Here is a 136,430-nt window from a genome sequence, read left to right as displayed (position 1 = left end):
GAATGCAAGGTGGGGAGGGGGTTGTACTGCCCAAGGCATAGCGTTACTAAAGAACATCAAAATCAGCGTGAGAATCAACCTCAAAACGGCCTGGGAGGATTCCTCTGTCACTGCGGAGATCAGGGGATGCCTGTTTAGAGAACACTTCACTCCAAGTCACACACATTCCATCTTTGGAAATGTATCTCCATTGACAATAGGTTGAAATGCTGGAAGTTCCAACTTAATTGATGCTTGGGAGTCCCTTTGCCATGGAGACTGCAATGGTTAAATGCAAGGGCTCCCAATCAGAGTGCTTGGGCCATGATCAATTGCTGTTGAGCCTGGAGTGTATTATTGTCATGTGTACCAGGTACAGTGAAAAGCTTTGTTTACGTGCTGTCCAGACAAATCACACCATACGCGAGTAAACAAGTCCATCAGGTAGTGCAAATAGGAAAATACCAGAGTGCAGAATATTGCGTAACAGAGTTATAATGTAACAGTTACAGAGTAAGTGCAGATTTAAAAAAAGTGCATTTGAGGTAGGTTGGGAGATCAGGACTATACTCTTAGTTTATAAGAAGACTGCTCAGTAGTCAGATAACAGAGGGGAAGAAGCTGTTCCTGAATCTGGTGGTATTCAAGCTTTGCATCTTCTGCCTGACAGGAGAAGGGACAAGAGGGAATGACTGGGGTCAAAATGCTGCTTGATTATGTTCAAAAATCACAAGTGCTGGAGTAACTCAGCGGATCAGGCAGCATCTGTGGAAGACACAGATAGGTGAAGTATCGGGTCGGGACCTTTCTACAGATTGGTTGTGTTGGTTCCTTTCCCGAGGAAGTGTAGATGGAATCGATGGAGGGGTGGCTGGTTTGTGTGATGGACTAGGCTACAGCCACAACTCTTTGCAAGGTCCAAGGACTGCAGTGAGGTAGGTGGTCAGTTCGGGGTTAACTCATGGGAGGACCGTTCAGTAGTTTGATAATGATGGGGAAGAAGTGTTTGGGCAGGGCCAGCCCTTAGATACCGAAGACAGGAAGGAATCAAGGTGCCAATTCCAGCTTCCCTCAGGTAAATGCACAGAGTCTCTTACCCAGAGTAGGGGAATCGAGAACCAGAGGACATATGTATAAGGTGATTTAATGGGAACCTGAGGGGCAACATTTTTACACAAAGGGTTGTGGGTGTATGGAACAAGCTGCCAGAAGAAGTAGTCGAGGCAGGTACTATCACAACGTTTAAGAAACATTTAGACAGGTACATGGATGGATAGATTTGAGGGATATGGGCCAAATGCAGGCAGGTGGGACTAGTGTAGATACGACATGTTGATTGGTGTGGACAAGTTAGGCTGAAGGACCTGTTTCCACGCTGTATGACTCTATGGGTACCCCGAGACACTACACAAGAGTTTGATCCATTGCCAGAGAAGCTCAGATGTAGTGAGGCTGATTGTAAATCAACACTCTACTTTATTTTCTACTCATTCTGTAATATGAAGTAGCAGTTTAAAGGTTGCATTGATTTTCTTAATAGTTTCCAGAGCAAAGCAAATTACAAAGCACTGTCCTTATTAACTGGCCAAATAACTAATGAGATTGAGACATACAACACAGAAACAGCCCCTTCAGCCCAACTTGTCCATGCTGGAACAAGGTGCCCAATCTATGCTCGTCCCAATTCCCTGCATTTGGCCCACAACCGTCTGAACCTTTCCTATCATGTAACATGATTTAGAGTCATATAGTTGTGGAAAGATTATGGGAGATGGCAGGAGAATGGGATTGTGAGGGAAAGATTGAATGATAGAGTAGACGATGAGCCAAATGTCCTAATTCTGCTCCTATGACTTATGAATTTACGAAGGTAGGGTTGGGTGGAGATTCAGGGCTTCTTTGCGATGCCTGAGTTAATCTTCTGCTAAAACCTTCCTTATGATTTTTTGTTTGTTTTTGGCAAGTGTTTAGGAAGCTTTCAACTCTTCGTGAGTCTTCATCAATAGAATGTTTGCAAGTGTGTGCTTAATTTTTATTGAGTGCCTATTAATAGCGTCGTCTTTGACGGAGGTTGGCTGACTATTCATAACTTCAAACTGGGGGAAGCAATCATCGCATCTGATGTTAAATACACTCCTCCTGTTCCCCATCGTAACCTGACCTTTTACAGAAGAAAATGTCACCCATCCTTTTTATCCAAAGATGATGCCTGCCCCGTCGAGCTACTCCAGCATTTTGCGTCTATTTTTTGGTGCTGACCCGTGACAAGTCACAGGGAGGGTCCTGTCGCAAAGGCTCCAGCACTTTGTGTCTTTTTTTTTGGTAAACGCAATCCTTCCTTCCCTTATCAGCTCCTACAACCAAGGAATAGTAAGGGTAGAACGTCTGCTGTGAATGGCAGGACATCAAAAAGTACTGCAGAACAGAAGGAGACACATGGAACTGCAGATGCTGGAATCTTGAGCAGAACTCACAAAGTACTGGAGTAACCCAGCGGGTTAGGCAGCGTCTGTGGAGGGAATGGACAGGCGATGTTTTGGGTCGGGACATTTCTTCGGATCAACAAAAGAGTGTCCTTGATGTATTTGACTATATATCCCTGAAGATGGCAGCACTAGCTAGTCATATGGTGTCCAAAGTAGACCAAGGTCTTCAATTGGTGGGATTGAAACCAGATGAGCAGGGAGGTCATGCTACAGGTTAAGAATTGGTCAGGCCATGCAGCGGCATGGAGCGGCGGTGAAGGACATTGACAACATCGCCAAGCCAGGCCGCGACCCCTGCAACCCCAGCCCAGTGCCGTCGCCATCGGGCCTTTATGTCCAAAGTTAAGACTTTGGTTTAAGAGCATAGAAACTTGAAGTATACACTTGACGGCAGAAACGTGGCGAATGTTTGTGTGCTCAGTGTAACCTATTATCCTTACACTGCAATCGGACTTGGGTAAGATTGTGCTCATGTAATCAAGAGATGCCCATTGCCAGTCCAATCCCTCCACAGATGCTGCCTGACTCACTGAATTCCCCCAGCACTGACTTTGTGCTTTGTATAGAAAGCGTGGGATGGCATTAGACAGAGCGCAGACAAAAAAATCACAGTGTGAAAGAGGAGGTGACTGTGCGTCAGATAATATTTATCCATCTTATATCAGATCTCCATCTCACGCGCTCTCATTTCATATGGGGCTGCATCTGATAGTTTGTGACATCAGGCACGGCGGAGTCGGATAAGCAGTCCTCTCCTCCTGCCCCTCCCTGTTCATTGGGCTTTTCATCGGGAGGAAGCTTCACTGACAAGGAGAGTGCTGGATGATCCGTTGTAGTGTGCAGTGTGGTAACACCTTCCATGTGCTCACACTAACAGGCCATCAGAGGTGAAAGCGGTGTCTGTGCATGCGCGTGCAACTGCAGAGGGGGGGCTCACTCACAAGTTCTGGCCCATAGATCATAAAACATAGATCACAGAACATAGAACATTGAGCCTATAACATAGAACCTAGATCATGGAACATAGATCATAGAAGATGGAACATGGAACATGGAATAGATCATAGAACCTAGAATAATCTCTAGAACAAATAATCTCCGCCTGCACATGATCCATCTCCCTCCATCCCCGGCACTTACACTGTATAAAAGCCTCTTAAATGTCACTATCCTACCTGCCTCCACCGCCACCCCTCAGTACACCTCTTCTGGCCTGGAGAATAATACAGGGGTCCTGGGCACGACTTTATGTCAGAGATGGTGCCTGGGTTTCGGTGAGGGGGGGGAGGGGGGAGGGGGGGGAGGGGAGGGGGGGGGGGGTTATTGGCTCAAGTGGACCCAGCCATGACTTGCTAAACAATGGCATGTGAAAAACATGCCGCACAGGCAGGGTGTCAGCTACATGCAGCCAGTGTCAGGGTCATTACTGGGACACGGTCTGTGACTGACCAGAGTCCCAGTCTGTGGACAGCTCACACATTTAACTTAATCTTTCTAGCAACCCAGGTCAACCTCACAAGCTGCCAAGGGGAAGCTCGTACATAGTCTCCCTCTCCCTCCCCCCCACACGCGCAGAGAACACGCCGAAGGCAAAGAGAAAGAAAAGAGCACACGAGAAATAGCGAGCATGAAGGAAAAACAGACAAGAAACACACCCTCTCCTCTCCTCTCCCCTCCCCCTCCCCACCCCCTCTCCCTCCCCCTCCACCCTCCCCCTCCCCCTCCCCCTCCCCCTCTCCCTTTCAACCTTCCCCATGTGAATGGGTAGCTAACAATAACAAAAGCTTTACACTGTACCTCGGTACACGTGACAATACTAAATTAAATGAAACTAAACTAAACTAAATGATTTAATGATTCAATGATACTTTATTGTCACTTGTACAGAGGTCCAGTGAAATGCTTTGTTTTGCATACAACCCGGTAAAAACATACGGCACATCTCACCCAGGCAGTACACATTTCGGCACCAACAAAGTTACAAAAGTTCATCGAACTGAACAAAACTCATTTAAACTAAACTAATAGCACTGGCCATCGAGCCCTCGCAACATCCTTGACTGTAATAAACTTAAACCTGAAGCTAAACCGTGTCCCCAGCGATTCCACCTTGCAGCTTACACTGCCCACCTTGCCCCTTTAAACCACAAGGAAAACAACTCCAGGTTTAGCCGTGGACCTTGTACCAACTGCAAATTAAAATAAAAGGGAACTTGAATGCTGTACTCCTAGTCGTCACTTGGAAACACTATTGAGTTACAGCACAACAGTCGGGTTATTTTGAGCAACAATAACAGCTGCCTTCGCCCACACTGCCCCTCCACAAGGCCTCAGCTCTCTCCTCTCGTTATCCACATAGCTGCTTGGACAGTGTACGGGAGGAACCCTTCACACGCCATCGTCCTGACCCGCTATAAACCTGTCAGAAACCTCTTCAGTCCCTTCGAGCTACACCCCCAGGCTTGCACTTTCTCCCAAGGTCACTCATAGAACCTTATCTTTGTCCTCTACTCTCACTTTCCCCAGGCAGGCATTATCTGGAACCTCAGACATCTGAAGATGTCCTTGACATCAATCTGGGTCATTGACAGCATTGGCATTTCTGGAGGAGCCCGAGGGAAAGAGGCTTCAAGGCAGGAATCCTCCCAGCAGAGAAGACATTTGGTCTTGAAGAAGGAGATAAGAATTGGCCTGAAAATCTCCACTCCAACATTACCTTTCAGCCAAGACCATAGTGAAATAAATTACAGAGATGTGGACGCAGGATGCAGCCCAGACCATCACGCAAACCAACCTCCCTTCCACTGACTCCATCTACACTTCACGCTGCCTCGGCAAGGCCACCAGCATAATCAAGGACCAGTCTCACCCCGGGCACTCCCTCTTCTCCCCTCAGCGCACACCCCCAGATTCAGGAACAGTTTCACAGGAGTATCTGACGTTAGTTTGTCCATGTCCAACGCGCCGGCACAGAATAGTATTGTGGTTCCAGAACCAAACACATTGGTGTGTAGGGAATATTCACAGAGTGCTGGAGGAACTCAGCCGGTCAGGCAGGATCTGGGGAGGAAATGGGCAAACGATGTTTCGGGTCAGGACCCTTCTTCAAACTGACCCTAGCGCATCTGGTAGAGCTGATGCCTCCTGGTGTGATCCTGACCTCTGTCGCTATGTGTGTGTGGAGTTTGCACGCTCTCTGTGTGACCGCGTGGGTTTCCCCCTGCATCCCAAACAGGTGTGGGTTTGTAGGTTAATTGGAGTCTATAAATTGCTCCGAGTGTGTAGGGAGTGGAGGGGAAGTGGGATAACACTCAACTTGTGTGAACGGATGATCAATGGTCAGCGTGGACTTAGTGGGCCAAAGGTCATCTTTCCACCATGTATCCCTAAACCAAACTAGAGCTTTTAGTTGGAGTAAAATGGAGAAAGGGTCTCGACCCGATACCCATGTTCTCCAGAGATGCTGCCTGACCTGCTGAGTTACTGCAGAGCTTTGAGCTGTTTTTCTGGTGTAAGGTGAGACAGTAAAGATCTAAAGGAAATTTGAGGGACAATTTCTTCATGGGATGTCCATGGATTGAGCTGCAAGAAGAACCTGTAGACGGGTTCATTGGCAATGTTTAAAAGACAATTGGACAGTACATAGAGAAGAAACGTTTAGAGGAATATGGGCCAAACACAGGCAAATGGGACTGGTGCTGTTATAAGCCTGTTCGGCATGGATGGGTTGCAACGAAGGGCCTGTGTCTCTACTGTGTGACTCAATGACTCTGTGATCATTGCAGTCAGAAAATCTAAGTGCAGGCATCAAACCCGATCCCCACTAGGTTTCAATAGTACACCACACAAGAATCTTCCACATGGAAGTAATTCACCTTAAAAAATAAATCTAAAACCACTTCAGCTCTCAGCAGGGATTGTCCTTCTGGTAATATTGACTGTTTGTGCTGAGTTCAGGGACCTTAAATTAATGAAAGCACTCAAAAGTTTCAAGAGCTTGCGTTCAGCTCCCTCAGTCCCACAAATCACAAGACTTGGTGCATTATTAATAGTTCAATTATTGTCACTTTATTGTCACTTGTACCAAGGTACAGTGTAATTTATTTTTGTATTCAAATCTCAGATACATCTTAGATAAGCATCTCAGATACAATACAAGTGTATAGCAGTAATACACTTAGACAGTATACAGAGTCGCCAGGTTTTGGCGCCATTTTCAAGTCCTAGTTGTTGTAATTGCAGGGTTCATATCCTGCTCACGAAGGCCCATTGTCATGGCAACGTTGCAGGTCGGCCTGGCCAAACCTGGCCGTTGGTTCCCCCGCCGCTGCTCCACCACTGTAGGCCGCGTCCGGTCCACGTGCTCGTTCTCTTGGAGCGGCGCCCAATCCAGCCGAGCCCCAGGTTGGTGCAGGGCCTCCAGCAGCCCACCCCACCGTCGGGGCACTGCAATCAAAGCCTTGCATTGAAGCACCGCGTTCTCCTGAGAGCAAGACCCATTGTCAGCTGCCCATCCAAAGATCCTTGAGTTAATTAGAACATGGCCTGCTTATTCAATGCCAAGTGGCCCTAGGCCAGGACTCCGACACTGACAGACTGCAACTGCCCTGGTCAAGCAGAGCAGGAATTACAACTCACATGCATAACACAGATAAACACCTCGAGAGCTTTGGCAACGCAAATATAGCATCAAATTGAATAAAGGGCAGCACAATGACCCAGCGCTAGAGTTGCTGCCTCACAGCGTCGGGTTTGATCCTCATCTCGGAAACTGTCTCTATGGAGTTTGCACGTTCTCCCTGTGACCTGGGTTTTCTCCGGGTTTTCTACCGGAAACGTCACCCATTCCTTCTCTCCAGAGATGCTACATGTCCCGCTGAGTTACTCCAACATTTTGTGTCTACTATTTAAACCAGCATCTGCTGTTCTTTTCTACAGGTTTGTAGGTTAATTGGCTTCTGTAAATTGTCCCCAGTGTGTAAGACAGAACTAGTGTGCAGTGGTTGGCACGGACTTGATGGGCAGAACGACCTGTTCCCATGCTGTATCTCTAAATTAAGCTAAATTAAGGAGAAGTTAGGATGGGTACCAAGTACGAGGATTAAGGATTACAGAGTGACCAAGAGAGAAGGAAGCAGTGATAGGAAAGAACTGCTGATGCTGGTCTATACTAAAGATAGACACAAAGTGCTGGGGTAACTCAGCAGGTCAGGCAGCATCACTGGAGAAAAAAGATAGGTGATGTTTTGGGTCGAGACCCTTTTTCAGACGGAAGAAGGGACCGAAAACCCCCTGAAGAATGGTCTTGACCCGAATGTCACCCATCCGTATTCTCCAGAGCTGCTGCCTGACCCACTGAGATACTCTGGCACTTTGTGTGTATGTAGGGAAGGGAGTAGTGTTTAGTTTAGTTTAGATATGCAGCATGGAAACAGGCCTTTTGGTCCACCGGGTCAACACCAATCCTCGATCACCCGTTCACACGAGTGCTATGTAATCCCACTTTCTCATTTGAAGGTACAAACTCCATGCAGACAGCATCTGATTGAACCCAGATCTCTGATGCTGTGAGGCCAGCTGTGCCACTGTGCTGCCCTATTCTGTATAAAGTCGCTGAAACTTTCCACAAAACATGATTGCAACCCAGAAAGTAGTTCATCAAATGACACTCTTCTGAACAATCATATGTTCTGGGGATGAGTCTTTGACCTGAAACTCTAACTCTGTTTCTCTCTCCACAGATGCTGCCTGACCCCGTGAGTGTTTCCAGCGTTTTCTGTTTTCATTGAAGATTTCCGGCATCTGCAGAAGTTTCATTTTTCACTGGCTGCTGCTACATGTTCGAACCTAAAGATATTTCTCCTGAATTCACCACCTTTACCTTCTGTTCCCATCCAACCACCAATACCAGATAACGGAAGAGTTGAAATTGAACCAGTAGACCCAAGGAACTGCAGATGATGGTTTGCTAAAAAAAAAACACAAAGTGCTGGAATAATTCAGCGGGTCAGGCAGCATCACTGGAGAACATGGATAGGTGACGTTTCGGGTTAGGACCCAATCAATCTAAAGACAAGTTGTGATCTGAAACATCACCTATCTATGTTCTCCAGAGATGCTGCCTGACCCGCACTTGTTACTCCAGCACTTTGGGTTCTTGTAACGAGCCTCAGTTTAGATTTATATGTGCCCTGAAAATGCCACAATTCATTAGCTTCCAGGGCGAGAAGTCTTTGATGATGTTGGCTGCTTTACCGAGGCAGTGTGAAATGTCGCTGGAGTCAAAGGCTGCGGAGTCTGGTCAGTAAATCTTCACCATGCTGTTTATGTGAATATCTCTTGGCAAACTATGTGCGTGACCGTCCCTTTACAACTCTGCTGTTGCTGATAATGGAAAGTTGCAAGTTTCTAAATCAGTCTCTTGCTTTTTCTGCGTGCTGCTGTAGTGTATATTCTTGCCTGCTACCTAGGATCAAGAGAAGCCATTAAGATCCTCAAGGGTATTCCACTACTCAGAAATTGTGTTCTCTGAAACTCCATTGATCCATCTTAGTTGCTTTATATACAAGAAAATGAAAAAATTACTGTGTGTCATTTGGCCCTCAAGTCTATCCCAGCATTCAATTTGATCATGGCTGATCTGCCTCAGATCTTTCAGCGTCCCTTGGCTTTCAATTCCCTGATTCCCTGAAAAATGCATCTACCTCCTCTTTAAATAATAGAATATGGAACAGTAAAGGACAAGAACAGGCCCTTCAGCCCACTGAGTCTGAAGAAGGGTCTCAACCCGAAACGTCACCTATTTCTCCAGAGATGCTATCTGACCCGCTGAGTTACTCCAGATTTTTGTGTCTATCTTCGGTTTAAAACAGCATCTGCATTTCCTTCCTACACACTATTTGTCTAATTGTCATACGTACTGAAATCAGAACAATTAATTTTTTATTTGCAGCAGCACATAAGCAAAAACATCTAATGTAAAACAATTAAATCAATTTAAATCCCAAACTTTAGAGCAAAAAAGCCCAAATCCCAAAGACAGTTCATTGATCAGTTTGCATTTGTACTGTTCTAGAGTCTGATGGTTGTTGGTGAGAAGCTGACCTTGAACCTGGTGGTCACAGTTTCCCGATGGCAGAAGTGAAATGAGAGCATGGCCAGGGTGGTGCGGGTCCTTGATGATGCTGGCTGCCTTCTTGAGGCAGTGCCTCCGATAGATCCCTTTAATGTTGGGGAGGTCAGTGTGTGTGATGGACCGGGCAGTGTCCACCATTTTTGTAATCTCTGTCGTTTCTGGGTGTTTGAGTTGCCGAACAGGCCATGATGCAACAATACTCCCCACAGTACACCTAGAAACATTCAGGAGAGTATTTCTATCTTCAGCACTGTCCCTCATGATCACATTCACCTCAGTCATTTTCCTCACTTCCCCACCCCTGCCCTGCTGTAGTTTGGAGACATCTGTACCACAATCTCTCCCTAATTTGTCACATTCTACAAATTCTGCCCATTCACCTCGCTCCTCATTCACGATCTATTTTCAGCAGACATTAAACTAAAGAGATGTTTCAGATTCCTCGGTTTAATCTCTCGCTGAAGGGATGTACTGCAGGCTGCATGGGTATGAAAAAACTCCAATTAACAAAGGTTCCTGACTCCTTCTGTGCTTCCAGCTATGAACCATGTCACATTACCTCATGTGCAGAGCGGGTGAATAGGAAGGCAACCGATTGCAGAGCCTTGCTGCAAGGAGGTTGTAGTCTGAAAGAGTCATAGAGCACGGAAACAGGCCCGGCAATGATGACAAAGATGCCCCCTCTACACTGGTCCCACCTGCCAGCATTTGGCCCATTTCCCTCTAAACCTTTCCATTCAAATACCTGTCCAAATGTCTTTTAAATGTAGTTATTATCCCTGCCTCAACTCCCTCCTCTGACAGCTTGTTCCATGTTTACACCACCCACTGTGTGAAAAAGCTGCTCTATTAGATCTTTCCCCTCTAACTTTAAACCTTAAACCCAAGTCTTTTTTTTTAGAGCTATGACATGGAAACTGGCCCTTCGGCCCACCGAGTCCATGCCGACCATCGATCACCCGTTCACACTAGTTCCATCTTATCCCACTTTCTCATCCACTCCCTGCACACTAGGGTCAATTTACACAGGGCCAATTAACCTACAAACCCGCTGAGTTACTCCAACGCTTTCTGTCCTTTTATTAACGACAGTCCCTTCTTCAAAAGTGACTTCAAGAGGTTTTTGCACTTCTTTGTTCCAGCTACAAATAGGAGCTTATTCTGGAGGTGGAGACTTTCTTTCTCAGAGCCAGCGTCACCCAGTAACTAAGCATTGAGCAGCATCTATGAAAATCTATATATAGAGGAGTTTGTGAAAGAGTGTGTGCCTGTGTATTTATATACGTGGAACTCTCCTGTTAAGGGAATAACTGATAACTGAAGAGCAATTCTGTTCAGCCACAAGATATTTGAAGAACTGAAGCACGTTTTGTTCCCTGGGTCCACTTCAAATTATCTCCTGGTTTGGCAATACAAATCAGCGAAAGGTCATTTATGCTAACTATCCCGTTCCGTTACTTAATCAGATGCAAATTGGTCAGATATTGATTCCAGCCAAATTTCGGAACAACTGTGCAGAAAATGACTAATGAGAGGAAGATTCAGATTCAGATTCAGATTCAGATTCAACTTTAATTGTCATTGTCCGTGTACAGTACAGAGACAACGAAATGCATTTAGCATCTCCCTGGAAGAGCGACATAGCATATGATTTGAATAAATATTTACATTAGCATATATACAGACATAGTGTTTTTCCTGTGGGAGGAGTGTCCGGGGGGGGGGGGGGGGGGGGGGGGGGGGGGGCGATTGGCAGTCACCGAGGTACGTTGTTGAGTAGAGTGACAGCCGCCGGGAAGAAGCTGTTCCTGGACCTGCTGGTCCGGCAACGGAGAGACCTGTAGCGCCTCCTGGATGGTAAGAGGGTAAACAGTCCATGGTTGGGGTGAGAGCAGACCTTGGCGATGCTGAGCGTCCTCCGCAGACAACGCTTGCTTTGGACAGACTCAATGGAGGGGAGCGAGGAACCGGTGATGCGTTGGGCAATTTTCACCACCCTCTGCAATGCCTTCCGGTCGGAGACAGAGCAGTTGCCATACCATACTGTGATACAGTTGGTAAGGATGCTCTCGATGGTGCAGCGGTAGAAGTTCACCAGGATCTGAGGAGACAGATGGACCTTCTTCAGTCTCCTCAGGAAGAAGAGACACTGGTGAGCCTTCTTGATCAGAGTTGAGGTATTGTGGATCCAAGAGAGGTTATCGGAGATGTTAACACCCAGGAACCTGAAGCTAGAAACACGTTCCACCTCCGTCCCGTTAATGGGGGTGGGGGTATGCGTGCTGCCCCTGGACTTCCTGAAGTCTACAATGAGCTCCTTGGTCTTCTTGGAGTTAAGGGCCAGGTTGTTGTCAGCGCACCATGCTGCTAAGTGCTGGACCTCCTCCCTGTAGGCCGACTCATCGTTGTTGCTGATGAGGCCAATCACCGTTGTATCATCTGCATACTTGATGATGGTGTTAGTACCATGTACAGGTGTGCAGCCATAGGTGAAGAGGGAATAGAGGAGGGGGCTCAGCACACAGCCCTGTGGAACGCTGGTGTTCAGGGTGAGGGTTGAAGAGGTGTGCTTGTCTAGCCTAACAGACTGTGGTCTGTTGGTTAGAAAGTCCAGTATCCAGTTGCAGAGGGAGGGATCGATGCCCAGGTTACCGAGTTTGGTGATCAGTTTAGATGGTATAATGGTGTTGAAAGTGATAAGAAGGAACTGCAGAAGCTGGCTTGTACCAAAGATGGACATAAAGTGCTGGATTAACTCAGCGGGTCAGGCAGCATCTGTGGAGGCAATGAATGGGCAACGTTTTTCAGATTGGGACCCGTCTTCAGACTGAAAGGGGGTGGGGAGAACTGGAGGTGAGAAAAGACCGGGACAAATCAGGACTGGCAACAAATCACCTCAGGCAGGGAGGTTCCCTGATTTTCCAATTGTTTGCTGGGGCGGGTGTGATCTCAAGAGGGATATATAGTTGTGAACTGTGGAACTGGTTAAAAGGCTATGGAGGAGGATGGGGGGAGGGAGTGGAGGGAAGTGTTTCTAGAATTCTTTAAAATTAAACAATTCAGCAAGCTATCCAAGCGGAATATGTGGTGCCGTTCTTTCAGTTTGTGTGTGGCCTCACTCTGGCAGTGGAGGAGGCCCAGTACAGAACGGTCAGTGTGGGAATGGGAAGGGGTTGGACTGGTTGGCAAACAAGAGATCCCTGACATTTCACGCTCGTGGGAATCAGACGCTTGCTGCATCATTGGTGTGGTGGCCAAGGTGTGATGCATTCCTGAATCGACGAGTCAATCCCTACTGAGATTGTTCTGCAACAATGAATTGTCTTTCGATTGGGTCCAATTTTGGCACAACAAGTGGATGAGAAAGTTGCATAACATAGAACAAGTGTGAACGGGTGATCGATGATCCGCATGGACTCGTGGGCCGAAGGGCCTGTTTCCATTGCTGTATCTCTGAACTCTAAACATTTCCTCCAGTCCTGCTCACATTTTGACCTGTTGCTCCAAAACCATTTCCAGTCCCCCTCCCCCTCCTCATTGTTCCCCACTCCAAGCCCCTGTTTATAGGGATATGGACCAAACACAGGCAAGCGGGACATGTAGATGGGGCATCTTGGTCGGCATGGACAAGTTGGGCTGTAGAGTCTGTTTCCATGCTATATGACTCTATGACTCCATCTGAAGGTGAGGTTGGCTTTGTTGGGAGTTATGCTTTCAATGATGACTATCACTACTAGGCATCACACAAATACAATGAAACCTGTAATTACCAATGATCAAACATACACAATAACAACTATTATTGGTAATACCACATAAAGTCACATTTACTCGCATTCACCAGGGGGCTGGGATTGAGGGGCTGGTTGAAGTGTTTTAAACACTGGGGTTATTTTCTCTCATTCATCTTTCTATTTACCTCACCTCGCTATTGACACAGTGATATCAACACTGTGGACAAAAGCAAGTCCGTGACTGCTGTGAATGTGCAGAATTAGTTTTGGTTCAGGTTAATTATTGTCACATGTGCTGAGGGACAGGAAAACGCTTTGTTTTGCGTGCTATCTAATCAAATCAAATAATACTATACATAAATACAATCAAGTCAAACTCAAGTACAATAGGTGGAGCAAAGGGGAAGATTCAGAGTGCAGTATATAGTTCTCAGCATTGTAAAGTAAACCAGATCGGGAGACTACAATGCAATATCAAGGACCTGCACCAACCTGGCCACACTTTCATTTCACTCCTGCCATCGGAAAGAAGGTATATCACTATCATCATGGTTGAAAACATCAATGGGCACGGTGTCTTACAATGCTATGTACGACAGTGATCGCAACTTCCACTGAAGTGTGGATGGCCGTTGGCTCTCCAGGAGCTCATCCGCCCTTTGACAGGTCTTGTTTTTGGTCCTGCTGGGGGTCCACTGCCCCCTCCTCACCTGGCAAACCAGGTGGTGGAGACGGTTTAGTCACCGACTATCCCACCATGGAGCAGGTAGCGCGGGATTACATGGTATCCGTGGCGAATATAGCACATAATGCTCCGTCATTTTTGCCACCTCCCACGGGATCCCACCGCTAGCCACATCTTCCCATCCCCACCCCTTTCTGCTTTCCACAGAGACTGTTCCCTCTGCAACTCTCTGGTCAACTCATCCCTTGCCACCCAAACCACCCCCTCCCCAGGTACTTTCCCCTGCAACCGCGGGAGATGCAACACGTGACCCTATACATCCCCCCTCGACTCCGTCCAAGGACCCCAACAGTCTTTTCAGGTGAGGCAGATGTTCACTTGCACTTCCTCCAACCTCAATTACTGTATCCGCTGTTCCAGGTGTGGACTCCTGTATATCGGCGAGACCAAGCGCAGGATCGGCGATCGTTTCGCTGAACACCCCCGCTCCGTCCGCCTAAATCTACCAGATCACCCGGTTGCTAAACACTTTAACTTCCCCCTCCCATACCCACACTGAGCTTTTTGTCCTGGACTTCCTCTATTGTCAGAGTGAGACCCAGCGCAAATTGGAAGAACAGCACCTTATATTTTGCTTGGGCAGCTTACATCCCAGCAGTATGAACATTGACTTCTCTAACTTCAAGTAACCCTAGCTCTCCCTTTCTCTCCATCCCCTCCCCCTTCCCAGTTCTCTGACCAGTCTTACAGTCTCTGACTACATTTTATCTCTGTTTGCCATGTTATTACATTCTCCTAACTAGCAATGATCTATTCTACATATTCCTTGATCTCCATTCCCTCTGTCTTGTTTTCACACCTTTCACTTCTTTATCTATACATGTCCTTATCTATGTACCTTCCACTCCCCCGACATCAGTCTGAAGAAGGGTCTCGACCTGAAATGTCACCCATTCCTTTCCTCCAGAGTTGCTGCCTGTCCCGCTGAGTTACTCCAGCATTTTGTGTCTATCATTGATTTAAACCAGCATCTGCAGTTCCTTCGTACAAATAGCCTGGGTTGCACTGGAAACTTTGGGTGCTGTTTTGTTTTTGCACTATATTGGCTTTTTAATTTTTTGGACTTTTTAAAAATTAGTTTATTATATTATCAATTGCGTACTGTGTTTACAAACTTGTTGTGTTGCCGCAAGTAAGAATGTCATTGTTCTGTTTCTGTATATACGACAATAAAACGCTCCTTTGCTCCATAGATCCTTCACTCCATAAATGCTGCCTCACCTGCTGAGTTTCTCCAGCATTTTTGTCTACAATAAAACACTTGCCTCTTGACTTTCCTTTCTATCAGTTGGAAATATGCAATGTGCCAGGCAACATCCGTGAAAGGTGAAACAGAGTCATTTTGCCTATTCTGGTGAAATGTTTTCTTTACTTTTCCCTCCATCAATGCTGCCTGACAGCATGGAAATAGGCCCTTCGGCCCACCGAGTCTATGCCAACCATTGATCACCTGATCACACTAGTTTTATGTTATCCTACTTTCTCACCCTCCCTCTGCATTAGGGACAATTTACAGAAGCCAAATAACCTACTACCCCGCTCGTCTGGAATGTGAGATGAAAGCGGAGCACCTGGAGAAAACCCACACAGTCACAGAGAGAACATGCAAACTCCACAAACAGTCAGCACGTGAAGTCAGAATATTACCCGGGTCTCTGGTGTTGTGAGACAGCGGTTCTACCCACTGCACCACTGTGCCGACTTTAAATTGTGGATCAGCACCTTTTATACCGCAATAAAGGCACCGTGCTGCTGGATAGTACTGTGGTAACGCCTCCATCAGTGTCCCCGCTGAGAGTACATTGATGGGACAGTTTGCTGAACTGCATCCTACCTGTGTAAAACACACATCAGTCACCCTTCACATCGCCAGGTAGCTGAGGATGTTGTTCTGGTTTAAGTTTATGTTCATTATTGTCATGTGTATCGAGGTACTGTGAAATGCTTTGTTTTGCATCCTATCCTTCCAGATCAGATAACAGAACATGGAACCATATGGCCCTTTGGCCCACAATGTCTGTGTCGAACACAATGGCAAGACCATCACTTATCTGCCTGCACATAACCCATACAATACAATACAATACAATACAATTCAATTTATTGTCATTTGGACCCCTTGAGGTCCAAACGAAATGTCGTTTCTGCAGCCATACATTACAAACAAATAGACCCAAGACACAACATAATTTACATAAACATCCATCACATTGCTGTGATGGAAGGCCAAAAAAACTTATCTCTCCACTGCACTCTCCCCCCCGATGTCAGAGTCAAAGTCAAAGCCCCCGGCGGGCGATGGCGAATTGTCCCGCGGGCATTAAAGCCACGCGGGGTGATGCAAGGTCGCACACCGGGTCTTGGTGTTAGAGCCCCCGGCGGGCGCTCGTAGTCCCGCAGCCATTCCCAGCCGCGCGGGGCGGTGATGTAAAGCCCCGCTCCAGGAGCTCTTCAACCCCGCAACTCGGGCGGGAGAAGTCGCCGTTGCGGAAGCCCCGAAAAGCGGTCTCCCCCCAGGGACCCGCGGGCTCCCGGTGTCGTCGTCCGCCAAACCCGCAGTTGCAGCCACCGAATCTCCGGGGGTCCATATCCCTCCATTCCCTGCATATAACCATGTGCCGATCCAAAAGTGAATGAATGATACTTTATTGTGACATGTGACAAGTCACAGTGAGATTCTTTGTTTTGCATTCCCAAGGTATGCAAAGAGTCGCCACATATAGGGTGCCAACAAAGTTACAAGGCAGACAAAAATGCTGGAGAAACTCAGCGGGTGAGGCAGCATCTATGGAGCCAAGGAAATAGGCAACGTTTCGGGTCGAGACCCTTCTTCAGACTGATGTGGGGGTGGGGGGGGGGAGGGGCGGGAAGAAGAAAGGAAGAGGCGGAGACAGTGGGCTGTGGGAGAGCTGGGAAGTTGGAGGGGAAAGAGGGAGAAAGCAGGGACTACCTGAAATTGGATGTCAATGTTCATACAGGGGTGTAAACAAAGTTACAAAGTATTCCATTTGAACACAAAGTCACAACATTACTAATGTATCTGCTGCCACCACCACCCCTGGCAGCACTTATCACCATCTGTGTAAATAACTTGTCCCATTTATCTTCTTTTATAATACTCAACCTGACACGTAACCTGTTCCATTTTTCCAGAGATACTGCCTGACCCGCTGAGTTACTCCCAACATTTAGTGTCTGTCTTCCATTTAAAAACCAGCATCTCTACACATGAATACAATCAAGATAGAGCAAAGAGGAAGATACAGAATGCAGAATATTGTTCTCAGCATTGTAGCGCATCAAGTAACTCCTGCATTCCCTCCTCTCCCCTCTTTCCCTTCTCCCCACTCTAGTCGTCCGACCAGTTCCACTGTTCGCATCCTCTTATCCTTGTTATCACACCTTCCCCAGCCAACAATGGGCCATTGTGGGCTTCACCCTTTCTGAGGTCACCTGTTGCCGGCTCTGATTTGCTCTGGCCTTTCCTCGCAGCCTGTTTATTACCCCCCCCCCCACCCCCCTCCCCCTCACCTCCTTCTCCCACCTCTGCTTTCTGCCTCAAGAAGGGTTCCGACCCAAAATGTCACCTATTCTTTATCTCCAGAGATTCTTTATCTCTTTATCCCCCACTGAGTTACTATTTTGCGTCTATCTATTGTAGCACATCAAGTCCAATGTCCGCCATCGGGGTAGAGGTGAATTGGACAGTACCCCAGCTTATGGAAGGGCTGTTCAGAAGCCTGATAACAGAGGGGAAGAAGCTGCAATTGCACTGTGACAGTTTGGGTGGAAGTGAAGCTATTTAAATCCAAAAACAGCAGAGAATGTTGTTAGATTTGAAGGTCGCAGGCTGAGTGTGAAAATCACACAACAGCAAACAGATTGCTTGAGGAACATGAAATTCAAGCGGGCACCTCGGACAAGAACCCTGTTTACAGCAGTCGTGCACTGGAGGTCCAAATTAAAGGCAGCCTCTAAATGAAATAGGGTGAGAGGGCATAGATTATTTTGTATCACGTGTAATTCAATCTTCCTTTTGATGTCACAGATGTTGTCCTTGACGTTATATTCTCAGCATCATGCTGGTAATGGAGACAACAATGTTCTTTTTAGAAATTTGCTCTTGAGATATGTTTATTTCCGTCTACATTGTCCTTGAGAAACAAGTGCTCAATTGCCTTCTTTAGCCATCGCTGTGCAACAACGGACCTGACTCAAACCAACTATAAACTTCTGCGGACTGTCTTCAGTTGCACTAAGGACCATGGACTTTTGTATTGTGTTAATAATGTTATAGTAATAATATTAACATTGATTTTTTTTGTTGATTATATATTGTCTGTTTGCACTAGTATGTTAATATTAACTTATCAAACTTTTGTTTATTATATTATCTGTTCAAATAATGTTAATAATATTTTTAATAATATTAAATGAGATTTTGTTATATATGATGTTTCCACAATAATATAATAATAATAATGTTTTCAATTGTTTGTTTCTTATATATTATCTGTATGTATTGTGTTTACAGGCCTCTTATGCTGATGGAACAGACCCTTCGACCCACCCTGTCCACACCAACTATTGACCACCTGCTGACACTAGTTCTATGTTATCCCACTTTCTCATGCGCTCCCTACACGCTAGGGGGCAATTTACAGAGAGCCCATTAACCTACAAACTCGCACATCTTTGGGATGTGGGAGGAAACCAGAGCAACTGGAGGAAACCCATGCAGTCACAGAGAGAGCGTGCAAACTCCACACGGAGAGCAGCCAAGATCAGGATCGAACACGGGGGGTCTCTGGCGCTGTGAGGTGGCGGATCTACCAGCTGCGCCACTGTGCCCCGAATAAACATTCTTCATTCTCGATATTTGAAAGATCACCAACATAAAGCACTAACCCTGTCTCCATCTCCACGACTGTACTCCAAATGTTATACAGCACCAGACCCCGTCCCCACCAGTAATGTACCCCAGTATTATAAAGGGACAGACCCATCCTCTCCAGTACTGTACCCCAGTATTATAAAGGGACAGACCCATCCTCTCCAGTACTGCACCCAAGTATTATAGAGCAACAGAACCCGTCCCCACCAGTACTGTACCCCAGTATTATAAAGGGACAGACCCGTCCCCTCCAGTACTACACCCTGGTGTTATACAGCAACAGACCCATCCCCACCTGTACTGTATCCCAATGGTATATAGTGACAGCCTCCATGGAAGGAAGCAAAGGGTGATAGTCGAAGGTTGCTTCTCAGACTGGAGGCCTGTGACTCGTGGTGTGCCTCAGCCTCAGGGTTCGGTGCTGAGCCCGTTACTGTCTGTCATCTACATCAATGATTTGGATGAGAACATACAGGACAAGATTAGCATGTTTGCTGATGATGCAAAAGTGCAGATAGTGAAGATGGTTGTGAACGTTTGCAGCAGGATCTGGATCGATTGGCCAGGTGGGCTGAGGAATGGTATTTAATACATGGGTATGATGGAATTTAATACAGAGAAGTGTGAGGTGTTGCATTTTGGGATGTCTATCAAGGGCAGGGCATACACAGTGAATGGTGGGCCTCTGGGGAGTGCAGTAGAGCAGAGGGATCTAGGAGTGCAGGTTCATGGTTCCTTGAAGGTCGAGTCGCAGGTAGATAAAGTGGTCAGAAAAGCTTTTGGCACATCGGCCTTCATCAGTCAGAGTATAGAAGTTGGGAGGTCTTGTTGCAGTTGTAAAAGATGTTGGTGTGACCGCATTTAGGATAATGTGTTCAGTTCTGGGCACCATGTTATAGGAAAGATATTGTCAAGCTTGAAAGGATTCAGAGAAGATTTACGAGGATGTTGCCAGGACTAGAGGGTGTGATCTATAGGGAGAGATTGAGTAGGCCTGGTCTCTATCACTTGGAGCGCAGGAGGATGAGGGGTGATCTTATAGCGTACAAAATTATGAGAGGAATAGATCAGGGAGGATGCACAGAGTCTCTTGCCCAGAGTAGGGGAATCTAGGACCAGAGGACATAGGTTCAAGGTGAAGGGGAAAAGATTTAATAGGCATCTGAGGGGTAACTTTTTCACACAAAGGGTGGTGGGTGTATGGAACAAGCTGCCAGAGGAGGTAGTTGAGGCTGGGACTATCCCAACGTTTAAGAAACAGTTAGACAGGTACATGGATAGGACAGGTTTGGAGGGATATGGACCAAGCGCAGGCAAGTGGGACTAGTGTAGCTGGGACATGTTGGCCGGTGTGAGCAAGATAGGCCGAAGGGCCTGTTTCCACACTATATCACTCTATGACCTATCCCCACCAGTACTGTACCCCACCCAGTGTTATACAACGACAGACCCGTCCCCACCAGTACTGTCCCCAGTGTTAGATGTAAAAAGGGAGCAAATAAATTAGAAAGAAAACACTTAAAAATAACTTGATTCTCTCTCTCTTCCTGCACTGACCAAATCTTTGACCTGAAACTAAACATCGCTCTCTACAGATGCTGCCCGACCTGCTGAGTGTTTCTGTTGGTATTGCAGATTTTCAGCACCTGCAGTTTATTTTATTTGAACAATTCCTGTTCTCTGGGTGGCCACATGAATCATTAATGACAAGAATCAGATGCAAGTCAAAACCCAGGGACATCAAATATTAAACGTGCCTGCCCTGTGTGCGGGGATGGGTTGGGACTCCGGGTGGATGCTTGTACAGGGATGCAGGGGCGAGGATTTCATTTATTTTTAATAAAGAATATGCATTTTAAAGGTGAGGGGGAATGTGCAGCTGTTGAAAATCTGTCTCCACTCATTCTTCCACCCCCCTACCCTGGGATTGGGGATTAACTGTGATCCAGGAAGCTTCCACTAGTGGAGAGGGAAGAGAGGTTTGGTTGGTGGTGTTGCCTGGTCTCCGCGCTCCACAACCCACAGCTCCAACCCGTAGACTGGCCAGAGAGAGGGGGCAGCAAGACAGAGAGCTCTCTGCTTGCGGGCTTGCAGTGGCTGGGGAGCGGGGCGTGTGTCGGAGCCGACCCCACTCACCCCTGCGACTGCGGTGGAGAGTGCTGGGACTCAGTGGAATTGGCTGCGTTGTTCCTTCCGCCTACAACCAGTCTCTCTCTCTCTCTCCCTCTCTCTCTTTCTTATTCTCTCTCTCTCTCTTTCTCTCTCTCCCCCTCTCTCTTACCTCCTCTCCCTAGCCCTCTCCCTCTCCCTGACGTTTTTTAACTCCTGAATTTTTCTTGCCTCTCTGGTGAGTAGTTTTTTTTAACTGTCTCTCGACGTTTTGATTTTTAAAGCAGGGGAAATACCCAGCTTTTGATTTTTTTTTAATTGCATTGAATATATATTTAGATAGGGGGGTAGATGAACAGGCTGTGTGTAAAAGGGGAGTTCTTGTATTGCACTAGAACCTGGTGTGAATCTTTGTGTGTGTGAGAGACAGGAATAGGATCAACGAATCTGGACTATTAATGTTACATTTATAAATGAAGTATATTCTTGCACACATTCATGGCTGCACACACACAGACTGGCGTCAAGATTTTTATGCATCTTTAATCAATTTTGCTTTTTTTTTCTCTCTCTCTTTTTAGAACATATATGTTAAATCAGCACTAGTTGTTTGCTGTTAAATCAGCACAGCATTTTAATCAGGGATTCCGTTCCCCCCCTACTCCCCCCACTAGCTTTCCCCTCTAACATAACCCATCACTGAAGCAATTGTTTGAATGTCTTTTTAACCAAATGTAATTTTATTGTTTCGAATCTTGTACATTTTTTCCTTGCCTTTCTGGAAGAAAGTTTGTCAGTTTCTCCCGGTTAATCGCGTTTTGGTGACCGATTTCTCTCTCTCTCTCTCTCTCTGTTTTTCGATGGTGGGGGTATTATCTCCCTAAGATAGATGATGTGTGAGAGATGGCTTTTATTAACATAGCCCAGTTTGCGATTAGGTATCGGTAGGTTTTGCAAATAAATACAAATCTTATCAAAACCAACTCCTCACTGGTACTTAGTAAACAATTGTATATAAATAAATTAAAACGGGCTTGAGTGTTTATAGAGTTATGCAGCACTGAAACAGGCCCTTCGGCACAACTTGCCCATACCGACCAACATGTCCCATCTACACTAGTCCCGCCTGCGTTTGGCCCATATCCCTCTAAACCAGTCCTATCCATGTGCCTTCCATGGATAGGTACACCCTATCCATGTACCTGTCTAAATGCTTCTTAAACGTTGTGATAGTACCAGCCTCAACTACCTCCTCCGACAGCGCGTTCCATACACCCATCACCCTTTGTGTTTAAAAAAAGGCTACCTCTTGGGTTTCTATTAAATCATTCCTCCCTCGCCTTAAACCTCTATCCTCTGGTTCTCGATTCCCTGACTCTGGGCAAGTGACTGTGCATTTACCTTGAGAGGTCAGGTAAAAGTATAGACAGGCGTTGGAGACATAACCAGCAATGTGAAATTGTTGTATTCAATTCGACTTCAATGCAAACAACTTTAGAATGAGTCTGAAGAAGGGATCCAACCTGTAAGGTCACCGTCCATGTTCTCCAGCGATGCCGTCTGACCCACTGAGTTACTCCAGCACTTTGTGTTCTTTTGTGTATTAACCAGCATCTGCAGTTCCTGGTTTCTAAGCATTAAAATATCATACTTTCAACTTACTCCTAAGAATTTTATGGTGATTATTTTAATTATCTTGAGATTTTTAAATGTTGAAGGAACTTTTTAACGATTTCTGCCCGTGTGCAAGAATTTTTTTTTTTTTTAAATAATTGTTGCTGTACATGGTGTATCAAAGTATGGTGCAGGTAGTTTAGGGGTGACCCGGTGGCACAGCGGGTAGAGCTGCTACTTTATAGCGCAAAGACCCGGGTTCGATCCTGACTACAGGTGCTGTTTGTACAATCTCCCTGTGACCTCGTGGGTTTTCTGGTTTCCTTCCACACTCCAAAGACGTCTGTTTTTTTAGGTTAATTGGCTTTGGTAAAAATTGTCCCTAATGTGTAGGGGGCGATCGCTACTCGGTGGGCTGAAGGGCCTGTTTCCACGCTGTATCTCAAGGCACCAATATGGCAAGGGATGTCAGAGTAAGTCACATAGAAATACGAGGAACAGCACCTCATATTTCGCTTGAGCAGCTTACAACCCAGTGGTATGAGTATTGATTTCTCTTGCTTCCCCTCCCTCCCCCTAGTCAACGTGCTGAGTTTCTCTGTTTGTATCATTCAATATCATCTTCCCCACCACCAACAATGGACCATTGTGGGCTCCACCTATCCTTGATCACCGTTGCTTTTTACAGGCCTTTCATTCATTTGGTCTGTGTACCTTCTATATCTCTTGTTTCCCTCTCCCCTGACTCTCAGTCTGAAGAAGGGTCTCGACCCTAAACGTCACCTGTTCTGTCTCTCCAGAGTTGCTGCCTGACCCGCTGAATTACTCCAGCATATTGTGTCTATCAAGTGATATTCTTCTGTCTTTTGGGGACTTTGGGATTGGCAGCGAGGAGGAGGATGTATTCCAGTAAAATCACCTCTTAACACAACAGCCACTCTGCCCCAACCCTGGGTATATTGTATATCCTCCCCCATCTCTGGTCTCAGTCTCAATCTCCCACACAATGACTGTATGAGCATCAGGCCTGGTTACCGTGGCTGTTGCTATGGGTTAGCCTGCCGGTTTGATGTTGCCATGGGTAACAGCATTTAGTTATCCATTCACACAGCGCGGCACTCCCATCGTGCGGCACGCTGACTAATGTGATTGAACGTAGCACTAGAACAGTACAGCACAGGAACGGGCCCTTCGGCCCACAATGTTCATGCTGAACATGATGCCCAGACCATCTCCCATCTGCCTGAACGTGATCCATATCCCTCCATTCCCCGCACTTCCATGCAGCTATCTAAATGCCTCTTGAATGTCACTATCGTATCTGCCTCCACCACCACCCTGGCAGCACATTCCAACACTGTGTGTGTGTGTGTGTGTGTGTGTGTGTGTGTGTGTGTGTGTGTGTGTGTGTGTGTAAAAAACCCCAACTTGCTCCGCACTTCTCCTTTTAACTTTGCGCCTCTCTCCTTAAAGTCATGCCCTCTAGTATTTGATTTTTCCAACCTAGGAAAATGTTCTGAATGTCTACTCCATCTATGCCTCGTGTAACTTTATGTACTTCTATCAGATCTTCCACAACTTCTGCCGTTCCTGAGAAAACAATCCAAGTCTGTCCAACTCTTCTGCTCTCCCCTCTCTATAAGCCCCACTTTTTTCCAAATAACGTATCTTTACACTCTCTCTGTTCCACTTTACACATGTGAGGGTGTGCCTGTACTTTGTGTAGTGCTTAGTACAGTACAGCTCAGGAACAGGCCCTTTGGCCCACTTTGCTTATGCTGAACATGATGGCAAGGTAAATTAACCTTCGCTGCCTTAACCTGATCCATATCCTCCCATTCCTTTTGTATCTTTGTACCTATTTAAACACTAATATCTGCCTCCGCCACCAGCCTTGGCAGCGTGTCCCAGGCTCCCACTACTCTGTGTAAATGAAAAACAACTTGCTGCACGCATCTCCATTAAACTTTGCCCCTCCAACCTTAAAGCTCTGCCCTCTAGTCATAGTCATCGAGTCATACAGGGCGGAAACAGGCCCTTTGGCCCAACTTGCCCACACCAACGAACATGCCACAATTACACTAGTCCCACCCGCCTGCATTTGGCCCATACCCCTCTAAACCTGTCCTTTCCCTGTACCTGTCTAAATGTTTCTTAAACATTGTGATAGTACCTGCCTTCCATAAACCTACCACCCTATGTGTGAAAACATTAACCCTTAAGTTCCTATTAAATCTTTCCCCCCCTCACATTAATCTTTGACATTTCCACCCTGGTTGATAAAGATTCTGACTGTCCACCCTATTTATGCTTTTCATAATTTTATATACTTCTATAAGTCTCCTCTCAGCTTCCAGCATTCCAGAGAAAACAGTCCAAGTATGTCCAATCCCTCCTTGCAGCTAATACCCCCCCTAATCTGGGCAACATTCTAGTAATCCACGTCTGCACCATTTACAAAGCCTCCTCGTCCTTACTGTAATGGGGCAACCAGAACTGCATGCAATACTACAAATTGTGTATTTTGTGTGTGTCTGTTCCTCAGTGAAAAGATTCTTCACCTTGCATGTAGGCCCCCATCGCTCTGTGGATCTCTACTCTGGAAATGATTAATTGAATGAAAGGTACAGCATGGGAACAGGTCCTTCGGCCCACCGAATCCACGCTGACCATCGATCACCTGTTTACACTAGTTCTATGTTATCCCACTTTCTCCTCCACTCCCCCTAAAACACTAGGGGCAATTTACAGAGGCCAATTAACCTACAAACGTGCATGTCTTTGAGATGTGGGAGGAAACTGGAGTACCTGGAGAAAACCCACACGGTCACAGGGAGAACACACAAATTCAGCAAAATTCAGCAAAAACAGCACCCGAGGTCAGGATCAAAGCCAGGTGTCTGTGGTTGTGAGGCCCTGGCTCCACCAACTGTGCTATTGTGCCGCCCTTCTTCCGTCTGCTATTACTTTGGGTTTGACTTTGGACCACAAAGGCACAGAGTCTTTTGCTAAACGCACAGTCTTTTGCCCAGAGTAGGGGAATGGAGAACCAGAGGGAACAGGTTTATGGTGAGGGAGGAAAGATTTAATGGGAACCCAAGGGGTAACTTTTGTACACAAAGGGTGGTGGGTGTATGGAATGAGCTGCTGGAGGAGGTAGTTGAGGCAAGTACTATCGCAACGTTTATGAAACATTTGGACAGGTACATGACAGGACAAGTGTAGAGGGATATGGGTCAAACACAGGCATGTGGGCAGGTGTAGATGAGGCAGGTGTAGATAAGTCTGAAGAAGGGTTTCGGCCCGAAACTTTGCCTATTTCCTTCGCTCCATAGATGCTGCTGCTCCCGCTGAGTTTCTCCAGCATTTTTGTGTACTGTAGATGAGGCATGTTTGGTCGGTGTGGGCAAGTTGGGCCGAAGGGCCTTGAAGCTTGAAAGTGAGAGAGGTTCTCCCTGGTCAGTGGGTCTGACAGGCTGGATAACTGGCAACTGCACTGCACACACATTGCCAAAATAATGCCAACGATTTAACAATTGCTTCTCCCCATTGAATATTTGTCTGTTCTGGATTCAGCTCTTGATGAGATGTGGGTTTATCAGCTGTGTTGGAAGGAATTCCTGGAAGGTCTCCAGTATTTTTTTTAGTTGATAAACTGGTAGACTTTAGAGATACAGCATGGAAACAGGCCCTTCAGCCCACCGAGTCCACACCGACCAGCAATCATCCCGTACGCTAACACTATCTTACACACCTAGGGACAATTTTACCAAAGCCAATTAACCTGCAAACCTGCACGTCTTTGGAGCGTGGGAGGAAACCGGAGCACCCGGAGAAAGTTCATGCGGCCACATCGAGAATTTACAAACTCCGTACAGACAGCACCCGTAGTCAGGATTGGACCTGGGTCTCTGGCGCTGTAAGGCAGCAACTCTACCACTCCTTTCTGCCGGTAGATAGCAAGGAAATGAGGGGAAAAAACAGCCACGCAATCTTCTTTAGCACCTCAGTAAATTTTCCGTGGCTTTTTCACAGCGGGATCTGGGAGGCTCCTGGTAGAACTTAAGGGTGAATCGTGGATCTTGTTTCCACATCGGGAACTCAGCGGATCAGGCAGCGTCTCTGGAGAACAGCATTAGGCGATGCTTCGGATCAGGACCTTACTTCAGGCTACCTGTCTGAAGAAGAGTCCCGACCAGACACGCCACCTATCCCTGTTCTCCAGAGTTGCTGCCTGACCCGCAGAGTTACTCCAGCACTTTGTGTCTTTTCATCTATTAAACCTGTATCTGTAGTTCCTTGTATCTCACTGTCTTTGTGTTTAGGTTTATTATTGTCATATTGTACAGTGAAAAGTTTGTTTAGCATGCTATGCAATCCAATCAGATAGTACTAGGCATGCCAAACTCAAGTGCTGTAACTAGAGTGAAGGGGACAGTATGTGAATGCAGAACAAGACTAAAGGGATTGACCACCACAAACTTGTATGGGTTTAAAGGAAGATTGCAGATGGAAGGCAGCTGGGGAACCTGAACTTGGAGAAACTACAGAGAGATTTGCAGGCAGCCATTTGGCCCATCGTATCTGGCCCTAGCCCAGCTCCCAGTCGATTTGTGTTGTAGATTACACCTCGTGTACATCCACGTTCTCTCTTTCTGTTCTAGACCACCACCAGTCGCTGAGGGAAATTATTTATGCCATCTTTAATCGCCTGAGAGTTTGGCAAAGCCAATTCAGGCAGGAGTTGGCCTGGCATTGGTGGGTCTTCAAGCATGGCTGATCCATCTTTCCCTCTCAACCCCATTCTCCTGCCTTTTCCCCATAAAACATGACGCCAATACTAATTGAGAATTGGTCAGTCTCCGAATAGGATAGGTTTGTAGTGGTATGGGCCAAACCCGGTCAGGTGGGACGGGTGTAGATGGGGCATCATGGTTGGCATGGACAAGCTGGGCCGAAGGGCCTGTTTCTGTGCTGTATATGACAACATTTCCAGCCGTCTTCACTTATAACCCTGGTTCCTGAAGGAATGGATTAGCATTCTATTATGTTGTGCGATGCAGGGATTGGTGGCATGGTCACCATTCCATGTCCGTCCCCAATCGCTCCTCACTCAAGGAGTTGCCTTGGCCAAGAGGAGAATCAAGAGTCAGCCACATTGCCAATGTTTCCACCGACAGAGGATTAGTGAGGCAGATGGGCTTCCTCTACAATCTAATCGTTCACAGTCACCATTCCCTTTTAAATCTAGAGCTCTGATAACTCTCCATCTGGTATGGTGGTGGATTTGAACCCAGACCTGTGACTGCTGTTTCAATAACTTTGTCTTTTGCACAATTGGTCAGGAACAGTGGATAATAGGTGTTTTAACTTGAGCAACTCAGCAGGTCAGGCAGCATCTGTGGAGGGAATGGACAGGCGGCGTTTCAGGACGGGTCCCTTCTTCAGACTGATTGTAGTCGGGGAGAGAAACGGTATAGATGCTGGAATCTTCTGTACCTCACAAAGTGTTGCAAAACAAAGAGAAGTACAGAAAAAGAAATAAAGTGCTGGAGTAACTCAGCAGGTCAAGCAGCATCTCTGCAGAGCATTGGTAGGTGACGTTTTGATTAAGGACCCTTCTTCAGACAGATTCTGGTTGGGGGGGAGGATGCTGGAAGAGGTGTGGGCGGGTGTATTGGTGAGTGATAGGTGGATACAGGTGAGGGGGGGGTGGGGGAGGTGTTTGATTGGCAGATGATTGGACAAAGGCCAGAGATGGAAAAACAAAAAATGTGCGGGATGGAGATAAGGGTAGAAGAGGAGCAAATAGTGAAGCCAGAGGAAGGAATATATAGGGGAGGGGGAAGGTGGACAAATGGATGTGCATCCACGTGGAAGACAGGGCAGGGGGAGAGAGGTAGGGGAGAAGGGGGAGTTTAAAAAAAAAAATTCAAATCGGCAACTAACTGGATGGGAGTGTTTGGAGTATTGGCAGTTTCCCTAGATCTTTCCCCATTTACCTCATTCTTTCCTATCTCCCTCCGACCCCCGACCCCCCCTCCCCTTTTCCCCTTCCACCTGCTATTCCTCCCTCTGGCATTACATTTCACTCCTCTTCTCTTATCTCAGAGTCAGTGGCGGACTGGGTCTAAAAATATTGGTTGCCAGGAGACAAAGGGGGCCCACTTCATCAGGGGCCCACTTCACTTCATCAGGGGCCCACTTCACTTCATCAGGGGCCCACTTCACTTCATCAGGGGCCCACTTGTCATCGGGCAAGCTGACACCCTGGCCAGTCCGCCACTGCTCAGAGTCATACACCACGGAAACAGGCCCTTCGGTCAACATGTCCATGCTGTCCAAAGTGACCCACTTAAGCAAAGCTATCCTATCCATGCACCTGTCCAAATGACTTAAATGTTGTGATAGTACTTGCCTCAACTACCTCCTGCGACAGCTCATTCCCTATAACTACCACCAAATGAGTAAAATTTAAAAAATGTCCCTCGAGTTCTTGATTCCCCTACTCTGGGTAGAGCACTCTTCTTCTGATGCCCTTTTCTCTCTCATTTCCCCTGTAACCCTTGTCACTTACTCCACTCATCTGCCAATCACCTCCCAGCCTGTGTCCACCTATCACTTGCCCCAACCTCTCTCTCCCAGCTATCTGTTCCCCAGAGTCTAAAAAATGGTTCCGATCTGAGACGTTCAAAGGTTTCTTTATGATCACGTGTACCAGGGTACAGTGAATATTTTTTTTTGCATGCAGCTCAACAAGACTATGACCATACATGATACACCCCCCAGTTAGTACATAATCTACAGAATAGCCCACTGAGTCTAGATGCAAGAGGCACCAGTTTGGCAGCATTTTACATCCCAGCTGCAGCTGGCCACTAAGTCGTCTGTCCATTCCCTCCACAGATGCAGCCTGACCCGCTGAGTTCCTCCAGCACTTTGTGTTTTCCTCAAGATTTCAGCACCTACAGTTCCTTGAGCCTGAGTATAGACACAAGATGCTGGAGTAACTCAGCGGGTCCGGCGGCATCTCTGGAGAAAAGGAATATGTGATATTTCGGGTCGAGACCCTTCATCAGACTGAAAGATAGAGAAGACCCGATACATCACGTTCCTTCTCTCCAGAGATGCTGCCTGACCCGCTGAGTTACTCCAGCACTTTGTGCCTATCTCCTCTATAAACCAGCATCTGCAGTTCCTTCCTACACATTTTGTCAGTTCCTTGAGCCTGCGTGGATTTCAAGTGTTGAGGGGGAGATTTCACAAATCCTTGTCTCTTGATGCGATGACTGTAAATGTAAACTTGTCCTCTGAATTTATAACACCTCACCAGTTGATTTCTGAGGAAATGCATAAAGTGTGCCTGTAAAATGCTGCTGGCGAGATTAGTGTTGCAGCCTCATGTCAGGTGCATGGCATGCTTGATCAGCTCGCAATAACAACGGCGTACATTATTCATCCCTCACTCCCAACTCTCTCCTGTTTACTTGAGGAAGCAGGACTGAGGGCTGGGACAAGCCCCAATAACTGATCCATACTTTAGTTTAGAGATACAGCATGGAAACTGGCCCTTCGGCCCACTGAGTCTGCAGCGACCAACGATCACCTCGCACTATCGCTAGCACTATCCCATACACAATGGACAATTTATAATCTTTACCGAAGCCAATTAACCTACAGACCTGTACATCTTTGGAGTGTGGGAGGAAACCGAAGCACCTGGAGCAAAGCCATGCGGTCATGGGGAGAATGTACAAACTCCGTACAGGCAGCACCCATATTAAGGATTGAACTCAGGTCGCTGGCATTGTAAGGCAGCAACTCTACCGCTGCGCCACTGTGCTGCAGCCAGAGAGAGGTGCAGGGAGTGGAATGGGCAGCACAGTGGCGCTGCAGCGAAGCTGAGTCATAAATAAGTACAAGAGAAGAGTGCAACAATCTCCGGGTTGCCAACCAGTTCAACCCCCTTTCACGTTTCCACACGGACCTTTCTGTCCTGGGCCGCCTCCATTACCAGAGTGAGGGCACATGCACATTGGAGGAACAGAACCTCATATTTTGCTTGGATAGCTTTCAACCCAGTGGTATGAACATTGAATTCTCTAATTTTAAGTAACTTCATCTGACACTCCCCTCCGCACTCCTTCCTTGCCACCCTCCTTCACCCAGTTCAGCAGTTCTCCACATTGTTTCTCTTGAGATCACACCTTCCCTGGCCAACAATGGACCTACCAAGCCAAGCACCGCTCTGACTGAGGTCATCTGTGGCCGACCCAGATTGGTCCTGGTCTTTTCACCCCCCCCCCCCCCCCCCCCCCACCTCCCGACTTTCAGCCTGAAGAAGAGTTCTGACCCAAAACGTCACCCATCCTTTTTCTCCCCAGAGGTGTCTGACCCACTGAGTTACTCCAGCACTTTGTGTCTATCAGTATAATGTAGGAATAGTAGGGAATCAAGCACCAGAGGACATCGGTTTAAGGTGAGACTGGAAAGATTTAATAGGAATCTGAATTTTTCACAGAGAGGGTTGTGGGTGTATGGAATGAGCTGCCATAGGAGATAGTTGAGGCAGGTTCTATAACAACATTTAAAAACATTTGGACAGGTACATGGATAGGAACAATTTAGAGGGATATGGGCCGAACATGGGCAGGCAGGACTAGCTTAGATGGGACATCTTGGTTAGCACGGACGAGTTGGGCCGAAGGACTTGTTTCCATGCTATATGGACAGAGCAGAGAACTGGTAAATATGAATGCTTTAGGTGCTAATGCTTTGTGAAAGTTTTGTGAAGTGGTCAAATTTATCGTCATTTGCACAAGTGCGGTGAGGTACAGGTACAATGAACATCTTGCTTGCAGCAGCATCACAGACACAGCATAGTTTATTGTCACGTGTACGTAGGTACAATGAAAACCTTTTTGTTGTGTGCTATCCAGTTTAGTGCAAGATAAAGTCCGATTAAAGATAGTATGAGGGTCTCCAATGAGGTAGATGGGAGCTCAGGACCGCACTCTGGTTGTTGATGGGATGGTTCATTTGTCTGATAACAGCTGGGAGGAAACTATCCCTGAATCTGGAGGTGTGTGTTTTCACACTTCTGTACCTTTTGCCTAATGGGAGAGGGAATGACCACAGTGCGACTGGTCCTCGATTATGCTGGTGGCCTTGCCGTGGCAGCATGAAGTGTAGATGGAGACAATGAAAGGGAGGATGGATTGTGTGATGTGCTGGGTTGCATCCACAGCTCTCTGCAATTTCTTGCGATCTTGGATGGAGCTGTTCCCAACCCATGCTGTGATGGATCCTGATAAAATGCTTTCTAGGGCGCATCTGTAGACGTTGGTGCGGACTTGCTGAACTTCCTAATCCTTCCAAGGAAGACGCAGACAATAGTTAACGATTTATCACTGATATCCACCCCAGTGCAGGGTCTACAGCACAAGGGAAGATCGCTGTGGAATGATGCAGGCCGATTGTAATTCCAGGCAAGGCAATAGGAAGTTTCAGGTGTAAATTGGAATATTCCTGGCATTGGAGATCGGGGCCAGCTCACAAACCCGATCCCACAGCTGCAAGGAACAGCAGAAGAAGCAGCGTGGCCGGAAACAAGAACAAGAGTTCACTAAACATGACATCAATCATCTCCTTAAGTACTAATTAACCTAGACTCATCATTTGTCGTGGTCACTTAACTGCCATTGGCAATCGGTAACCTTTCAAGAAACACTGCAGCTGTCTAAAACCAAGGTCAGGCCGCATTTGCAGTAATGCATGCAATTCCAGTCGCCCCTTCACAGAGGATGTGGAGGCTTTGGAGAGGATGCAGAGGAGGTTTACCAGAATGATGGCTGGATTAGAGAGTTAGCTACCAGGAGAGGTTGGACAAACTTGGATCGTTTTCTCTGGAATGCCAGAGGCTGAGGGGAGACCTGACAGAAGTATATAAAATTATGAGAGGCTTAGAGAGGGGAGTGCAAAAGAGGTTTATCAGGATATACAGCACAAGAGACTACAGTTGCTGGAATCATGAGCACATTATTTTACTGTCAGGATTAGATGTCTGGATTAGAGGGCATTAGCTATAAAGACAGCTTTGGTTTGCATTCCCTGCATTGTCAGAGATTGAGGGGAGACCTGATAGTAATACAGAGAGGGTACACAAAATTGCTGGGGAAACTCAGCGGGTGCAGCAGCATCTATGGAGCGAAGGAAATAGGCGACGTTTCGGGCCGAAACCCTTCTTCAGACTTGTAATACAGAGATATTCTTGTAATTTGTAGGCATAGATAGGGTATGCAGTCAGACTGTCATAGATAGGGTATGCAGTCAGTCAGTCAGATACTGCATGGAAACATGCCCTTCGGCCCATCGAGTCCACGTCCGACCAACGATCACCCGTTCACACTAGTCCTATGTTATCCCACTTTCTCATTCACTTCCTAAACCAGGAAAGGTTGTCCTGGGTGGCATGTCTTGTCCTGGGTGGCAGTCATGGTTCCATTATGTGCAGGTGACATTACCATTGAGTAAGTCGAGGTGATACAGACCGATTTAGACTTTCTCCGGCACCAAAAATAATCTAAATTTGACCTTAGTTTGGACTCACTGAAGCTTAAAGATATCCTTGTAACTGTAGGACATTGTGGGGTTGTGTGAGCAGTGTTATTTAATTTGTTTAAGAAAGAACTGCAGATGCTGGAAAATCGAAGGTACACAAAAATGCTGGAGAAACTCAGCGGGTGCAGCAGCATCTATGGAGCGAAGGAGATAGGCAACGTTTCGGCCCGAAACGTTACCTATCTCCTTCGCTCCATAGATGCTGCTGCACCCGCTGAGTTTCTCCAGCATTGTTGAGTACCTGTTATTTAATTTGTGTTTCTCTGCTGCTGGTAGTGGGAATAACAGCTACAGGGGCCCATTTCTAAAGCTATAGGAATCAAAAGCAGTTGCATAATTTGGTAACAAATCTCCTCACATGGAGCACCAAGCACAGTACTGATTACACGAACCACAAGGAAACTGGCCCTTCACCCCATCAAGTCCACACCGACTATCAGGAGCCCATGAACACTAATATAACACCAATCCCATTCTATGTTACCCGCTTTACCTGAAAGTGGTGACACAAGTAGATGGTAGAGTGGTCAATAAGGCGTTTGGTAGAATCTGAGGCAGGGTTACTCCAGCACTTTGTGTCTGTCTTAGGCATATGGTATGCTTGCCTTCATTCATTGGGGCATTGAGTATAAGAGTCAGGAAGTCATGATGCAACTCTATAAGACTTTGGTCGGGCCGCATCTGGAGTATTGCGTGCGGTTCTGCTCGCCCCTTTACACAAATGATGTGGAGGCTTTGGAGAGGGTGCAGAGTTATCAATATGATGACTGGATTAGAGGATATTAGCTACAGTGAGATGTTGTACAGACTTGGTTTGTTTTCTCTGGAATGCCAGAGGTTCACAGGAGACATAGTAAAATAATGAGAGGCATAGATAGGGTAGACAGTCAGAACCTTTTCCACAGGGTGGAAATATCATAGCTTTAAAGTGAGAGAGGAAACATTTAAAGGATATATGCAGAGCAAGCGTTTGTGCACAGAGGGCAGTGGGGGGTTGGAATGAGCTGCCAGGGATGGTGGTGGCGGCAGGTACAATAGTGGTGTTTGAGATGCATTTAGATAGACACATGGATATGCAGGGGATGGAGGGATTTGGATCATGTGCAGGCAGAGGAGATTAGTTTATTACTTGGCATCATGTTCGACACGGGCTTTGTGGGCCGAAGGGCCTGTTTCTGCGCTGTACTGTTCTATGTTCTGTGTATTTGAAGGAAAAGCTGGTCAGGGGACCAACACTGGTCGTGAATGTGTTAAATTGCCAGGATGAAACCTGCCTGCCTTCTCTCCTGGGTAAGCGATTAACCAGTGACCTAATTGAGTTGCTTAAGATGATTAACATAGCTTGATACAGTAGATGGAGAGGAATGAGATCTGCTGGTGGGGGAGCACAGAACGAGGGCATGGACTATCATAGTGTCATCAGCAAAGAATGGAAAGAGCCGCCCTCCCCCCAGAGGCCCCTCACCCCCCAAAATAATCTGGTGCCGGGCGAAATAACATTCAAACATTGAAATTGCTGTTTAATAGTGACACAGCACAGAAACAGGCCCTTCAGCCCAACTCATCCATGCAGACCAGGATGCCCATTTAAGCTAGTCCCACCTGCCCATGTTTGGCCCATATCCTTCCAAACCTTTCCTATCCATGTCCCTGTCCAATCGATGTAGGCTCTGTTTTGTTTTGTACCTTCCCATACCTCTAGTTTCACCCTCCCTGAGTCTGGTGAAGGATCTCAACCCGAAATGTCACCGGAGCTGCTGCCCGACCCAATGAGTTACACCAGCATTTTGTATCTATCTACAGTTCCTTCCCAGCTGTTGTCTGTCAGGCAACTGAACCGTCTTCTCATCAGGCAGAGTGCTCTCCTAACCTCCCATCTAACCTCATTGGAGACCTTCGGCCTATCTGTAATCGGACTTTACAGGAGCGCTCTCGAGTTGTTGATAGGATGGTTCGGTTGCCTGATAACAGTTGGGAACAAACTGTCCCTGAATCTGGAGAAATGCCCGTGAATCTGTGGAATAATTCTGTGTTCAGTCACTTCCTGAATTTTGCCCCACCCTGAGGTCAGTTGCTAGGTAACCGAGCCATTGATAAAATGAATGGATACTAAAAAATGGAAGCAAAGAACATTGAAAATCTTCCTTCAATCAGAGTGATTTTGAATGGAATGCCGTTTAATACAGCTTAATTGGATTTGTAATTAAGATTTCATCCTTAATCACTAAATTGTAAATTATGTGGTTTGTACAAAGAGTGGGAGTGTGTTCCTAATGAGACGCTCTGTAATCAAATTGCTGGATCGAGTTGGCTTCCCATGGATCGAGAGACGGCGGCTCCTGCTTAACTCAGCATTCATTCTATCTGTGATCTATTGCTGCCATTAAGTTCTAAATTAACACATGGTTAAAGGCTTCACTATTAGTCCGAAAAAAGAAGGCTCCAATTTAATTTATTATCGACCATAGACATTGTAAAATAGCTGCAGCAATCCAGGACTTGGTTACTCTGTCTGTCTATCATTGTCTCCATCTCTTTCTCTCTCACTCTCACTTTCTGTCTGTCTGTATGTCTCTCTCTCTGTCTGAGAGGGACACACTGATCTGTTCTGTATTCATGCCTTCTATATTCTGTTGTGCTGAAGACAATTTCATTGTCCTATCTGGGACACATGACAATAAACTCTCTTGAATCTTGAATCTTGACTCTCTCTCTCTGTCTCTTCCTGTCTTTATCTCTTTCTCTGTCTCTGTATCTGTCTCTCTGTCTCTCTTTGGCCCTCTCTCTGTCTCTCTGTATCTCACTGTCTGCTTCTGTCTCTATTTGCTTCTGTCTCTGTCTCTGTCTCTGTCTCTGCCTCTGCCTCTGTCTCGCCTCTTTCTCTGTCTCTGTCTCCATCCCCTCGTCTCCCGTCTCTCTGTCTGTCTCTCCCGATCTCTGCATTGAGCTTCAGTGTTGCTCCAATGATCAGTGCATGTGGCAGTGTGCCGGGATGGTTTACAGGTTACAGCGCGTGCCTGAGTTTTACCTGACCGTGAACCTCTGCTTTCTTTGCCCGTGTAACAGCCGTGATTTCATGTCAGTGTAAACTCTTTGTATCTATTCCGATAATATTGCATACGTTATGTATTTATATTGATTGATTGAAAGATATAGCATAGAAACCGAAGACTGACACAAACAGCTGGAGTAAGTCAGCGTGTCAGGCAGCATCTCTGGGGAGAAGGAATAGGTGATGTTTCAGGTCAAGACCCTTCTTCAGACAATATTTCAAGTGCAGCCTCACCGACTCATGTACAACTGTAACATAATGTCCTAATGTCTCCACTCAATGCTCTGACTAATGAAGGCCAGTGTTTCAAACACATTCTTCACAACCTGTGTCACTTGGACAGAGTTTGAATAGGAAGGCATTGGGACAGGTACATGGATAGAAAAGGTTTAGAGAGATATGGGCCAAACACAGGCTGGTGGGACTAGCATACATGGGGCATCTTGGTTGGGCTGAAGGGCCTGTTTCTGTGTTATATTACTCTTTGTAGGGTTCAGATGCCTAAATGAGACTAGGCCAATATGGACAAGGTGTGCTGGAGGGCCTGTTTCTGTGATGTATAGCTCTATAACTTTAAAGCATTAATTGCCACTGCAAGGAGGATAGTTACGAGTAGGTCATGCTCAGCTAACTTGGCAGATGCATCAATAAGATTTAGTAGATGCCATCTACATAGATTCTCAGGTGATGTTTTATAAAGCCCCAGAAGAAATCTATGAGTTAGTGGCAAAGTGCATGGATGTTAGTTCAAATGGAGTAGGAAGAGAAAGATAGAAAATGAAATGCATCTTATAGGGGGGATTGAATAGAGGGGTACAAATAATGAGGGGTATAGATAAGGTGAATACACAGAATCTTTTACCCAGCGTAATGGAATCAAGAACCAATGGACATAGGTTTAAGGTGAGAGAGGAAAGATTTAACAGGAACCCGAGGTGCAATTCTTTCATACAAAGGGTGGTGGGCATACGGAAGAAGCTACCAGAGGAGGTAGTTGAGGCAGATACCATAACAGCATTTAAAAGACACTTGGATGGGTACATGGATAGGAAGGGTTTGGAGGGATATGGCAGGTGGGAAGTGTACATGGAGCATCTTGGTCGGCATGGACGAGTTTTGCCAAAGGGCCTGTTTCCAGAATGTATGACTGTCTCACACTAGGGGGAAATTTACAAAGGGTCAATTAACCTACAAACCTGCACGCCTTTGGGATGTGGGAGGAAACCAGAGCACCAGGAGGAAACCCACACCCACATGGTCACAGGGAGAATGTGTGAACTATGCACAGACAGCACTCAAAGTCAGGATTGAACCTGGGTCTCTGGCGCTGTAAGGCAACAGGTCTAACCACTGCACAGCCCTTTTTTAAGACAGATCTTAAACATCCTGCCCAATTTGTAAAGGTGTGAACCAATGAGTAATGCTGGAACAATTCTGGGTCTCATGTTATCCCGGCAGACATGGTTGACCCATACACCATGTGTGGTCAGTCATTTAGTTTAGTTTAGAGATAGAGCACGGAAACATCGGCTCACCGAGTCTATGCTGCCCAACGATCACCCCATACACTCGTGCCATCCTACATACTGAGGACAATTTACAACTTTACCGAAGCCAATTAACCAACAAACCTGCACGTCTTTGGAGTGTGGGAGGAAACTGGAGAAAACCCACGCTGTCACAGGGAGAAGGTACAGACTCCATACAGACAGCAGCCGTAGTCAGAGTTGAAGCGGGTCTCTGGTGCTGTGAGGCAGCAGATCTACTGTTGTGCCGTTTTGGTTGTGTGCCATTTTATGTGTACACCCACATATTGTTCGATAAAATATCTGTTTTAAAGAGTGATCTCTGCAGGATTTTGTTTTCCTGAGTTTAATTGACCCCTTCAATGGATGATTTGTCTGCAGTGGTGATTTGTAAATAACCTCTCTTATCTTGTGGGTGGGGTCAAGGAAAATGCATTCACGTCGCGGCCCTGTTTCCACCAGTCTGTCCACCACCAAAGCTCAAGGCGACATTGTATGCAGCTGCCGAGACTTGTGTTCAGCTCTGGCTGAACAATTTCGAATCTTGTAATGTGGACTCAACAAGAAGATCTCGTGGGTTGAAGCTGTCTGTTTGAGCTAACATTCTGACTCAACCATAAATGCTCCCATTAGTCAACATCATTTGTTGTCAGGGTTTGGCGAGCTGTGGCTTCTACATTTTTCGACAATGCTTTTGCTTGTTTGACTCTGAAGATCTGTGAAACCAAGTCCTCATTAAATGGTGGGATCAAGGCGCAGTGAAATAGCGCAGGGCTGTTTTATGTTGTTTCTTGTCTCCGGCGGTGCAGCGGTAGAGTTGCTGCCTCACAGCGCCAGAAACCCGGGTTTGATCCTGACTGCGGGTGCTGCCTGTACGGAGTTTTTATGCTCCCCCTGTGACTGTGTGGGTTTTCTCCGGGTGTTCCAGTTTCCTCCCACAATCCAAAGATGTACATTTGTAGGCTAATCGGCTTTTGTATAATTGTAATTAGCCCAAGGATAGGATAGTGTCTGTTAGGGCCTGTTTCCACATTGTATCTCTAAAGTCTCCATGGCCTCCATCTCCAGCCCTAATCCTACAACTCCATCCTCATCTTCCTGCCTCCCCTTGTGACAAGTCACAAGTTACAGGAGTGGAATTAGGCCATTCGGCCCATCGAATCCACTCCGCCATTTCAATCATGGCTGATATCTGCCCCCTAATCCCCTTTTCCTGCCTTCGCACCATAACCTGTGACACCCGTTCTTATCAAGAATTTGTCTATCTCAAAATATCCTTCAAAATATTCACTGACAGCCTCCACAGCCCTCTGTGGCAATGTTCCACAGATTAACTACCCTCTGACTAATCCTACTCCTCTCAACCCCCCTCATCCGACCGCATTGACTTCACACCAACATCTCTATTTCCTCAGGAGCTTGAGCTCTGCCCAAGACCGCAAGAAATGACAGAGTTGTAGATGTAGCCCAGCCCCATCACACAGGCCAGGCTCCCTGCCCACCGTCGACCCTGTCTACACTTCACGCTGCCTCGGTAAAGCAGCCGACAAAAATCAAAGACTTGTCCCACCCTGGTCATTCCTCCTTCTCCCCACTTCCATTGGGCAGAAGATACAGAAGCTTGAAAGCGCGCATCACCGGACTCAGGAACAACTTCTCCCCTCTATTATCAAGCTTCTGAATGGTCCTTCCATAACTGTTCGATTCACCTCTACCCCATTGTGGACATTGGGCTTTTTCATCCTTTAAAGGGGCGACCAGAACTGTGTGCAATAGTTCAGTTTATTTGAGAGATACAGCTTGTAAACAGGCCGACTGGCCAAGCAAGTCTTCGCCGACCAGCAATCACCTGAACGATAGCACTATCCGAGACACTACGGACAATTTGCAGAAGCCAATTAACCCTCAAACTTGCACGTCTTTGGAATGTGGAAGGAAACTGGAGCACCCGGAGAAAACCCACGCAGTCTCAGAGAGAAGGTACAACTGTGTATAGACAGCACCCGTGGTCAGGATTGAACCCAGGTTTGTGGCGCTGTAAGGCAGCAACTCCTCCACTGTGCGACTGTGCTGCCAAATGTGACCTGACGGAAGTCCTAGAATGCTGCATCATGACTTGAATCCAGGTTTGTCCAACATGTCCTTGTAGCTGATGCCCCCTAATGCAGGCTGAAGTATCCCAAGCACACCAGGGGTGTCCCCACTCCCTCACACGGACCGTGGAATAAAGGTAAAGTCTCTGAGTCCTCTCTCTGCCCCTGACACAAACAATGGGACAGTCACAGCCCACAGATGTAGGGCTGGAGCAGTAGATAGTAAATCACTGATAGCCTGGGAACGCTGGATAACAAGCATGCCAGGATCAAAGCTGATTCCGTTTGGAAGGTGAAGCATTTTAATTTGGCTTTATGCTGAGAAAAGGCATTGCAATGCGTGGTGATGCTTTGGGAAACGTATTAAGTTCTCTTCAGAAGATAAAACAGCACAGCACTGGAAAAGGCCCTTCAGCCCACAATGTCCGTGCTGAACTTAACGCCAAGTTAAACTGGAAAGGTACTGTTAAGGGACTGCAGATGTTGGCTTACCAAAAAAGGACACACAGTCCTGGAGGAACTCAGCGAGCCAGGCAGCATCTATGGAGAACATGGATACGTGATAATGAGTGATGTTTCAGGTTGCGATCCTTCTTCAAACTGATTCACAATGTGCGCTTCTTCTATCCTTATCTCACACGTTTATTTTTTCATGTCTGGCCTTTGTCCAGCCATCTGCCAATCACCCACCCCCGCACCCCCCCCCCCCTCCTCATCTGTATCCTATCATTCGCCAGGCTTTGTCCCGCCCCCCACCCCCACCCCCCCCCCCCCCCCCGCCACATTCAAAGTGAAGAAGGGTCGCGACCCAAAACATCACCTATCCATGTTCTCCAGAGATGTTTCTTGGCCCGCTGAGTTACTCCAGCACTGTCTTTTTTATTGCCAAGTTAAACTGATCTCCTCGGCTGCCAGTGATCCATATCACCATGGTGTGGTAAAGAATGGGTCAGGATTCTCCATGGTTAGTCACGGGGCTGGATGGTGTCTGGATATCCGTCCGTGAGGCAGCAAAGAGTTGAAAGTAGAGAACTCACTGAGTCCCATGTACCCAGCAAGATGGTCACAAACTCCATTGACCAATGTCCTCATCAGGTCTTGCCAAGCCATGGTGGACAACCAGGAGAGTTCAGAAGGAGCGGCACAGTGGCCGACCGGTAAAGTTACTGTAGATCTGGGATCCATCCTGACTACAGGTGCTGGCTCTACGAACTTTGTATGTTCTCCCCCGTGACCACGTGGGTTTTCTCCGGGTGCTCCAGTTTCCTCCCATACTCCAAAGACGTGTAGGTTTGTAGGTTAATTGGCTTCTGGAAATTGTCCCTAGTGTGTAGGGTAATGTTAGTGTAGGTTGAGTTTGGTCGGCACAGACTTGGTGGGCCGAAGGGCCTGTTTCCATGCTGTATCGCTAAAGTCTAAAGGCAGGCACTTCCACCTTCCAGCGATACAAGTGATAAAGAAGGCACAGTGTGCTTGCCATCATCAGTCGGGCATTGAGTATAAGAGTCAGGAAGTCATGATGCATCTTTATAAGACTTTGGTTAGGCTGCATTTGGAGCATTTTGTGCAGTTCTGGTCGCCCCATTACAGAAAGGATGTGGAGGCTTTGGAGAGGAGATTTACCATAATTCTGCCTGGATTGGAGAGGAAAGGTGGGACAAACCTGGATTGCTTTCCCTGAAATGTCTCTGAGATCTGGTAGAAATATATAAAATTATGAGAGACAGAGACAGAGACAGACAGCCAGAACCGTTTTCCCACAGTTGAAATGTCAAAGATTAGAGGGCATATGTTTAAGGTGAGAGGGAGAACATTTAAAGCAGATGTGTGGGGCAAGTTTTTTTTTAACACATGTTCTGAGTGGAGTCTGAGAATTTCCAGTGTTTTCTGTTTTTGCCTCAGATTTCCAGCATCTAAAATCAACTTTAGTTTAGTTGATTAACTAAATCAATTAATGCATGGAAACAGGCCCTTTGGCCCACCGAGTCCACGCTGACCAGCGATCCCACACACTAGTTCTATCCTGCACACTAGAGATAATTTTCAGAAGCCAATTAGCCTACAAACAAGTACTTCTTTGGAGTATGGGAGGAAACTGGAGCACTCGGAGAAAGCATTCGCAGTCACAGGGAGAACGTACAAACTCCATACAGACAGCACCCGTAGTTAGGATCAAATCTGGGTCCCTGGCGCTGTGAGGCAGCAACCTCTACCGCTGCCCTACTGTGCCGCCCTAGCCAGATCATCTCAAATAGTCTTTCAGACCCGTCAAGCCTGCTCTAACCACCCTCAAAGAATCTGACCTCACAAGCAGTCTGTGGAGTTTGCACATTCTCCCTGTAACCACGTGGGTTTTCTCCGGGTGCTCCGGTTTCCTCCCACATTTCAAAGATGTGCGGGTTTGTAGGTTAATTGCAGGGCTGCCAACATTGGGTGAGAGTTGGGAGTGAGAAATTGCGAGAGACCAAGCCCGAGGGAGCGTAGCGACCGGGGGTGGGAGGAGGGGTTCCCCCTCCCATTGGTACGGAACATTCGCATTTTTCAGCTTGAAATTGTGCAATATGGTGCTTACTGTAGCGAGTCTTTTAACTTACACTTGAATGCAATATATATGCTTTAAATTGGATTGGAGCGTTTTTGAAAGGGGGGAGACTGTGCGATCACTGATCACTGGCCTTGGGGGTACCCGATGAGGTAGTGGAGCAACTGAGTGGGGAGAGGGTGTGGAAGAAGGGTGTGTCCCCCCCCCCCCCCCCTCCCAGAGTAGGAACTTTTTGAAATTTGATGTATTAAAATCATGTTTTAGTGCACTGTAGAAGTATGATTTTAATGTTTTTTGTATGAAGTATTTTTAAGAGATAACTTTTTAAGGGATAACTTTATCCACACAAAGGCTGATGGGTGTATGGGACAAGCTGCCAGAGGAGGTAGTTGAGGCAGGGACCATCCCAACATTTAAGACAAAGTTACATTGATAAATGGATAGGACAGGTTTGGAGGTATGGACCAAAAGCAGGTAGCGTAGCTGGGACATGTTGACGTGACATGGGACGTGTGGGCAAGTTGCACCGAAGGGCCTGTTTTCACACTGTATCACTCTATGACTACATTATGCCTCCACCATGCATGAATGCTTCAAAATCAAGTGATCGAGTTTTATTGCCATATACTCAAGCATAGAAACATAGAAAATAGGTGCAGGAATAGGCCATCGGCCCTTCGAGCCAGCACTGCCATTCAATATGATCATAGCTATTCATCTAAAATCAGTACCTCTTTCCTGTTTTTCCCTTGATGTCGTTAGCCCCAAGAACTAAATGTAAGTCTCTCTTGAAAACATCCAGTGAATTGGCCTGCACTGCCTTCTATGGCAGAGAATTCCACAGATTCACAACTCTCTGCGTGAAGAAAATTTGTTCTCATTTCAGTCCTAACTGGCCCCCGTTTATTCTTAAACTGTGACCCATGGTTCTGAACGCCCCCAACATCGGGAACATTTTTCTTGCAGTTACAGTAAGTGAAAATCTAGCAGGCAAGCAGGATGCTTTCACCAACCACCCCCATTTGAAGTCCACTAACTTCCACCGCTTCTACCCAGTGCTTGGTACTTACTTCCAGCAGCCACTGGTTGTCCTCCAGGATGCACCGAGCCGCAGCCTGATCCATGCCGGTCACCTGGGCGAATTTGGCACAGAGACTCTCACGGCAGCGGCACAACGCTTCAACGCCTCAGACGGCCTGGGACTCTTGCACTGAGGCTGCTCCATGGCCGGAGCTGCAGTGAGCGACTCGCCAGCCCAGCAAACACTGGCCAACCCCGCTCCCCGTCCGCATCTGTCCCCGCCGCTGCTTCTGCCTCCAACACCCACGGCCCATGCAGTTGATATGAGTTTTGAAATTTTCGTTGATCACAGAATATCTCACAACAGAGCGAGAGAAATTTGTGATCAGCGTGAGAATTTGGTGAAATGCGTGATTCTCATGCTCAATGCATGGGAGTTGGCAGCCCTGCCTCTCTATCCCCCTCTACCCAACTCTTTCTCCCCCTCTCTCCCCCTCTCTCTCCCCTCTCTCTCCCCCTCTCTCTGTCCCCCTCTCTCTTTCCTCTCTCTCTCCCACCCCTCTCTCTCCACCACTCTTTGTCTCCCCTCTCTCTCCCCCTCCCACCTCACCCTCATCCCTCTCTCTCTCCCCCCTCTCTTCCACTCTCTCTCCTCTCAACCCCCCCTCCCCCTCTCTTTCCCCTCTCTCCTCTCTCCCTCTCGGTCTCTCCTCTCACCCCCTCTCTCCCCTTCTCCCCCTCTCACTCTCTCCCCTTCCCTCTCTCATCTCTCCCTCCTCCTCTCTCTCCCTCTCTCTCCCCATTTCTCCCTCCCACCTCACTCTCCCCCTTGCTCTCTCTCCCCTCTCTCTTTCTCCTCTGTCTCTATCTCCTCTTTCTCTTTGCCCCTATCTCTCTCTCTTTCCCCCGTTTCTCTCTTTCCCCCTCTCGCTTTTACCACCCCTCTCTCTCTAACCCCCCTCCCTCTGTCTCTCCCCTCTCTCTCCTCTCACCCCCCTCTCTCTCCCCCCTGTCTCCCTGTCTCCTTCCCCGCTCTCTCTCTCCACCTCCCTTTGAGAGTCTGTCCCTTCAGCACAGAGACTCTCGCGGCACCCGCGCTACGCTTCCGACGCCTCCGACGGCCCGGGACACTCGCACTGAAGCTGCTCGATGGCCGGAGCTGTTGCGGGCGACTTGCCAGCCCCGCAAACACTCGACTGCCCGGCAAACGCTCGCCAGTCCCGGCTCCCCGCATCTGTTTCTGCCGCTGGTTCTGCTCCCATCCCTCCCTCAGCCCCTGCTCTCCAACACCCGCGGACCATGCAGTTTATCCGAGTTTTGACATTTTCGTTGATCACAGAATTTCTCACCACAGAGCGTGAGAAATTTCTGACCAGCGTGAGAGTTTGCTTGAGGGCGTGATTCTCACGCTCAAAGCGTGAGAGTTGGCAGCCCTGTTAATTGGCTTCTGTAAATTGTGTAGGTGAGTGTTAGAATCTGTGAGTTGATGGGAATGTGTGGAAAATAAGATAAATGGGTTTAATGTAGGATTTGGGTAAATGGATTAGCCTGGACTTGGTGGGCCGAAGCATTTCCTGCAGCATTTCACAGGCACAACGAGAACTTAATGATGACAGAGAGACACAAGGAACTGCAGATGCTGGTTGACAAATAAAGACAGAAAGTTCTGGAGTAACTCAGCATATCTGTCAGCATCTCTGGAGGACATGAATAAGTGACATTTCAGGTCAGGATCCTTCTTCAGGACCTAATGATAGTACTGGATCATCCAGTCAAATAAAATGTCTGTCTACTTTGGAAGGTAGAATGGTACAGCACAAGAACAGGCCCTTCAGCCCACGATGTCAGTGCCATTGTGTCAACAATGATGCTGAACAAGACTAACATATCTGCCTGCACGTGATGCATGTCCTTCCATTCCCTACATATCCATGAGCCTATCCAAAAGTCTCTTAAACGCCACTATCGTATCTGCCCTAACAGCGCGTTCTAGGCACCTGCCATCCTCTGTGCAATAAAGAGAAAACATGCCCCATCATCTCCTTTAAACTTTGCCCCTCTCACCTTAAAGTTACGCCCTCTAGTATTCCAGTCTATTTCCTGACTGGCTAAATTGGACCTTGAGATGATAAACATCATCCAGTCAATGACAGGAGGTTTGGGGCGGGCAACAGTGACACAGCAGTAGAGTTGCTGCCTCACAACGCCAGAGTCCCGGGTTCGATCCTGGCCTCAGGTGTTGTCTGTATGGAGTTTGTATGTTCTCCTTGTGACTGGGTGGGTTTTCTCCAGGTGCTCCGGTTTCCTCCCACACGCCAAAGACTTGCAGATTTGAAGGTTAATTGGCTTCAGTAAAGATTGTAAATTGTCCCCAGTGTGTAGGATAGTGCTAGTGTACGCGGTGATCGTTGGTCGGCGCGGACTCGGTGGGCCGAAGGGCCTGTTTCCGTGCTGTATCTTTTAAATAAGATGTCAGGTGGTCACATCATGTAGGGTCCATGTGGAGATTGCTGATCCCTTGGGCAGTGCCCCCGCTTGTGATGGACATCAGTGTAGTCTCGGTGACCACCCAGTGCTGGGAAACATAGTCATACAGCATGGAAACAGGCCCTTCGGCCCAACTAGCCCATGCCGACCAAAATGCCCCAACTAAGCTAGCCCTGTTTGCCGGCATTCGGTCTATTTCTCTCTAATCCTTTCCTATTCATGTACCTGTCCAAGTGTCTTTTCAATGCAGTTATTGTACCTGCCTCAACTAACTCTTCTGACTGTGTGTGAATCAATGCTGAATCAGTATTGGAACCAAACGATACAAAACAAAATTCATACTGGGTCATTTTGGGGGCAAGAGCCCAGCAGGCACGTTCTGAGCCGAGACACTCTGCTTGGGAGTGATGGGCCTTGGGTTGACACCACCATCTGCTGGTGCTATCCAGTACTGCAACTGGCTGATTAATTGCATTCCCTGTATAAAGCAGCTGAAGATAGACACAAAATGCTGGAGTAACTCAGCGGGTCAGGCAGCATCTCTGGAGAAAAAGGAAAAGGTGATGTTTTGGATCAGAAATCTTCTTTAGACAGAGTCAGGGGGGAGGGAAACTATAGGTAGGCAAATGTTCAGAACAAATCAGAGCCGGCACCGATGACCAAGGAAAAGTGGAGCCCACAATGATCCATTGTTGGCTGTGGAAGAAGTGATAATGAAGGGATAGATGGATGCGAGCAGTGGAATTGGCAGGACGTCTGGGTGGAGAGAGAAGGAATGCAGGGGTTGAAATTAGAGCAATTACAAAAAGTAGTTGCCTCAGTACTAAAATATCATGAGTGGCATTGGCCTTGGATAGACTCGGCTTGTACTCCCTAGAATTTAGAAGATTGAGGGGGGATCTTATAGAAATTTACAAAATTCTTAAGGGGTTGGACAGGCTAGATGCAGGAAGATTATTCCCGATGTTGGGGAAGTCCAGAACAAGGGGACACAGTTTAAGGATAAGAGGGAAGTTTTTTAGGACCGAGATGAGAAAATCATTTGTTACACAGAGAGTGATGAATCTGTGGAATTCTCTGCCACAGAAGGTAGTTGAGGCCAGTTCATTGGCTATATTTAAGAGGGAGTTAGATGTGGCCCTTGTGGCTAAAGGGATCAGGGGGTATGGAGAGAAGGCAGGGATGGGATACTGAGTTGGATGATCAGCCATGATCATATAGAATGGCGGTGCAGGCTTGAAGGGCCGAATGGCCTACTCCTGCACCTATTTTCTATGTTTCTATGGCCTTAGAATCACTCACTGTACAGGGGTGAGGGAGAGGGTGCCTCTTCAGAAAGAATTAGAGTGGCAGCTGAGAACTTCACGCACTGATGGATATTATTCTCTGCGATTCCAGGCGTCAGCCATGTCGCTGAAAGTACAGACCAGCAACATCACCAACAAGAACGACCCACGCTCCATCAACTCCCGCGTCTTCATCGGGAACCTCAATACGGCGGTAGTGAAGAAATCTGACGTGGAGACCATCTTCGGGCAGTTCGGCAAGGTGGTGGGCTGTTCGGTACACAAGGGCTACGCCTTCGTGCAGTACACAAACGAGAGGACGGCTCGTGTCGCTGTGGCCGCAGAGAACCGGCGGGTCCTGGCCGGACAGACCCTCGGTGAGTCCGACCACTGGCCCGGCGAGCACCACCACCACCCGATGGTCAAGAGGAGAAGCTTTTAATGTTCCAGAAAATATATACATAAACCGTGCACAAACTCTTCATACACCCCCATTGCCAGAGGAGGTAGTTGAGTCGGGTGGTGCAGCGGTAAGAGTTGCTGCCTCCCAGCTCCAGAGGGCCGGGTTTGATTCTGATCACGGGTGCTGTCTATACTGAGTTTGTACGTTATCCCCGTGACCGCGTGGGTTTCTCGCGGGTGCTCCCGTTCCCTCTCACATTCCAAAGACATGCGAGTTTGTAGATTAATTGGCTTCTGTAAATTGCCCTCTGGTGTGTAGGGAGTGGTCAAGAAAGTGGTATAACATAGAACTAGTAAATAGGGGGAGTTGGTGTCAGCGCCAAACTTGGTGGACCGAAGGGCCTGTTTCAACGCTGTATTTGCTAAACTAAACTAAACTATAAACTAATCATCAACGACATGTGGACAGGTACATGGATAGGAAAGGTTTAGAGGAATATGGGCAAAATGGGCAGGTGGGGCTGGCATAGATAATCTTTGTCGGCATGAACATTTTGTGCCAAAGGGCCTGTTTCCGTACTGCATGATCTATGACTGTGTTTTAGTTTAGAGATACAGCAAGGCAACAGGCCCTTCGGCCAAGCAAGTCCATGCCGCCCATTGATCACCCGTTCAGGAACAAGGAGCGAAGAGTCCGGCGGGGAATTAGATGGTTTATACTTTTCTTCACCTGGTTTGGTTTGTCTCTTGCAGATATTAACATGGCCGGGGAGCCCAGGCCCAACAGACCCAAGGGACTGAAGCGACCCAGTTCCACTTTGTACAGGTACCGTCCTCACCATGTCTGGTAGCTCGGTCAGGCAGAACACCGGGGCTATGATGTAGGAGACAGAGTTTACGGCCATTCGGCCCAACTTGTCTTTACTGGGGGTTCCAGAAAACCAGATCTCCCCGCGCACTCTTCAGTCGCTGGTCCCTTGTGTGTTGATCCAGCTTCTCCCTAAGTTCCATCACTCCGACACTCTGAGCCATGGGCATTGAATGTTGCTCGTTGGGTGTTGGACATTGGGCATTGTGTGCTGGGTGTTGGACATTGGGTGTTGGGTATTTGGTGTTGAATGTTGGGCATTGGAAGTGGGGCATTGGCCGTTGGACCATGGATATTGGACACTGACGTTAAACGTTAACACTGGACATGAAACAGTATAGCACAGGAACAGGCGCAATGCCCGTGCTTAATTTCACCAAGTTAAACTAACCTCCACTGCTTGCACGTGATCCATATCCCTCCAGTCCCTGCATATCCATGTGCCAATCTAAACACCTCTTAAAACAGAGATGGTTGAATCAGATACAGTCCCCGCGTTTAAGAAATATTTAAATAGTCAAGGCATCTAATGAGGGCAGATGCGATCAGTGTGAAGGAGCAAAAGAGTCAGCATGGACAATGTGGGCCGAAGGGCCTGTTTCTGCGCTGGAACACTCTAGTAAGTACTTTATTCACAGTTTTACCTCCAGTGATTATTTTTTCCTCTCTCCTTAAAGCCCCAGCTTCGACTTTGCTTACGATTACTTCAGGGATGATTTCTACGAAAGGTAACGTCCGTGATTTGTATCGATTCCGCCGCTATTTGGGTCAGTGATTAGATCGTAAGATATGTCCAATGCACCAATTGCAAGCTGTACGGTCAGCTGTGGCTCAGGGGCTGGGTCCCAAACTTCCCCCCCCCCCCCCCCCATGATGGTGCAGACTTGATGGGCCAAATGGCCTAATTCTGCTCCCGTGACTTATGGTATCATGTTATTCCTGGTAGAAACGCTGATAGTATACATTGCTGCATATTTGTTGGCTGCAATGTGCTTTGGAGTGTCTGACCTCCAAACCTCCAAGCACAAGCCTTCCATGGCTTCTGAAACATCTGTTGATCAATTAGCACAATAGGAAGCCATGGACAAGGTGGGCCGAAGGGCCTGTTGCCAAGCTGGATGACTCCAGAAGCCAATCAGCTCTTCAGATTGTTCTGCCATACAGATTGTAGATGATCCGTATCTTAACTTTGTCAACCGGATTTCCTTCAGTTAGCCTTTTATCTCTCTCTCTCTCTCTCACACACACACTTCCTCTCTCCACCGCAGGATGCAAGAATATTCGAGTCGACCCTCGCTGGTCCCCAGGGCCGTCCCGGTGAAGCGGCCTCGTGTGATTGTCCCCGTGCTCCGTCGAGGGAAGTCCAACCTCCCGCTGAAGCTGATGACCCGTTCCAGCACAATGGCAAAGAACGCTAACAAGTTAAAACGTGAGTCGTGTCTGACTTCAGCACGGAATAAAAGCAGTTAGCCTAACTGCTGGGCCAGAAATATATGTCTACATGTGTTTATATGTAGACACAGGGAACAGCAGATGCTGGGATCTTGTGCAGGACACAAGTGCTGCAGGAATTCGGGACACAAGGAACTGGTTTGCAAAAAAGGACACAAAGTGCTGGAGTAACTCAGCCGGTCAGGCAGCATCTCTGGAGAACATGGAAGGTTTCGGGTCAGGACCCTTCTTCAGACTGATTATGGTGGTGGGGGGAGAAAGCTGTAAGAGAGGACAAAGCCTGGCCAATGATACAGGTGGGTGGGGGCCGACAGTTAGACAAAGGCCAGGGGTGAAAAGACAGAAGGTGTGAAGTAAGGATGAGAATTGTGAATCATTCTGAAGAAGGGTCCCGACCTATCCACGCCCTCCAGAGATGCTGCCTGACCCGCTGAGTTACCCCAGCACTTTGTTTCCATGCCATACAACCACCTCCCCAATCATAGAATCTTCTGCTTTAAGTGCTTGGCTTGAGTATATGTTGTTGCTTGCGAACATTGAACAGTACAGCACAGGAACAGGCCCTTCGGCCCACAATGTCCGTGCCAAACATGGTGCCAAGTTAAACTAATCTCCTCTGCCTGAACCTGATCCATATTCCTCCATTCCCAGCATATCCATGTGCCTATCCAAAAGCCGCTTAAATGCCACTATCGTATCTGCCTCCACCACCGCCCCTGACAGCACCACTCCAGACACCCACCACAGTTGTTCCGCACATCCCCTTTAATCTCAGGATAACCAGAGTAGTGCAAAACCGAAGTCCGTAGTCATCCAAAGACACAGTCCACTGAAGATTCTAGTTACTGAGGTTAGTGTTATGCAGTGTTCAAGAGCCTGATGGTTGTTGGGAAGAAGCTGTTCTTGAACATGGTGGTCATGGTTTTCAGGCTCCTGGATCTTCTTCCTGATGGGAGACATCACCTCCTGTAGATCCCTTCGATGGTGAGGAGATCCGCACCCGTGATGGACCGGGCAGTGTTTACCACTCTCTGTAGCTTCCATGGTTCCTGGGCGTTCGAGTTGTTGAACTAGGCCATGATGCACCTGATTGATATGGTGTGTGCATGTGTGTGTGTGTGTGTGTGTGTGTGTGTGTGCGGTGTGTGCATGTGTGTGTGTGCGGTGTGTGTGTGCGAGTTCACCACCAGGTCCCGGGTCAGTTATCAACATCACTGCAAGATTCAGGCCCCTGCGTGAGATCTAAAACATCAAAGTTTTAAAAACCGTTTGGGAAAATAGAGTTTTGGCAGAAGCGCGAGCTGTCTGTCCGTTAATGCCTCTTCATGCGATGTTAAACGTCTTCTTCTGTCCCTCTCCCTCTCTGTCTCCTTCTCTCTCTCTACCCCCACCATCTCTGTCCCTCTCCCTCCCTCCCTCTCCCCCCTCCCTCCCTCTCCCCCCCTCTCTCTCTGTCCTCCCTTTCTCCCCTTCCCTCTCTCCCCACGGCCCCCTCTCTCTCCCCCCTCCCTCTCTCTGCCCTTCCCAGTGAAATCCAATGAGCTACAGCGGATTAAAGTCGAGCTGACACAGATCAAGTCCAACATTGACTCGTTACTGGTGAGACTGGAGGAGATCGCGAAGGAGAAAGTCAGTCACACAGGTCGGTGTGTGAGTCCCTCTGTCGCTGCTGCCCCCTCCCCTCTGACCCCATCTCCAGACCTGACTCCGCTCTGAATTTGGATCTTTCTCCAGAGTCGAGGATGAAGGCAGATGAAGGACAGACTGAGGCGTCTCACGGAGATTCTACTTCAGAAACTGCAGAGACGGTCACGGAGGAGGCATTTGAGGTGGAGGAGGTGGACACTGTCGATCTGGAGCAGGACGAGGCAGCGGAAGAGGATGATTGCGAGGAGGAGATGGTTAGTGTGGCTCTGCAGCAGTGATCGTGGCACCCTCAACCTCAACCCTCAATAGTTGACTTAAAGAGTTTAGATTAGTTTAGTTTAGTTTAGTTTAATTTAGTTATGGTTTAGTTTTAGTTTTTAATTTTAATTTAGTTTTGTATTAGTTTTTAAATTACATTATTCGATTGGTTTAGATTAGATTGGTTCAGTTAGTTTAATTTGGATTAGTTTCGTTGGTCACGTGTACTGAGGTATTGAAAAGCTTTTATTTGCCTGCTATCTAGTCAAAGAACAGACTAAATATGATTACAATCGAGCCATCCACTGTGTGCAGGTAAAGGATGAAGTGTACAACTTCAGGGCAAATATATAACATTGAAATCCAATAAAGTCTATCAGTGTGGCAATTACTCTTTGCATGTTTCCTTAAGACATGTTCCAGTTGTACAAGACGTTGGTGAGGTCACACTTGGAGTATTGTGTTCAGTTATGGTCACCCTGCTATAGGAGGGATGGCATTAAACTGGAAAGAGTGCAGAGAAGATTTACGAGGATGTTGCCAGGAGTCGAGGGCTTGAGCATGGGGCATCTTGGTCGGCATGGTGCCTGTTTCTGTGCTGCATGATTTAAAGATTCTATACCTCGATTGACATTTAACTCTTCCCTTTAATATCGCAATAACCAACCAGTGCAGTGGAACCATTGCCCAGGGATGGACCAAGTTTGACCCTGCATTGCGTCCCCACATAAATCTTCAATGAAACACCCTTCGTAGCAAACTGTCATCACTATTTACACTTTAGACACTTTGTGAAATAAATTGGGGTTTTATTTAAATTAAAAACTAATAATTAAGATTATGCAACCCATGACTCCTTATTGAGGTCACATTTTAAAAACTCGCTTTTAAAACCTAGCAGATTTGTTAGTTCATGATCCAATTTGAAAAGTAGAAAGGGGGCTGGTTCAATATACTTTACTGGCACGGAATGCAGCCCAGTGGGCTTTAGAGAACAGAATCCACTGTCAGGGTTATCTGAGGAGCTGGCTGCAAGTCTGACTTGCACCAGAACTCTCTTGGCAGTGTAGGGTCGTGCTGCAGCTTGGATGATTTAACCCGTGCAATCTGCCCTGTAACACCTTGCTCTCCGTTGTAAAGAGAAATGCAAGGACTTGTTCTTCTGCAACACCTCTCTTTGGTCAGCAGGGGGCACGGCACTGACCCAGCGATCAGCAACTCTGGTAAAGCTGCTGCCTCACGTCGCCAGAGACACAGGTTCAAATCTGACCTCGAGTTTAGTTTAGTTTATTCTCACATGTACTGAGGTACAGTGAAAAGCTTTTGTTTCGAGCTAACCAGTCAGTGGAAAGACTATACATGATTACAATTGAGCCAACTAAACTATGTAGAAGACAATTGGACAGCTTCAGGGATAGGAAAGGTTCAGATCAATGCTTCTTAAACTATTTCAGTGTCATTCATCCTTGAGTCTTTATCACAACATTTTATTCACCCGCGACTAAAATTTCTTCTTTTTTTTTGTAATTTTCGTCTTATTCTCCCGTGTATAATTTTATATATAATTAATTTTGTCACATGAGCAAAAAACAAAAATTAACTCACTTCTTAAGTGTTTATTGCATTCAATTTTTTGAACGTCCTAAAAATATGTAAAGAAAACTAGGAGTGAAAAAGAAAAAAAAGTTTAATTACCACTGGAGTTGGAAAATCATTTTATTAAAATGATAAAAAAAAACATTCCAACGTCTAAACTCTGGGCTTCAGCCCCAGACTCTTTCGGACTTTGATTACTGCAGGTTTTTTTCTTGGAAAACGAGCTAAAAAAACCATGGAGTATGCGATTTAATATATTAGTATCCAACTAATATAACTTTCTATAACTCTCCCTCACAATAACAGCTATAACAGCTCACAATACCACCAAATATCAACTTTGGTTGCTAAATTGCTACACAAAGTTAAGTTACAGTTCAACAGTTGCCCGTGGCGATCCTCCAGTGTTGTCATTTATAAAGTTATGATCCCACTAGCTCGTCTGGTCTTCCCGAAAAGGTCATATTACAGTAAATTTGGGAAATATCCTGCTACTTTGAAATTAATAAACCATAGGTAGAGAGAAAAAAACATATCAAATTTCCAGCTCCATTGCCATTAAAACCAATAAGAGCTCACTAACCACTTTAATGGCAATGCCTTTTTTAAGTATAGAAAATGATATATAAATATCTGAATAAATTAAGTCATTCACCCCTCTAGTTTCATTCACCCCAAAATAATTTAATTCGCTCTTGGGTGAACCATTCACCAATTTAAGAAGCACTGGTTTAGAGGGATATGGGCCAAATTCATAGTGGGACTAGTATAGATGGAGCATATTGGTCGGCATGGATGAGTTGAGCTGAAGGGCCTGTTTCCATGCTGTATGTCTCTATGACTCTACACACTGCCATCGTCACAAAGCCAATGAGAGCTAAGTTTGAAATATTATGAAAGTTAATAAACAGAGGATTAACATGGAAGGTAGACAAAAAAGCTGGAGAAACTCAGAGGGAGTTTCCTTTTCTCCAGAGATGCTGCCTGACCCACCGAGTTACTCCAGCTTTTTGTGTCCTCCTAACTCTTGTGTCCTCCTAACTCTTGTGGCCTCTTAACTCTGGGTTAAAAACAATGTGTTTATTAAGTTCAGCCCAAAAAGTACATAGATTCTCGCTATAGGTCCACTTTGGACTGCCCTCAAAGACGAAGCAAGCTTGGAAATGTTGCCCAAAGGCGTAGACAGGCAAAATAAGTTTTGCCTGTCCACGTGAGAGGGACGTGGTGTACAAGGAAGGTGATGAGCTGGAGGCCTGCAGCAGCCTAGGGCTCGCCTGGATCGGGCACCGATCATAAGAACTAGGGCCGACTGGACTTCGAACATGGTGCCAAAACCTGCCGCCTCTTGTATATGTGGATGCTGAGGCTGAAGGGCCTGTTACCATGCTGAATCTCTAAATTAACCTAAAGAGCTGATCTCTATCAGACGGCGACATTACAGACATGACTCGGTTTGCAGTGTAAAGTTCCATTGTTCTAAACTCTCGTTGCTTCACCTTTTCTGGGATTGTGTTCTGGTTTGATCACCTGTACCCTTGTCCTCACTGACTGTCCCGAAAGAAACATTGATTTATCTCCATTCTCTCTCCCTGCAGGAGGCTCGTCACAGAGCAATGGCAGAGGCAACGTTAGAATAGAAGGTTTGTGCTTTTATCATCCAATTTGCTTCTTGTATCATGAGAGGAATAGATCGGGTGGATGCACAGAGTCTCTTGCCCAGAGTGGGTGAATTAAGGACCAGAGGACATAGGTTCAAGATGAAGGGGGAAAGATTTAATAGAAATCCGAGAGGTAACCTTTTCACACAAAGGGTGGTGGGTGTATGGAACAAGCTGCCAGAGCAAGTAGTTGAGCTGGGACTATCCCAATGTTTAAGAAGCAGTTAGACATGGATAGGACAAGTTTGGAGGGATATGGACCAAACGCAGGCAGGTGGGACTAGTGTAGCTGGGACATGTTGGCCTGTGAGGGTAAGTTGGGCCGAAGGATTTTGGTTCGGACATATTTGGAGTATTGCGTACAATTCTAGTAGAGTAAGCTCATTGGACGAGGAATTCTGGGAGAGTGTGTTCATTGGGCAAGGAACTTGGTGGAGTAGGCTCATTGGACGAAGAACTCAAAGAGTGTGTTCACTGGCGCAAAGCTCTGGGACAGGAAGCTCATTGGACGAGGAATCAGAGCAGTGGGCCATTATTAATGTTGATGGTTCTCTAGTTAATGAAGTGAAGCCTTCCCATTGAGTCCACCTGTCACACTGTGTTGGGTGAATGTTTGACAGTTTAGACAGATTGCTTCCTGCATAAATTGGCTTTTTTATTTTTACAGACTGAAAGCCAGTGGTTCCCAGCAGGCAACAAGTAACGGGGGGAGCGATCGAAACGGACTGAGCCTCGTGTCGCTTAATTAACCAAGAAGCCACCAAAGGACATCAGTGTTTCACCTCAGCTAGACCAGGAGGATGGGGACATCTGAAAACATTTGGGCATTCCCACATCACTGGGCAGATGATTAAAGCAAAACCTGTTTGTGCCTCAGGATTGGCTGCAAGAAATACCGTGCACAAAGATCAAACTGATGGCCAATCAATCGCCTGTAATGCTCTGGGATAATCAGTAGATGTCAGATTACTCATTCATAAGTTGTATTCTCTTGGCATGTACAGTACTGTTGTCAATCTGCATCATTCTCGAGAATATTACCAATCTGGATTACTTTTTCGATGAGGGAGAATAAACCACCTCTTTCAAATTTTTAGACTTGAGGAACTGCAGATGCTGGTTTACAAAAAAAATACAATGTGTTGGATTAACCCAGCAGGTTAGGCAGTATCCCTGGAGAACATGGACAGGTGACCTTTCAGTTCAGGACCTTTTGTGTCTTTTCAGCACTTTGTGTCCTTTCAAATAATTATTTATTTCATCATAGTCCTCTTGGCGTAACAGTGCCAGCCCTTGCCTGTGGGTTCCCAATGGCATGTTATGGAAGAGTGCTGCCCACACTAGTTCCATGTTGTCCCAGTTTCTCATCCACTCCCTGAACACTAAGGTCAATTTACAGAGGGCAACTAACCTACAAACCCACACGTCTTTGGGATGTGGGATGAAACACCCGGAGGAAACCTACACGGTCGTAGGGAAGAACGTGCAAACTCCACACAGACAGCGCCCGAGGTCAGAATCGAATCCTGGGCCTCTGGCACTGTGAGGTAGCGTCTCTACCCGCTGCACTACTGTGTTCTTACTGACCTGTCACTTTAGCCATTTACCAACACAGAACTAGTGTGAATGGGTGATCGATGGTCGGCATGGGATCGACGGGTGAAAGGCCTGTTTCCATGCTGTATCTCCATAAACGCTCTCCTGTAATGTTATCATCTCCTCCAGTTGGACATTTGTTGAACATAGAACCTCCCACCTCCTTCCCTCAATGGCAAATCTGATTGGCTGATTCTCAGTCAAATAATTTTGCATATTTATTTGAAATTGTTTAATACTTGATAAACAGAATTGTGCAAATAAATGGTTAGCTGCAGGTTATGAGCCAGGCCCAACTACAGCTTGCTGGGACTAAACAGACAGCAGAGTTGGGGCCAGTTGAGCAAGTCCTCTCTTTCTGTAATCTTGCAGTGGAGAGGCTGAGGGAATAGTCACAGATTACACTGACCAGGGCAAAAAAACAGCAGATTCAATTCTCCGCCCCTTGTCTGCTTGTTTAGGTGAATTACTTTCCCATTCTCTGCCGATGATCCTAATGAGTCTATTGTCAATCTGAGTGATTTGTGTAGGAGGGAGCTGCAGATGCTGGTTTACACCGAAGATAAATACAAAGTGCTGGAGTAGCTCAGTGGGTCAAGTAGCATTCCTGGAGAAAAAGAGCAGGTGGCGTTTTGGTTCTGACCCGATATGCTGTCTGACTTGCTGAGTTACTCCAGCATTTTGTGTCTTTTTAAATGATTTGTGAATTGTATCATACCCCATTTTTTTCTAATGCTAATAATATTTCCTTTCAATTCGAAGTTTTCTTCAGTGTCTAAAAAAGACCTACTGAAGAATTAACTTGTGATTGCAAAATGAGAGCTTGCTTTGATTGATAGGTTAGGACAAGCTTCAGAGAATGCCAACTAAACACAGAGTGCTGGAGGAACTCAGCGGGTCAGGCAGCACCTGTGCAGGGAATGGATAGGTGACGTTTTGGGGGGGGGGGGGGGTCTCCTGTGCTGGATATGCACTGGCCTTAAACGGGATCTGGAAATGGAGGGCATGCACTGTCAATCTTCAAACCCTCATGGGGTCTGAGTCAGTATTTTGTTGCCTATTTCTCGTGAAGTGTTAGTTCACCGTCTTGTTGAACATAGTACAGCACAAGAACAGGCCCTTCGGCCCACAATGCCTATGCCGAACATGATGTCAAGACCCACTCTTATCTGCCTGCACATGATCCATATCCCTCCATTCTCTGCATATCCATGTGCCTATCCCAAAGCATTTTAAACACCACTACCGTATCTGTCTCCACCATCACCCCCTGCTGTGCATTCCAGGCACTATCACCCTCTGTGCAAAAAAACGTTTGCCCCGACACATCTCCTTTAAACTTTGCCCCTCTCATCTTAAAGCTACAATTTGTTTACACGGGTGGTGTGGGCCTGGAATGTGCTGCCGGGGGGTGGGTGGTGGTGGCAGGCACAATAGTGGCATTTAAGACGCTTTTAGATTGGCAGAAGGGGAAAAAACAGTTCTTTGTTCTATAGAAAAGAACAAGGCACTTTGGAGAAGATGTCGGGATAATATATGTTTATATATTCTCAGTAAAACATAAATTGCTGAGGAAGTCAGCGGGTCAGGCAGCATCTGTTGAGGGAATGGGCAGATGACGTTTTGGGTCGGAGTCCCTTCAGACTGATTGTAGTGCGTAGGGAGAAAGCTGGAAGAGAGGTGGGGGTGGGATTTCTCTCAGCGTGACCTGGTGCCTGCAGGGTGCCAAAAGTTATTTGTGGTTCACTACTTTAAAAAATAGTTTATTTATTCATGATCTACAAAGTATTCATGAGCAACATATCATTATGAGTTGTACAGTACTCCAATAAAACAAATTGCTATTAAGAGTGATTACAATTAGTTTTTATTTCCATCTACCTAACCTTTCGTAAGCCCAAGGAAAGAATTACATTTCGATAATGCTTTCAGACTTTGTAAAGCACGCCACACTGAATGGTAGAAAGATTTGATTTTAGTTTAAAGACACAACATGGAAACAGGCCACCAACTCCATGCCGACCATTGATAACCAGTTCACACTAGTTCTATGTTATCAAATGTTCTCATCAACTCGCTACACACTAAGGACAATTTACAGAGGACCAATTAACCTACAAATCTGTACGTCTTCCACACAGACAGCACGCGAGGTCAGGAACACACCCGGGTCTCTGACTCTGTGAGGCAACGTCTCTATCAGTTGTGCCACCGTGCAAACGAGAAATTAAAATGCTGGAGGAACTCTGGGTCAGACAGCATCTGTAGAGGGAAGGATGGTTCAGGACCCTGCCTCAGACTGATACACTAAATGGAAGTAGTTTTGAGTCTCTGCAGTAACATAAAGTCTGTTGGTTTTTACTCTGGGCAGTGCACACTTTCCAAAGCATCAATGATGTTTGTCATTCAGACCCTTTCAGAAGTAGGGTCTTGACTCAAAAGGTCATGTATTGATGTTCTACAGAGATGCTGCCTGGCCTGTTGAATTACTCCAAATAATCCACTATAATTGGCGGAGGGGAGGAAGGAAGTCAGATGGTTTGCAGATATACACCAAGGTCTTCTTCAAATCAGTCTAAGTTGGCAAGACATCACCCCTTAACATTTACATAGGACTTCATGTATGAAGCAATGAATGGTGCTAGGAACTTTAGCAGATGTGAAACTAAAGAAATCTTTTCATGGTCAGGGTTAATAATAGTCAACAAGTGTAGAATGGTGTAATTTACAAACCACAGTATTCTGGTTGTGGGTTAAGGGACTGTCCCACTTACGTGTCCTTGGCACGCAAATTATGCGACCTCGTGGTCGCGTTGAGGCACGTGGGCATTGTATGGCCGCGCGGGGCCGGTCCCACTTAGAAACGCGGAGAGGTATGTAGTTGTGTGCAACATAACGCGGGGCTCTGAAATATTTGTAGTGAACTAAATCTGCGCGCCAACGGCCTATCGCGGAACTGACGGCCAAAGTGGGACAGGCCCAAGACCCTGGCACGACGCAACGTCTCACCTTCAACAGCAGCAGAAGCAGGCAAACGATCGCCGAGCTCGGCCTGGGGCTCATGGCCGTTGTGGTCCGGATCCGCCCCCACTTCTACTCCCAGAACGGGGCCATGAAAATTGAAGATAGACACAAAATGCAGGAGTAAATCAGCGGGACCGGCAACATCTCTGGAGAGAAGCAATGTGTGACGTTTCGGGTCAAGACCCTTCTTTTCAGACTATAGAAGAGTCTCGACCTGAAACATCACCCATTGCTTCTCTCCAGAGATGCTGCCGGTCCCGCTGAGTTACTCCATCTTCAAATGACGTCACGCGCTCCAGACGGCTGTGCGTACGCATGTAATCGCGCGCGACCTTCGCCAGACCGTTGCGGTTCAACGCGACCACGAGGTCGCGTAATTTGCGTGCCAAGGACACGTAAGTGGGACAGGCCCTATAGCTTTATTCCACATTAATGTAATTAAACTTCCTCACAGCCGGCAGTGGGGAGATGGAATGAGCTGACAGTGGAACTAGACACAAAGTACTGGGAGAACTCAGCGGGTCAGGCAGCATCTCTGGAGAAAATACATTTAGGTGATGTTTCGGACTCCTGCAGAAAGGTTCCGACCCGAAACGTCACCTATTCCTTTTCTCCAGAAAAGCTGCCTGACCTGCTGACTTCCAGCATCTTCAGTGTATACCAGAATCTGCTGTTCCATCCTACACATTTTGCCAGTACAAGAATTAAGGAGGGACATTAATATTTAAATGACATTTGAACAGGTACGTGGCTGGGAATTGTTTTGAGGGAATTGTGGACAAATGGGGCTCGATTAGATAGGGCATGTGGACAGGTTGGGCCGAACGACCTGTTTCCACACCATATGACTATGATCTTATAATATTTTGCCAGGTGTAGTAGACTGCACACTCTTCACATTTCCCACTACGGATCATATTTTAAGACCCAGTACATGAAGTGTTTGTTACCTTTTATAATACATTGGATCACTTGAAACACCATTCACTGAGGAGCACACAGGAGGCAGAGAGGGTGAGAGGCAGGAGTTTCAGGGAGTGTTCACAACAAAGCTTAAATGGGGCATCTTGATCGCCATGGAAGAGTTGGGCTGAATGGCCTGTTTCTATACTGTATGAGTTTGTCTCTACAAAGGGATCTTGGGGTGCAAGTTCAAAGCTCCCTCAAAGTTGCAACACAAGTGAATGGGATGGTAAAGAACGTGTACGGCTTTCTTCCCTTCATCAGCGTTGAGTGTAAAAATTAGGAAATCAAATGGCAGTTGTACAAAACTTTGGTTTGGCAGCATTTGGAGCATTGTACAGTTCTGGTCACTAAAGGAAGGAGGTGGAGGCTGGGGTGGAGATGGTGCAAAAGGGTTTCACCAGGGTATTAACATTAAGAGGTTGGACAAACTTGGTTTGTTTTCTTTGGAGCTTCAGAGGCTGAGGGACGATCTGGCAAGTATATAAAAATATGAGAGGGATACATATCTAGGGTGGAAGTGTCAAATACTAGAGTATAGCTTTAAGGTAAGAGGGAGATGGTTTAAAGGAGATTTTGGCAACGTGGTAGATGCCTGGAACACACTTCTGGGGGAAATTGTGGAAGCAAATGCAATAGCAACATTTTAAAGGCATTTAAACCATCCCACAAACAGGGTGGGAATGGAGAGTTTTGTCATTTGCAGAAAGATGTGTAGATTAAATTGACATTATGGTGAACACAGACATTGTGGTCTGAAGGGATATCAGAACGAGTACAGATTCCAGGCAGAACTAATGCCTGCCATGATGATGGCACATATTGCCTTTGCAATAGCCAATGCCTTGGGGAGGAATTTGAAACTGCATTGGGTCAGGGAGAAGTGAATGGAAAATAGAAAGTGTTGGACACCCTCAGTAGGTCGGGCAGCATCTGTGGAAAGAATTAACCTTTCAAGTCAAATATCTCTGGGCTTTATCCAGGGATGATGTAGAAATATACCCAAGGTAGAATCCAGCAATTAGCTGTTTCTCTTACCATTTCTCCTGCCCGTACTATGCCTACTATCTAGTCAAAGAACAGACTAAATATGATTACAATCGAGCCATCCACTGTGTGCAGGTAAAGGATGAAGTGTACAACTTCAGGGCAAATATATAACATTGAAATCCAATAAAGTCTATCAGTGTGGCAATTACTCTTTGCATGTTTCCTTAAGACATGTTCCAGTTGTACAAGACGTTGGTGAGGTCACACTTGGAGTATTGTGTTCAGTTATGGTCACCCTGCTATAGGAGGGATGGCATTAAACTGGAAGGAGTGCAGAGAAGATTTACAAGGATGTTGCCAGGAGTCGAGGGCTTGAGCATGGGGCATCTTGGTCGGCATGGTGCCTGTTTCTGTGCTGCATGATTTAAAGATTCTATACCTCGATTAACATTTAACTCTTCCCTTTAATATCGCAATAACCAACCAGTGCAGTGGAACCATTGCCCAGGGATGGACCAAGTTTGACCCTGCATTGCGTCCCCACATAAATCTTCAATGAAACACCCTTCGTAGCAAACTGTCATCACTATTTACACTTTAGACACTTTGTGAAATAAATTGGGGTTTTATTTAAATTAAAAACTAATAATTAAGATTATGCAACCCATGACTCCTTATTGAGGTCACATTTTAAAAACTCGCTTTTAAAACCTAGCAGATTTGTTAGTTCATGATCCAATTTGAAAAGTAGAAAGGGGGCTGGTTCAATATACTTTACTGGCACGGAATGCAGCCCAGTGGGCTTTAGAGAACAGAATCCACTGTCAGGGTTATCTGAGGAGCTGGCTGCAAGTCTGACTTGCACCAGAACTCTCTTGGCAGTGTAGGGTCGTGCTGCAGCTTGGATGATTTAACCCGTGCAATCTGCCCTGTAACACCTTGCTCTCCGTTGTAAAGAGAAATGCAAGGACTTGTTCTTCTGCAACACCTCTCTTTGGTCAGCAGGGGGCACGGCACTGACCCAGCGATCAGCAACTCTGGTAAAGCTGCTGCCTCACGTCGCCAGAGACACAGGTTCAAATCTGACCTCGAGTTTAGTTTAGTTTATTCTCACATGTACTGAGGTACAGTGAAAAGCTTTTGTTTCGAGCTAACCAGTCAGTGGAAAGACTATACATGATTACAATTGAGCCAACTAAACTATGTAGAAGACAATTGGACAGCTTCAGGGATAGGAAAGGTTCAGATCAATGCTTCTTAAACTATTTCAGTGTCATTCATCCTTGAGTCTTTATCACAAAATTTTATTCACCCTCGACTAAAATGTCTTCTTTTTTTTTGTAATTTTCGTCTTATTCTCCCGTGTATAATTTTATATATAATTAATTTTGTCACATGAGCAAAAAACAAAAATTAACTCACTTCTTAAGTGTTTATTGCATTCCATTTTTTGAACGTCCTAAAAATATGTAAAGAAAACTAGGAAAAAGAAAAAAAAGTTTAATTACCACTGGAGTTGGAAAATCATTTTATTAAAATGATAAAAAAAAACATTCCAACGTCTAAACTCTGGGCTTCAGCCCCAGACTCTTTCGGACTTTGATTACTGCAGTTTTTTTTCTTGGAAAACGAGCTAAAAAAACCATGGAGTATGCGATTTAATATATTAGTATCCAACTAATATAACTTTCTATAACTCTCCCTCACAATAACAGCTATAACAGCTCACAATACCACCAAATATCAACTTTGGTTGCTAAATTGCTACACAAAGTTAAGTTACAGTTCAACAGTTGCCCGCGGCGATCCTCCAGTGTTGTCATTTATAAAGTTATGATCCCACTAGCTCGTCTGGTCTTCCCAAAAAGGTCATATTACAGTAAATTTGGGAAATATCCTGCTACTTTGAAATTAATAAACCATAGGTAGAGAGAAAAAAACATATCAAATTTCCAGCTCCATTGCCATTAAAACCAATAAGAGCTCACTAACCACTTTAATGGCAATGCCTTTTTTAAGTATAGAAAATGATATATAAATATCTGAATAAATTAAGTCATTCACCCTTCATTCACCCCTCTAGTTTCATTCACCCCAAAATAATTTAATTCGCCCTTGGGTGAACCATTCACCAATTTAAGAAGCACTGGTTTAGAGGGATATGGGCCAAATTCACAGTGGGACTAGTATAGATGGAGCATATTGGTTGGCATGGATGAGTTGAGCTGAAGGGCCTGTTTCCATGCTGTATGTCTCTATGACTCTACACACTGCCATCGTCACAAAGCCAATGAGAGCTAGGTTTGAAATATTATGAAAGTTAATAAACAGAGGACTAACATGGAAGGTAGACAAAAAAGCTGGAGAAACTCAGAGGGAGTTTCCTTTTCTCCAGAGATGCTGCCTGACCCGCCGAGTTACTCCAGCTTTTTGTGTCCTCCTAACTCTTGTGTCCTCCTAACTCTTGTGGCCTCTTAACTCTGGGTTAAAAACAATGTGTTTATTAAGTTCAGCCCAAAAAGTACATAGATTCTCGCTATAGGTCCACTCTGGACTGCCCTCAAAGACGAAGCAAGCTTGGAAATGTTGCCCAAAGGCGTAGACAGGCAAAATAAGTTTTGCCTGTCCACGCGAGAGGGACGTGGTGTACAAGGAAGGTGATGAGCTGGAGGCCTGCAGCAGCCTAGGGCTCGCCTGGATCGGGCACCGATCATAAGAACTAGGGCCGACTGGACTTCGAACATGGTGCCAAAACCTGCCGCCTCTTGTATATGTGGATGCTGAGGCTGAAGGGCCTGTTACCATGCTGAATCTCTAAATTAACCTAAAGAGCTGATCTCTATCAGACGGCGACATTACAGCCACGACTCGGTTTGTAGTGTAAAGTTCCATTGTTCTAAACTCTCGTTGCTTCACCTTTTCTGGGATTGTGTTCTGGTTTGATCACCTGTACCCTTGTCCTCACTGACTGTCCCGAAAGAAACATTGATTTATCTCCATTTTCTCTCCCTGCAGGAGGCTCGTCACAGAGCAATGGCAGAGGCAACGTTAGAATAGAAGGTTTGTGCTTTTATCATCCAATTTGCTTCTTGTATCATGAGAGGAATAGATCGGGTGGATGCACAGAGTCTCTTGCCCAGAGTGGGTGAATTAAGGACCAGAGGACATAGGTTCAAGATGAAGGGGGAAAGATTTAATAGAAATCCGAGAGGTAACCTTTTCACACAAAGGGTGGTGGGTGTATGGAACAAGCTGCCAGAGCAAGTAGTTGAGCTGGGACTATCCCAATGTTTAAGAAGCAGTTAGACATGGATAGGACAAGTTTGGAGGGATATGGACCAAACGCAGGCAGGTGGGACTAGTGTAGCTGGGATATGTTGGCCTGTGAGGGTAAGTTGGGCCGAAGGATTTTGGTTCGGACATATTTGGAGTATTGCGTACAATTCTAGTAGAGTAAGCTCATTGGACGAGGAATTCTGGGAGAGTGTGTTCATTGGGCAAGGAACTTGGTGGAGTAGGCTCATTGGACGAAGAACTCAAAGAGTGTGTTCATTGGCGCAAAGCTCTGGGACAGGAAGCTCATTGGACGAGGAATCAGAGCAGTGGGCCATTATTAATGTTGATGGTTCTCTAGTTAATGAAGTGAAGCCTTCCCATTGAGTCCACCTGTCACACTGTGTTGGGTGAATGTTTGACAGTTTAGACAGATTACTTCCTGCATAAATTGGCTTTTTTATTTTTACAGACTGAAAGCCAGTGGTTCCCAGCAGGCAACAAGTAACGGGGGGAGCGATCGAAACGGACTGAGCCTCGTGTCGCTTAACTAACCGAGAGGCCACCAAAGGACATCAGTGTTTCACCTCAGCTAGACCAGGAGGATGGGGAAATCTGAAAACATTTGGGCATTCCCACATCACTGGGCAGATGATTAAAACAAAACCTGTTTGTGCCTCAGGATTGGCTGCAAGAAATACCGTGCACAAAGATCAAACTGATGGCCAATCAATCGCCTGTAATGCTCTGGGATAATCAGTAGATGTCAGATTACTCATTCATAAGTTGTATTCTCTTGGCATGTACAGTACTGTTGTCAATCTGCATCATTCTCGAGAATATTACCAATCTGGATTACTTTTTCGATGAGGGAGAATAAACCACCTCTTTCAAATTTTTAGACTTGAGGAACTGCAGATGCTGGTTTACAAAAAAAATACAATGTGTTGGATTAACCCAGCAGGTTAGGCAGTATCCCTGGAGAACATGGACAGGTGACCTTTCAGTTCAGGACCTTTTGTGTCTTTTCAGCACTTTGTGTCCTTTCAAATAATTATTTCTTTCATCATAGTCCGCTTGGCGTAACAGTGCCAGCCCTTGCCTGTGGGTTCCCAATGGCATGTTATGGAAGAGTGCTGCCCACACTAGTTCCATGTTGTCCCAGTTTCTCATCCACTCCCTGAACACTAAGGTCAATTTACAGAGGGCCAACTAACCTACAAACCCACACGTCTTTGGGATGTGGGATGAAACACCCGGAGGAAACCTACACGGTCGTAGGGAAGAACGTGCAAACTCCACACAGACAGCGCCCGAGGTCAGAATCGAATCCTGGGCCTCTGGCACTGTGAGGTAGCGTCTCTACCCGCTGCACTATTGTGTTCTTACTGACCTGTCACTTTAGCCATTTACCAACACAGAACTAGTGTGAATGGGTGATCGATGGTCGGCATGGGATCGACGGGTGAAAGGCCTGTTTCCATGCTGTATCTCCATAAACGCTCTCCTGTAATGTTATAATCTCCTCCAGTTAGACATTTGTTGAACATAGAACCTCCCACCTCCTTCCCTCAATGGCAAATCCATATTAGCCAAATGGAAAGTCAATAAAGACCGCATTATCTGATTGGCTGATTCTCAGTCAAATAATTTTGCATATTTATTTGAAATTGTTTAATACTTGATAAACAGAATTGTGCAAATAAATGGTTAGCTGCAGGTTATGAGCCAGGCCCAACTATAGCTTGCTGGGACTAAACAGACAGCAGAGTTGGGGCCAGTTGAGCAAGTCCTCTCTTTCTATAATCTTGCAGTGGAGAGGCTGAGGGAATAGTCACAGATTACACTGACCAGGGCAAAAAAAACAGCAGATTCAATTCTCCGCCCCTTGTCTGCTTGTTTAGGTGAATTACTTTCCCATTCTCTGCCGATGATCCTAATGAGTCTATTGTCAATCTGAGTGATTTGTGTAGGAGGGAGCTGCAGATGCTGGTTTACACCGAAGATAAATACAAAGTGCTGGAGTAGCTCAGTGGGTCAAGTAGCATTTCTGGAGAAAAAGAGCAGGTGGCGTTTTGGTTCTGACCAGAAACGTCACCGATTCTTTTTCTGCAGATATGCTGCCTGACTTGCTGAGTTACTCCAGCATTTTGTGTCTTTTTAAATGATTTGTGAATTGTATCATACGTCATTTTTTTCTAATGCTAATAATATGTCCTTTCAATTCGAAGTTTTCTTCAGTGTCTAAAAAAGACCTACTGAAGAATTAACTTGTGATTGCAAAATGAGAGCTTGCTTTGATTGATAGGTTAGGACAAGCTTCAGAGAATGCCAACTAAACACAGAGTGCTGGAGGAACTCAGCGGGTCAGGCAGCATCTGTGCAGGGAATGGATAGGTGACGTTTTGGGGGGGGGGGGGGGTGTCTCCTGTGCTGGATATGCACTGGCCTTAAACGGGATCTGGAAATGAAGGGCATGCACTGTCAATCTTAAAACCCTCATGGGGTCTGAGTCAGTATTTTGTTGCCTATTTCTCATGAAGTGTTAGTTCACCGTCTTGTTGAACATAGTACAGGACAAGAACAGGCCCTTCGGCCCACAATGCCTATGCCGAACATGATGTCAAGACCCACTCTTATCTGCCTGCACATGATCCATATCCCTCCATTCTCTGCATATCCATGTGCCTATCCCAAAGCATTTTAAACACCACTACCGTATCTGTCTCCACCATCACTCCAGGCACTATCACCCTCTGTGCAAAAAAAGGTTTGCCCCCGCACATCTCCTTTAAACTTTGCCCCTCTCATCTTAAAGCTACAATTTGTTTACACGGGTGGTGTGGGCCTGGAATGTGCTGCCGGGGGGTGGGTGGTGGAGGCAGGCACAATAGTGGCATTTAAGACGCTTTTAGATTGGCAGAAGGGGAAAAAAACAGTTCTTTGTTCTATAGAAAAGAACAAGGCACTTTGGAGAAGATGTCGGGATAATATATGTTTATATATTCTCAGTAAAACATAAAGTGCTGAGGAAGTCAGCGGGTCAGGCAGCATCTGTTGAGGGAATGGGCAGATGACGTTTTGGGTCGGAGTCCCTTCAGACTGATTGTAGTGCGTAGGGAGAAAGCTGGAAGAGAGGTGGGGGTGGCATTTCTCTCAGCGTGACCTGGTGCCTGCAGGGTGCCAAAAGTTATTTGTGGTTCACTACTTTAAAAAATAGTTTATTTATTCATGATCTACAAAGTATTCATGAGCAACATATCATTATGAGTTGTACAGTACTCCAATAAAACAAATTGCTATTAAGAGTGATTACAATTAGTTTTTATTTCCATCTACCTAACCTTTCGTAAGCCCAAGGAAAGAATTACATTTCGATAATGCTTTCAGACTTTGTAAAGCACGCCACACTGAATGGTAGAAAGATTTGATTTTAGTTTAAAGACACAACATGGAAACAGGCCACCAACTCCATGCCGACCATTGATAATCAGTTCACACTAGTTCTATGTTATCAAATGTTCTCATCAACTCCCTACACACTAAGGACAATTTACAGAGGACCAATTAACCTACAAATCTGTACGTCTTCCACACAGACAGCACGCGAGGTCAGGAACACACCCGGGTCTCTGACTCTGTGAGGCAACGTCTCTATCAGTTGTGCCACCGTGCAAACGAGAAATTAAAATGCTGGAGGAACTCTGGGTCAGACAGCATCTGTAGAGGGAAGGATGGTTCAGGACCCTGCCTCAGACTGATACACTAAATGGAAGTAGTTTTGAGTCTCTGCAGTAACATAAAGTCTGTTGGTTTTTACTCTGGGCAGTGCACACTTTCCAAAGCATCAATGATGTTTGTCATTCAGACCCTTTCAGAAGTAGGGTCTTGACTCGAAAGGTCATGTATTGATGTTCTACAGAGATGCTGCCTGGCCTGTTGAATTACTCCAAATAATCCACTATAATTGGCGGAGGGGAGGAAGGAAGTCAGATGGTTTGCAGATATACACCAAGGTCTTCTTCAAATCAGTCTAAGTTGGCAAGACATCACCCCTTAACATTTACATAGGACTTCATGTATGAAGCAATGAATGGTGCTAGGAACTTTAGCAGATGTGAAACTAAAGAAATCTTTTCATGGTCAGGGTTAATAATAGTCAACAAGTGTAGAATGGTGTAATTTACAAACCACAGTATTCTGGTTGTGGGTTAAGGGACTGTCCCACTTACGTGTCCTTGGCACGCAAATTATGCGACCTTGTGGTCGCGTTGAGGCACGTGGGCATTGTATGGCCACGCGTGGCCGGTCCCACTTAGAAATGCGGAGAGGTATGTAGTTGTGTGGAACATCACGCGGGGCACTGAAATATTTGTAGTGAACTAAATCTTTGCGCGCCAACGGCCTATCGCGGAACTGACGGCCAAAGTGGGACAGACCCAAGACCCTGGCGCGACGCAACGTCTCACCTTCAACAGCAGCAGAAGCAGGCAAACGATCGCCGAGCTCGGCCTGGGGCTCATGGCCGTTGTGGTCCGGATCCGCCCCCACTTCTACTCCCAGAGCGGGGCCATGAAAATTGAAGATAGACACAAAATGCAGGAGTAAATCAGCGGGACCGGCAACATCTCTGGAGAGAAGCAATGGGTGATGTTTCGGGTCAAGACCCTTCTTTTCAGACTATAGAAGAGTCTCGACCTGAAACATCACCCATTGCTTCTCTCCAGAGATGCTGCCGGTCCCGCTGAGTTACTCCATCTTCAAATGACGTCACGCGCTCCAGACGGCTGTGCGTACGCATGTAATCGCGCGCGACCTTCGCCGGACCGTTGCGGTTCAACGCGACCACGAGGTCGCGTAATTTGCGTGCCAAGGACACGTAAGTGGGACAGGCCCTATAGCTTTATTCCACATTAATGTAATTAAACTTCCTCACAGCCGGCAGTGGGGAGATGGAATGAGCTGACAGTGGAACTAGACACAAAGTACTGGGAGAACTCAGCGGGTCAGGCAGCATCTCTGGAGAAAATACATTTAGGTGATGTTTCGGACTCCTGCAGAAAGGTTCCGACCCGAAACGTCACCTATTCCTTTTCTCCAGAAAAGCTGCCTGACCTGCTGACTTCCAGTATCTTCAGTGTATACCAGAATCTGCTGTTCCATCCTACACATTTTGCCAGTGCAAGAATTAAGGAGGGACATTAATATTTAAATGACATTTGAACAGGTACGTGGCTGGGAATTGTTTTGAGGGAATTGTGGACAAATGGGGCTTGATTAGATAGGGCATGTGGACAGGTTGGGCCGAACGACCTGTTTCCACACCATATGACTATGATCTTATAATATTTTGCCAGGTGTAGTAGACTGCACACTCTTCACATTTCCCACTACGGATCATATTTTAAGACCCAGTACATGAAGTGTCTGTTACCTTTTATAATACATTGGATCACTTGAAACACCATTCACTGAGGAGCACACAGGAGGCAGAGGGTGAGAGGCAGGAGTTTCAGGGAGTGTTCACAACAAAGCTTAAATGGGGCATCTTGATCGCCATGGAAGAGTTGGGCTGAATGGCCTGTTTCTATACTGTATGAGTTTGTCTCTACAAAGGGATCTTGGGGTGCAAGTTCAAAGCTCCCTCAAAGTTGCAACACAAGTGAATGGGATGGTAAAGAACGTGTACGGCTTTCTTCCCTTCATCAGCGTTGAGTGTAAAAGTTAGGAAATCAAATGGCAGTTGTACAAAACTTTGGTTTGGCAGCATTTGGAGCATTATACAGTTCTGGTCACTAAAGGAAGGAGGTGGAGGCTGTGGTGGAGATGGTGCAAAAGGGTTTCACCAGGGTATTAACATTAAGAGGTTGGACAAACTTGGTTTGTTTTCTTTGGAGCTTCAGAGGCTGAGGGACGATCTGGCAAGTATATAAAAATATGAGAGGGATAGATATCTAGGGTGGAAGTGTCAAATACTAGAGTATAGCTTTAAGGTAAGAGGGAGATGGTTTAAAGGAGATTTTGGCAACGTTGTAGATGCCTGGAACACACTTCTGGGGGAAATTGTGGAAGCAAATGCAATAGCAACATTTTAAAGGCATTTAAACCATCCCACAAACAGGGTGGGAATGGAGTTTTGTCATTTGCAGAAAGATGTGTAGATTAAATTGACATTATGGTGAACACAGACATTGTGGTCTGAAGGGATATCAGAAAGAGTACAGATTCCAGGCAGAACTAATGCCTGCCATGATGATGGCACATATTGCCTTTGCAATAGCCAATGCCTTGGGGAGGAATTTGAAACTGCATTGGGTCAGGGAGAAGTGAATGGAAAATAGAAAGTGTTGGACACCCTCAGTAGGTCGGGCAGCATCTGTGGAAAGAATTAACCTTTCAAGTCAAATATCTCTGGGCTTTATCCAGGGATGATGTAGAAATATACCCAAGGTAGAATCCAGCAATTAGTTGTTTCTCTTACCATTTCTCCTGCCCGTACTATGCATTTCCCGCAATATCTGCTTTCAGTCCAGATTTCCAAAGGTTTAATTTTCATTCATTGGAGTGGAAATAGATATTGCAACGTGTCAGATTAATGAGCTACAGAATGGGATCTGTCTGGGCCTTTATGGCCAGCTGCAGCTTGCACTGTGTAAAACGGAACCGCAATAGGTGGAGGGGCAGGTCGTGTAGAGAAACGAGGGACTCTGCAGAAGGATTTGGATAGGTTGGGAGATGGGCAGAGAAGTGGCGGAATATAGAGCAGCAAAGTGTGGAGCCATGCATTTTGGTAGGAATAAAGGCATAAAAGAATAGATTATTTTCTAAATGGGGAGAGAATCCAGAAATCAGAAGTGCAAAGGGACTTGGGAGTGCTGGTGCAGGATTCCCAAATGGTTAATTTGCAAGTCAAGTTGGTAGTAAAGAAAGCAAACGCATTGCTAACATTTATTTTGAGAGGGCTTGTATACAAAAACAGGGATGTAATGCTGAGGCTCAATAAGGCGCTGGTAAGGCTGTATTTGGAAAATTGTGAGCAATTTTGGGCACCGTAACTGAGGAAGGATATGCTGGTTCTGGAGTGGGTCCAGAGGAGGTTTACAAGAATGATCCCAGGAATGAGTAGGTTAACATGATGAGCGTTTGATGGCACTGGTTTAGAAGAATGAGGGGGACCTCATTTAAATGTACAGAATAGTGAAAGGCTTGGATCGGGTGAATGTGGAGAGGATGTTTCCACTTTTGGAAAAATCTAGGACTAGAGGTCATGGCCTCAGAATTAAAGGACGTTCTTTTAGGAAGGAGATGAGGAGGAACTTCTTTAGTCAGATGGGGATGAATCTGTGGAATTCTTTGCCACAGAAAGATGTGGAGGCCAAGTCAATGGATATATTTAAGGCAGATAGATGGATTGTTGATTAGTACAGGTGTCAGGTGTAGGGAAGAAGGCAGGAGAATGGGGTTAGGTGGGAGAGATAGTTTAGCCATGATTGAATGACAGAGTAGACTTGATGGGCCGCATGGCTTAATTCTGATCTTATCACTTATGATCTTATATGGACTCTGAAGGCTGTTTCCATGCACGGGGTACATAATCGGGGATTGTTTTTATGTATGGCAATAATTGCACTCAGCTATATGCAAAGAATTGTATTTCACTGTACCTTTACATGACAATAAATGAACCATTGAAGTCTGAAGAAGGGTCTTGACCCGAAACGTCACCCATTCCTTCTCTCCAGAGATGCCGCCTGTCCTGCTGAGTTATTCCAGCATTTTGTGTCTATCTTCATCGAACCATTGATCCCAAGATACTGAAGGAGGCCATGGTTGGGTTTTTTTGGACAGAGATCCTCTTTAGCCACAGGTAAAATCCTAGAATACTGGAGAAATACCAATGTTCTTCCAAATTATAAACCAATGGGATTTACATCAATGGTAGAGAAATTACCAGTGAAAATTTATAGGGCCAAGATTTACTCTCAGTTGGAAAAGCATGCACGTGTTAGAGACAGTGTGGCCTTGGCCAGGGGAGAATCTGAATCACTAATTTAATTAAATCTTTTGAGGAAATGGCAAAGATGATTGAGGGCAGAGCAGTGGATGGTGTCTGCATGGGCTTTAGTAAAGTACTGATTTCGACTTTACCTTTAGAGATACAGTTCGGAAACAGACCCTTCAGCCCACCGAGTCTGCGTCGACCAGTATCACCCCGTACGCTAGCATTATCCTACACACTACACACTAGGGTCTACACAACAGAAGCCAATTAACCAACAAACCTTTATGTCTTTGGAGTGTGGGAGGAAACTGGAGCACCCGGAGGAAACCCACCCACAGGGAGAACGTACAAACTCCGTACAGACAATAAGCAGGGATGTCAACTCTCACGCAATGCGCGTGAGAACCACGCATTTGGCCAAATTCTCACGCTGATCACAAATTTCTCACGCTCTGTCATGAGAAATTCTGTGATCAATGAAAATTTCAAAACCCATATCAAGTGCATGGGCCGCGGGTGTTGGAAAGCCGGGGCTGAGGGAGGGATGGTAGCAGAAGCAGCGGTGGGGAGCTGGGGCTGGCGAGTGTTTGTCGGTCTGGTGAGTGTTTGCCGGGCTGGCGAGTCGCTCGCTGCAGCTCCGGCCTTGGAGCAGCCTCAGTGCAAGCCTCAGGGCCGTCGGAGGCGCTGCGCCGCTGCCGTGAATGCCTCTGTGCCGAATTCGCCCAGGTGACCAGCATGGATCAGGCTGCGGCTCGGTGCATCCTGGAGGACAACCAGTGGCTGCTGGAAGTAAGTACCAAGCACTGGGTAGAAACGGTGGAAGATAGTGGCCTTCAAATGGGGGTGGTTGGAGAAAGCATCCTGCTTGCCTGCTAGATTTTCCCTTGCAGGAAAAATGTTCCCGATGTTGGGGGAGTTCCGAACCAGGGGTCACAGTTTAAGAATAAAGGGTAGGCCAGTTAAGACTGCGATGAGGACAAACTTTCTTCACGCAGTTGTGAATCTGTGGAATTCTCTGCCGCAGAAGACAGTGGAGGGCAATTCACAGGATGTTTTCAAGAGAGTTACATTTAGCTCTTGGGGCTAGCGAAATCAAGGGATATGGGGAAAAAACAGGAAAGAAACAGGAAGGTACACAAAATTGCTGGGGAAACTCAGCGGGTGCAGCAGCATCTATGGAGCGAAGGAAATAGGCGACGTTTCGGGCCGAAACCCTTCTTCAGACTGATGGGGGGTGGGGAAAGAAAGAAGGAAAAAGGGGAGGAGGAGGAGGAGCCCGAGGGCGGGCGGATGGGAGGGTGGGAGGAGACAGCTAGAGGGTGAAGGAAGGGGAGGGGGGGGGGGGGGGGGACAGCACAGGCTAGCCAAATTGGGGGAATTCAATGTTGATGCCATAAGGACGCAAGGACCCCAGACGGAATATGAGGTGCTGTTCCTCCAATTTCCGCTGTTGCTCACTCTGGTAATGGAGGAGACCCAGGACAGAGAGGTCGGATTGGGAATGGGAGGGGGAGTTGAAGTGCTGAGCCACCGGGAGGTCAGGTAGGTTATTGCGGACTGAGCGGAGGTGTTCGGCGAAACGGTCGCCCAACCTACGCTTGGTCTCACCGATGTAAATCAGCTGACATCTAGAGCAGCGGATGCAGTAGATGAGGTTGGAGGAGATACAGGTGAACCTTTGTCGCACCTGGAACGACTGCTTGGGACCTTGAATGGAGTCGAGGGGGGAGGTGAAGGGACAGGTGTTGCATTTCTTGCGGTTGCAACGGAAAGTGCCCGGGGAGGGGGTGGTGCGGGAGGGAAGGGAAGAATTGACGAGGGAGTTGCGGAGGGAGCGGTCTTTGCGGAAGGCAGACATGGGGGGAGATGGGAAGATGTGGCGAGTGGTGGGGTCACGTTGGAGGTGGCGGAAATGGCGGAGGATTATGTGTTGTATTTGCCGGCTGGTGGGGTGAAAGGTGAGGACCAGAGGGACTCTGCCCTTGTTGCGTGTGTGGGGATGGGGAGAGAGAGCAGTGTTACGGGGTATGGATGAGACCCTGGTGTGAGCCTCAACTATGGTGGCGGAGGGGAATCCCCGTTCCCTGAAGAACGAGGACATTTCCGATGCCCTGGTATGAAATGTCTCATCCTGGGAACAGATGCGGCGTAGGCGGAGGAATTGGGAGTAGGGGATGGAGTCTTTACAGGGGGCAGGGTGGGAAGACGTGTAGTCCAGATAGCCATGTGAGTCAGTGGGTTTGTAATGTATGTCGGTCAGGAGTCTGTCCCCTGCGATGGAGATGGTGAGGTCAAGGAATGGTAGGGAAGTGTCGGAAATCGTCCAGGTGTATTGGAGTGCCGGATGGAAGTTGGTGGTGAAGTGGATGAAGTCAGTCAGTTGTGTGTGGGTGCAGGAGGTGGCACCAAAGCAGTCGTCAATGTAGCGGAGGTAGAGGTCGGGGATGGGGCCCTGGTACGCATCGAACAAGGATTGTTCAACGTACCCGACAAAGAGGCAGGCGTAGCTGGGGCCCATGCGTGTGCCCATAGCTACGCCTTGTGTTTGGAGGAAATGGGAGGAGTCAAATGTAAAGTTATTGAGGGTGAGGACCAACTCCGCTAAGCGGAGGAGAGTGTCAGTGGCTGGGTATAGGTTGCTCCTCTGGTCGAGGAAGAACCGGAGGGCTCTGAGGCCATCCTGGTGGGGGATGGAGGTGTAGAGTGACCGGACATCCATGGTGAAGATGAGGGGGTGAGGGCCCAGAGAGTGGAATGCGTGGAGGCGGCGGAGAGTGTCTGAGGTGTCTAGAACATAGGTGGGGAGGGATTTGACCAAGGGGGATAGGATGGAGTCAAGGTATGTGGAGATGAGTTCGGTGGGGCACGAACACGCAGAGACAATGGGTCTGCCGGGAGAGCCGGGTTTGTGGATTTTGGGGAGAAGGTAAAAACGGGCCGTGCGGGGCTGGGGAACGATGAGTTTGGAGGCTTGGTCAGGTAGGGCGTGGGAGTTGATGAAGTCGGTGATGGTGCTAGAAATGGTGGCCTGGTGCTCGTCAGTGGGGTCATGGTCCAAGGGTAAGTAGGAGGAGGTGTCCGAGAGTTGGCGCGTGGCCTCAGCTTTGTAGAGATCGACGCGCCAGACTACCACGGCACCTCCCTTGTCGGCTGGTTTGATGACCCAGTCTGGGTTTTTGCGGAGTGATTCGATGGCAGTGCGTTCAGAGGGGGAAAGATTGGATTGAGACAGGGGAGTGGAGAAGTTGAGGCGGTTGACGTCGCGGCGGCAGTTCTGAATGAAGAGTTCCAGAGCCGGGACTTTCTGAGGGGGGTTCCACGAGGAGGGGGTGCGTTGGAGACGGGAAAAGCGGTCATCATTAGGGGGCGAGGACTCCTTCCCATGGAAGTGCGCTGTGAGGCGGAGACGACGGTAGAAGCTCTCCAAGTCATGGTGGGCGCGGAACTCATTGAGATGGGGACGGAGGGGGACAAAGGTGAGACCTCTGCTGAGGACAGACCGTTGGGTGGGGGAGAGGGGGAGGTCGGGGGGGATGGTGAACACCCGGCAGGGGTGGGAGTTGGGGCCAGAGGAAGGCAGGTGGGTAGACTGGGGACGGGGCGATGTGTGGGGGGGGGGGGGTTGTGGGTGTTGGAGGGGTGGTGGGTGGTCAGGGGGTGGGGGGGAGAGAGGGCTGTAAGGTGGGTGGGGAAGAGCGGGTGTGACATGGTTGGGGGGGGATGGGGGAGGGTCAGTGGAGCAGCCACTGAGGTTAGCACGGCTGGGCAGACGGGCGCTAGGACCCGGTGAAATTAAGTCCAGGGGAGTGGGAGAAAGCAGCGTGAAGGCTGCAGGCCCAGTGCAGAGTCCAGGCTCCAGGTAAGGCGATGGCTGTGGGTTGCTGGAGGGGGGTGGAGTGGCGCGGGTCAACGGGCCCGATGGTCGGAGTCCAGCGGCGCGGGTCAACGGACCCGATGGTCGGAGTCGAGTGGCATGGGTCACCGGACCCGATGGTCGGAGTCCAGTGGTGGTTGAGTCGGGGTCCGCGGGCGATGCGTGGGTGGTCCCGGTGGGCGGATGGTCGGCGGCGAGATGAATCGGGTGCGTAGCGGCAGCCATGTTGAGATAGCCCCGGTCCGGCGGCGTTGTCGGGTAGTTGGGGTCGGGTGGCGATGTCGGAGGAATCGGCGAGGGGGAGCGAGTCCAAGTTACCGTTGAAGCTGCGATGCTGGGCGTCATCGGTAGGCAGGTGAGGGTCGGCGGCGGCATCGATGTAGAGGTCGGTGAAGGCGGCGTCCCGGTGAGTATGGAAGTCGCTCCTAGTGGCCAAGATGGCGTCGCGGGACTCGGGCAGGCGATGCGGGCCAGAGTTGGGGCCCGGAGTCTGCGGGCGGTCGAGTCGCGGAGTGTAGGCGTCGGGAGCGGCCTGGAGTCGGGATAATTTAAGGTCCTTGGTGGAATTAAGGTAGGCCAGGAATTTTTTATTAAAGAGGTGGATCTTCCGGTGGATGAAATACAGCTGGGGTCCGTTGCAGGTCTGGGTTAGTGAGGCCTGAAGTCCAGGGAGTGTCGATGTGAGGTCCTGTTGGTGCCGGCGCATCGCGACCAGGGTGGATCTCAGTGCCCGGTTGGAGAATTGCTGGGTATGCCGGTGGATAGCCAGTCGGTACCGATGGTCCGGTTGGGGTCCGAACTGGGAGGTAGGGAACTGGAGCTGGAAGCCGTGGGGTATGAGATGATGGCGCAGGCAGGACCCGAGGAAGCAAATGTGGCTGTGGTATCGAGTCTGGGTAAGGATGTGGTCGTACAGTTGGAGGGCAGGGGGGAATCACAGAAGGTGTGCAGTTAGAGAGGAGGTTGTGAAACTGTCTCCGGAGAGAGGAGGAGAACTTCTTCAAAGTAGGCATACCTTGAAGAGATATCGCAGTGGAGTAGACAAAGTGTTCAAAAGGGAACTGCAGATGCTGGAATATCGAAGGTACACAAAATTGCTGGGGAAACTCAGCGGGTGCAGCAGCATCTATGGAGCGAAGGAAATAGGCGACGTTTCGGGCCGAAACCCTTCTTCAGACTGATGGGGGGTGGGGAAAGAAAGAAGGAAAAAGGGGAGGAGGAGGAGGAGCCCGAGGGCGGGAGGAGACAGCTAGAGGGTGAAGGAAGGGGAGGGGGGGGGGGGGGGGGGGGGGGGGACAGCACAGGCTAGCCAAATTGGGGGAAAGAAACAGGTACTGATTTTAGATGAACAGCCATGATCATATTGAATGACAGTGCTGGCTCGAAGGGCAGAATGGCCTATTCCTGCACCTATTTTCTATGTTTCTATGCTTGAGTATATGGCAATAATACTCGACCACTTGATTCTGAAGCATTCATGCATGGTGGAGGTATAATGTAGCCATAGTGATAGTGTGAAAACAGGCCCTTCGGTGCAAAGTGCCCACACCCGCCAACATGTCCCAGCTACACTACCCGATTTTGGTCCATATCCCTCCAAACCGGTCCTACCCATGTATCAGTCTAACTGTTTCTTAAATGTTGGGATAGTCCCTGCCTCAACTACCTCCTCTGGCAGCTTGTTCCATACACCCACCACCATTTGTGTGGAAAAAGTTACTTCTTAAAAATACTTCTACTTTGGAATGTAATTTAACCTAACCCTGTTCATAGCTAAACCAATTTAAAGCATAAATATTGCATTCAAGTGTAAGTTAAAAGACTTGCTACAGTATGCATCAGATTGCACAATTTCAAGCTGAAAAATGCAAAAGCTCTGTACCATTGGGAGGGGGGGCACTACTCTCCCTCGGGCTTGATCTCTCACAGCCCTGCTGTAAAGCAACAACTCTACCACTGTGATAAAGTCCCAAATAGTAGGCCTGAGCCAAAAGATCGTCTGTGTGTCCCCACAGATATTGCCTGCCTGCCAGGTTCCTCCAACACTTTTGTCTTTTACAGTTGTTTAAAGCGTTAGTTTGGCCAATTTGGAGGATTGCGTGTGGTTATGGTCAGATTACAACAAGATTGTGGATGTTTTGGAGAGAGTGCAGAACAGACTCACCAGGTTGCTGCCTTGATTATAGTTCATTATCTATAATTAGTGGTCAGACAAACTTGGCTTGTTTTCTCTGGCGCATCAGAGACTGAGGAGATGCCAGAAACAAGGGTATAGAAGTATGACAGGCATGGACAGGGTAGTCAGAACCTTTTCCCCCTCAGCGTAGAAAACAAACACTAGAGGGTATAGGTTCAAGGTAAGAGGGGTACAGTTTAAGGATCTGTGCAAGATTTTAAAATACATATACAATATAGGTGCCTGGAACACACCATCAGGAGAGGTGGCAAAAGCAGATGATGACAATGTTTAAAAGATATTTGGACAGACAGGAACAGAAAATGATGTGGGGTAAATACCATGTGCAGGCAGATGGGATTAGTTTGGCAACATGATCAGCACAAATATAATGGGCCTAATCGGCTGTTCATGTGCTGTACAATTCTGTATTCTATGACAGTAATAGAAGCTAACTTGATAGGCAAATTAATTCATCCATGGGTCTCTAAGCTTTCATTGCACAATACATTCCAGATGTTCCTTTGGTTAAATTTGCCCACGCTGACCAAATTGTCCCATTGACACTAGTCCCACCTACCTGCGTTTGGCACATATCCCTCTAACTCTGCCTGTCCTATCCATATACCTGTCTAAATGTTTCTTAAACGTTGTGATAGGACTTGCCTCAACTACCCCTCCGGCAGCTCATTCCATACACCACCCACAGTGTGAAAAAGTTATCCCTCAGGTTCCTATCAAATCTTTCCCTCCCCCCCCCCCCTCACCATAAACCTACGTCCTCTGGTTCTCAATTCCCCTACTCTGGGCAAGAGACTGTGCATCTACCCGATCTATTCCTCTCATGACTTTGTACATATATACCAAATAGTTTGAGGGGTCCCAATCCAAGTTGCATCCACAGGTATAGGGTGAAAGGACAGAGATCGAAGGAGGAGGCTAGTACTATCCGTTTCATTCAATACATGTTCCCCAGCACTTCTGGATAACACAACTCAAAAAAAAGCATGGCACACCAGCTGCATTAGAAGTCCACTCAATTTATTTTCAAATGCCTTGCACCGTTCTCCAAGGAAGTTCCTCTTAACTTGCATTACATAACCTTTGGGAATAAGGCGGCGGCTCTTTTATAACAATTGCACTTGCAGTTTGTTGTCCTAACAAAGTAAAATAGTTGCACAGCACCCAAAGTCATTTGGCGTTACTTCCAAGAGCTCAATATAAAAGAATTTAAAATGCATCCCTTCTATGTGTTTACATTAAAGTGGATGGTGACATAGCTACAATGTCAACTCTCAAGGTCTTGTCTTTCTCAATTCCAGAGGCACTTTGGGAGTTAGCCGATCAGGAAGGTTTACTGTAAGGTGCCTTGTACATCACCAACACATAGTTCAGTCTACTCAGACATGCATCAGGTAAATACAGAAAACATAAGTGGATACAACTTGTGCATATTCTTAATGAAGGTTGCCTAGTTATCATTATCTTTATTGCCATAGATATTAAGAGGAAGAATGCCCAAATGAAGAAAATGGTGGCAATAGCCAGAACTATTTTATTTTCCCCCAGAACTAGCTTATTTCTCCATCTCTCAACTTCCAGAGATGTTCATTTACACTACATAAGAAAACATTTCAAATAACTTGTGTTTATGGTTTTTTCACAGGCTTGGATTCAAATATTGCTTTAATTGGGAAGGTGACATATCAAATAGGCATTGTGCCAATGATATTGCCCATGGGAAATGCAATTCACATTCAAGGAATATGAATGGATTTTTCATTCTCCTCGTCCTCCTTTCCACCACATCTGGAGACGAAAGGAACACAAAAAAGTGTTGGAAGAACTCATCGGGGCTTGCAGCATCTGGGGAGGGAATGCACAGGTGACATTTCGGGCCGGGATCTTTCTTTAGATATACAGCACGGAAACGGGCCCTTCGGCCCACCAAGTCCATGCCAACCATCGATCACCCGCTCACACGAGGTTGATATTATCCCACTTTCTCATCCACTCTCTATACACATTAAGGGCAATTTACACAGGACCAATGAACCTACAAACCACACGTCTTTGGGATATGGGAGGAACTCAGAGCAACCCATGTAGTCACAAGGAGAACTTGCAAACTCCACACAGGCAGCACCCCAGGTCAGGATCGAACACAGGTCTCTGGGGTTGTGAGGCAACATCTCTATCAGCTGCACCACTGTGCCACCGCCCTTTTTCAGACTGAAGTATCCCGATCCAAAACATCTCCTGTCCATTCCCTTGCCAGATGCTGACTGACTTGCTGAGTTCCTTCAACATTTTGACATTTAATAATCTGTTGGTAAGCTGCAATGTTTCAGTATATTGTGACAATAATTATAGAGCATTGAAGCCAATCCTCACTTCACTCCGCAAATCTAAAAATTGTCGTTACCCAGCTCTGCTCCAGATAAACCACCTTCTGAAAAAATGATTTCAGGTTTGGTGAGTCTGTGGTATTTAACAAAAGTGGCAAATGTTTTCTGCGCACTTCATTTACACGCGATCCTTCATAAACCGCAACTCTATTCATCATCCGCTGCAAAATAAAGGCAAACTCCATCCTCCAAATGGGAACTTTGTAAGGTGAAAATGTAGTACGGGCAAATTTATTAGGACATGAAAATAATCCACAAAGGCAGAATCATTGTTGAGATCATGTTGCACAAAGCCCAATTTTGGTTAAATGAAGATTTTTACTAAGCCATCCCACCAATATTTACGTAACATTCTCTCCAAACATTATTAAAAACCTTCCTTCCAACAGTTAGAAATCCACTGGATTTAATAAAGGGAAGGGAAGAAAATGTGTTCACATTTTCACAGAACGGTACAGCCACATTGAGAAGGAAGATGCAGGCAGTTATGTATGGCAAGGGTTTTATAATGTTACACTGGTTTTTAACCCTTCGTTAGGGTCTCAAGAAGGGATCAGACCTGAAATGTCACCTATTCCTTTTCTCCAGAGATGCTGCCTGTCCTGTTGAGTAACTCCAACTTTGTGTCTATCATTGGTTTCGGAGACCTGTTTACCTATACTTAGTGAAATGTGAAAAAAATTAAAAATGCAGGAAACACTTTGCAGCTCATACATCAAATCTGCAGAGTAAAAACGCTGATGTTTCTACTCAAAGAAGCCTAGACCACTGTCTTTCCCTCCACAGATGCTACCTGACCCACTGAGTATTTTCAGCACGGTTTTCATTTTAAATTTCTAGCAATCTGCAATCTTTTTTCCTTTTCACTAGACGGAACATATTGAAGAGCGGTGAGACATGAGGAAGTGCAGATGCTGGTCTACAAAGTAGACAAAGTGATGGAGTAACTCAATGGGCCAGGCAGCATCTCTAGAGGATATGGATAGGCAACATTTCACGACAGAACCCTTCTTCAGACTGATTGTAGCAAGGGGGAGACAGCTGGAAGAGAATTTGGCTTCACTTGACTATGTTCTCCAGAGATGCTGCCAAACTCACAGCGTTGAAGAGCATAGAGGCATGAACACAACACTGTTAAGAGTTTTTAAATGGAGGGCAAACAGCACCAGAAGCCAAGGAGCATGGCTGTGTGAATGACTACTTTTATTACATCTTACTTGCATGTTTTCACCCGTTGGTGCAGAGCCATGAGGTAAATTCAGCTCACATGCCCTGTAGTACTTTTTGTTAAAAACCCTTCCCCAACCCGATCATTGGCTGAATATGGATAAACCTTCAGAACTGCTGTTAAATCAGCATCAATTAGGTTCCACAACACAGACCTCACCCTGGTATTTGAAAGGTTTGATTTCAATAAGATGCCGTAGTAAAACAAAAGTCAACAGTTTTATATAATTTGCAGGGAATTTGTTTAATAAATTTCCAAAACTCATTGAGCACAATTTGGTCAACACCCCTTCCTCACACAAACCCACCCCATCCCACCCACCACTCCTCTGTTTAAAAAAGTACAGCAGCCAGATACTGTGATAACTACCAGGGTGAGGTATATTCAACAATGAGGAACTATATACTCTTAAAATAATCGACAGTGGATCATTTCCGGACTTCAAGAAATGACGCTGACCTCCCCAGCAGCCTGGTGATCTCTCATGTAAACAGCAACCACATCTGTCGATGACACTGGTGACTGGACAGCTTATAAACAGAGCAGTGCAACAGGGAATGTCACAATGAACTCTGGGGCTTGGGACATCTCCATAGACTATTGCTCGCAATTCTCGCTTGCCTCCGCAGAGCTGTCGGCAACTCTTAAATTTTTTTGATGCACTTAAAACCCACCCCTTGTTTGGTTGAACAGTTCTATCACATCGATCCTCAGTTCCAATTCTCTCCAGTGGCCATGGTTTAGGCTAATGCGCTTTGGCACGGAGCTGAGCACGTTTCCCAGTGACGGCCTGGAAGCCGGTCTTGATGCTGGCCACGGAACAGCGTGAGTGACAGGTCTCGCACTGCAAGAAATACAGACGTGTGTCCTTCTGCAGGATGGTATCTGGCGACCGACAGGTGTGACAGGTAACGTACTCCTCTGTGAATCGGGGAAAAGGAGTCAACAAAAAAAACACATCAGTCATGCCAAAAGGTTTTGCAGAAACACACCCAATTACATTTTAATCCTTTACATATTGATTGAAAGATACAGAATGGAAACAGGCCTTTCTGCCCACTGGACCAGCACCACCCTTTCACACTAGAGAGCTGCACGGCAGTGGAGCTGGTAGCGCCACTGCCTCATAGCGCCGGAGATCCGGTTCGATCCCGACCACTGCTGCTATTTGAGTGGAGTTTGCATGTTCACCCTGCGCGGGTTGCCTCTCACATTCCAAAGACGTACAGGTTTGTAGTTTAATTGGCTGGTGAAGTGTGTAGGAAGGAACTGCAATGCTGGTTTATACCGAAGGTAGACACAAAATGCTGGAGCAACTCAGCGGGACAGGCAGCATTTCTGGATAGAAGGAATGGGTGATGCTTTGGGACGAGACCAGTCTGAAGAAGGGACTCGACCCGAAACTTCACCCATTCCTTCTATCCAAAGATGCTACCTGTCCCATTGAGTTACTCCAGCATTCTAGGACTGAGGTTACAGTTTCGGATTAAGAAATATGCAATTTAGGACGGAGGAGAAAGTTCTTCACTCAGACAGCAGTGATTCTTCAGGGTCAGTTATTGCGTTTGAAATAAGGTCAATAGATTACTGCCTTGCATGGATATCAAGGGAGATAGGGAGGCAGAAGGGACTGCAGAAACAGTGATCCGAAGCAAAATAAAATTGCTGGAGGAACTCAGCGGGTCAAAGAGCGTCTTTGGAAGAAAAGGGATGGTCAATATTTTGGCCAAGAACACTGAAGAGCGAGGTACAAGATGGCCATGATTTTGACAGAGCAGACTTTCCCCTGTCCCGTCACATGTTCTATATCAACGGCAGGTAACACCGATACTAGCAATCACTTAAATAATTATTATCCGCTATACTCACTGATGTATCTCCGTAACACATTTTCTATTTGTTTTTGCTGAAACCTTCCTTTGATTACGAGCTGGTTGTTGCCATCAATGGATCCACTGTTAGAAGAAAAACAATCCACAGGTCAAAATCAATATAGTTCAAAATCATCCCATTTAATGTCTCCAGATGAGCTGGCAGCACAATGCCTGTTACGTGGGCTCAAGCAGCAGCTGCAGTAAGTTAGCAAGGAGGTGAAGTCGCAGCCCATTGGTTTCTGGTGCCTGGATGGCAGTATGTGGAGAGAAACATTGATGGGACGCATCAACCGTTGATTATAACATGGGCCACGGAACCGGAGGGTGGGGGGGGTGGGGTGCAGCCCCTCCACTTTTTTGGCAAGACATGCTTCATAACCCAAAATTATCCAGCCCGCAGGCGTATTTTTCTCTTCTTTTGAGGAGAACATCCAGAATCTCAGAACAAGCGCACAGCGAGCTCGGCAAAACTCCGCTCTATGATCTTTGGGCAAAACCCGACCAACCCTGGCGGAAACCAACTATAACTGCCCCCCTCAATGGACAATCACAGCATGATTCACAGTCGACATATGGGGCAGTGAACGAAGCGCTGTGAATAATCGCCGAGCAGAAGGGAGGGAGGGTGGGCCTGTGGGGGGAGAGGGGGAGGGGGAGGGAGAGAGAGAGGGAGAGGGAGAGTCGGCCCCGAGAGGAAGGGAGGGGGGGGAGTTGGGGGATATATCCCCCCACTTTTTGAGTAGAGGGATGGCCTGTATTATCCCCCAATTTTTGGATGTCAGCAACAACAACAAATAATAATTGTGCCACCCTCCCCCCGCTTGGTCGCTCCGCTCCTTTACCAGGTAACCCCGAGGCCGGTGATCAGTGATCACTCAGCCCTCCCCCCCACTTTCAAAAAGGTTCCGTGGCCCCTGTATAACCACTGTACTTCACGCTGCATTGGCAAGGCCACCAGCATTATCAAGGACAAGTCTCACACCGGACATTCCCTTTTCTCCCCTCTCACAACAGGCAAGAAGTATTAAAACGCATACCCCCTGATGCAAGGATAGTTTCTTCCCAGATGTTATCAGGTGACTGAATAATATAATAAAGCTTTATTTCAGACACAGGTCCATATAACACATCATACAGTATAAGGAGATACAAAAATACATTAAAAATTGCATATTAGCCTATAAGATATACAAGCTATTGCACCAATGCCATCTTAGCCTAGAAGTGAATCTATAGCAGCTTTTCAGAGGGCTGACTAGGGCTTCAATTATGTGGTTCTCTGACTTGTCCAGGCGACACATAAAACTAAACATCAGCTGTCTTAAGAGTGCCTCACAGGTTGGCACTCTAGTGGACACAAAGAATTGACTGGCACTATGCCACCTAGGGACACGAAGCAGCAACCTCATTGCATCATTGTATGCTACCTTGAACCTCTGCATACTCTTTTTCTTATAGTTAGACCACAATTGAGCAGTATATAACGGTGTGATGTAGGTTCTGAACAGGGAACACTTCACAGAGTCAGAGCACATAGAAAACTTCCTTATAAGCATGTTAGCTTGAAAATAAATTTTACAGCGCTGTCAGTAGAGGTCTTTGTCATCCGTCCAGTCATCGGATATGACATGACCTAGGTATTTAATTTCCTCACACACAGCAAGAGGACTGTCTGACAAATAAAAGGTCGGAAAAGTTGATTTCCTGTCCTCAGCGCTTCTAACTATCATTATGCGGCTTTTCTTAGCGTTATACTTTATGTCATAATCAAGGCCATACTGAGAGCACACCTTCAACATTTGCTGCAGCCCAGCACTATATGGACAGAGCAGGACCAGGTCGTCTGCATACATAAGATGATTAACAATAGTGTTGCCCACAAGACAGCCAGTTTTTAACCTATTTAACTGATTTGATAATTCATCCATATAAACATTAAATAAAATAGGAGACAAAATTCCTCCTTGCCGCACTCCGTTACTAACACAGAATGGAGCAGATACAACATTGTCCCATTTAACCTGAAACGTTTGATGGGCATACCAAAACACTAAAATTCTCACTAAAAATTTAGGGGCACCTCTATCTAGCAATTTTACAAACAATTGTTCATGATTAATTCTATCAAATGCCTTGGACGCATCAATAAAACATAGGAATACAGATGAATTCAGGCTTGTGTACCTGAACGCAATCTCTTTAAGAGCATAGATACACAGGTCAGTTCCATGTTTTCTTTTGAAGCCAAACTGATTGTCAGTAGTAAGGACATACATTTCTAGCTTTGTTAACAGTATTCTCTCCAGTACTTTAGACAAGATACTGGCTAATGCAATAGGTCGATAATTGTCAATACTGTTGAGCTTACCAGCCTTGTCTTTAAGCACAGGCATTAACATTACAGACATAATAGCATTTGGCAGGACCCCATGAACCAGACAACCATTAAAGCACATGGAAAGCAAAGGGCAGAGCTTATAGCTGGCATATTTTAGATGTTCTGCAGTAATGCAGTCCATACCGCAGGCTTTGTTGTTATCCAACATGTTAATGGCATCATAGACATCTGCTGCCCTAACTATCATATCTGCAGAGAGATCAATATGTTCATGATTGATTCTAACTGGGTTACTTTTAACACAATTAAAAAGGTTACGGTAGTGCTCGCGCCAAATCTCAGCTATTTTTTCTGGGCTACTAACACCTTCAATGTCAGACGGTAGGGGTGTTTTATTGTTATTTATTACTTTGAATCATCCTATTGTGAGATACAAAATCAATCACAAACTCTTCAGAGACAAGGTCAAGAAACAAGTTTTCCTTTAGTACATTTCTGCGCAGAAAAGGGTGTCTCTCCTCTATCATCCTCTAGAGACACACAAAAATGGAGATGCTTCCTATCTTTTATACCTTTCTTCACTATGGTCACTACCTCATGTCTCCCCATTTAGCTTCGTCCAATCATAACATAAAGCCCACATTCCCACGAGAACGTCCAGGAACGTCTCGGAACATCTCCTGACGTCAAAGGCTTCTGCTGGAGTTTTTATCTGTTACTTCTTTATCTAGAAGTTCCCTCTGTTCTGTATATTGTTACTTTATTCTACCAGCAGTCTGGCTTCTGCTGACACCTTATTTCTTTTTAAGTTATATTTTTCAGAGTTCTAGTATAAATCAACCATCCCTATTAACCCTTCTCTCACACTATTACCAACTAGAGCGGACCTGAGCTACCATCTACCTCATTGGAGACCCTTGTACTACTTTTAATCGGACTTTACCTTGCAATAAAATGTATTTCCTTTATCCTGTATCTGTACACTGTGGACAGCTTGATGTAATCATGTATAGTCTTTCCGCTGACAGGACAGCACGCCACAAACAGCTTCTCACTGTGCCTCGGTATACGTGACAATAAACTAAACTGGTCAAAAGGAATTGGCAAAGGTTTCCAGGTGATTGTTCTCTAATACAAACATAAGAGTTAGTTCATTCTTCCTGTGACCGCATGGGTTTTCTCCTGGAGCTCTGGTTTTCTCCCACATTCAAAGACATACAGGTTTGTAGGTTAATTGGCTTTAATAAATTATCCCTAGTGTGGTGGATAGTGTTAGTGTATGGGGTGATCGCTGGTCGGCATGGGCTTGGTGGGCCGAAGGGCCTGTTTCCACGCTGTGGATCTACAATCTACAACAAAGTCTGCATTGTTACAACACGAGATTCTGCACTCTGGTATTTTTCCTCTTTGCACTACCTGTTGTGTATGGCTTGATTGTACTCGTGATTTGACTAGAGAGCACGCAAACAAAGCTTTTCTCTATCTCAGTACACATGACAACAAGCCAATCCCAATACTTTCAATAGAGCCTGCATTTATCAGACTTTAGAATAGGTGCCAATGTGCAGCATTGGGTTATAAACTGGACTATCTAATATTTTTGCTCATAGCCCTTCAATAGTTTTGGGGTTTTCCAGAGTGCTAATCTTTAAAGGCCTGGAATCATATAATTTAATGTCAAAAACAAACGCCAAAAGTCCCGTTCCCTTTCTCTTGACTTGCAACTAAACGCTTCTTGTGAAATTTTGAACTTAGCTAAAAGCAACTGTCCCTCCAGCCAGGCAAAGGAAGCTATAACCAGCCCGCTTAATCCCTCTTCACAAAATCAAGTGCCTTAATCACACAGAGAAAACATCAGCACTTGGAGTGAAACAAGATCCACAAAGAAAATGGATGACTATTTTATTTTAAACTGAAGCAAATGCAGTCACTGCTTAACCCTGAAGTCGGGTTGAGCAGAAACGCCATCCATTCCTTCTCTCCAGAGATGCTGCCTGTCCCGCTGAGTTACTCCAGCATTTTGTGTCTACCTTCGATTTTAACCAGAATCTGCAGTTCTTTCCTGCTGCTTAACCCTTGTTGCCCTGGGGCCATCTATTTGAAATATTTGCTTATTGTCTTGCATAATTCTCCCCAGCAATTTTCAGCTGTGCCTGCTTCCTCCATAATTTCAGACAACTCATTAGAATCCACTGCACAAAATAAATACAGCTCATATCTGTTGCATCTTGTGCCAGGAGGAACAAAGGAGGATCCGGCATGGGGGGACCGCCGTGAGGGAGGGGGAAGAATAATGGATGGCACAGCATGGGGGGGGGGGGGGGGGGGGGGGGGGGGGGGAAGAGAACAAAGGTGGTCCTGGCGCAGGATTCTTTGTAACTTTGTAAACACCCTTTATGTGGCAACTATTGCATACTTTGGGTGTGCAAGCAAAGAATTTCACTGTGACAATAAAGTATTCATTTAACTACTGGAAGTGTACATTTAAGTCATAATTTCACAAAAGCATCAACATTAAGTACCGTTAGTTTAATCTTTGATTAATGGAAGTTATTTTGGTTATTATTGGGTATGATTATTTCATAAAGACACCCAAGGGAATGACACATGGCCCTTTCTCAGGACAATTACTGATGAACTATGACCATGTCACATCAGCAGCACCCAAAATAATTTATATATTTAATAAGTTTTCAGCTGTGGCAAACTACAATCATCGCTGCCTGCACCTGGCCAGATATTACAGGGTCTGATCTTATTTTTTGTTAAAATCAGTCACTCAATTCTACTGCTTTTAGGATTCGGTCTAGCTGCTACCATCTGTATACATTTTAGAGAATTACAAAATTCACCAAGTTCTCATAGGTAATGGTCAAAAAATGGCTGGACAATTTATTGCTCCATCAAATTAATTCCTTTCATGCGCCCCAGGCTGGCAAAGAGGCATTCCACCTGTTTTCTGATCACCGCTATGAAGTTTAAAACCAGCTTTTTGGCAAGATTTGCATGCCTTTTTTGTTTTGTTTATGGTGCTGTCATGATGAAATGTAATGGATTGTATCAAGGTGCTAGAATGGACTGAGATGTTTACTCATAGTCAGCAGGCTCGAGGCAGTGTGAAGGTTCAGCAGAGTCTGGATGGTAGTAAGGAACACACTTGACTGTTCCGTGAAGTTAGATCACATGGGATCCAACAGAACACAACCCTGGCATGGTGGAAGGAGGAAGAGAGTAGTAGTAGAGGATAGACACAAAGTGCTGGAGTAACTCAGCAGCTCAGGTAGCATCTCTGGAGAAAAAGGATGGGTGAAGTTTCGGGTCAGGACCCTTCTTCAGAGTCGACGAGAACTTCTTCAAAGAAGGTACACCTTAAGGAGATTTTGCAGAGGAGCAGACAAAATGTGTAGAAACGAACTGCGGATGATGGTTTACACCGAAGATAGACACAAAGTACTGGAGTAACACAGTGGGTCAGGCAACATCTCCGGAGAAAAAAAGATGGGTGACGTTTAGGGTCGGGCCCCTTCTTCAGACTGCTTCAGTGATAGTAGAGGGTTGTTTTTCAGTCCGGAGGACTATGACCCGTGGAGTGCAGCAGGGAGCAATGCTGGGATTCCCCCCACCCTCCCTGTGGTTTGGTGTATATATTAAGGATTTGGATGAGAACATAGATGGCGTGATCAGCCAGTCTGATTTCCACAAAATATCAAATTAATACAAATACACTCTTGTTTTGGTTCCAACATCAACATTACACTTGCAAACACAAACATGCAGTTGAATTAGAAAACAATTGAACTGTGGAAGTTGATACAGCTTTGGGAAGGGCATTCACACAGCAAGTCTACCCCATGTTCCACACGAATGGCTTGTACTTTATTTATATTTCACCTGAAGAAAAATTACATCCAGCATTTGGAAATTATTGCCAGCAGAGACAAATTTAAGTGCCAGAGTAACTCAACGGGCCAGGCAACATCTCTGGAGAACAGGTTGACACGTCGAGTTACACCAGCAGTTTGGTCCTTTTTATTAACTAGCATCTGCAGTTCCCTGTGTCTCCACTGATTGGGACATTGCGTTCTCCAGACACCCAGATTTGATCTCAGTTTCTGGTCACATGCTGTCCATTACAGTCCTCGGTGATCTTTTAGCGGCGTTTGGTTTATTGATGACTGAAACTTGGGATATAATTTCACATTCCTACATTGATGCTGGATCTAAATCCTGGAACATTTCACTCCACAGCATCAATATGGACTGCATTACAAGGTAGGCCATCATCACCACTGCAAGAGCAAGTGAAAATGAGCAATAAATGCTGCCCTTTCCTAAATGCCACAAGTGAATGAATAAATTACCAAGTTTAACAGAGCTGCCTTTATATAATTAATGGATTTCTGCTTTCAGGAATGGAATGACTATAAAATTGAAGTTAAGCTTTGCTTTTAATCAAAGTTACAACCTCATAATATTTAAACCTTTTTACAAGGACCAATTATTACAAGTGTTCATAAAGGAAGTCACATCAATTTTTCCAGTTAGTTGAAGGGAACAATATCGCAAGTTATATTTGTATTTTTCCTGATTTTTTCTGATAAGGTGACAGATCATTTCTGATAATGTGACTGATTATCTTTCTCCCAGGTCAATATGCTTTTCCCAGCTATTAATCTGAAATCATGGACATCACGGATCAGAGACAAAAGAATCAACTGCAGAAGTCACTAATGACAAAGGGAAACAGCCATTTTGTATCAAAATTCCTTTTTTTAAATTGCAGCTCAAACTACCTCATAATAATTATCGTAAAATGTGGCAAAAAGAAAACGCGTCAAGTTAAATGCGAGATCCTAAAATGGCCGCAGATGCCGCCTGTTTTCTTTCAAAAAGTAAGTTGACAGTTCTGTTATCTCTGCAGATTGAGCCCAGTGTGTTGTGTTTGTGCCTCTTTAAACAAAGATGAGATACAAAACACCTTATCCATTCAAACAGCTGCACAGTGGCGCAGCAGTAGAGTTGCTGCCTCACAGTGCACAGACCAGGACTCAATCCCATCTGTATGGAATTCGTACGTTCTCCCTGTGGTTGGTTTTCTCCAGGTGCTCCGGTTTCCTCCCACATTCCAAATTGTCTCTAGTTTGTAGGATAGAACTAGTGTAAGGGATGATTGCTGGTCAGTGCGGACACGGTGGGCCAAAGGGCCTTTATCCACACTGTACCTCTAAACTAAGCTCGATTCCATTGGCAACTCATTTAATTTACAAAGGTTGTGGCAAAGTTGAAAGATGTCTGTCATCTTATTGAAAATTGGCTGATAAGACTTTAGAATCAGATCGATCCTAATGTACGCTTCAACACAGTATTTCAAATTGCCTCTCAAAACATTAAATAAATCTAGATTATGGATTATGCCGTTAGCAGTTTAAGTAATGGAACATAGTTTGTAGTTTTTCCACTGGATAACTTGTCAAAAAGTTAGCAACTGTGGTTAAGAGTTATGATTGTTACAAGTGGGCAGCTTCACCAAGTGACCCATGCTAAGCAGGGCAACAGCCACACATACAATCCCCAACTGTTCTGGCAGCGCAGCTTGTTTTATTTTCATTAGAGAAGGTATAGAGGGGAAAAACCTTGGATACACTGATAGTCAGTAACTGAGGTAATCAGCCTGTAACTGTGGGAATCATTCATTATAGCCTCATTCATTCCTTATAGCTGATAAGATCTCTATAGGTAGCCACATTTTTAGTACAGGTCCACCACCAATTTTCCAGTAACCGCTGGCCCGGCACCTCCTACAATCAAAATTATGAGAGCGCACTTGAAACCCCCTCGCCCTCCCCAGAAGTTCCCCCTAAAATGGGGTGCCTAGGCTGGGTGAGACGGCCGATCAGGATTTCCGCACCGATCGGCGAGTCGAATTTGCCCCTTGCGACCAGAACGCCGTCCTAGCGGAGCCGGCAGATCCATTCCCATTGTTGACTTCCGAGGCTGACTTTGCGGGTCGGTATCTAGGCCCCCCCGGCAGCCCAGGCGACCGTTCCCGTGCCGTTGGACTCCTCTCGGGTGTCGTGACCTCCGTTGGACTGGCAAAACGGGTAATCCAGAAAGGCTCTGGAACCAAGGATGCCATAAAATTGGTGGTGTACCGAGGAGCGCACTAACATAGAGCAAACCATAGAGCTAGAGTTTAAATATGGTTCTTCATTTTGTTTTAAACATTTCAATTAGTGAAGGGCTTCCTTATAGTTTTCCTATGGTTAATTAATTACATTTCTTAAGATTGCATCTTACCTTGTACCCAACTCAGCCAATAAAAATGCCAGAAGATGTTTAGGTTGACGATGCAGCCTGGAGGTAAGAGAACAAAAAGTGCCACGTTAGTTGTCAATTTATTTATACCTTAAAACAAGTTAATTTTACACACCCAAACGTTGTCAAGATAACAATATTTTATTAAGAGGGTATCAAATTCTTCTCACCTTACCAATAAAGCTGCAAGATCTATCGCAAGGATAATTCACAACATTTCTATTGAAACCAAGTAACAAACTGCCAAGGAACAATTATGCTCTCCCCACAATAAATACCATACACATTTAAAAACAGGTCTTCATGGCAGCGAAGCATTTAAAACTTAGGTAAGAGGAAATTGTGCGCAACATTAGAATCACTCAATAGTTTTTTTTAAATGAATTTTCAAAATAAGCATTATGAAGTAAATCAGGACAATTCCATAATGGTGAGAGTAGATTTGCAGGATTGGAGCTGGAGACTTTGACACTCACCATAACATCAATAAATACTCCCAAGAAAATAATAAGAGGAAACTTGCACTATATGAAAAGATAGTTCCACCAATAAAAATTTCAACCTTCACCATTTAAATACAGTGCATGCCATAATGTTTGGGACAAAGACCCATCGTTTATTTATTTGCCTCTGTACTCCACAATTTAAGATTTGTAATAGAAAAATTCATATGTGGTTAAAGAGCACATTAGAAACATAGAAAATAGGTGCAGGAGTAGGCCATTCGGCCCTTCGAGCCTGCACCGCCATTCAATATGATCATGGCTGATCATCCAACTCAGTATCCTGTACCTGCCTTCTCTCCATACCCTCTGATCCCTTTAGCCACATCTAACTCCCTCTTAAATATAGCCAACGAACTGGCCTCAACTACCTTCTGTGGCAGAGAATTCCAGAGATTCACCACTCTCTGTGTGAAAAATGTTTTCCTCATCTCGGTCCTAAAAGATTTCCCCCTTATCCTTAAACTGTGACCCCTTGTTCTGGACTTCCCCAACATCGGGAACAATCTTCCTGCATCTAGCCTGTCCAACCCCTTAAGAATTTTGTAAGTTTCTATAAGATCCCCCCTCAATCTTCTAAATTCTAGCGAGTACAAACCGAGTCTATCCAGTCTTTCTTCATATGAAAGTCCTGACATCCCAGGAATCTGGTGAACCTTCTCTGTACTCCCTCTATGGCAAGAATGTCTTTCCTCAGATTAGGAGACCAAACTGTACGCAATACTCCAGGTGTGGTCTCACCAAGACCCTGTACAACTGCAGTATAACCTCCCTGCTCCTATACTCAAATCCTTTTGCTATGAATGCTAACATACCATTCGCCTTCTTCACTGCCTGCTGCACCTGCATGCCTACTTTTAATGACTGGTGTACCATGACACCCAGGTCTCGTTGCATCTCCCCCTTTCCTAATCGGCCACCATTCAGATAATAGTCTACTTTCCTGTTTTTGCCACCAAAGTGGATAATTGTCACCGATTGTCAGATTTTAATAAAGGCCATTTTTATACATTTTGGTTTCACCATGTAGAAATTACAGCAGTAAATACATAGTCCTTGCATTTCAGGGCACCATAATGTTTGGGACACAGCAATGTCATGTGAATGAAAGTAGTCATGTTTAGTATTTTGTTGCATATCCTTTGCACACAATGACTGCTTGAAGTCTGTGATTCATAGACATCACTATTTGCTGGGTGTATTCTCTGACGCTCTGCCAGGCCTGTATTGCAGCCATCTTTAGCTTATGCTTGTTTTGGGGGCTAGTCCCCTTCAGTTTTCTCCAGCAATATAAAAGGCATGTTCAATTGGGTTCAGATCAGGTGACTGACTTGGCCACTCAAGAATTGACCATCTTTTAGCTTTGAAAAACTCCTTTGTTGCTTTAACAGTATGTTTGGGATCATTGTCTTGCTGTAGAATGAACTGCCGGCCAATGAGTTTTGAGGCATTTGTTCGAAATTGAGCAGATAGGATGTGTCTATACACTTCAGAATTAATTATGCTACTATCATCAGCAGTTGTATCATCAAGGATAAGTGAGCCAGTTCCTTCAGCAGCCATACATGCCCAGGCCATAACACCCCCACCACTGTGTTTCACAGATGATGTGGTATACTTTGGATCTTGGGCAGTTCCTTCTTTCCTCCATACTTTGCTCTTGCCATCACTCTGATATAAGTTAATCTTTGTCTCATCTTTCCACAAAACCTTTCTTCCAGAACTGTGGTTGCTCTTTTAAGTACTTCTTGGCAAACTATAACCTGGCCATCCTGTTTTCGCGGCTAACCAGTGGCTTGCAGTGTAGCCTCTGTATTTCTGTTCATGAAGTCTTCAGCGGACAATGGTCATTGACAAATCCATACATGACTCCTGAAGAGTGTTTCTGATCTGTTGGACAGGTGTTTGGGGGTTTTCCTTTATTATAGAGAGAATTATTCTGTCATCAGCTGTGGAGGTCTTCCTTGGCCTGCCAGTCGCTCTGCGATTAGTAAGCTTAGCAGTGCTCACTTTCTTCTTAATGGTGTTCCAAACAGTTGATTTTGGTAAGCCTAAGGTCTGGCTGATGTCTCTAATAGTTTTATTCGCGTTTCTCAGTCTCATAATGGCTTCTTTGACTTTCATTGGCACAACTTTGGTCCTCATGTTGATAAACAGCAATAAAAGTTTCCAAAGGCGATAGAAAGTGGAGGAAAGGCTAGGTGCTGAGAGCTCTCTTATACCTGCATTAAGGAGGCAATTAAACACACCTGAGCAATTACAAACCCCCCTGAAGCCATGTGTCCCAAACATTATGGTGCCCTGACATGGGGGGGGGGGGGTGGCTATGTATAAACACAGCTGTAATTTCTACATGGTGAAACCAAAATGGATAAAAATTGCCTTTATTAAAATCTGACAACGTGCACTTTAACAACATTATGGCGGGCACTGTAGTTCAATTACAAGTGTCATGTTTAAACAAGAGAAGCTGATGGTATATTGGAGAGACAGAAGCTCGAGACTCTGAACAGTTCTGGCTGAATGATTATAGGTGTCTTTTTATTAATAATACCTCCCAAAAGATTCACCTCTGGCCCAACATCCAGTTACATTAGGTGAATAATTGTTTCATTTCTTTTTCAAAAAAGTCCTGAGAATAAGATATGTTTTTGATATAAAAGCCAGCCAAGTGTTGTAGAAAGGATTACAATTTCTGTTATAACCGCAGGGTGCCCAAAGAGCTTTACAACAAATTCAATGCATTTTGAGATGTAGTCATTACTGTAATGCAGCAGCTAATTCCAAATAGCAAGCTCCTATGTTCGGCAATAAGATAATGACCCAGATTTCGTTTTTGACAAGAGAGATCTGTTGGAGGATTAATGCATATTCCAGTCAGGCAGATTATACTGCCTTTATTCATTCTGCCAAAATAAAGTTCTGCACATAATCACCATTCCTGGTAGGTGTCCAAATCTCAATTCTTTTAGGCAAGTTTTAGATTGTAAACATGGACAAAGATTAGAAAGTCTTGTTTTTATTCCACAGAAACATGCGACTCAGCGCAATCACATGGGCCAGTCTCACCACCGTAGACTCCATCTGCCATGGGAAAGTAGTCAACATAATCAATGTCCTTTCTCACCCCAGTCACCCTTTCCCCACTTCCGTTGGGCAGAAGTACCCACGAATTTCAGAAACGGCTTTTTCACTTTTATTAACAGACTACTAACAGTCCTCCCATTAGCTAGGGTGTTGTCCCGACCCTCCAACCCTCCAATGGTGTCAAGTTGAGAAAAGCGTATTACAACGAGATCTGGGTGTCCTTGTTCATCAGTCACTGAAAGTACGCATGCAGATACAGCAGGCAGTGAAGAAAGCAAATGGCATGTTGGCCTTCATAACAAGAGGAATTGAGTATAGGAGCAAAGAGGTCCTTCTGCAGTTGTACAGGGCCCTAGTGAGACCACACCTGGAATATTGTGGGCAGTTTTGGTCTCCAAATTTGAGGAAGGACATTCTTGCCATTGAGGGAGTGCAGCGTAGGTTCACAAGGTCAATTCCCGGGATGGCAGGACTGTCATATGTTGATAGAATGGAGCGGCTGGGCTTGTATGCTCTGGAATTTAGAAGGATGATAGGGAATCTTATCGAAACATAAGATTATGGACTCGCTAGAGGCAGGAAACATGTTCCCGATGTTGGGGGAGTCTAAAACCAGGGGCCATAGTTTAAGAATAAGGGGTAAGCCATTTAGAACGGAGATGAGGAAAAACTTTTTCACACTCTGAGGATTTCTCCGTCTTAGAAGGCAGCAGAGGCCAATTCTCTGGATGTTTTCAAGAGAGTTAGATAGAGCTCTTAAAGAAAGCAGAGTCTGGGGATATGGGGAGAAGGCAGGAACGGGGTACTGATTGTGGATGATCTATTGTCTAATGGTGATAAACTAACAAGAGTCTTAGGAATTGTAATAAGACTAAAACCCGACTACTTAATTCACAAGTGTTAGTTCCAGCTACTTCTTTGGGAGGAGAGAAGTGAGTCAGTGCCGGGAAAACAGTTGAAAACTGAGAAATTGGTAAATCAGGCAATTTATCAGTCAATTTAAGCAATACTGCTCTTAGGGAGCGGCAGTGAGTGAGCGGCCTTGTGAGGGAAGTGTCCTGTGAGTAAAGTGTGAGTCTTTGGCTCGAGAGTCTTCGGCGAGGAGGCTGAGGAGAGGAGACCACGCAATACCACGCTTGAGAGGTAGAGACGAAAGAAGGAGATGTCAGGCAAGCTGATTCAGTGCGATGCTTGCAGTATGTGGGAGGTCAAGGACACCGCTGGTGCCTCTGGCTGCTACAAATGCGAGAAGTGCATCCAGGTAGAGCTCCTGAAGGACCGTGTTGGGGAACTTGAGAAGCAAGTGGATGACCTCCGGTTCGTCCGAGAAACTGAGTCGTTCCTCGACAAGTCCTATAGTATGATTGTTACACCTAAGGTACTGGAAGAGAGAAGGTGGGAGACAGTGAGAACGGGAGGGAAGCATGGAATGCCAACGTCCCCGGGTGTTGTACCTCTTGTGAACAGATTCACCCACTTAGAAGCTGTCGGGACAGAAGAGGTGTTTACACTGGGCGGCGGACTGGCTTGTGATGCGAATAGGGCTGTTGAGCCAAAACCAAAAAGGCCTAAGGCAGACAACGCCATTGTAGTGGGAGACTCCATTGTGAGAGGTACGGACAGGGGTTTCTGCGGCAACAGACGGGATGCGAGGATGGTGTGCTGCCTTCCTGGTGCCAGGATCCAGGATGTCACGGACAGAGTGCAGAAAATCCACAAGGGCGAAGGTGAACATCCGGAAGTGGTAGTGCATGTCGGCACAAACGATGTCGGAAAGAAGGGGATGAATATTCTGCAGCGTGACTTTAGAGAGCTCGGAAAAATGGTGAAAAGCAGGACCTCCAGGGTTGTTATCTCCGGTTTGCTTCCAGTTCCTCGTGCTGACGAGAGCAGGAACAGGGAGATACGGGACCTGAACGTGTGGCTGAGGAACTGGTGCACGGGGCAGGTATTTAGATTCTTAGATCACTAAGATCTGTTTTGGGGTAAGGGGGAACTGTACAAAAGGGACGGATTGCATCTTAACAGGTGTGGGACCAGCATTCTGGCAGGCAGCTACACGGGTGGTTTTAAACTGAATAAGGGGGGTGGGGTGTCGAATGGGATAGTGGAGGATGGAGTTAAAGGGAAAGGGTTTCTTAAATGTGTGAGCGTAGAGACAAAGGGGTGTAAAATGAGGGTAGAAGCAATAGGTAGCAAGGTGAAAAGTAAAAGTGGCAGGCAGACAAAACCAGGGCAAAAATCAAAAGGCCACTTTTCAACATAATTGTATAAGGGGTAAGAGTGTTATAAAAACAAGCCTGAAGGCTTTGTGTCGCAATGCAAGGAGCATTCGTAATAAGGTGGATGAGTTGAATGTGCAGATAGCTATTAATAACTATGATATAGTTGGGATCACGGAGACATGGCTCCAGGGTGACCAAGGCTGGGAGCTGAACATCCAGGGATATTCAATATTCAGGAGGGATAGAGAGAAAGGAAAAGGAGGTGGGGTAGCTGATTAGAGAGGAGATTAACGCAATGGAAAGGAAGGACATTAGTTTGGAGGATGTGGAATCGGTATGGGTAAAGCTGCGAAACACTAAGGGGCAGAAAACGCTGGTGGGTGTTGTGTACAGGCCACCTAACAGTAGTAGTGAAGTTGGAGATGGTATCAAACAGGAAATTAGAAATGCGTGCGACAAAGGCAAAACCTTTATAATGGGTGACTTCAATCTACATATAGATTGGGTGAATCAAATTGGCAGGGGTGCTGAGGAAGAGGATTTCTTGGAATGTATGCGGGATAGTTATCTAAATCAACATGTAGAGGAACCAACGAGAGAGCAGGCTATTTTAGACTGGGTATTGAGTAATGAGGAAGGGTTAGTTAGCAGTCTTGTTGTACGTGCCCCCTTGGGCAAGAGTGACCATAATATGGTTGAGTTCTTCATTAGGATGGAGAGTGACATTGTTAATTCAGAAACAATGGTTATGAACTTAAAGAAAGGTAACTTTGAGGGTATGAGACGTGAATTGGCCAAGATTGACTGGCAATTAATTCTAAAAGGGTTGACGGTGGATATGCAATGGAAGACATTTAAAGACTGCATGGATGAACTACAAAAATTGTTCATCCCAGTTTGGCAAAAGAATAAATCAGGGAAGGTAGTACATCCGTGGATAACAAGGGAAATCAGGGATAGTATCAAAGCGAAGGATGATGCGTACAAATTAGCCAGAAAAAGCAGCATACCGGAGGACTGGGAGAAATTCAGAGACCAGCAGAGGAGGACAAAGGGCTTAATTAGGAAAGGAAAAATAGATTATGAAAGAAAACTGGCAGGGAACATAAAAACTGACTGCAAAATGTTTTATAGATATGTGAAAAGAAAGAGATTAGTTAAAACAAATGTAGGTCCCTTGCAGTCAGAAACAGGTGAGTTGATCATGGGGAACAAGGATATGGCGGACCAATTGAATAACTACTTTGGTTCCGTCTTCACTAAGGAAGACATAAATAATCTGCCGGAAATAGCAGGGGACCGCGGGTCAAAGGAGTTGGAGGAATTGAGTGAAATCCAGGTTAGCCGGGAAGTGGTGTTGGGTAAATTGAATGGATTAAAGGCCGATAAATCCCCAGGGCCAGATAGGCTGCATCCCAGAGTACTTAAGGAAGTAGCTCCAGAAATAGTGGATGCATTAGTAATAATCTTTCAAAACTCTTTAGATTCTGGAGTAGTTCCTGAGGATTGGCGGGTAGCAAACGTAACCCCACTTTTTAAGAAGGGAGGGAGAGAGAAAACGGGGAATTACAGACCAGTTAGTCTAACATCGGTAGTGGGGAAACTACTAGAGTCAGTTATTAAAGATGGGATAGCAGCACATTTGGAAAGTGGTGAAATAATTGGACAAAGTCAGCATGGATTTACAAAAGGTAAATCATGTCTGACGAATCTTATAGAATTTTTCGAGGATGTAACTAGTAGCGTGGATAGGGGAGAACCAGTGGATGTGGTGTATCTGGACTTCCAGAAGGCTTTCGACAAGGTCCCACATAAGAGATTAGTATACAAACTTAAAGCACACGGCATTGGGGGTTCAGTATTGATGTGGATAGAGAACTGGCTGGCAAACAGGAAGCAAAGAGTAGGAGTAAACGGGTCCTTTTCACAATGGCAGGCAGTGACTAGTGGGGTACCGCAAGGCTCAGTGCTGGGACCCCAGCTATTTACAATATATATTAATGATCTGGATGAGGGAATTGAAGGCAATATCTCCAAGTTTGCGGATGACACTAAGCTGGGGGGCAGTGTTAGCTGTGAGGAGGATGCTAGGAAACTGCAAGGTGACTTGGATAGGCTGGGTGAGTGGGCAAATGTTTGGCAGATGCAGTATAATGTGGATAAATGTGAGGTTATCCATTTTGGTGGCAAAAACAGGAAAGCAGACTATTATCTAAATGGTGGCCGACTAGGAAAAGGGGAGATGCAGCGAGACCTGGGTGTCATGGTACACCAGTCATTGAAAGTAGGCATGCAGGTGCAGCAGGCAGTGAAGAAAGCGAATGGTATGTTAGCTTTCATAGCAAAAGGATTTGAGTATAGGAGCAGGGAGGTTCTACTGCAGTTGTACAGGGTCTTGGTGAGACCACACCTGGAGTATTGTGTACAGTTTTGGTCTCCAAATCTGAGGAAGGACATTATTGCCATAGAGGGAGTGCAGAGAAGGTTCACCAGACTGATTCCTGGGATGTCAGGCCTGTCTTATGAAGAAAGACTGGATAGACTTGGTTTATACTCTCTAGAATTTAAGAGATTGAGAGGGGATCTTATAGAAACTTATAAAATTCTTAAGGGGTTGGACAGGCTAAATGCAGGAAGATTGCTCCCGATGTTGGGGAAGTCCAGGACAAGGGGTCACAGCTTAAGGATAAGGGAGAAATCCTTTAAAACCGAGATGAGAAAATTTTTTTCACACAGAGAGTGGTGAATCTCTGGAACTCTCTGCCACAGATGGTAGTCGAGGCCAGTTCATTGGCTATATTTAAGAGGGAGTTAGATGTGGCCCTTGTGGCTAAGGGGATCAGAGGGTATGGAGAGAAGGCAGGTACGGGATACTGAGTTGGATGATCAGCCATGATCATATTGAATGGCGGTGCAGGCTCGAAGGGCCGAATGGCCTACTCCTGCACCTAATTTCTATGTTTCTATGTTTTGAAGTCTGAGGCAGCAATCTAATGCAGATTCCAGCCGCATGGTAGCAGTTTATGAGACATACTTTGTTGAATTACTACCATATAAATTGCTGCAAGTTTTCACTTTCCATATAGGCATCCTATAGAACATTTCTGCGCAAAGTTGTTTCAATCATCTTTTATTAGCTTTAAAATCAAAATAATGTCAGCTGAAAAAATCCCTACTTAAAGCATCAAAGAATAAAAAGCAGAGGTGACTGGAGGCTGCTCTGCACCACAGTTGGGAGGAAGGCACAAATGCGAGAATAGCCTTACTAAGTGTTTCCTTTGAAATTGATAGTTGGAGCCATTGACCCGATATGGCGACTTTGATATCCCAGGTTCATTTTTTCCTCATCTGTATCAGCCAGGGCAATAACAAGGGTGACAGAACAAGCCTCCAAACTGTGACATCAAACAAGAGAGGGCAATGACATTTCTTAAAACAATGATGCATTTTGTATAATATCATCAGCTTTAAGTATCACACCATTCTGACTGGCTTGTTTTATGGCCACATGGTGTGAATGTTCACAATTTCCCCATTGAGCAACACTCAAGGACCACAATTTCAAGCCATAAGCATTAGATGTTCACGAGGAAGGCTCATCAACTTTCTGAAGGGCACTTAGACTTGGCACTGATGTCCAAACTCCACATTTTCAAAGAAAAATATGACCTTGGGAACACTAGGAACAAAATGCCCTTTGATGTTTCACGCAAACATCATAAAACTATGATTAGCGCTGCTATGTTCATCTGATCTTCAGGCTGTAACATAGGGTTAGGAGCTATGTCCGATAACAGTAAGTCAGTACACGCTGTGAATCAGGATTTTGTGGAAATGATACTAAATGTTTAGTCAGTTTTACGTCAATTGATCCTCACTTTACAAGATTCCCCTGGATCCAACCAGAACCTCAGAAATGGAGGGATAAAGATCAATGCAGACAGCTGAGATTAGTTTAATTTGGCACCATGTTCCAACACAGACACCGTGAGCCAATAACCCTTTTCCTGTGCTGTACTTTTCTATGTTCTAAGCAATAATTACACAACTCCGAATCAAATTTATTCCCCAGCCCTTCAACTTTTAAGACAATATCAACGTCAGATACAAACCTTATCCCAGAAAGGCTGGATACAAAAATGTCATGCAGAAACAAGGAACAGGAGATGCTGGTTTACCAAAAAAGACAAAGTTCTGGAGTAGGTACACAAAATTGCTGGAGGAACTCAGCGGGTGCAGCAGCATCTATGGAGCGAAGGAAATAGGCGACGTTTCGGGCCGAAACCCTTCTTCAGACTGATGGGGGGTGGGGAAAGAAAGAAGGAAAAAGGGAGGAGGAGGAGCCCGAGGGCGGGCGGATGGGAGGGGGGGAGGAGACAGCTAGAGGGTGAAGGAAGGGGAGGGGACAGCACAGGCTAGCCAAATTGGGGGAATTCAATGTTGATGCCATAAGGGCGCAAGGACCCCAGACGGAATATGAGGTGCTGTTCCTCCAATTTCCGCTGTTGCTCACTCTGGCAATGGAGGAGACCCAGGACAGAGAGGTCGGATTGGGAATGGGAGGGGGAGTTGAAGTGCTGAGCCACCGGGAGGTCAGGTAGGTTAAGGCGGACTGAGCGGAGGTGTTCGGCGAAACGGTCGCCCAACCTACGCTTGGTCTCACCGATGTAAATTAGCTGACATCTAGAGCAGCGGATGCAGTAGATGAGGTTGGAGGAGATACAGGTGAACCTTTGTCGCACCTGGAACGACTGCTTGGGACCTTGAATGGAGTCGAGGGGGGAGGTGAAGGGACAGGTGTTGCATTTCTTGCGGTTGCAACGGAAAGTGCCCGGGGAGGGGGTGGTGCGGGAGGGAAGGGAAGAATTGACGAGGGAGTTGCGGAGGGAGCGGTCTTTGCGGAAGGCAGACATGGGGGGAGATGGGAAGATGTGGCGAGTGGTGGGGTCACGTTGGAGGTGGCGGAAATGGCGGAGGATTATGTGTTGTATTTGCCGGCTGGTGGGGTGAAAGGTGAGGACCAGAGGGACTCTGCCCTTGTTGCGTGTGCGGGGATGGGGAGAGAGAGCAGTGTTGCGGGGTATGGATGAGACCCTGGTGTGAGCCTCATCTATGGTGGCGGAGGGGAATCCCCGTTCCCTGAAGAACGAGGACATTTCCGATGCCCTGGTATGAAATGTCTCATCCTGGGAACAGATGCGGCGTAGGCGGAGGAATTGGGAGTAGGGGATGGAGTCTTTACAGGGGGCAGGGTGGGAAGACGTGTAGTCCAGATAGCCATGTGAGTCAGTGGGTTTATAATGTATGTCGGTCAGGAGTCTGTCCCCTGCGATGGAGATGGTGAGGTCAAGGAATGGTAGGGAAGTGTCGGAAATCGTCCAGGTGTATTGGAGTGCCGGATGGAAGTTGGTGGTGAAGTGGATGAAGTCAGTCAGTTGTGTGTGGGTGCAGGAGGTGGCACCAAAGCAGTCGTCAATGTAGCGGAGGTAGAGGTCGGGGATGGGGCCCTGGTACGCATCGAACAAGGATTGTTCAACGTACCCGACAAAGAGGCAGGCGTAGCTGGGGCCCATGCGTGTGCCCATAGCTACGCCTTGTGTTTGGAAGAAATGGGAGGAGTCAAATGTAAAGTTATTGAGGGTGAGGACCAACTCCGCTAAGCGGAGGAGAGTGTCAGTGGCTGGGTAAAGGTTGCTCCTCTGGTCGAGGAAGAACCGGAGGGCTTTGAGCCCATCCTGGTGGGGGATGGAGGTGTAGAGTGACCGGACATCCATGGTGAAGATGAGGGGGTGAGGGCCCAGAGAGTGGAATGCGTGGAGGCGGCGGAGAGTGTCTGAGGTGTCTAGAACAAAGTTCTGGAGTAACTCAATGGGTCAGGCAGCATTTCTGGTGAACATGGCTAGGTGACGTTTCAGATCAGTACACTTCTTCAGACTTGATATATCACCTATCTATGTTCACCAGAGATGCTACCCTGCTGAGTTACTCCACTATATGTTCTTTTTACAAGACAGAAGGTGATACTTTCCAGAGTACAAAGTCCGATCCATCTATCTAAATTGTCAGCGTAATCTCCTTCCTTCTGTATACACAGCCAGCCTCCCCTTGAATGCATCCTTATGATGCATCAATTACCAAGGTAACCAATTTCACATTTTCACTCCTCTCCACATAAAGCATATGGTTCTGAATTCCCCACTTGAATGCTTCGTAACAGATTTATACCAGAAGAGGGTTTGAACGTGAGATAGTAAACTTGTTCATTGAAAACATTTGTCTATATATTTTCATTGCAGCAGCCTGAAGGTGGTGAAAAATATTTGAAGGGAAAGGACAACTTGGATTTAATTGAAAAAATGTCATGGAGATCACAGGATAAATCTCCAAGATCTGCTCATTCCACCCTATGGACATCAAAACAAGAGGAAGCTTGTATCTGAATTAGGCACAACAACGAATAGGCACACAAAGTCCAGGTTCAAGAACAGCTTCTTCCCTACAGCTATCAGGCTATTAAACACAACAACTAATAAGCTCTGAGCTCTGAACTGCAAAAGACTATATTATTATTGCACTATATTTGTTATTTATTGAACTTTTTCTTTTTATTCTCTTCCCCCGTTATATACCATGTTTACATATTCACATGTTCTGTTGTGCTGCAGCAAGTAAGAATTTCATTGTCCCATCTGGGACATATGACAATAAAACACTCTTGACTCTTTCTAAAGCCGAGGTTCTTATCAAACAGAGGTCATCGTCATTTCCATTCAATTAAAACTGATCTCAGGAAGCATGGTGGAGCACATGCCCAAATCCGCATCAATGATGCCGAAGTGGAAATGGTTGTTTCAGGTTTCTTGGTTTAATATTATTCATGGCCTATCGTGGACCACCCATATTGATGCGACAGCCACTAATGGGCCTGTCCCACTTACGTTACTTTTTAGGCGACTACAGGAGACTACGAGGTCGCCACATGCTCGCCGGGGAGTCGCCTGCATGGTGGTTCCCGCATTCTCATAACTAGTCGCGGCTTCATTCTGGTCGCCGCTAATTTTTTTTAAATGTTGAAAAATTAGCAATGACCAGAATTTTGACCCCATGGAGAGCAGCGAGAATTCTCGTGACGTAGGTGCAGTGGTCGTAGGTTGTCACCGGTGCTGACCAGTGAATTTCATTGGCTCATTGGGAAAACAAAACGTAAACAGTAGTTTTCAGAACCAAGGTTAACCGACCAGTAATGTTAATGCCCGCCGAGCTTCACAGCCGTGTATCTCTGGTTTCTTAAAAGTTGTCTCCACTCCTTCTCTCCACTCCTTCTCCCACCCCCCCCCCCCCCCCCTCTTTTATTGTCTATTCTCTTGAAGATAGCAGAGTCAGGGGATAAGGGGAGAAGGCAGGAACGGGGTACTGATTGTGGATGATCAGCCATGATCATTGAATGGCAGTGCTGGCTTGCAGGGCCGAATGGCCTACTCCTTCACCTATTGTCTATTGACTTACGTGACCCTTCCCGTACACTGTGCTTTCACCGTCTTAATCACAGCGCCAACCTTCCTGTTCATCATGGTATCCAGTTGCCGGATTTTCAGTGACCTGCTACGACTTAACAGTCGCCGGCAGTCGCCTAAAAAATCGCCTAAGTGGGACCGGCCCATAACACGTCTACTTCCCCAAGACGCTGAGGAAATTCAGCATACCTCCAATGATTCTCACAAACTTCTACAGATGCGCCATAGAAAACACGCTGCCACATTGCATCACAGCTGGGTTTGGAAACAGCACTGCTCAAGACAGAAAATACCATAGGTTGCAGATGTAGCCTAGTGCATCACACAGATCCAGACTTCCCACCATTGACTCCATCTGCACTTGCCTCAGAAAAGCAGCCAACGTTATCAAAGACCACCCCAGTCATTTGTCCTCTGCTCCCGTCCTGCAGAAGGCACAGAAGCTTGAAAGTGTGCACCATCAGACTCAGATACACCTCTACCCCTCTTTTAGCAGATTTCTGAATGGTTCTTCCAAAAGCTAGGGTACTGTCATATTCATCTCTATGTGGACATTGAACTTTGTCTATAAAACTGAAGCACTACAATGCTGGAACAATCTATATCTATTGCACTTGAGTTTGAGTTCTTGTATTTACATATGGTGTATCTGCTCAGTTTCAATTTCATACAAAGCAAAGCTTTTCACTTTACCTCAGTACATGTGACAATAATAACCCTAAATCTAATTTTAAAGCAATCTTTCAGATGAAAAGAGGACTGGAAATCTGCAAGGAGGTAGCTCTGAGAACTTACAGTTTGCAGATATCTGTGAAATTCACAAACGATGTCTTCTTGGTTCCCACTCTGACCACTTGAGGTGGTTTCATAACAAACTTTCTTTTCTCCCCAGCCACCATATCAGGATTTTTTTCTCGCATTATATTAAATACACGGGTCAGCAACTAAAGAACAGGAAAAAAAAAAGGCATATTTCATATTAATACTTGCGAAAGTTTCAAACATATACCTGCAAGATGTATGTGTACGTAGACAGAAATTTAACACTAACTGAAGATTTATGAGGTGGGTGCCCTGAACAATTACATTGAGAGAGACATTTGGGACTCCTTTCTCCAACTCTAAATTTATCTTCACAGCAGCGAAAGCATAACTTTTATTTTATGGACCTATCTCTCAGGGTATCATAGAACTGGTAGGCAAGGTCAAATATAGTTTTGATCAGGCAAAATTCCATTCAAGGACCTCCAGTCTTTAAATGCCCCGTATTCAGTCAAACAAACTTTCACCCACAAAAAAAGCACGTTCAAGGAAAAACAATTTTTAAACATCTACCCAACATGATTTTTCTCTTTGGTTTCTTGCGCTTCTTGGAGTGCGAAGCAATCTGACATAGCTGTCAAATGTAGGTATGGGGTTAAAGGATGGGGATGATTGGGCCACTGAGCACAGACATCATTCGACCCCCACTTTACATTCACTACTCAGGAATTTATTATCAAAATATAAAAATCCAGCAGTCACACATACACAAGCCCCTCAGGCTATGATTAATTATAGTAGCAATGTTATAGCTCCAATGGGAAGAAACTATTGGAATTAATACTTGAATATGAGAGAATGTGTACATAAACAGATGTATACACACATTTTGTATCAGGTTAGGGTAAATGAAGGGAGTTCAAAACACCAACAAAGATTGTCCACATAAAGGTAACATTTTAATCAGTTTAATCATTGCACTGTGTAAACTGCTTCAGCTGCTGTGAAGACACATATACATGAAAAATTCTTCAATAAAACAGTCAACCTGGTTTGAGTTACATTATTTATGGATGGAGGCAGCATGACAAAATTATTGGGTGCACATGGAAAGGATTTCTCCTGAAATAATATCCAGACTTTCTTTTAACTAAAGTTTTAGGCCTGGCTTCATGATGTCCTGCCAGCTATGTTAAACCTGGCCAACTAAAAGCTGATTTGTTTACATCAGAAGTTAATACTTTTAAACAATTTTAAATCTGCCAATGAAGTGGCAAGTACAAAAATGGATAACAATTGAAAACCCAGGGAACAGCATGGCCGGCGATTTGTTACTGATTTTGGAGAATCATTGAACCTGCAAGTGTCTTCAGAAGACATGCGTTAAAAGCAAATTTCTAGCCACATTCCAGTGATTGCTGGAGCAGAAGAAAAATGATTGCAACCTTCCAAACCAACAAGGATGCAAGGTCAGATGTAACTCAACGGGCCAGGAAACATCTCTAGAGGTCGTTTCATGTCAGGACCCTTCTTCAGACGCAACCCGGAGCATCACCTGCCCATGTTCCTGACCCAAAATGTCACCTATTCATTCGGTATTTTTTAAAGCGGAGAATCACAGGTCCTTGATTAGTAAGGATGTCAAAGGTTATGGGAGATGGCAGGGAAAGGGTTGAGAGGGAAAGATAGATCAGCCCTGGTTCAATGGTGGAGTAGACATGATGGGCCGAATGGCCTAATTCTGCTATGATATATAAAGGCATTAACCTACAAACCATAGAAGAGGAAAGGTGGAAAGGACATCTGTAATCTGATTGTTTCCTTTCTAAAGAGTCTCAAGTCTTTAATTGGTATATGTACAAATAATGAAGCATTGAAATTCTTACATGCAGCAGCATATCAGTATAGTTTAGAGCTAAGGCATGGAAACAGGCCCTTCGGCCTACCAAATCCATGCTAAGCATCGAGCAACCATTCACACTAGTTCTATGTTATCAATCAATCAATCAACCTTTATTGTCATCTTGCAAGCAACAGTTGTACAGTGCAAAATGAAAAGACATTTCCCAGGGAATACCGGATAATCGCACATTCCACTTTCACATCCGCTCCCTGCACACCAAGGGCAATTTTCAAGTTTGCAGATGACACAAAGCTGGGTGGTAGTGTGAGCTGCGAGGAGGATGCTATGAGGCTGCAGGGTGACTTGGATAGGTTGGGTGGGTGAGCAGATTTGGTCCCCTAAACAGAGCAGTGAGCAGTTTTGGTCCCCTAATTTGAGGAAAGACATTCTTCCTATTGAGGGAGTGCAGCGTAGGTTTACAAGGTTAATTCCCAGGATGGCGGGACTGTCATATGCTGAGGGAATGGAGCAGCTGGGCTTGTACACTCTGGAGTTTAGAAGGAGAGGGAATCTCATTGAAACATATAAGATTGTTAAGGGTTTGGACACGCTAGAGGCAGGAAACATGTTCCCGATGTTGGGGGAGTCCAGAACCAGGGGCCACAGTTTAAGAATAAGGAATAAGCCATTTAGAACGGAGACGAGGAAACTTTTTCTCACAGAGAGCGGTGAGTCTGTGGAATTCTCTGCCTCAGAGGGCGGTGGAGGCGGATTCTCTGGATGCGTTCAAAAGAGCTAGATAGGGCTCTTAAAAATAGCGGAGTCAGGGGATATGGGGAGAAGGCAGGGGTACTGATTGGGGATGATCAGCCATGATCATCCCCAATCAGGCTTCCTGTTTTTGCTACCATTGAATGGCGGTGCTGGCTCGAAGGGCCGAATGGCCTACTCCTGCACCTATTGTCTATTGAACCCAGAGAAAACCCAGGCTGTCACAGGGAAAACTCGTAAACTCCATACAGAGAGCACCCAAGATCATGATCAAACCCGGGTTTCCTGTGCTGGGAGGTAGCAGCTCTACCAGCTGCGTCGTTGTAAAAATAAGGGGTTTTAAGACAGAAGAGGTGAAATGTTCTCTGAAGATGGTGAGTCTTTGGAACTTGCTTCCTCAAAGGCAGTTTAGGTAGGGTCACTAAATACCCACGGCAAAAGGGGACATTCTTCATAACAAGAATGTGAAAGGGTTACTATGGGCAAATGGGTTTGCAAAGCTGAGGTTACAATCTTGTTAGTTTATTAAATGTCAGAGGCTGAGTGGCGTACTCCTAAGATAAGGGGCTTAAGGGGCTGAGTGGCATATTCCTAAGATACATGGGGAAATTGTGCTCTATGTCAGAGTTGTTCCGACAAGGTCAGCAGGAGTAATACGTTGATGCAATGTGCTGTCATGAAAGATGATGCAATGGGATACAATTCAATGACTCAGTGACAGGCAGAGGCAGCACTTGGTGGGAAAACTATCATGAAAATCAACAGCAGGGGAGGACACAAATCCAGTCTCAGTCACAATCTCTGTTCAAACATATCTGTATGGCAATAGTGATGTATGATATGCAAAAGATGAGAGGTGGGGGCCGATAGTTGCTGCTTTGATGAACTAAATAATTATTTGTAAATATATCAGTGAAGGGTTTATGCAAAACACAAGGTACTAGAGGAACACAGGTCAGTCACCGTCTGTGGAGGGAATGGACAGGTGACGTTTTGGGCCATGAACCTTCTTCACAGACTCCAGCACTTTTGTGTTTTAATTGAAAGATACAGCATGGAAACAGGCCATTTGGCCCATCGAGTTCATGCCGACCATCGACAACCCGTTCACAAAAGTTCTGTTATGTCACTTTCTCATCCACTTCCCACATACTGGGGCAATGTAGGGGCTTCCCCTGAAGAAATATTGCTTCCTAACCCTCATTCCATCAGACGTGAAGACAGAAAAGATAATAAAAAACGTCCTCACATAGTTAACCAGTATGTATTTTTACCTCGTCGTAAGTGTAGTCTCGTTCTGATCCAGCCCACGCTGGCCCAGTCAGGGAGAAGAAAGTGATACCATCGTCTCTTTTGCTTTCATCATCATCGATTACTGAGGAAATAAATCACAACTTTGTGAGAGAAGAAGTTGTAACATAGTCAAGTCTTATGAGGAAAAGGTAGGAGAAAGGGGTTAAGAGGGAAAGATAGATCAGCTGTGATTTAACGGCGGAGTAGGCTCGATAGCCCGAATGGGCCTAATTCTGCTCTTATGACCTATGACCATATCTCCCTGCAACCTTCAACATCATTACTACTCGAGAACCTGTCACTCTCCGCTTTATGTTGTCTCCGGATCATGTGCAGGCAGAGAAGGGTCACAATCTGAAACATTCCTGGAGAACATCCATGTTCTCCAGGAATGCTGCCTGACATGCTGAGTTACTCCTGCACTTTGTGCCTTTCCTTCATAAACCCACATCTGCAGTTCCTTGTTTCTACAGGGGTGATTAGTTTATCTTGGCTTGTTTAGCACAGATATTGTGGGCCGTGGGGCCTGTACCTGTACTGTACTTTCTATGTTGTAAACTTAAGGGGAAAATGCATTAAAAGCCAGCTTTCATTCTGATCTTGATTCAATCACAGAGCCGCTCTAGGTAAGCAGGGTTCAGGCAATTGCTTCTTAGCCTCAATATCTCCAGCTTAAAAGAGAATAAAACGCTGAGGATCTTTACTGGCACCTGTTTGCCAGATGCTGCTGGAGGAGTTTGTGTGGGTATTAACATGGCATGGACCAGTTGGCTTAATACCGCTATGATACTGTCATTTCACATACATGTTCAAATGCAGGAAGTCAGTTACACATGCTGTGATTACAGTAATCTGCTGGTGGCCACAATCAGACAAAGAAAATCCAAACTAACAACACCTCTCCCTGCAAACTAATGTCTTGGGGAAGAAAGTGGAAGGAAACCAAAGCAAATAGAATGGTTTATTTGATTCTAAATAATTTATTGTAATAAATTCCGTTTGGCTCATGAGAAGTGGCTGTGTGCTTCAAATTACATATGGAGCCTCGGGTTCAAACAAAACCCAGTATTTATATGAAAAATATATTGAGAAATACAGTTTATTAAATTGTCAGGCAACAATTTTAAATCTGCATTACTCTTCAATATCCCAAGTTTAAAGATTTTGGTTCAGTACTTTTATATTTTATATTTTGCAACATCAGGCAAGAATACATAATACCCACATTATTCTAGTGCAGACGTTGCCAACAATATGTGGCACTTAAAATATTTTGATGACTTTCTTGCAGCTATTTACGAGCATTAAGTATGCAGATTTCCAGGAACAGGCCCTTCAGCCTAATAAATGCCCCATCCACATTTATCCCACCTGCCTGCCTTTGGTCCATATCCCTCCAAACCCATCCTATCCATGTACCTGTCCAAACGTATTTTAAATGTTATAGTACCTGCCTCAACTACCTTCTCTGGCAGCTTCTTCCATATACCAGTTGGGACAAAGTTGCCTCTCAGGTTCCTATTAAATCTTTCTCCCCCTCCTTAAATCTGTCCTCTTGTTCTTGATTCCCCTACCCTGGGTAAAAGACTAACTATCACCCTAACTATTCCCCTCATGATTCTGAGCACCATACACTCAGACAAAGTTACGCATGCCCAGTTTACAATGCCAATGTTCCAAACACAGGTTGAAACTCTTGGGCTCAGTATTCTGTGGTCTGGCAAGATTAGAATGTAGTACAGATCTGTCCCATTTAACTAATTCAATCCAAGATCTAACTGAGATCGAACATTAACTTTTAAAAGAGACACAAGGAATTACAATGTTGGAATCTTGAGGTGGAACTCAGCAGATCGGGCAGCATCACTGGAGGGAATGGACAGGCGGCAATGTGGGTCTGGACCCTTCTTCCGACTGGAAAGGCTCAACCTGTATTACATTCCACGTCTTTATCAATGGGGCTGTGTATGTATACCCACTGCAAACCAAGGTTTTCAGTTTAGTTTACACATACAGCATGGAAACAGGATCTTCAGCCCACAGAGTCCACGCCAACCATCAATAACCCAGTCACACTAGTTCTACTTTATCCCATTTTCACATCCACTCCTTATATGGATGTGGGAGGAAACCAGAGAAAACCCATATGGTCACGGGGGAACGTGCAAACACCACTCGGGACAGCACCCAAGGTCAGGATCAAACCCTGTGCTCTGCTTTAGTGCTGTGAGGCAATGGCTTTACCAGCTGCAACACTATTTTACCCATTGCATTTGTCAGCTGGGGGATGGAGAGGAAGACCATCGATGGACAACTTCTCAAGGTGAAATACTCACTGCCATCTGTCCTCTCATTTATTTCCTCATCCTCGAAGGTGACAGGTTTTGGTTTCTTCTTTCTCATCATGCTCATGTCAAATGCATCATCCTCAGCTTCTCCCTGCTCAGGCACCTCATTTTCAATCTTCAGATCCTAAGAGTGTCAACATTTCCATAAATTAAATACCTTCATTGCAAATGAAACGCAGACTGTTCAAAAAAGCTTTGGTTTGGTAGCAACTACTTTTAAATATATATAGAGGATAGAGAATCTTAGGAAAAACTGCGAGCGATGACATTACTGCTTATCAGCAGCCTGCATGCAACCAGAATGCAACTTTAAAAGAACAGATTACAATAGGGAACAATAATGGATGTTGCTTTTTCCATGATCCAAATGCCTTTAAAGATGTGGTGCTCGTCCAAAAACGTCATAGAGTAAGAGCCAGAGTATTACAGCTCAGATTCATTTTGAAACCGTGTCAAAGGAACTGCAGATGCTGGTTTATACCAAAGATAGACACAAAGTGCTGGAGTAACTCAGCGGTCAGGCAGCATCTCTGGAGAAAAAGAATAGGTGAAGTTTTGGGGTGGAACCCTTCTTCAGGTTGAAGTATTTACTCCTACATGTTGTGTCTATCGTAAGTGATTTTTGAATAGTATCATACTTCATTTTTTCTAATGTTATTCATTCAGCCAATCATAGTTCATTTTATCATACGGGTAATATTCATTTGGCAAATAAGGAAGTTTCTCATATCACAGGTCAACATAGACCTCATGGCCTTGCATTACTAACCTTTATACTATCATCAATGTCAAAAGCTTTCTTTGATTTCTTCTTTTTCTTCTTTTGATTGATGAAATCTAAGTCATCTAAATCATCTGTGGCATCTACGAATGAAGAAAAATTCTCTTAGTAGATTATACAACAACAAATAGGGATTGGACAATTGAACTGTGTCTGGTGACCTCCGGATCTGCAGAACTTGCTCGTTCAGAGAGGGACACAGAACAGGAACGCAGATGGATAGCGGGAGGGAGAAGGAGTCGGAGAGCCAAATGCCAGCGCGCGTCAGGGGGGGGGGGGGTGTGTGTTGATGAGACTCCGCCGCCCGCAGCCGTTGCAAGAGGCGCTGCGCGCGGGAGAGCTGGACAGCAACCATTTGAAGTTGACAGCAGCCGCTATGGCCAGACGTGTTCGGATCTCGGGTGAGCATACAGTGTAAATGCAGAAGCAGCTTGGTTGCTTTAAATTAATGGTTCACTTTACCATCGCGTCCAGCTGTGAGGTTAGGAGCAGTTAACAGCGGCGATGAACGGTGGGGGGCAAAACAGGGGTGGGGGAGGGGATGTGAGAGGGATGGGTCAGAGGTGGAGGGAGGATGGTGAGAGGGGTAGGGAGAGGGGGGAGAGAGAGGGGTGGGTGAGTGGGAAAGAGGGGTAGGGGGAGGGGTGGGGGGGTAGAGAGGGGGGGAGAGGGAGGTGAGGAGGGAGAGGGGTGAGGAGAGATGGAGAGGGGAGAGAGGGGGGAAAGGGAGGAGGAGAGAGGGGTGGGGGAGGGGGGAAAGAGAGTGGGGGAGGGGGGAGAGAGGGAGGGGAGGATGGAAGGGAGGGAGGAGGGAGAGGGGGAAGAGTGTGGAGGGAGGGGGAGAGGGGAGAGAGGGGAAGAGTGTGGAGGGAGGGGGAAGAGTGTGGAGGGAGGGGGAAGAGTGGGGATGGGGAAGTGGGGAGGGGGAAGGGGGTTGAGGGAGAGAGGGAAGGGGGGTGGGGGAGAGGGAAGTGGGATGGGGGTGGGAGGAGGGGTGAGGAGAGGGAGATGGAGAGGGGGAGGAGAGAGGGATGAGGGAGAGAGGTGTGGGGGAGGTGGGGAGGGATGGGGAGGGAGGGGAGGAGGGAGTTGGGGTAGTGGAGGGAAGGGAAGAGTGTGGAGGGAGGGGAGAGGGGTGGGGGGAGAGAGGGGAAAGAGAGGTAGGGGCAGCCCATCTATTCCCCATTCCCTATCACCCCCAATCCTCTTTCTCTATTCCCACACACGTGATCACGCGCTTCGACACAGGCTGCGGGGGGGATCCATTCCGATTGGACATATGTGAGGGATGGCATTGTGACATCACACAATGGAACATGCTGCGACATCAGGCGGGGGAGGCGTGGCTGGAGCAAAGGCATATGTAGAATCCATTCCGATTGGACATCTGTGAGCATTGGGCATTGTGATATCACGCGATGGAACGTTCACCAACATTCTAAGGGCAAGAGCTGTTTTTTTTTTAACATTTTGAATTTTTTGGGGGGGGGGGGGAGGATTTTATTACAAATGTGTACATAAACACGGCGAAATTTAATGAGGAGTGGATTTGAGAATGTAAAAGTGAAATCTCTACCGAAATGGAAAAAATCTGGGAGAATTTCGAAGTTGTTTTGGCGTAGCGAGGAATCAAAGGCCTAATCTGGCACCACAAACACACAGAGTTTTAATATATAGATAGATATATGTCCAAATTCAAAATGTAACTGTGTGTTAAATGTGCAAAGGCCCAACCACAAAAAGAAACCTCTCGCAATGCAGGGTACATCTGTAGTTTTAGTTTAGCTTAGAGATACAACATGGAAACAACCCTTCAACTCATATTGTCCGATCATCCGTTCACACTAGTTCTACCCTACACACCAAGGACAATTCACAGAAGCCAGCCTACAAACCTGAACACCTTTGGGATGTGGGAGGAAATCTGAGCACCCACGTGGTCACAGGGAGAACGTACAAACTCTGGTCAGACACCACCTGTAGTCAGGATCAAACCAGAGTCTCCAGCGCTAACGCAGCAACACTACCACAGTGCCGCCTACAGCTCTACAAGGCCAAAAATGTGAATTTTATATTGATCTCGGAGATGTACTCTCAAAGTTACTGACCAGAAACTCCTGTCGTATATGAATGATCTTTGAACAAGCATTACAAACTGTCTGGGTAGCAACAGCTATATCTTTCTGTACACCCATACAACATCTGATGTACTTGTTGAACATTAATTTTATCCAACAACTTACTCATTGCATAATGTGGTAAGAAGCCTTTATGTATTAAGCAAATCAACTTGAAGACATACAGTTTTGTAGGTTAATTGGCTTTAGTAAAATGTCCCTAGTGTGTAGGATAGTGCTACTGTATAGGGTGATCGCTGGTCAGCACGGACAGGGTAGGCCGAAGGGCCTGTTTCCGTGCTGTATCAAGTTCTAATGGGACCCGACCCAAAACATCTGTCCGCCAAAGATCTACTGAGTTCCTCCAACACTTTGTGTTCTGCACAAGATTTCAGCATCTGCAGTTATCTTTGTCTAAAGCTCAGCATTCCTCCTTTTATTAATATGAGTAACATCAGTTAGAACCTTAGGGTCCATTACTGCTCCAACACCAAAGAACTATGGAAAACTGGACTGCTGGCAGATCTGAACAAGGTGAACGGGGTCAGATGAGGTTGTGCATACTTTAGTTGCTTCATCTCATTGTTACATGAAATAATGAAATAGAGCTACACAAAGAACAGTTGCTGAAAATACTGCTGGTCAGACAACTGGCTTTCACCTCTAATCTCTAGAAAACACCCAACCTTTCACAACAAATCAGTAAGCTGTCTGTACATTCCACTCAGCAGTAAACTGTCCGACTCAAAACATGGCCCATGTCTACCAGAGATGCTGCCTGTCCGGCTGAGTTACTCTGGCACCTTGTGCCTTGAACTGAGATTGGCATTGCTTGATTTGAATGAATGGCTGTTTATCCCACTGAATCTGAAATGTTTGGAGGCAAAGGTCTTTAAGGGACAATACTTTAAGGACATATCCAACACTGTATCTACTTCTTTGATCTACATATTGTGCTTGAGTTTGACTTGATTTTATCTGTGTATGGTATTATCTGATCAGATAGAATGCAAAACAAAGCTTTGCACTGTAGCTCGGTACACGTGACAATCATAAACGTACAACCATAAGTGCAGTTTGTTGAAACATTTTCCCATGTACATGTGATGATGGCAAATGTAATATTATTGGCAGAAGAGGGAATTTATTTATGACCCAAGAGGTGGAGGAGCTGTAGGAGGGGGTGTGGATGCTCTGGCTGTGAGGTGGTGACTATGTTGCAGGAGCATTGAGAGAAATTGTGGAGCATTGAGCTCACTGCCCAGAAAAACAGCATCATATTTTAAAAGATATCCAGATATCAGCACCTGATGTTGTGTAACTAGAGGGTGAGAGCGGGGAAGTTAAATCCACTCAAATATTTCTTTATTTTAATACTGGCATGGAAAGGCTGATCATTCAGCGTAAATTTGACAATCTTGATTTTTTTTACTTATTCTTTTTGGGGTTTGGAGCTACTTTTATTGTCCATCTGCAATTGCAGAGTAGGTGGCAACAAATTATTTCCTGAAACGCTGCGGGCCTTTTCACAGTACTCCCACTGTTCATGTAATAGGTCATTCGGCCCATCAAGACCACTCGACATTCAATCATGGCTGATCTATCTCTCCCTCTCAACTCCACTCTCCTGCCTCCTCCCCATAACCCTTGATACCATTACTAATAAAGAATTTGTGAAGGTAGTTGAGGCCAGTTCATTGGCTATATTTAAGAGGGAGTTAGATGTGGCCCTTGTGGCAAAAGGGATCAGGGGGTATGGAGAGAAGGCAGGTACAGGATACTGAGTTGGATGATCAGCCATGATCCTATTGAATGGCGGTGCAGGCTCGAAGGGCCGAATGGCCTACTCCTGCACCTATTTTCTATGTTTCTATGTCAATCTGTCTTAAAAATATCCATTGACCATATTTCTATGCCAAAACCTAATTAATATGTTAGAAGCCCCATACTGAATTCTAATTAAAAAATAATTTTGAAATACTGTATTAAAGGAATTGAAATACCTTTCTTCTTACTATCTTCATCATCTGCTTCCAGGACTTTCTCCTCCAGGTTCTCTGCTATTATGGTCTCCTTGCATTCTGTCACTGGCATCTCCTCTGTTGGCTGCTCTGTGCCATCTTCTTCCAACATGAAAGGCTTCTTCTTTTTCTTCTTTTTTTTGGACATAGTGGGATCAAAAATCATCTGTGTATGTGAGAGGGAGAGTCAGAGAGAGAGAACAGACATTTGATCAATTAGGGTTTCAAAACAAGTTAGCATTCTTAAAAATATTATTCTGAATTATTCTGCAAAGGAAGAACTAAACTCGTTACAATTCTATTTTTTTGTTCTACATCTACTTGGCAAAGTTTCAGTATTTTTCTCAAAAGGAATTGTTGCAATCATATATTAAAAAAATCAAGGACATCAGTGCAGGAAATACTTCCAACAATCCATCCTTTGTACAATGCAATCATTGTCAAAAAAAAGGTTAATTTTACAAACAAAAATGAATAATTATATTCCATTTTAGTCCTATCGAAAACCAGCACTATTTCTGAACCACTGAGGACCTCCAGGCAACAACTGCTGAATGCCCGTCAAAAGTTATCAAGGATAACAATGGAACGGATAATATATGAAAGAAACACTGTCGGAGTCACACAAATTTGATTCAGACCATTCCGAAAATGCAAACCAAATGTATATTGTGGGCACTGGTCATGCTTGATGTAGTGCATGATCACAAGATGTGCCCTCTTGGAAACATGACAAAGAATGTTTAGCTTAAGAGATACAGCATGGAAACAGGCTCTTTAGACCGTCGATCACCTGTTTGTACTTGTTCTATATTATCCCACTTTCTATTCACTCCCTACATACTGGGGGCAGTTTAGAGGCCCTACAAACTCGCACATCTTTGGGATGCGGGAGGAAACAGGAAGACCCACATCAAACCATGCAGACACAGGGAGACCGTGCAAACACAGAGAGCAACCGTAGTCAGGATCAGACCTGGCCTCTGGTGTTGTGAGGCAGCTCTGCATCAATAGGCTGCCTTTTAGAAACATAGAAAATAGGTGCAGGAGTAGGCCATTCGGCCCTTCGAGTCTGCACCGCCATTCAATATGATCATCCAACTCAGTATCCCATCCCTGCCTTCTCTCCACACCCCCTGATCCCTTTAGCCACAAGGGCCACATCTAACTCCCTCTTAAATATAGCTAATGAACTGCCCTCAACTACCTTCTGTGGCAGAGAATTCCAGATTCACCACTCTCTGTGTAAAAAATGATTTTCTTATCTCGGTCCTAAAAGACTTCCCTCTTATCCTTAAACTGTGACCCCTTTTGCGGAAAATAAGACATTCTCTTCATCATACGAGCCATAGTGATACTGTGTGGAAACAGGCCTTTGGCCCAACTTGACCACACCGGCCAACATGTCCCAGCAGCACTAGTCAAATAATTTCTTTACGACGACAGGCATGTTAACATTTTGAACAAGTTAAAATGAGATAACATGCATGCTTTGCATCATCAAGGCTGTTAATAGGATCTTATAGATGTCATTTTTTTCCTGAAGCCAGAGCCAACAACTTGTGTGGTCTTGGTTTGATAAATACAAATATTTAACCCAACTCTGTCCACCTAGCATCCACAGAGCCTGTCTCACCCTTCCCACTCCCCCTTTATATAAGGTACCTTCCCTCTACAAACTCAGTCAAGTTTTTGATCCAAAATGGTAACAGCTCTTTCCCACCACCTGCTCCCCATGTTGCTCAACTCACTGAATTAAAAAAACTTTTTTGAAATTCCTGCTTTTAGAGTCCCACATCCAGACATGTTCATAAATATTAGATAAGTATTAAAATTCCAGAAATAACCCAGCACACATCTTCATTGCAACAGGAAACAAGTCTACATGCAGGATAAATGGGATTCGGAATCCCGAACAATGACTCCGGATTCCATGGAGTTATCTGGTGTTGTGCCAGACGTGGGCAGCAAAATTTGCCAATTCCCACCAACAATCCAGTTTCACTTGGTGAATCAGCACATCCATATCATGAGCAAAATATGAAAATAGTACTGAAACAAAAAAACGCACAAATCGCACAAGTAACTTAGCGGGTCAGACAACATCTGTGGAGAACCAATGTCACATGGATTGGTGACATTTCATGTTAGGACCCACCTTCGCATTTACGAGGCATGACCCGAAACGTCACCTCCCCTCCTCCTCTCACATATACCTCGTCCTTCGCCCACCTTTCGTCCTCCCCTTCATTTATTCCCTTGCCTCCCTCTACCTATTGTCTCCTCCCTCACCCCCGTCCCTCCTTCCCCTGCACCGGGGGGGGGGGAGGGGAGAGGAAGGGGAGAGATATGACACCAGTAACACACGAGGCCCCGGAGGCGGGACTCTGGTGATGAGCTCCCACCGCCCGGGATGGCGACAACGTGACGGGCCCGAGGGTGCGGCGGCCACGCCAGAACCAGGCAGGGTAGGCCTCAGGCTCCAGCGGGCCGCCACGGGCTCAGAATTCGAACCGCAGGTCTCGACTGCACCGGGGCCCGGGGCCCAGACCTACCGATCGACCGACCTCGTCCCCGGACATGGCGGCGCCTCCTATGTGCTAGCCCGGCTCTGGCTCCGGCTCCTCGCTGCTCGTCCTTCGGTCCGCCCGGCGCCTCCGCTCACAGCGCGACAGCAAGAGCGCGCCGCCGCCGCGCCCGCGCCTGACAGCCCCGCGTCCCGCCCCCTCCCGCATCCCAGGCTCACCATTGGCCACCCGTAGCTCCTCCCCCGTTATGATTGGTTGAGTTCCCTGTCCGTCAATAAACGTCATGCGGGCGACGGCCTTCAAGCGCGAGCCGCCCACATTGCATCATTCCTCTGCAGTTTGGGCCGCGACTGCGCATGTGCTCGCCCCGACGCACGTGCTGGCGTATTGTTGCGCAAGCGCATTGAGTTTCACTGCCTCCATTATTGTAGTATCGGGAATGAAGTCATTCAGCAAACGGCTCCCATTGTGGAGTCAATGTAGGTTTCTCCCGCCACGCCACGCCACATCTATCCTGACAAAGCCATGGGTGAAAGATTGCAACCTTCACGTGGTCCGCCCAGTTTCAACGAATGCAATCAACCTGGCGTGCACAATCAAATAGGACGTTGTCTTACAACTTTAGACTGTGCACGCCAAACGCAAGAAGAAGACAAAGCCATGATTGTCCTGTCAGTGCTGTGATGTGAAACTTACTGTAAGGATGATGGAATCATTAAACGATATATTTTACAAAAAAAATCAATTGGAGAGAGGAATTAGTTACAGAGAAAAAAACAATTCAGGGTCAAATAAAAAATGGTCAAAACAGGCTGAAGGGTCCCTCCCAAAACGCCGCCCATCCATGCAAAAACAAGGAACTACATACGCAGGCTTACAAAAAAAAAGACACAAAGTGTTGGAATAACTCTGGCTCGGCAACATCCCTAGAGAACGTGGATAGGTGACGTTTTGTGTCGGGACCCTTCAGACTCGCCTCACTGCGCATAGAGTTTGATCCTGACCTCGGGTGCTGCCTGCGTGGAGTTTGCACGTTTTCCTGTGACCTCGTGGGTTTCCTCCTGGTGCTCCGGTTTCTTCCCACATCCCAGACATGTGGGTTTGTAGGTTAATTGGCCCTCTGTAAATTACCCCTAGTGTGTCTGGAGTAACATTCCAAATCTCAGAATTTCTATGAAAGTAGTCACTGATGCACCTTCTTTGTGATTATTGTTATGTACTGATCCCAGGTAATTTTCAATGTTAATGCCAAGGAATTTGTAGCTGCTAACTCTCTCCACCGCCAATGCACTTTCTTGCTCTTGCCACTGATTATAAAAGTCCAGGATTCCATACGTATTGTTTTTAACCATTTTATAAAATCTGCCTGTCACTTTTAACAAGCATTTTTCTGTTGTCCAAAGAAGGGTACCGACCTGAAATATCCATGTTCTCCAGGGAGGCTGTCTGACCTGCTGTTTCTTTTCTCTCTCTTGCAGTCTCAGAATTTTGCTCTTGAATTTATTAAACCTTTCTTTCATCTTTGTACAAAAAGTAAACACTTCATATTTCATGGTTTCCTAATTAACCACTGAACCAGCCAGTCTTCATCTCCTTGAAATGAATTACCCTCCCCCAAAGGCAGTGTTGTAGATGTCGCCCTCCCACATTGACTCCGTCTATACTTCATGCTGTCTTGAAAATATATTCAGACCTGTCCCACCTCAGTCATTCCCGCTCCTCCCCGCTTCCGTCTAGCAGAAGATACAGAAGCCTGATTGTGCACACCATCAGACTGAGGAACAGCTTCTTCCCCTCTGTTATCAGGCTTCTGATCAGTCCCACCATAAGCTAGGGTACTGTACAATTCTCTACATCATTGCAAACTTTGGACTATGTCTATAGAATTGATGGGCTACAATGCTGAGAACTGTACTCTTCACTCTTCTTCCCCTTCGCTCAACCTATTGTACTTGAGTTTGGCTTGGTTATCGTATTTATATATCGTATTTTATGATATGACTGGATAACATGCAAAACCAAGCTTTTCACTGTACCTCGTTTCAATAGTGCTTTATCACACATGCAACTGCATAGTGAAATTATTTTTGCATATATTACACATGCATTACATATATTACCATTTTGGCACCATTTTCCAAAGTCCGGTTGGCCCGTGCACTCGGTGTACTGGAGCTGTTCCTGCGAATTGATGTCCCCCTCCTTTCCTTGCCCGTCCATCTTTGTGTCCTGGGCGCGCCACATGCAGCCGACCTTGAAAGTGTTGGAGGCATTACCCGGGTTCACCCTCCTACCGGCCCACTCCTAGCCCAAGATGTCCCTAGTTCCCTCCCGGTTACGCCGACCAACGTGCCTTGTACATGTGAAAATAATAAACCAAAGCTCATTTCACATTGTTAAGCTTGTGTCATCTGTGCATCTGGTATTTACATAATTGGCCTTTATAACAAAATTTACATGTTGGCCTTTATAACAAGAGGAGTCGAATATAGGATCAAAGAGGCCCTTCTGCAGTTGTACAGTGCCCTAGTGAGACCACACCTGGAGTATTGTGTGCGGTTTTGGTCCCCTAATTTGAGGAAGGACATTCTTGCTATTGAGGAAGTGCAGCATAGGTTTACAAGGTTAATTCCCATGATTGCGGGACTGTCATATGCTGAGAGAATGCAGTGGCTGGGCTTGTACACTCTGGAGTTTAGAAGGATGAGAGGGCATCTTATTGAAACATATAAGATTATTAAGGATTTGGACACACTAGAGGCAGAAAACATGTTCCTGATGTTGGGGGAGTCCCGAATCAGGGGCCACAGTTTAAGAATAAGGGGTAAGCAATTTAGAACGGAGACGAGGAAACACTTTTTCTCACAGAGAGTTGTGAGTCTGTGGAATTCTCTGCCTCAGAGGGCGGTGGGGGAGGATTCTCTGGATACTTTCAAGAGAAACCTAGATAAGGCTCTTAAAAATAGCGGAGTCAGGGGATATGGGGAGAAGGCAGAAACGGGGTACTGATTGGGGATGATCAGCCATGATCACATTGAATGGCGGTGCTGGCTCGAAGGGCCGAATGGCCTACTCCTGCACCTATTGTCTATTCTCTGGTTGTGGGTTTTCCTGCAAGACTTCATGAAGATTATTATTTTCAACAATTCGTCTGCACTTTCTCAAATGTCTGGGCATTCTTCTTGAACAGTGTCCAGAACCGAACACAATACTACACTTGGGATCACACCAGTAATTGAAAAATGGGTTAGCTTAATGCTCTTCTTTTTTTTCTAGGCAGTAGACTGTTGATATAATGAATGAATGAATGAGTGAATTAATAAGTTTATTGGCCAAGTATGTACACATACAAGGAATTTGCCTTGGTGCTCTGCTCGCAAGTAACATGACATACAGTAACAATTAAGAATTACACATAAAACATTAAACATTATAATAAAACATTATAGTTTAAACATGTGAATGAAATACAATAACAACACAAAAGGAGGTTACAGACTTTTGGTTGTTGAGTAGAGCTACTGCTCGTGGAAAAAAGCTGTTTTTACGTCTGGCTGTGGTGGCTTTGACAGTCCGGAGTCACCTTCCAGAGGGAAGTGCTTCAAAGAGTTTTTGGCCAGTGTGAGAGGGGTCAGAGATGATCTTACCCGCTCGCTTCCTGGCCCTTGCAGTGTACAGTTCGTCAATGCAGGGAAGGTTGCAGCCAACAACCTTCTCAGCTGATCGGACGATTCACTGCCGCCTCTGGATGTCGTGCATGTTGGCTGAGCCAAACCAGACAATGCTGGAGAAGATGAGGACAGGCTCTACGATGGCAGTATAGAATTGGACCATCATTGCCTGTGTCAGATTGTGTTTCCACAGCTGCCGCAGGAAGTACATCCTCTGTTGGGCACATTGATGGTAGCCCCCCATTTCAGGTCCTTGCAGATGATGGTTCCAAAGAACTTAAAAGACTCCACAGATGTAACTGTGGTGTTGTTGATGGTGAGTAGGGGGGAGGAGAGGGGGAGCTCTCCTAAAGTCTACAATCAAGTCCACTGTCTTAAGAGCATTGAGCTCCAGGTTGTTACAAACGCCATCTGTGTCACTTCCTGTCTGCAGGCAGATTCCTCCCCATCCTGGATCAGTCCAATCAGGGTTGTGTCGTCCGCAACCTTGAGAAGCTTGACAGTGGAGCCTGTGGAGGTGCAGTCGTTGGTGTAGAGAGAGTAAATGAGATGAGAGAGTACACAGCCTTGCGGTGCTCCTATGCTGAGGGTCTGCTGGTCCGAGATGTGCTTTCCCAGCCTCACGTGCTGCTTCCTGTCTGTCAGGAAGTTGGTGATCCACTGACGAGGGTTCAGGCACAGTCAACTTGGAGAGTTTGGAGTGTAGTAGCTCTGCCACAATGGTGTTGAATGCAGAGCTAAAATCAACAAACAAAATCTTTCCATAGGTCCCCTGGTGGTCTAGTTGCTGGAGGATGAAGTGCAGGCCTAGGTTGACTGCGTCATCCACTGATCTATTGGCCCGGTATGCAAACTGCAGAGGGTCCAGCAGGGGGTTTGTGATATATTTCAGCTGGGCCAGCACAAGTCTTTCAAGGGTCTTCATGACTACAGAGGTCAGTGCGACAGGCCGGTAGTCATTAAGACCAGTAATCCTTGTCTTTTTGAGTACCGGGACAATAGTGGAGACTTTGAAGCAGGCAGGGACAGTACAGGTTTGCAGGGACTGGTTGTAAATGTCTGTGTAGACTGGTGCCAGTTGTTCGGCACAGTGCTTGAGGGTAGAGGGGAAACATTGTCCGGTCATGGAGATTTCCGGCTTTTCTGTCTTCTGAATAGCCTCTCCACCTCCTCAATTTCTACTGTTGGAGATGGAGAAGTGGCCAGACTGATGCAAGGAGGGGGTGGGTAGTGACGAGGGCCCAGTCTTTGCAGATTGGAGAATCGAGCTTCAACACGATTGAGGAAGCTGAGGAGAGAATACCAAAGTCATAAATAATGAACCGTATAAACAGAATAATTCATGGGGCCATTTGCGTGAAATAACATTTTATTTCCATTTCTAAGGCAGTTTCACCATCTTGGGACATTTTTTACTTGTGAACCTTCCACTTTATACTTCCAATGGGTTTGCCACAGGGGTGATTGAACAGAGCAGACTTGCGACCTGTCGAATTTACAGTGAGAGTGACCTAACTGAAGCTTACAAAATGTTTCCATTGCTCGTCAGGGTAGATACAGGGAGGATGTTTTCACTGGTTGTGGAGACTAGAAGTGGGGTGGCATAGAAAACAATCATTTTAGACAAACACGAGGAACATTTCTTCACAGTGTCATTTCACCCAGGACCTCTGACCTCTGTTAATATTTGCTCTGTAAATGTAATTACTTATATCATGCAATGTCTCACAATCTCCTCCCTAACTACAATGCTTGGAACATCCCCTTTGTTTGTGAAGACAAAAGAATAGTTTACAGTAAGAACAATACTCCCTTCTCCCCACTCTTCTCCCCTTTCGCATCGGGCAAGAGGTATAGAAGTGTGAAAACATACACATCCTGATTCAGGAACAGTTTCTTCCCAGCTGCTATCAGGCAACTGGACTGTCATATCACCAGCTAGAGCGCATTCCTGAGCTACAATCTGCCTCATTGGAGACCCTCAACCTACTGTACTTTATCTTCTACTGAACATTATTCACTTTAAGTCCTTTCTCATGTATTTGTACACTATGGATGATTCGATTGTAATCGTGCATTGTCTTTCTGATGAGTGGTTAGCACAAAGCTTTTTCACTGTACCTCACTACACGTAACAATAAACTAAACTCAACTCTTCCATTCCACAAGTAGTGTTTATTATTTCACAGCCTTGTGTAATTTATGTACAATTTACAATTGATGTACGTTATGTTTTTGAGGGTGGTCTGAGTCTTTGTGGCTGTGATGCTGCTGCAAGCAAGATTTTCATTGCACCTGTACCTCACCGTACTTATGCATATGACAATAAACTCAGCTAGACTTAACTTGATCACCTTGTTTGACTTTAATAAACACTATTCCTTCATTTGTTGATTTTTATTTGTTTAAATGACATCTTTGGACTTTTCTTCAGTTAACGCCTCAATTTCCCATTTTCTCTTTACAACCGCACCCTGCACTTTCGACACTCCTCCAGGATTTAGGCAGGATTCAGCTCTAGGATCTGACATCAAGTTCTCTCTGACATTATCCCGCCTTGAGATTATAATCATAATCATAATCATGCTTTATTAGCCAAGTATGTTTTGCAACATACGAGGAATTTTATTTGCCATCCAGTCATACCAATAAAAAGCACCACAACACACAAAATACATTTTAACATAAATATTCACCACCGTGACTCCTCCACATTCCTCACTGTGATGGAAGGCGAAAAAAAGTTAAATCTCTTCCCTTCTTTGTTCTCCCGCAGCAGGGGGCCTTGAGCCTTCCGTTGACGGGCGATTTTGGCTCCCCTAGCCAGCGGCGTTTTGGGCCTCGTGTCGGGGCGATCAAGCTCCTGCATCAGGGGGGAATCTTAGCTCCCCCGCGCCGGGCGATCTGACCCCGGGTCGGGGCTGGTCGAAACCTTCTGCGTCATTTGGAGCTTCCCGACATCGGTCTCTACCCGAGACTGCGAGCTCCTCGATGGTGAAATCCGCAGGCCGCAGTTGGAGCGTCGATCCCAGACAAGGGATCGGCTCTGATGGTAAGTCCAAGCCCACGTGGTGGGGCTCAACGTCAGTCCCGAGTAAGACCTCCAGCTCCATGATGTTAGGCCGCAGAGCGACCGTAGATACAATCCGGCAAGGTAAGAGATTGAAAAAAAAGATTCCTCCCATCCCCTCCCCCACCCCCCACATAAAACAAACCAGAAAACATTAACACAAGCTTTTAAAACACACTAAAAATAACAAAAAAAAGACGATAAGACAGACAGACTTTTGGCGAGGCTGCCATCGTTGTTTGAGATCCAGGGAAAATATTTGTTTTAGTTCACTTTCTTATGCATACAGAGATACAGTGAAAAGCTGTATCTGCATGCTATACAATTAAATCATGCCATACTGACTAGTCTGAAGAAGAGAATTGTCATCTGTCCATTCCCTCCACAGATGCTGTCTGACCCATTGAGTTCCCACAGCCCTTTTGTGTTTTGCTCAAGATTCCAGCATCTGCCGTTCCTTGTGTCTCCAGCTGGTTCTAGACATGACCGTTATTTGTTGGTGATTTGCTCAAATCACTTTTATTTACACATCAGTCACCATGGTTAAATGGATGTGATATGCATTATTCTCTCCCTTAGTTGCCATATATACCAGTGCATTTACTGCTGACAGTCACTGGACACAAGTAAGAATTGGGGCTAAAAAGTCACTGTGCAAAAAAAGCAAGGTTTGTCTTGATTGTATTTATGTGTAAGATGATCTGATTCAATTGAATAGCACGCAAAAAAAAGCTTTTGACTGTAACTCGGTACACGTGACAATAATAAACCTATACCTACACCAAACCTTTTTTGGTGAATGAAGCAAAACTAAACACACATAGAGTCTACCGAACATCAAATCTGAAATATTATGAACACTTTCTTTTGAGATTGGAAAAAATTCTGAAAATACAAGTTCCAGTTTTTATAGACAAGTAAAAGTATCGTCATTTAATGTCAGCGAGGATTGGTATGAAAATAAATTACTCCTGACATCAATCCCCATCATTCAGCTGCAGTCAATTAAACCCAATTTTCAGCCCAATATACAGATTGTCATTCGATGCGCTCATGGGAGCCAGAAGGAATTGTTTGTGAGCTCATATCACGCAAGGTCTTGTTTGTTTTGCTGGGAGGTGGCCATGTTAAAAATATTAGTTTTGGAAGAGAAATCGGGTCGTAAAAATATTCAGACATTTTGCAGGATTTGCTCACCTATTTTGCCCCCCAAAGGTGCAATTTTATTAAATATTTTAATCAAATCATACTCCACAATGCACAGATTTAACACAAATGGTGACTGTTCTGCACAAAGCGTCTGGTCCTTAAATGACTGGACTTTCAGAAAAACTTATTTTTGCGTATGGCTTGCACAGCCTAACAAAACACTACATCTATTTGTTTGTGCACATCGGGTTGATTGCATTAATCGAAACAGGGTGGACCGAGTGAAGGTTGCAATCTCCCACCCCCTTTCAGAAATAAAATGTCATGACACTTAACCATGTACATGCTGACACTTAACCATGTACTGTACATGCTGAATCCTCTGTTGAAAAGATGAGAGGGACTATCACAAAGTTATGTTGTTTATCACCGTTGGATTGCAAATACAGCTTACCACATAATTAACAACTCCAGCTGAAATGAAATCCAACAAATTGAAAAAACAGGATTAATGCATTTTGCTTTCCTGTTTGTTAATAAACCTTATTTCTTATAATACGCTCACCCTGGAATCTGAACATCTGCAGTCACTTAAATAAAGACAGAGTCTCCCAAGTATTTATAATGAATTGGTAGAAGATGACACTTGCCCTTTCTCTGAAAACATTTTGTTTTATAACAGTCCATAAATACTTATTAATGATTACTTATATTACTTATAAATACCCCCAATGCCACTTGCCTAGTTATTGTAGAAGGCTTGATGGATAGTTTTGCTCAGTGCCGGTCAGACCCATAGGCTGGGCAGCAGTAAGCAGGGTCATAAGGTGCTGATGGATGCAAGGATAATATATATCTTTAAACTTTAAATAAGGGCCTTAAAAATGAACTTCAGGAACTAATTATTTAAAATGGCCTTCCTGTACTGCCCAAGAGATTTGAAAATTCCACATTGTATCAGTTAACCATAAATTCAATTCCTAATCCCCCCAAAAAAATCCTTCAGCTCAAACATTTCTTTCTCTGCTATTTGAAGAAGTTTGTGATCCTTGACATAAAATTCTCAGAGGCCTTGGTGCTGAATGCTGATTAACTTTCCCACTTAACTAAAGCCAGACAGTGCAGGAGATGCACAGCAGGTCAGGCAGCATTTGTGGAGAGACAAAGTGAGTTAAGATTTCAGGATAATGACCTGCAAATGTCTAGCATCTGCAGTTATTAGCTTTTCAATTCCTTCCCCAATCAGAGAGATTTCCGGTTCACTCAGAGAGTTCTGTTAACTTACGTGCTTGGTGAGTCAGTCACACCAAAACCGACTAAGTAATGTAAGCACCATTTCTACTACAAAGACTGGCTACTTTCAGTCCAACAAAACCTGCCGTTGTTTGCTTTCAAAAATCTCTGCAGTGTGTTCAGTTAACAATCGATCCCAGGTATCTATTTCCCCATCCAAAACACAAGTGCTGGAAGAACTCAATGGGCCAGGCAGCATCTGTGGAGGAAAATGGACAAATAAAGTCTCAGGTCGGGACCCGTCTTCAAAGCTGTCTGAAAAAGAGCCCAAACCTGAAACATCACCTATCTACAGATGCTGCTGACTCGCTGAGTTCCTCCAGCACTTTGTGTTTAGATCAAGATTCCATTATTTGCAGTTTCTTGTGTGACTGCATCTATTCCCCATGTTCCGGATGAAGGCTATGTTGACCTCTATCATTAACTTTTCCCTCTCCAGAGGCTGGTTGACCTGATTAAAATTTCAAGAAATTTCTCTTTATGTCTACTATCGCCATCTGATAACAGTGTACCTAATTTCTGGCAAATATCCCAGCTCTGATTTTGATTGGGATGAGAACGTTTGAGGGCAGACAATAGAAGTATATAAAATTATAAGAGGCATAGATAGGGTAGACAGTGAGAACATTTTTCCCAGGGTGGAAATGTCGAACACTAGAGGGCATAAGGTGAGAGGGGGAAAGTTTAATGAAGATGTGCAAGGCAACTTTTTTACACAGAGACTGGTTGGTGCCTTGAATGTGCTTCCAGGGATGGTGGTAGATACAATAGTGGTGTTTAAGAGGCTTTTAGATAGGCAGGGAATAGAGGGATACGTATCATGTACAGGCAGATGAGATCAGTTTAACTTGGCATCATGTTTGGCACAAATATTGTGGGCCGATGTACCTGTTCCTGTATTGTACGGTTCTATGTAGGAACAAAAAACTGCAGATGCTGCTTTATACCAAAGATACACACAAGGTGCTGGTTTAAATAACTTTTTGAAATAGCGATGGCTAATTGACGATCAGGGGTTTGTCTGGGAGAGATTGGTAGAGCAGTAATGTCGACTGGGAATGAGAAGAGAAGAGAACCCAGGTATCCTTGCTGCAATGACAGATTAATGACTGATGATAACTTGGCTGCTGTAAACTGCCAGGCTTCCAGTTTGCCTTTGGTTAATGATAGAAGCAGGAACATTTAGTTTAGAAACTTGTTTGGGCAGTTTATCACCTCCCACTAACTCAATATCAATATGCCCCATCAAACGACAGACATCGCCATCCATCAAACAGAGAGCCAAAGAAATTCTGCCATCTAAATGTTCTCATGTTCTCCTTTTAACCAGGCGCTTAATGGTGTCTGTGATTTACAGTTGGTTCAGAAGCCGTTTGATCCAAACCTGAACATTCCTGGGAAAGTTTTACTTTGTATTAAATAATGAATTTGTCCGCCAAGTTATGCAAAGTTCATTGAATATTTTGCCAGGGAGCTGAAGAGAAAATGCAACTGGAAAGCAACAAAAGCCTTGGTGTAAAGCACTCGCTCGTATTTCACAAAGCATCACAGACTAAACTGAAGGAAAACAAACAAGCTGGTCTTTACAGTCATCAGCTTCTTTATCAGTGCCAAGAACTATAAATGTGCGTTATAAATAAGAAAATAATATATGCCAAAGTCAAACGGTTGGAGCAAAGCGCCTAAATACAAAGTGGATCTCTCAGTATCTGACACAGGTTCCCAATTCAAAAAAAGTATGATAATCAAGAGACACAAAACAATGAAATTCTGACGAATTATTTGAATAGAAAAGGTTTAGAAGGATACGGACAAAATGCAAGCAAATGGGACATCTTAATTGGCATGGACAAGTTGGGCTGAAGGGCCTGTTTCTGTACTGTATGCCTCTATGACTCTATGTGATCTTTGTGTTAGATACACCCTCGCTGGCTGACCAAAGTCTCCATTGGTGTTCCACCTGACTTTCTCTTCCCCATCGACCCAATGATTACACTGTCCAATATGTCACTACCACACAACAATACCAATAATGCTTTGCCTCAGTAACCTTTATCCTTTATCTGTGCACTGTGGTCATGTATAGTCTTCTTTAAGTGGAGAGCACACAAACAATAGCCTTTCACTGTTGCTTGGTACACATGATACAAAAGATGCAGAATATAGTTCTCAACACTGTAACACCTCAGTTCCAGAGACTAAAGATAGACACAAAAATGCTGGAGTAACTCAGTGGGACAGGCAGCATCTCTGGAGAGAAGGAATGGGTGACGTCTCGGGTCGAGACCCTTCTTCAGACTAGAAATGTTTAGGTTTAGGGTTTAGATGGGTTATGGGCCAAATACAGGCAAATAGGACCAGTCCAGTAAGGTGAAGAAGGGTCCTGACCTGAAACATCGTCTGAAACATGCTGCCTGACCTGCTGAGTTCCTCCAGCACGTTGTGTCATAGAACATAAAACAATGCAGCACAGGAACAGGCCCTTCAGCCCACATGTACGTGCCGACCATGATGACAAACATCTGCAATTCCTTCTGTTCCCACTGTGCTAACCTGGCCGTCATGGTCAAGATGGACCGAAGGGCCTGTTTTCATGTTGTATAGCTCCATGACTATTGGTTTAATATTGTACACAGATAGAGTGAAATGCTTGATTTTGTAAAACATACCATATAGAAAAATGTAAAGGTGTTTTAAATTGATAGATAAATGAGTTGATAATTAGCATAACAATTGATAATCAACACGGGAAAGATTACATATATATTTAAAAGCTTATGTATGAACGGCGTCGTAGTGTGTACAAGGGTGCTGGTGACAGATTCAATGGCAGCTTTCAAAAGGAAACAAGTTTGGTACACAAAAAAGAAACGCTTATGTCGGAGTGGTACGTGACTAATTAGATGGCCCCAAGAACAGCGCGAATGTGAATCTTGTAAACGTCGAGGGTCGGGCTGGGTGCCGACGGTTTCAGTGCTACGTAACCATGACCTCAAATTCAGAGGTGAATTAAAACAAATAATATAATACACTCATTCAGTATTATTTTTACACAAGGGCACCATCAGTCTGAAGAAGTCTCCCGACCCGAAAAGTTGCCTTTATCCATGTTCACCAGTGATGCTGCCTGACCCGCTGAGGTACTCCAGCGCTTTGTGTCTTTCATCTTAATGTTAATATTGATGCAGAGTGTAAAACAAAACGCGTCCATATTTTTGTAAAAACGCAGCATCGTTTGCCTTTTTGGGAGTGAGTCAAACAAAATCGCTGTTAGGAAACCAGGAACTTCAGTACTGGCATCGCAAGGGAACTGTCAAGAACGAAGACTCACCGCCGATCGTTCGATTCCGTGCACAAACCAAATGTTGCATTACCACTGCCAAAACAAACCGTAAAAAAAAAACCCCCAGCCCCGATACTGCAGTTGGAAAATTTACTACCACCATCAAAGTGAAACTCAATTTAGCCATGAAATTAATTGGGAATTGAGTTGCAGAACAATTGAACAATCAGAGTAATAAAAACAGTAAAAGTAGAGGCATGAATTTTAGCAGCAAATGCGTCTAATATGGAAACTATGTTAGTATGTATGCACATGGCTGGCCCGAGTAACAACTGAAAAATATACTGACAAAAACATATTCTTCTTTCTACACAATTTTAGGAATCGAAAATCTGATTTGCAAGATCACCTGAATTATCCAGGCCCCTCAACAAACAATATTTTTCCAAATAACAGTTTATTTCGCCCCAATCAAACGTGGGGAGATGCTTTCGAAGTAGGGCTTCGCAATTTCTAATTCCCTAACCAACGCGTTATCATTTTTCCTTTGTCGCACTGAATCCAAAAATGGGGTTAGTTCTTTATTGTAAAGAAACACATGAGAGAAAAATAATTTTGAAAAAATAGTAATTCATTCTATTGAAATAAATGTACAAAATGTGCCCATTCGTTTCCACTATGCTTTAAATATATTTATATTTTAAATTAATATGGCTATTCTCATTATTAAAATTAACACCCTTTGAATGCAGATTAAATTACAATTATTGTAAAGGTTCATCGTCAGATTTGCAATGTTGTTCTATATATTTACGCATCAAATAGCTAATTCGGGGTAGAATTAACGTCTCGGTTTAGACGAGTTTTTTTTTTAACTGTGCGTGCCTTGTTTCGAAAGTATAAATAACTATTGCAGCAAATCACAGACTTTTGGTGGCTTTTCTCACGTTATTGTGTAACAAACAATGAATTACCAAAGTGTTGGACCTCTGTGCAGTGTTTTCGTTGTTTGCTGAGGGAGCGTGTTGGAGCACAGACGAAATCTAATTTAATGCACGACTGTACGGGTTTTCTTCAAACGAATAACAACGGCGCGCCTAATAAAAATTGTTGAGTTTTCCAGCAACGAATTTACAAACAACTTTCGCTCCGTGTAGGAAGCGGAGAAGGGTTTCGGCCCGAAACGTCGCCTATTTCCTTCGCTCCATAGATGCTGCTGCACCCGCTGAGTTCCTCCAGCAATTTTGTGTACCTTCGCTCCGTGTATAATGTTTTTCTAATAAAACGTGTGCGCAAGGCAGGACATTAAACCCGCAGAGACTGGCAAATAAAACAGAGGCAGTTTTATTGGGATCTGGGCGCATGTTACACATCACCTTCCCTCCTTTAACATTTTAGAAATGAACTGTTCCTTGCAATGGTCTCGTTGAAATAAGAAACCGTTTTTCCTCTCTCATTTCAGACTCTCAGGAACTTTGCTCAGGGTTAGTTCTCCAGCCAACCTTATGGAAATTCAGATGTACAGCGTTCGCCGCTACCCTCTCTTTCCCCCTTTCAGTCAGGGGTGGGGGTTATTCAACGGCATGTTACTTCATGTCAAAGCTTCCTTTGTGATATCTATCAAATAATTAGCCAGTTCGCTACATTTTGTAATGGCATAACATTGCATAAAAACCCGATTTGGCCACGGGGATTAGAAACAAGAAGCATTACTGACAAACCGAAGGGGGAGATCTGCCCTTTGGAAATCTGCCGGAAACTCTATTTCAATTAGAATTCTCTCTTATCTACTGAAAGCATACATATTTTGTTTTAAAGTCGTTAAAATGGCAATAATAAATTGTCAAAAAACAAAAGAAACGACAATTATTTTAACATTATATAGACGACAATTATTTAACATTATATAGACACGATTTCCCCAAAATCCATAATATACTAGACCAAGTGCAGACCCGTTGGGTCTGCTCCCCCAACGTGCGGTTGTGGGGGGGCGGCGGCATGCAGCATCACACACTAACTAACCCCCGCTCCCCCCCCCCCCCACACTCACGCTAATTACCCCCCTTGATATTATATTAATATTATTAATTTGCTCCTTTTACCCCATAACCACCAACTTGCAGTCACATCTAGAGAGGGGGGGGGGGGGCGGGCGGGGGTAGAGAGTGAGGGCAGAGAGAGAAGGGGCAGAGACAGAAAGAGAGACAAAGACACAGAGAGAGGGGCAAGAGGGATAGGGGGGTGGAGAGGAGGATATGAGGGAGGGTGAGGGGGGAAAGGTGAGGGAGGGTGGGTGAGGGGGGAAAGGTGGGGGAGGAGAAAGAGAGGGTGAGAGTGAGGGGGAGAGAGAGGGGGTGCTGAGAGGGGGAGAGGAGGAGGGGGAGAGGAGGAGGGGGGAGAGGAGGAGGGGGGGAGAGGAGAGGGGGGGGAGAGGAGAGGGGGGGGGAGAGGAGAGGGGGGGAGGAGAGGAGAGGGAGGGGAGAGGAGGGACAGAGGAGAGGGGGAGAGAGGAGAGGGAGAGAGAGGGAGAGGCTGAGAGGGAGGTGGGGAGAGAGGAGAGGGGGAGAGAGGAGAGGGGGAGAGAGGAGAGGGGGAGGGGAGAGGAGAGGGGGGGGGGGAGAGGGGAGGGGGGGGAGAGGAGAGGGGGAAGAGAGAGAGAAAGAGAGAGGGATAGGGAGAGAGAGAGGTGGGGAGAGAGGAGGGGGGAGAGAGAGAGAGAGAGTGCCTTTTTAATTCAACCCAAACAACCATTTGCAGGCAGTGCTTTTTTACTTCAAACTAACTATATTTTCATTTTCAAACCAAATTAAGGGTACTCACAGTGCTGTAGACATGTGTTCAGTGTCATTCAGAGCTCAGAGTGACAGAGACTAATTGACAGAGCTCCAGCTTGCAGAGACTAAT

General features: G+C 45.7%; 2 protein-coding genes across 4 annotated transcripts; one reads left to right on the top strand and one right to left on the bottom strand.

Moving 5' to 3' along the window:
• Positions 1-20,917: 20,917 nt before the first annotated feature.
• raly (RALY heterogeneous nuclear ribonucleoprotein) lies at positions 20,918-71,745 on the top strand. 2 transcript variants are annotated; one of them, XM_033041735.1, is made up of 9 exons: positions 20,918-21,320; positions 47,435-47,699; positions 48,478-48,550; positions 49,270-49,320; positions 49,861-50,021; positions 51,573-51,686; positions 51,779-51,971; positions 56,679-56,686; positions 71,734-71,745. In XM_033041735.1, the coding sequence occupies exons 2-7, from the start codon at positions 47,444-47,446 to the stop codon at positions 51,967-51,969; spliced, it is 846 nt and encodes a 281-aa protein (XP_032897626.1). In that variant the 5' UTR covers positions 20,918-21,320; positions 47,435-47,443; the 3' UTR covers positions 51,970-51,971; positions 56,679-56,686; positions 71,734-71,745. The 2 variants fall into 2 exon arrangements, with proteins under 2 accessions (XP_032897626.1, XP_032897625.1); XM_033041734.1 differs by lacking the exons at positions 56,679-56,686; positions 71,734-71,745 and adding exons at positions 55,141-55,185; positions 55,871-56,297 and having other exon boundaries at positions 20,920-21,320; positions 51,779-51,945.
• An 8,380-nt stretch (positions 71,746-80,125) lies between these two features.
• Positions 80,126-121,242, bottom strand: eif2s2 (eukaryotic translation initiation factor 2 subunit beta). 2 transcript variants are annotated; one of them, XM_033041731.1, is made up of 9 exons: positions 121,085-121,242; positions 118,512-118,695; positions 114,380-114,474; positions 113,599-113,734; positions 111,244-111,344; positions 107,389-107,537; positions 93,247-93,303; positions 84,607-84,692; positions 80,126-83,658 (listed from the first exon to the last, which is right to left on the bottom strand). In XM_033041731.1, exons 1-9 carry the CDS (start codon positions 121,109-121,111, stop codon positions 83,483-83,485), a joined length of 1,011 nt encoding a protein of 336 aa, XP_032897622.1. In that variant the 5' UTR covers positions 121,112-121,242; the 3' UTR covers positions 80,126-83,482. The 2 variants fall into 2 exon arrangements, with proteins under 2 accessions (XP_032897622.1, XP_032897624.1); XM_033041733.1 differs by having other exon boundaries at positions 83,394-83,658; positions 121,097-121,236.
• Positions 121,243-136,430: the final 15,188 nt, after the last annotated feature.

The sequence above is a fragment of the Amblyraja radiata genome, chromosome 23 (genome assembly GCF_010909765.2).
Source record: "Amblyraja radiata isolate CabotCenter1 chromosome 23, sAmbRad1.1.pri, whole genome shotgun sequence".
NCBI lineage: Eukaryota > Metazoa > Chordata > Chondrichthyes > Rajiformes > Rajidae > Amblyraja > Amblyraja radiata.
Note: the sequence above shows the minus strand (reverse complement) of the source record. Positions and strands in the feature narration are given on the sequence as shown.

Excerpts from the sequence above, each read along its gene's own strand:
- eif2s2 (XM_033041731.1), bottom strand. The coding sequence starts at position 121,111 with ATGTCCGGGGACGAGGTCGGTCGATCG. Across the intron at positions 93,304-107,388 it reads TTCACAGATATCTGCAAACT|GCTGCATCGTCAACCTAAAC; the intron begins GTAAGTTCTCAG and ends TCTTACCTCCAG. Across the intron at positions 83,659-84,606 it reads TGTGTTACGGAGATACATCA|AGGAGTACGTTACCTGTCAC; the intron begins GTGAGTATAGCG and ends CCCGATTCACAG.
- raly (XM_033041734.1), top strand. The coding sequence starts at position 47,444 with ATGTCGCTGAAAGTACAGACCAGCAACATCACCAACAAGAACGACCCA. Across the intron at positions 48,551-49,269 it reads CCCAGTTCCACTTTGTACAG|CCCCAGCTTCGACTTTGCTT; the intron begins GTACCGTCCTCA and ends CTCTCCTTAAAG. Across the intron at positions 51,946-55,140 it reads ATGATTGCGAGGAGGAGATG|GAGGCTCGTCACAGAGCAAT; the intron begins GTTAGTGTGGCT and ends CTCTCCCTGCAG.